Source organism: Lissotriton vulgaris, chromosome 8 (genome assembly GCF_964263255.1).
Source record: "Lissotriton vulgaris chromosome 8, aLisVul1.2, whole genome shotgun sequence".
In the NCBI taxonomy this organism is placed as follows: domain Eukaryota; kingdom Metazoa; phylum Chordata; class Amphibia; order Caudata; family Salamandridae; genus Lissotriton; species Lissotriton vulgaris.
The window spans coordinates 1,428,936,879-1,429,081,057 of NC_141696.1; the positions used below are offsets into that span (position 1 = coordinate 1,428,936,879).

Here is a 144,179-nt window from a genome sequence, read left to right on the forward strand (position 1 = left end):
TGTACATATATCTGCTATTGACTTGCATATTTGAACTGGGCACACACTGTTCACCCCTGTTTGATATGTTGATATGTTGCTGGTCTTTGTAGGCCAAAGGTAAGTGAAACTGCTCCAAGGCAGATTTCCTCCATGTGTATAATAAAGTGCCACTGCAGACAAAACAGTAAACCTTACCACCATCCCACTAACAGTATAAAGCCTATCCCAGGTCAATTACCTAACACTGCAGAGCCCCTCTGCAGCAGGCTATCTGTGCACAGTTACCAGTCTGCACACAACGCTATTCTCATGCATAAAGCTGCATCACAGTGGCCTTCTATTAAAAGCCAGACACTGTAGTTAAATATGTGCAGTCCTTTTACAATATGATTACTGTGGATGAGACACAAGTGGTGAGATTCACCCGTAGTAAAAAGTCCAAAACCGGGTCATCGAAAAAAGAAAAAAGTCTGGGTGTACTAAATGGGCAGAACCCAATTGCAACAGGTATACACTAACTACATCATTTATCATTCAAATGTATTATTGTCTGAAGTATTGTTACATCACACATCCCTTGCATGTAACTAAAGAGTAGCCTTTGTGCTCGGCCAAGTTACCAAAATAAGAGTAAAACCATACATTGGCTTACAGCTGTGATGTCATGCTTTAATATATGTGTGCCTGTGTATGTGGTATAGTACATAGAGGCCTGGAGGTTCCCTATCAGAAGCCCAGTGCCTTCTAAAGGCATGTGGAGGTGGGGAAGCTCTCCCAGACATAATTGTGGAGTGCCTGCATTCCTGAGAACTGGATGGGGTTCATACCTTGGAGGAAGAGAGCGCTAGGCTCTCTTGTGCACTTCAAACAGGCTCTATGATTTTGGAAAGGTCAATGGGCAGTGGGACCAGTGCATGTTGTCAAGAGATGATAGGCCTAATACGGAAAACACTGCAGAGCAAGGAATCATAAAGGGAAGAGCTGGGGCATTTGCAACCTTTTAATAGGCATATATCAGTGAGGCTTACTTCCAAGTTTTATACTCTGGTCACAACCATGGACTGTGTTGTGATGCTATTAAACTTGGAGTTGCTCCTATTGTGACAGACTGTTCTCTGGACAAAGTTGGATGTTTAGTCATTTGAGGCATAATATATTTTAAAAGAGCTAAAATATTTCAAGAGAAAAACCAGACATACGTTCAGCTTCCCTGTTTTACATCTGTTTACGCAGGCTACCAATCTTCCCTGTCACTTAATACCTCCATACTTTTAAAACAGTAACATTTTGGTAGACATTGGATTTTTAATCTTTAAGTTAAATGTATGTGAGTAAGTTTTATGGGTTTAAAAATCTATTTAGAAAACGATCTCCTATTTGAAATCAACAGATTTGTGTTCCAATGGGTAGTGAGACCCTCCAAAGAAGTCACGTGGTCTGACTTTACGTGAAAATAAAGCCAAATTTAACCTTGCTGAAATTGACTATTTGGGGCATAAGTTGTCCAAGAAAGGTGTGAAACTGAGAGACCATTTGTGAAGACCATAGAGAATCTTCCCATACCCCTATCCAGGGATGAGTTGGTCACCTTTCTGGGCATGGCCAAATATTGCAACAAGTTTGTCCCTCTCTTTGCCACTTGCACCTTTACTTTAAGGACACTTCTCAAGAAAGGTGCGAGATTTACCTGGTCTACTCAGTGTCAGGCAGAATTTGAGGGCTCTGAGTTGTACGACCTCTCTTCACAGTTTTAACACCACTGCCCATTCCATTCTCATCACTGATGCCAGCTCAAAAGGTCTTGGTGGTGTTCTTAAACAAGTGAAGAATGGGAGGGAAATAACTGTCATTTTCTATCATGGGCATTGGTGGGGCTTGAGATACATTACTCTGTAATAGAAAAGGAAACACTGTGCATTTTTTGGGCAATCAAGTGACTGAAAAAATTTCCTTCTGGTAGTTCATTTGTGGCACAGTCCAATCACAAACCTTTGAAAAATGTGTTAACAAAACAAAGTTTAGACTCTGTATCCTCAAGTATTGCTAGATGAATTGTTGCACTCCAGGACTAGGGTTTTGTAGTTAATCACATACCTGGTGCTCAGAACAAGGGGGAAGATTGTCTCTCTCGTCTCACACTTGGCACCTCAGGTGACTTGTGGGAAGATGATAACTATAAAGTATGTGAGATTGTAACAAGAGTACTGAGTGAAGAAGAGTGCAGATCCACTATGGAAGGTGCCCCACCATTTGTGAAGTCTGTAAATTGGTGTGTGAAGGTTGAGGAGGGATAAAAAATCTTGATGAGGAGACGCACAAGTTTTGGAATATGCGTCATGAGTTGTCTTTCTCCTCTGGCTTGCTATGGAGAGGCACTAAACTTGTTCCTCCCCTATCTGTCAGAATGAGAATTGCTCAACAAGCCATCAGGGACACCAGGGCATCTCCAAAACAAAAGAAAGTATTTGGCTACACTTCTGCTGGCCCGGCATTGATCTCCTTGTCGAGCGTATGGTGAGAGATTGTTCAGAGTGTGTGACCAGTGACAAAGTTTACAAACCCAGAATCCAACCCATGGTGGTGCGGAAAACCCCGGATCGTTGTTGGCAGGAAGTGGCATTGGATCTCCTGGGCACTATTATGAGCAGCTTTGGTCAATCTTATGTTTTGGTGCTGATAGATATGTCCTCCAGGTGGCCAGAAATTAAATTCACTCACAACACTGAAACTAATGACGTTACCAATGTTCTTGAGGAAGGCTTCTCCCGAGAAAAACTCCCTGACTATCTTCTGAATGACAATGGGGTCCAATTAGTCGCGAAAAAAATGGAGGAATTTTTAGCTAAAAGAGGTATCAGACACAAACGTTGAGCTCTCTACCATCCTGAGACCAATGGAATGTAGAGAGATTCAACTGTGTGTTAAAGCAAACTATTCAACTGGCTAAAGCTCCAAATAAAGACTGGATTCCGAGGTAGTGGAACGGGTGATGATTTTCTCACACCTCATTCAACCACAGGTATGGTCTCTTTTGAGCGGTTTCGGGGACGGAGTCCTAATACCCACATGTTTCAGGCATGGATGAGCGTCAAAGGGAAGATGGGAGTGTGAATTCAGATTCTGATTCTGCTGCAATCTCTTGGCAGGAAAGTCAGGTTTTAAAAGTTGCAAAAAGAAAAGAGTATTTTGATGCCAAACATGTTGTCACTCACACTCGAGTGCGAGTGGGTGACAGAGTGAGGGCATGTCTTCCTCAAAGATCTTACGGTGGGCCCGATTCACAGAATGAATTTAAGACTCAATCTTAAACTTACTACTATTTTGGTATTCACAGAATGCACTTACTATTTTTGGTATTTACAGAATGAACTTACTACTTTTGGTACTCACAGAAGTTAGGATTTTGTCTTAAGTCTGTCTTAACTCTGTCTTAAGTTTGTCTTAAGACAGACTTAAGACAAAATCCTAACTTCTGTGAATACAAATAGTAGTAAGTTCATTCTGTGAATGCCAAAAGTAGTAAGTGCATTCTGTGAATACCAAAATAGTAGTAAGTTTAGGATTGAGTCTTAAATTCATTCTGTGAATCGGGCCCGGTGTCTCTAAGTTTTCCTTACCATTTGTTGTTAAAAAGCTTTTTCAAAATGCTGTGAAATTGAACGATGGTTGCATCTGGAACTTGAACAGAATTGCACCTTGGCTTACTGAAGTTCAAACCAAGTCTAAAGTTGAAAATAAAAATAATGATCTGTTACCTACTTTGCGGAGGAGCTCTCTCTCTAGAAAAGTTTCAACTTGTTTATTAGATTTTGTTTTAAATTAATATTTTCCTTTTTCTGGTTTCTTCCCTCTCCTTCGTTGTTACTTTTTCTTCTTTTCTCTTGTAAAGGGGGAAGGTGTGTAATGACCTGCGTGTCATTATTATCTTCATCTTTTATGTATTTACCATGTTCTATCTATTCATTACTCAGAGCACCTTAGAGTTCCTCGTTCTAGAGTTTCCATCTAGTTTGTGTTGCTCGGGAATGCTGTGGTGTCAGTTGCCAAAGGCGCTTGTTCCTGTTTATCCTGAATAAATCTTTCTTTCAGCTAATACCAGGGTACTACGGTGGCACTTCTTCAGACAGCTGTTATGGGACAAAAGCAGAGTGATATGTGAGTTGGTACTGTAAGGAGAATTGTGCAAGGTACGAGCTATGAATATCCTGGGTTCGTACCGGCCGGCAAGAAGCCAATCAAAATGCACTATTTTGGTGGAAGTACTGCTGTCTAAAGTACAATGAAAAATTCAGCATGAGAATGTAGAAGAGTGAATAGTTATTGTTTTAGAGCTTTGTATATTACATCCTACTCAGCTGTTGTCTAAACATAATCAGAGTTCTTTCTGCTAACGTACTTGCTACGCTTCTATTTGTCTTTAACTATGCATCTTTGTTATGTTTTTGTTTATTTATTTTGCAGCAATAAAATTTTCAACAAAAATGTTGCACATAGGTAACACGAGTGGGGTATAACATAGATAGTTAACATTGGATACATTATGCCAACGTGTGAATGTGATCACCCTCACGTGTCCTAGCTGCTGCAATATACAGAGGGTAGTAGTTATCAATTGTGTCTGTTCTAGTTGTAGCAGACCTTGCAGAGTGCTTTTAAACTCTCAGAGGAAGTGAATGGTCTGGAGTTTGGGTGCTCGGACGCCTGGGAGGTGGAGGGCACAGACATGACATAGGGTCGACTCTGTTGTGCTAAAAGGTTATGATTAGTGAATCTAAGGCTCCTCGTCAGTCTGTAGCGTAATAAAGAGACAGGGAGATAGGAAGGGGTAAGGCAATTCACTGGTTTGAATAATTGCTTTATTTGGTTTTTTTTGTGATCATGTGCTTGGAAATGAGACAGGCCGCTTGGTGGCAGTGTGCTGTGGTGGGTGGGTACCTATGCAGGTTGTACAACGTCTTAGAAGCAAAGCTTAGAATCCTGACTATGGTGTGTTATAGTACTTGGGGAGGTCTAGAAGAAGACAAGTGCAGTAGACCAGTCTACTGAATAGCAATGAGTTCATGAGTGATGTGACTGCGATGAATGCTGTAAGTGACAGATCTCGCTTATATTCAGTAGTTGAAAGCAAGCTGCAGTGGCTGTGTTTGTAACGAAAGCACCCATAAACCTGGAGGGTCTGAAGAGAACCACAAGGGTTCTAGCTGATGGGGTGATATGAAAAGCAGAATGAGGAGCTGACGTTGCTGAGAAGGTGGTTTGTGGTGAAAAAAGAAGGCTGCTGAGGACACAGGCTTGTTGGGAGTATGGTGGGTGCACAGGTCTAGCTGCCTCAAGAGACTGTGTATGAGAGACCATGTGTCACATGCTCAGTGATGCTGTGTCTTCAGAGGAGAGGAGAGTTGTATGATCAACAACGGCAAAGGTAGAGGATAGGTTCAGAAGTATGGAGACAGATGTTTGCAGTTGTGATGCAGCTGAATACGTGGGATAGTGCTGAATTATCTCCATGAGGTACAGTAAGCTCAACCAAGATTGGACGGGGTTGAATACATTGTTTAATGAGAGGTAGAGTGTGATGCTACTAAGTGCCTTGGATATAAAAGGAAGTCGAGGCACTGGATTATGATAGATCCACACTGGGTTTTTTTGCCAGATGATGGATCAGCAGTGGGTATTTAAGTAGAGGAATGATGAAAGCATACCTCTTTTTTAACTCACCAATATGGGGGATGACCAATGCCCAGCTATCCCCCCATATTATCACTCTTTGCAAGCTCCATTTCTCGTTCCGTTTCCAATTCTGTTTCTGGGAATAGCCTTTAAATATGACAACAACTTTCCACCATATCTCCTAATTTCTTATGGCTCTGTAGTGCTTCTCCATCTGCCTCCTAGTTGCATCTTGTTCCCTTTCACCATGTGCCCCTGGACATTTTTGGTCTCCTTACATCTGGACTTTGGAAAGCTCTTCTCTTTTTGTTAATTGTGCTTTCTGGTTGAACCTGTTCCACTCCTGGAATTTAATCTCCTTCGTGAGAATTTGTGGCACCATTACCACACTCGTTCTCCGTGTATCCTTGCATCAGCTTTCTTTATTATTTTCTGTACAGAACTTAAGCGTTAGCACAATTAATATGAAATTAACCTAATTGTAATTAACTAAAAATGAATGGAACAGAAAACAACACTTCTTGAGTATAGCATTTATTAAACTCTTTTATTATATTAACTGTCAGAGCTTGCATGTAGTCAGAATCTGTATTGAACAGATGAACATGCCCACATGTGTCTCAGCTGATGGATGTGTGGTAACCGGTACAAGACCAATGTGTTGGCACAGAGTTTGTTGATTGAAGTTCTGGCATCTGAGAAGTAGATTGCAGGATCTGGTGCATTCCCTTACCAGCATTCTGGGGGGAGAAATGATTATTTGTGAATACAAGCACACGCTAGCTCTACATAAAAATCTACCCAACTTGCTTTAAAGTGGTTGAATGTTCAGCAATGCATTTGTACCAAAGCACATTACATATGAGCACTGTACAAAAACAGTAGTAGACAGATGAAAAACATCATTCTATTTAATGACGATACAGTATTTGTAGATTCAAAAAGAGCAGCCAGATAACATCACTTCGCAAAATATGACATTAATATTTGGCCTAATTTTGTTATTTTATTTTAGGCAACTCATAGTTCAAGACTGGGTGCCTCATTTAGAGTTCGACTAGTCCTGAAAATCCTCCTGTTTTTAGGAAACTTTGGAGACAGGGTTTAGTCCGCTTACTGATTTCTCTCCACAATAATATATTTGGCTTATGGTGGAGGTAATTTAACTGGTGGATTGAACCTCAAAACCAGCATGCAAGATGCTAGCTTAATCTCAACAAAGAATCCATAGGATAATGGTGCTGAAATCGCTTCACTGGCTCTTGATAGAGTCGCAAATTAAATGTAAACTATTGTGCTCTATTGCCAGTCCTGATGGACTAAAATTGGCATCCCATAATACCCAACAAGAGACCGCAGATTAGCCACATCTTGCAAATCCAGCGATAAAGCTCCAAATTATTTGTAGACTGAATCCTGAAAGATGATCAGAGAGGCCTACACTTTGAAAATAGCAATCACATTTTCCTTTTTAAGACAGTGTTTAGTCACCAATCAACAATCTTTTCTCAATTTACTCTTACATTATATTGATCCTCTTTATACCACACTGACAGGGCACTGTTTAATTCTTTTGCAGTAGGCTTAAACAGCAGAAAGGATTGGGAACACATTGTAAGGTAATTCAAGTAGGCACCAAAATCCATGGAGAGGCCAGGTGGTTTACTATAAACATGTGATCTGACATTATTTTCCTTGTTGCCTGAGTTAAGATGCCACCAATATTGGGACAAGGTATTTTTTATGTATAAGTAATACATAGTGATCTAGATTTAGAGAGGTAAACTGAGACAAAAGTCTAACTTTACCACTTTCGATATTCGCACAGGGCATTTACGAATAGTAAAATAAAGTTCGACTTTTGTCTCAGTTTTGGTCTCAGTTAAACTTAAGACCAAAACTTGAGATTAACTGATACAAGAGTCTAATTTTACTACTCGTAAATGCCTTTTGTGAATACTGAAAGTCGTAAAGTTAGACTTTTGTCTCAGTTTACCTTTGTGAATCAGGTCACATTTCTTTAACCTGCAGGTTCAAGTTGAGGCATTAACAAAAGGAGAAACTCCCAGGCTGGACTGTAAATAATGTATTCGTATCATCATGCGTTAATGCAGGACTGAGTAATTAGATTCTTGATTAGATTGAGGGAAGCGGCCCATCTTTCCCGTTTATCTACTGTGTTGTTCAGCCACTAATGGACTGGTAGAAGGTGTCAGTTTTTGGTGTAGGAGAAGATATAGTGTGTGGACCATAGCCTAACACCAATTTTTGTGACCGGATAAACTACAATGGCAGAAGAGTGTCAGGTGTATCAATATCAGGTTTGGATAAACACCGACCTCTTTTGCAGTAGTGTCTGAGAAACCGGGGAAAGGCTCCTGGGTAAATATTGCTTGCTCACATATACATTTTGTATAAGTGAAGAAAAGGTGTTTCAGGGTGCATATGGGGTACTTTTGTATTAGGTATCTCTGTTTCGCTTAACAGGTTTAGAATGTGACCTGGGCAGTCTATATATTTCAAAGAAAAAAATGGGGGGATCAAAACGATCCTCTGTCCTTCTAGTTGTAGGAGTTTGACTGAGTGTAGGTAAACAGGTTTATTTCTGCAAACAATCATGTTGTGATATATGTATCTGTGATAATTATCATGTATACTATTTTTTGTAGTGGAGATAAAAATTGACCGCCTGGACCCTCCTTCAGTCCGGTTGCTCCCCCACGCTCCTGCTGACCTGCAGCTACCACGCTGGTATCGTTTTCTCTCCTGCTCTCATTTCTGATTAACCTGAACCTTGCATCACTGCAGCGCTTTGCTCGCATAGCGCTGCACTATCGCATTTATTTATTTAATTAATAGCGCGACCTCGCTGAGGCTGTAAGATTAATTAGCGCTACACTAAGGCTGGTTGGTGTGTTTAAGGTTCTTTCTCCTGCACACTCTGCGCATTTGCTGCCCCTGTCTGTGCTCGCCTTTGACCCTCCATTTTGTGTTGTTTTCCCCTGGTCCGCCCCTCCTCTCTCCACCGCCTCCCAGCTGCTGCCCCTCCCACCCACAATTTGTAGCCTTCCTCGTTCCCGAGCTCACTGTGACCGCCTGGACCCTCCTTCAGTCCGGTTGCTCCCCCACGCTCCTGCTGACCTGCAGCTGCCACGCTGGTATCGTTTTCTCTCCTGCTCTCAGTTCTGATTAACCTGAACCTCGCATCACTGCAGCGCTTTGCTCGCGTAGCGCTGCACTATCGCATTTACTTATTTAATTAATAGCGCAACCTCGCTGAGGCTGTAAGATTAATTAGCGCTACACTAAGGCTGGTTGGTGTGTTTAAGGTTCTTTCTCCTGCACACTCTGCGCATTTGCTGCCCCTGTCTGTGCTCGCCTTTGACCCTCCATTTTGTGTTGTTTTCCCCTGGTCCGCCCCTCCTCCCGCCACCGCCTCCCAGCTGCTGCCCCTCCCACGCTCCGCCCCCTCCACCATCCATTTATGACCAATGACCCAACGTGCAGCGTCCACGCGCAGCGTTCGCGCCCCAGTCGCGCCGAAGGTGCGCCAAAGGTAAGCCCGTCTACGCCCGTCCGCGCCTGGACCGCGCCCAGCGCCAGACCCCCTGGCCCCCGTCCCTCCCACCCCTCCCGCATTACTTACGATTCCACCACCCTCCTAGCCCTTAACCCCGGCCGACCCCCCACCTGCGCCCAAGCCGACCCCGGACACACCCATGGACCCTTCTCATGCAACTCCTGCAAGTTCGACGGCACCAAAACCATCTCCGCATCCACCAACGTCATACAGAGACCTGACACCAACCACCTAAAATGCATCCTGCTCAACACCCGATCAGTCCACAGACATGCCATCGACCTTTGGAATCTACTTGACACCATCTCTCCGGACGTCGCCTTCCTAACAGAAACATGGATGAACGCCTCTTCAGCCCCAGACATCTCCATTGCCATCCCAGAAGGATACAAGATCATCCGTAAAGACCGCGTCAAGCACACAGGAGGAGGCATTGCCATCGTCCATAAAAATTCCATCCGCATCTCAACCAGCTCAGACGTCAACCTCTCTAGCGCCGAACACCTTCACTTCCAGATCCACACCGACCCCAAGACCACACTCAGAGGCACCCTCCTCTACCGGCCCCCGGGACCCCGTGTACAATTCAATGACGACATCGCTGACTTTATCACCCCACACGACCTCCCCTCCGAGGACTACATCCTATTGGGAGACCTCAATTTTCACCTGGAAAAGAGCAATGACAACAGCGCCACCACCCTTCTGGACAACCTCGCCAACCTCGGACTCAAACAAACTGTCACTTCGCCCACCCACATTGCTGGTCACACACTCGACCCTATCTTCACTTCCAGCAAACATGTCTCTTTCAGCCATACCACAGCTCTCCATTGGACGGACCACAGCTGCGTTCACTTTATCTACAATAAGACCACAATCCACAACCACCCTCAACCCACCCTGCGTAGAAACTGGAACAAACTCACCATCGACCAGATCTCCTCATCGCTCCTTCAAAACCCTCCTGCCCACTCTTCAAACCCCGACCAAGCAGCCATTAACTTCACCCAATGGCTATCCAACAGCGCCGACAGCCTAGCACCATTGAAAAAACGTCAAATCACGCTTAGCAGCAAAAACGCCTCCTGGTTCAACGATGATCTTAAGAAATCCAAGAAACTCTGTCGCTCCCTCGAGAAGGCCTGGAAAAAAGACCCAAACACCAGCACCAAAGACGCCTTCAAAAACGCCTCCCGCATACACCACCAACTAATCCGGTCTGCCAAGAAAGCCGCTTTCAAACACCGACTAAATAACAACGCCCACAACAGCAAGGAATTATTCAACATCGTCAAAGAGTTTACCAACCCATCAGCCAACTCCAACGACATCACCCCCTCCCAAGCCTTATGCGACTCACTAGCTTCCTTCTTCTACAACAAAATCACAGACATTCACAACAGCTTCGACAACCGACCCGGAGACCAACCGAATCAACCTACTGCAGGACCTTCACCCCCCTTGAACATCCTTAACGAATGGACCCCAATCTCAACTGAGGACACCATCCGCCTGATGAACTCCATCCACTCAGGATCGCCAACTGACCCATGCCCTCACCACATCTTCAACAAAGCAGACTCCATCATAGCTCCACACCTCCGAGACATCATCAACTGCTCCCTCAACTCCGCCACCTTCCCAGGAAGCTGGAAACACGCTGAACTCAGCGCCCTTCTGAAAAAACCCACAGCTGACCCCACCGAACTCAAAAACTACCGCCCCATCTCGCTTCTTCCTTTCCCGGCCAAAGTCATCGAGAAAGCTGTCAACAACCAGCTCGCCACCTTCCTCGAAAGCAACAAGTCCCTCGACCCCTCTCAGTCCGGATTCCGAGCCAAACACAGCACTGAGACCGCACTCATCGCAGCAACAGACGACATCCGAACTCTATTGGACAATGGAGACACAGTCGCTCTCATCCTCCTCGACCTCTCCGCAGCCTTCGACACAGTCTGTCATAACACCCTATTACAGCGCCTCAGAAACATCGGAATCCAAGGAAAAGCACTGGATTGGATCACCTCGTTCCTTACCGGAAGAACTCAGAGAGTCTGGCTCCCTCCATTCAAGTCAGAGGCCTCTGAAGTCATCTGCGGCGTGCCACAAGGATCCTCACTCAGCCCCACCCTCTTCAACGTATACATGAGCCACCTCGCAGCCATCGCACGCCAACACAACCTCAACATCATCTCCTACGCTGACGACACTCAACTGATCCTCTCACTCACCAAAGACCCTAACACCGCCAAAAACAACTTACACGAAGGAATGAAAGAAGTAGCCGAGTGGATGAAGCACAGCCGTCTGAAACTTAACTCGGACAAAACAGAAGTCCTCATCTTAGGTACCTCCCCCTCCACCTGGGATGACTCTTGGTGGCCAGAGGCCCTTGGAAAAGCACCCATCCCAACGGACCACGCACGGAACCTGGGCATCATCCTGGACTCCTCTCTCTCGATGACCAGACAAGTCAACGCCGTCTCATCATCCTGCTTCAACATTCTCCGCATGCTCAAAAAGACATTTCGCTGGATCCCCACCGAAACTAGAAAAACGGTCACTCACGCACTGGTCACGAGCCGCCTGGACTATGGAAACACCTTATACGCGGGTACCTCCGCAAAACTCCAGAAAAAACTCCAACGCATCCAGAACGCCTCAGCCAGGCTCATTCTCGACATCCCGCGTAAAGAACACATCTCTGGTCACCTGAAAAACCTCCACTGGCTCCCCGTAAATAAGAGGATTACTTTCCGCCTCTTAACCCACGCACACAAAGCACTTTACGAACTTGGACCCGAATGCCTCAACACACGACTGTCCTTCTACACCCCCACCCGTCAGCTACGATCCTCCAACCAAGCCCTTGCCACTTTACCTCGCATCAACAAAGCCACCATGGGAGGTAGATCCTTCTCCTACCTGGCAGCTAAAACTTCGAACTCTCTTCCCACTCACTTACGTCTTACTCAGAACCACATAGCATTCAGAAAACAACTTAAAACGTGGATATCCGACAAGTAACTCCCCCCCCCCCCTCCTCAAGCGCCTTGAGACCCTCTGGGTATGTAGCGCGCTATATAAATCCTGACTTGACTTGACTTGACTTGATGCTCTTTCCATGGTGGAATATTTGAGGAGAAAAATAGAAATTTGATTTTCTCCTCTCTGTTTCTTCAGATTGGGGAGGTGAGTGCCCAGGAATCATGTGAGACAGTTATCAATCAATCAATAAGTGAAAGATAAGATACAGATTTGATGCTGCTGTTACCATCCTTTAGGCCGGTGTGTTATGGGTCTAAGCAGATACCTCATACAATTCTGGGGCTGGAAGGTGGGATGAAAAGGGAGAGAGAGCTGTTTTTAGAATGAATGTGTGTCAGCTTTAATAGAAATGTATGAGGAATATGAGAATTAAATGGTCAGGTGAATGATTTTCTAACTTTGTGGAAATTCAAACTGTCACAGGAGTTTAAAAAGTGATATGGGTAGAGAAGGATCATAGCTGTATGATAGTTTGGGAAACTGGGTGACTGTTGGGACTATTCAGAGCAATGTAAATATGAAATGCTATAGAGTTGACCTAATGGAATTGCATATTAATAATTGTATTTGAATATGTATTAAAAAAAGATGAATATTAATTTTGTATTTTCGTATTTCTCACAAATTGATAATTATTTTAAACAGTATTGATGTGGAAAATATTAATTTGTTGTGTCCAGAAGAAGGTGGTCTTACTAAGGTTTTTAGGCCACTGAAATGCGTTTGCAATTAGAAACAGTGACATAGTCCATCATTGTCAGTGACAGAGTCCAAAATTTTATATGATCAATTCACTCACAATTGCACTGTGAGACATATGTTGGATGTGTACAATTTTTAATAGCATAACACATGAGCTTGTTTTTTTAATATTTCTTCTTGTGTTCAATGCTGTTTGTTTTTCATGTGATTTTTTTATCTTGTCTAAAATGAACTAGAGGATGATTTTTATGAATGAAAATAAATATTTAACCAATAAATTTTGGAATTTGATGTGGTTTGTTTTCACAATGCTTTTAGAATATACAACACTGTCAGATTGGTATAAAGACGATAAATATAATGAAAGAGTGAAGTGTAGAATGGTTCTTGTTTGGTGATTAAACACTACCTTATCCTGGCGTAAATGTGTTTATTTTGGAGCTTTTAGTATTACAGAGACGTAAAGTGGCAGAGCAATACCAATGGAGCCTCCAGTCATGTCAGAAGTGTAGTAAGAGACAGAGCTATATATCGGTAAAGTCTCAAACTATCTGAATAGGGCATGATTTATTACACACAATTCTATATGTAATGGAAGGGCAAAAATTAAGGGGCAGATTTACAAGCCCCTTGAGTCACTTTTCTGCCGCTGTTGCGTCACTTTTGTGATGCCGCGGTGGCGTTAAAGTTGCGGCCCATCTACAACGTGACACATCTAGGGAGATGCGTCACGTTGTAAAACCCTGTGTCATATTATACCTGTGTCAGGTATAATGTATGAAGGGTAGGCTTTCCCATGCAAAAAGCAACGTAGAACTGTTGCAGTGAAATTTACAAGATTTCACTGAGTCACTCTACGCCTTCACTGCGTCAAAATCCCTACGCCTGCTCAGACCAGGCGTAAGGATTGATGCAGGGCATTTTACATTGGACCTACCTATGTTTTCTGGCGCATTGCTGGAGTTTCGTCACTTTTGTGACAAACTCCAACAATGTGTCACTTTTCCTACAACAGATGTGTCAGAATTTCTGACGCATCTGTAATTCCTTACGCCATGGTGCGCTGTATTGTAAATTCATTGCATTGCATCCTTGTTGGCGCAAGGCCATTTGAAGGTGATGCAAGGAAACTGCAGATGTGTCAGTTTCTTGTAAATCTGCCAGTTAACGTGCGCAACAGTGCTCCACAGCTCCGCCACCTATGGTGCGCCGCATTTATAATGCGGCGCACCATGGTGCAAAAACGGCACAGATGCGTGACGCATTTGTGCCTGAAATGTGGCGCAATGCTGGAGTTGCGTCGCAAGGGCGACGCAGCTCCAGCAAGGCTCGGGGGTGCCCCATCTACACAATGCTGCGTCAAGACCTACGCCTGCTTTAAGCAGGCGCAGGGTTTTGACGCAGCATTGCCCTGAAAGTGACTGAGTGAAATCTCATAGATTTCACTCAGCCACTTTCAGGAGGCGTTCCTGCGCAGGAACGCCCCCCCCTGCGCAGGAACGCCTCCTTATGGCGCAGTGCTTTACAACGTGACGCATCTCCTAGATGCATCACGTTGTAAATAGGGCGCATTGTTTGCACCGCAGTTGCGTCAAATAAAATGACGCAATTGCGGCGCAAAGAGGCGCAACTGCCTCGTAAATCTGCCCCCTAGTGTTTAATTTAGGTCGAACATGAGTATAAGAGTGACTCAATAGAAACATGAGGCCTGCGCCAAACATGAGTATTAATAGACTGGGGGCTTTAAGACCTATCCTGACTAAGCCTAAAAAGTGAAAATGTATCTTTCTCCTTCACTCTGATGACAAGCATCTAAAGACATCCACCCTCAGGAAGCAGAAAAAGAATCATTGAAGACATGAATGGTCACTGGGGTGGCACGAGAGAAACATTCAAATGAGGACACAATGATGAAAAGCTTATATCTAAGGTGGGTTTGGCTGATAGGCTGAAACATCAACCCGATAACTAAAACTATATCGTGGTATCTTCAAAAGGATTCTCAACCCCCACTTGTCCCATCCCCTGACTCGACTATCCGACTTCCACAATGACTTATTCCTTTCTTCTGATTAAAAATAGTTCTAGTCAGTTATGCTGCAGTATGAAGGTTCCTTATTATTCTATTTAGTCACTGTTCACAGAATGCCACATACCTGAGTTCTATCTAACAGTATTAGAGCAATAACCTGATAATGCAGAATACTGGACCTTCACCCTGTAACTTTCAAAATGTAGGGTCACCAGGTTGTATTCCTTCCTGGATTCCAGCACCTTATCAATTAGATGTAAAGTCCTTCTGGTCTTTAACCACATCGCTGCAGCGGCTATTCCGCCGCAGCGCTAAGGGGGGCGGGGCGGCGGGGCGGCCGCGCGGCGGGTGCATGCTGGTGACGGAACCGCTCCATCACCAGCCGCGGTTGGGCTGTGCTCATGACGGAGCGGTTCCGTCTTTGCCCCGCCCGCTCAATGGAACGCCCAGCACAGGCGCGGAATCCGCGCCGCGCAGGCGCGGCGAGCGGGCCATGACTGAACCGCTCCATCATCAGCACAGCGCCACCGCAGCTGATGACGGAGGGGTTCCGTCATCAGCATCGAAAGAGTTAAATACGAATGTCAGTAGGTGAATGGCCAACAGTGCAAGTCATGTTATCCACCAAAGTCTTGAGCATGTCATATAGGTAATTTGGAACAATCTGTGCCTTTTATGATTAGAAGATACATTACCTTCCTCTGGCTGATGTGGTGGTGGGGGTGGAGGTGGAGGAGGAGTCTTAGGTTTGAAACACCAGATCACATTAGGAATACTAGAGTCGAAGCAGCATCCTTTGCTTCTGCATTCAGAAGGAGAGATGCCTGGAGGGCCGCAGTTGTTTCTTACTCTTGGACTGATGGAACATTGGCTACCATCTTAAAAAGAACAAAAGGAAGAATATTTGGTAATTGACTCAATAAGCTTCTCCGTCTTGTTCTCTCAATTAATTATTTTTATTCCAATCCCTTCCGCCTCTCACAACCTGTATCACTTGTAGTTTACACACATATCTGAATTTAAAAAGAGATTGGAATCATCAATATTTTGCTCGATATTTAAATTTGAACTGGCAACTGAAATAGAATAGCTATCTGGTGCTCTCACCAAGCATATCGACATCCCTGTAGCTAAAAAAAAGTTGAATCAATTATATAAAAACAGTAAAGAGAAAAATAACGCATGAATTTACTTCCTCCAGGATGATGTTGCAACTAACTGTGCATTACCCCAGCTGGGAAGTACCTCCTGTTCCAAGTTTCAGCAGAAAAATGAGGTATAACATACAGAACTGTTTTCAACACATCCAATCCTAGCTTCTTTTTAAAAAAATGTGTTTTCCTCGAAAAAATGAGCAGGGTTGTCCTGCCGGAATTTATCAAAGGGAAACTGAGAGGGAATGATAATTTTCACACAACTCATAATTCTAATCCCTGTGAAAACAGGTGTTTGTACAGGAATTGGAATTTAGGGTCGGTAACGGCCGAATTCGGCCGTTACCGAGCCGTATTTGGGAATTGACATGCAGGTGGCATTTAATTTACAGAATCGGTATATTTACCGATTCGGTAAAGTTACCGATTCTGTAAAATAGCGAATCGGTAAATTTACCGAATCGGTAAATACAGATGTAGGTGGCACTGGAAACAGTGCCACAGGCCATTACCGATTCGTTATTTACCATGTAATACTATTACATGGCAAATGACGAATTCCAGTGTACATGCACATCTGTGCATGTACACCTGTGCCATGTGGCACACAGACATGCCCTAAAGGCATGAATGTGTGTCACATGGCTCCTGGTGGCCCCCCGCCCTGGGCAGCGCACCCAAACCAACAGACCACGCAGGCAACCTGGGCTTCATCCTGGACTCCTCCCTCTCCATGACCAGACAAGTCAATGCCGTCTCCTCGTCTTGCTTCAACATCCTACGCATGCTACGTAAGATCTTCCGGTGGATCCCAACCGAGACCAGGAAGACGGTCACCCAGGACCTCGTCACCAGCCGACTGGACTACGGCAACGCCCTCTACGCCGGAACCACCGCCAAGCTCCAGAAGAGACTCCATAGCAATTACCGAATAGTAAATACCAATAGGTAATTTGCTATTACTTACATCTAGGCCTTAGCTCCTAACTTGTAATGAGGGCCCTAGGCAATAACCAATAATTGTATTATGATAAAGAGTGGTATAACAGACGAGGGAATTATGGAAGCAACTAAAATATACTGGAGGATGGAAAGATGAAACAGTAATTTATTAATCTCAATATTTATTATTATTTATGTTATGTTTTGCCTTTGAAATAGCATTGTATTTAGATGCTGGGGGATGCCAACATAGAAGTAATGAAGTAGGTTAGCGGTTACAGTATGGAGAAAGGGTAACTCTGTGAGATGTGGACAGTGTTGTAGACACAGGTATGAAGGAGGAGGGGTAGATTAGAAGAAGGCGCTGGACAGAGAACTCACAAAGATAAGAAGAAGTCATGCTAAAAGTTAGTTTGAACAATGATTTTCCGGTTGTTTTGGACTGTGAGTTGCTTAGGTGTGATCCTAAAATGTGCCTTGAAGCCTGTCCTGTCAAGCATTGAATGTGTTTACAAATCTTAAACTGAGAAGAGGGGGGAGATGTGGCCTAAGAGCCTGAGCTGGCAACCCCGGAAATCGGGAACTAGATTTTTGTCCCAGTGTTGCCTCAATTTCTTGTGATTCTGGGCAAATCAATTAATCTAATAAAAAATGAATCTGACCTTGTGTAATGTAATCTCGTGCTCAAGTAAAGCGTTCTAATGCTCTTGAGCCAAATTTGCGCTTTATAAAAATGCAAAAAAAGAGAATCACAATGGAAGCAGGGGAGCGAGCCTAGAGGGGTTGGCCTACTACTGTAAAGGGATTTTGCTTCTTGTTAGTATTAATGAGGACTGTGGCTGTAGCCATTCTGATTGGCCCGTGCTTACCTGATATGGCCAGCTCACCATCCATATTGAAATACAACTCCAAAGTGTAAGTGAGGTGATAAGGAACGGTACACAATCCATACAGAAATACTTAAGTAGTAATGGCTGCAGAAAAACACACTAAATCAGCATTAAAACACTTGGGCTCTCATTACGAGTGTCCCAGTAATCTGTGTGATATTTATCACACCTGATAATAGCCAGTTCTACTTAGTCAGAATTTATCAGCTGTGATACGTAACACCTAGTTATGAGTTTTTGAAGAATAACATGCCGATTTTGGTGTTTAACGAACAATAGCCCTCATGTTCTGGTAAATACCGGACAATTTTCCCCAGATAAACATTGCCAGGTTCGACCCACTAATTTGCATAACTCTTAATTGAGATATGTGTGGACACAGCAGTTCTAGCACATATCACACTAACCTATCTGTTCTCAATGAGGACCTAGATTATTCAATGTTTGCTGGAGGGACTAGACATTTTTATCAATGGATACAAAAAGCATCATTCTTACTGCAAAATACATGGATACATTTCTTTTTTCATCTTTTTCCTCAAAAAACTAGCTGTCAAAAAGGACATTCCCGGGCACGTTGCTGATGGGAACACAATATATACCCTGATTGATAAATACAAGCTTTGTTGCCGATGTTGTGAATGGTTATTGAAAGACAACTGTGAGGTTATGTGAACTTTGATCAAGAAACTGAGGGGCAGATTTAGCACTTTTTCACACAGCACAGTGCAGAAGCCGCAAATGCTGCGCTGTAAGAAAAGTAGAGAGTAGGAAAGCACCAAATGTACTGAATTATGACACTGTCCGCCTCTTTCCTTAGCGCCGCTGCTGAAATCAGCTGACTTGCACCACAGAGACATCTTTGCGCCATGGTGCAAGGGTGTCTCTGTGAGTCTAGTACAGTTTTTGTACTGGAAGGGTATCCTTGCAGTGGAAAATGCTATTCATCTACTGCCTTAAATAATTTTACCTCTTTGTATGAGTGCTGTACTGTGCACCACATGTACAAAGTAGCAAAAGGAGGGAGAAATGATTTGATTTATTAAATTGGGTTTAGCGTTAGAGACCTTGGGTGGTCGCATGGGAAAGCCCATGCTCCACCCATGGTACACCACCTTGCCGCTAAGTAATGCAAAGCAGCGCTATGCACTGCTTTGTGTATTTTCACATTATTTCTAAACCTAAAGGGGGAACATCCATAACAACGCAGTCAAAACATCGCGCTGCCATTACCACGCGTTTTTTACAATGCAAGTCGTTACCATGACTTGCGCTGGAGGGCGCTGTAGACTAAGGAATAGTAGATTTACTATTCCAACACCTTCCCTACTGTACGTAGGCTGGAGTTGGAATAGTAAATCTTAGAGGTCGCTGTTGTGCAAACTCTGTTCGAGTCTGACAGCGGAGAGGAACGAGACGCCGAATTGAGGAGGAAGACGCCGGCTGCAGCCCCTGCTCCCGGCACGGAAAAGCGCCGCCGAAAAGCGGGAAAATGTCTGCGCCTGAAACGAAAGGCAAGCAGAACAAGTAGGGCTGAACTTAGAGCCCACCCCGCCTCGAGGGCTTTCCCAGGACGCTAAAAGCATCTTGGCCGCTAGCGGAAGGTGCCGCGAGTGGAGTAGTGGGAGCGGCCAGTCCGGGGAGCGGCTGGAGCCGAGCGAACTTCCCGGATTAGGCAGTAGCCACAGCAACTGTGAAAACCCCAGGACTCAGCTGCAATTGTGCCTGGTATCTCCTCAAACGCTCGCAAGAAAAGTGAGCAGTGACTTGGGACCGGTTGGACCAACATGAGTCCTCTGCGAGCTGAGGGCAGAGGCTGACGTGAGAGGTGCCCTGGGGCTTCCCCCCTCCGAACACAGAGGGACCCATGGGAGGCAGAGGTTTGGCCTGGGATTGGCCAGCTGGGACTGTTGCCTGAAAGTGTACCTGGGACGTGTAGAACATACCAACTGACCCAGGTACGTGGCTATTCGTCAAAGCTGTTCCAGTAGGATAGAAAGCTCTGCTCTCTATGAAGCTGTTAAAGAAGACTGCTAATTAACTGCACGGAGCATATAACCATTCAACTGACCATTTAATTTTTAATGACATAACTATTTTAAGTGGACCACAGCTATTATCAACCACCTACTAAATAAACTTTCACAGGGAAATAGACCTTAATCTATTTTGGATTTACACGCAGTGGTGATCAAGTGAAGTTACTATTCCTAAGTCCAGCACCCTACAGCGCAAGTCGTGGTAACGACTTGCGTTGTAAAAGATGTGTTGTGATGTACCGCAATCTAAAAGATTGCGTTGTAACATCATACAACCGTAAACAAGTTTTGTGTTGGAAAGTAAATTGGAAAAAAAAAGATTTTGCACCGAAATGACACAAAACACAGCCTGAAATGTTAGTACATGTCACCCTAAATGTGTGTCATCTGAATGGGCATGAGAGTGTCATCCGAGCAAGAAAGTAATTGATGTGTCCATGCCAGGTCTGCTGTCGCCATCCCTGGTCAACATATTCACAAGTTAAACTAGCAGTGTACAGATATGTTTGTGCTCTTAGGTTCATTGTAGTCATGATGACTCAATTTCTCCAGCACCAAGCAGCCATTACATTTTCTGGTGCACACTTTTTGAATAATAAGAAAAATAATACAAAGCTAAAACCAAGGCTACTGTTCTACATATCTAAAGTTTCGCATACGCTACGGTGTTAAGTCAAAGAGTTGGTGGGTACATCACAGCGGCCGTAGATCCTCTGAATGTTTATTCTATAATGCTAGGAAAGAACTAGTCTGCAAAAAGTAAATGTTTTTGCTATTTTTCACAAAAAACATTTTTTCGCATACATTTTCCCTTCAGTTGTTTTGAGATTTGTTGAAATTTTATGACCTTTTTCTATTTTTTTTTCCAAAGTTGCAGGAAATTTGCAGAAGCATAGTCTTGCCACTTTGCATGCTTCTATCATCAGTCTGCCCATGCAGTGATATGGGTTATAGGCTAAGCTGACAGATCCAGTGGTAAGGATGCGAAAGAGGCTCATTAGTAGGTAAGCACCTGGGTGCAGAAAATGTAATGCCTAAAGTCAGAGGGGTGGGAGGGTGCATTTATTTTCTCCAGCAAAATGTTGATATTTCCTTCCATGAAACTTGAGAATATTAACAGTGTAACTTAGTCTTTGCCTAAGGTTTTCTCCACATAGTGAGTCTATTTTCATTCTGACTGAAGCTAGCCAGACTAGAAAAGTTGTGTAAACTATTTCTCTGCAAGTATACCTTCTTCAGATCGTTTCTATGCACAATGGAATTGGGCAGGAGAAGAACCGAGACCAATTCACAAAGATTGTGTTTGCAAATTTGCGCAAAGGTCAAAAAACGTTCATGCTAATGTTGGAAAGCAAAGATTGAAAAAAACCTTAGGACCTACAGGATTTCACGGAGGCCTCGCGCTAAGCCAAGCAGCCGATATCGACGCAAATTCCAGCCTGAAGGGGAGCCTCGCTCAATGACATGAGAAATCCTCCAGAAAAGTTTCTAAGTATGAAGATACCATTTTCAGTGGGGCCTCCCGCTTTGTGTATCCAACCAGGGCTCCATCGCGGTTGGCCTCAAAATTTGTCTTTGTCCCGATCAAGCTTGGCCAGATGTCGCTGTATGTTTTTGTGCACTGGAAAGTGTTTAATCTTTCAAAATTAATATCTCCGGTACCCTACATTGAATTTTTGTAATTATACTGTCATGTTAAAGATAAAAATATTTTGTATTTTTATTGTGTGTCTTGTGTCTTACTTATTTAATGTGTTAGTCTTTTTAAATGTTTTACATACCTGTATCCTGAGTTAAGCCTGCCTGCTCACAGCCAGCTAGCAAGTGTTGAGCCAGGGGCTAATCTTTTGAGACCTTGACTGGACCTTATATTTTGTTGGGGGCCTTATTATGAGTCGTAGGTAGGTACTTACCCCTACTAATAATCCACGTTCCAACACTCCCTATCCATTTATGCAAGGCCAGTATGGTATTCTTAAAGGGATCTTCCTGTTTAAAGTAAAAATCTTATCTATTTGTCCAACTTTGCAGCCTCACCAATCACTATTGTGACATAATTCAGAAGACAGCCATCTCAGCCATTTAAGCTATATTTACCTTTCAGCATTTTTCCCCCAATATTTTGTGCTCGATATTCTTGTACCACAATATTGTCGGTGTCGACATTCAGTAGCACAACCATCTCAAAGCCAGCCCTCTCCACGGTATGTGTAGCATTTGTTTTAAAATGTCATTGGGATTGCTTATTAAAAGCCTGTTTGAATTCGACGAGACGCCCCCTTTAAATCAGCCATTGTGCAGTGGTACTTTGGCACTCAAAAATACAAAACTGTCATTATTTTCACTCCATTCTAATTTGCATGAGTACTATTAATGGCAAGTCTGACTTTTTTGCTTGACAATATAAAAATAACATCGCTACTTTCTTTTGTTGCCAGGACAGAATCCAAAATCAAAGGAAAAAAATGACAATAGGCAATAACCTCGCTCACCTGGTGCGTGCCCCTCTGTCACAGCGCTGAGCCCTAACACCAGGACGACGGCCAGCAAGCAGAACACCTTGTACCCCATGATGACTCCTTGTCCTCTGCTCACCAGGGGGAATGCACACTGGGATGGGGACCCATTCAAAGGGGGACATTATATTCGCTCCTTCTTGTTTGTTTAATATTTGCTGGTGTTTGGTGAGGGCGGGGTTGATGGGCCTTTACTCCACCTTTGTATTTTTATGATTGCAAAACTGCTCCAAAGGTGGGCCTGTGCGTGAAAAAGTCGAAACCTATTGCTTGCTTTGCAACCTCTGCCAAGACGCTCATGGGCGCTGATATACTCAGTGTGCACGCGGGTGAGTCACTCCCGCTGCGGGGCCCTGACTCTGCGTTATCTTATTGTGACAAATCAGTGCATCGCTCTGTTCGTGTTGATTGGCACCTCCACCCTCGTGTTGTGCACAATCACGGCAACCTAATCTGGGTGGCTCGCCTCACTTCCCTGGGCAGGGTCACCACGCACGCACAAACATACTTCAGTGCCACAGAAATGCCCACTTCCCTCTGTGTGCTTTATGGGAGGTGGCAGCAGATTCCTGCCCGCCTGGTCCCAATAGTTCTGTGGGAAGCAGGATTGCTTATTTACAAGCCCCTTGCGCCGCCGGTGCGTCACTTTTAACGTAGGAAAAAGTGATGTCCCGGCGGCGCAAGGGGCTTGTAAAAAAAGCCACAGGGTGCTGAGTGCATTGATCCCGAGTGTGTAGCAACACGTCGGTCACAGAACCCTAGAATGTTGCTCATCATATGGTCCATACTGCTGTTTCTATACCGGACAGCCATTTCTTTTCCGCTCAGGGAAAGGATATGAAGCCTTCCCTGATTGGTTTGCACCACTCCTCCCCGGGCACTTGTCCTTCATGGATTATGTGGCACACCATCAAGGCACCTTGTTCCCATTGTCTGAGGCACTAAGGCAGAATCCTCTTAAAAGGCGTTGCCACATCTGCAAGAAAGCACGAGATTTCTGGAGGAGACCCCATTGGAGTTATGATTCGGAGGCCTAAAGTGACCCCTGATGGGCATCGCATCCTGGAAAAAGAGCGAGGTAGAGAGAGAAAACATCTCTCTGCCCCATGGCCCCTGTCCTGCCAGTGCCTTTGAAGACACAGTGGAAAGTAAGTGTAATGGATGGTTCGAGCTAGACTCCATAAACCCCACAGAGATGACGCGCCAGCGATCCAGGGCCATCAGCTCGAGTTAGTGAAACACAATGCATTATGCGAACTCACGCTTCTGAAGTGTGAATTCTTCCAGATGCGCAGAAAACGGGACCTTCTGCTTGTGTAGTGTTGTGGAAAGCTGAAAAGTGTTCAAGTTAAGACATGAAGGGTGTGTTTTAAGTATACCGGTTCTCTATTGATCTTTTTTTTCATTTCAAGAGGATTTTATTGAGAGAAATAATGATCCAAATAACAACCAACAAAATACAAAGAGGCGATACATTCCAATATGAGAAGAAAAAAAAAAAAACGTGAAACCATGGAAAATATTTGATCATTAAGTAAGCACAATGTAAGTAAAATTGGAGAAACAGGCACCTAAAATGAAGGTAATGAATTGAGCCAATAGAGAAATACATTATTCAGAACGTAGAACGTATCAGACCCTAAGATTAGGATAGGGGCGGGGGAAGGTAATAGGAACAACAGGAAGAAGGAAGGCGAGCAAGGAAAAAAGCAGCAGAAGGAAGGAACGGGAGGAGAGGACAGGAAAGAGGAAGAAAGAAAGAAGGAATCCCACAGGAACAACCCAATGTAACGCAACAACCAGACAAAAATTAGGTAGACATAACAGCAGGAAATTGAGGGACTACACCATTCGCAGAGAGTTCCATATAGTCATCCAGCGTTGCCCAGACCCCACTAGAGATGGAAGGTGACAGGTGTGCTAGATCTACTGAGGTGTGAGCACTGCGTAAGAAGGAAACCCATGCCCACCAAGTATGATAGGAAACAGACGAGAAAGACTTCCAATCCATAAGGATAACTTTGATCGCTACAGATAAAAGAAGGTCTAACAGTTGTAGTTGCAATGGATCAAGGGGAAGAGGTGTAGGAGCCGCCCAGGGGCCTAAAATAACTAAAGGAAAAGAGAGCTGGAGCTCAATGTCAAAAATAAGAGACAAATGTTGCTGAATAAGGTCCCAGAAAGATTTAAGTAAGGAACAGTTAAAGAACATATGTGGAAAATCACCTGCCTCAACGCCACAACTCCAACAGAGGTCATCCTCTTTAAGGTTGAGAGAGTGAAGACGGACCGGAGTCCAGTGGAGTAGATTGATCGAGAAAAACTTGGACTGTGTTAAGGAAGGAGCTATTTTGTTACGTAACGCTAATTTGCCAATGGATTGCCAAGCTTCGGAGGAGATATGATCCGTAATATTGTGATCAAAATGACGCGACCATTTTTGCTGTGCAACCGTCTGATCAGGAAGCGAAGTAGAGGATAGAAACCTATATATGTGAGAAGCAACATGACCCGCTTTGAACCAAATAGAAAACAGTGAGATGGTGGACGAGGAGGGGTGAAGACGAGTTTTCGAGATCGCAACCTTGATTTTAAGAAAAGTATAGAAGTCTAGATTTGTTAGAGAGTGTTTGAGCGCTAAGGTGGAGAAAGGTAAGGGCTCACCAGAATCATTATACAGATGTTGTACCAGAGAGACACCCTTCAACGCCCAATACGACATGAGTGTGGGAGTGATATTGATTTTAATTTTGGAGTTACGCCAAATAGAAGACCATCTAGTTTTGTGCAGAGGAAATGCCATCTTCCTGTCCACTTTCTTAATTGCGACAATTGTATCAATAATGATAGATCGGGAGAACAGAATATGTAGAGTGGAAGTAGTACAAAAAGAGGCAAGTGGTAAGGGAGCAGCTAAATCCTGTTCTATGAGTAGCCATAGAGGAATATGACGGGTTGGGGGAGAAAACCATAGGGCACCTTGCGAGGCCAAAAAAGCAGTCTGGTATTTCTCCCAATCCGGGAAATTGCAACCTCCCATATCACAGGGTCTACGTAGATATTTGTATGCTAACCGAGCACGTTTCCCGCTCCATAAAAATTTGGAGGTGATACCATCGATTTCCCGAAAAAAAGAGTCAGATAATTTAATCGGAATCATGGAAGAGACAAAATTGATAATCGGCGTGATCATCATTTTAAGGGTTTGTAGGCGCCCCCACCATGAAATATGTTTTGGAGACCATGTGTCCAGAAGACGACGAACTTTAGCCAGAGTTTGAGACTCATTATACGTAACCGTTGTATGTAGTGTCGAACAGAAATAAATGCCTAGATATTTAAGATGAGTAGCTTGCCATTTAAAGCCAGCCGAACCCATATGCGCAGGAAAGCAGTAGGCATTTAAAGGGAACATTTCTGTCTTGTCTTTATTTAGGGTATATCCTGAAACTTTAGAAAACAAAGAAATGGTGTCGGAGATAGCAGGAATGGCTAACGCAATATCGTCCGAGAAAATGAGAACATCGTCAGCGTAGGCTGCAGTTTTAAGACAATGAGGGCCAAAAGAGAACCCTTTGATATCGGGGTGTAAATCAATCAGCCGAAGGAGAGGATCGATAGATAACAAAAACAAGAGAGGGGATAAAGGACATCCTTGTCTCGTGCCCTGGCAAAGATTAAAAAAAGAGGATGTAGAACCATTAACTCTAATATTAGCTTTAGGTTGGGAATACAAAGACATTACCATGTTAATAAATGATTCCCCAAGGTTATGTGCATGTAAAACAGCTCGAAGAAACGGCCAAGAAACCTTATCGAAGGCCTTTTCCGCATCGAGGGCCAAGGCCGCGGCCGGTAGTTGGGATCGCTTGGCCGCCCCAATAATATGGCAAAAAGTGCGAATATTGTCTCTTGCTAGCCTACCTTTAACAAAACCAGTTTGGGAGGGATGGACTAAGTTGGGAATAAAGGATTCTAGACGTTTAGCCAGGATTTTAGCAAAAATCTTCGCTTCCATATTGAGAAGTGAAATAGGGCGGAAATTCTTAGGGTCCGAATGGTCCTTCCCCTCTTTTGGGATCACCACTATGGTGGCTTCAGCAGCCGTACCAGAGACAGAACCATTACGAACAAAAGCGTCAAAGACAACCTGTAATTTAGGAACAAGCAACGGGAGAAAGGTTTTATAAAATAAGATCGGATAACCATCAGGGCCCGGCGCTTTCCCCGAACGGGTGGCTTTGATGGCAGAAACTATTTCCTCAGGTGAGATAGGTTCATTTAGAGTGGAGCGATCTTCCTCTGATACTGATTGAATCGGAATTGATTTTAAAAAATCTTGACATGTGTCAAAAGAGGCTTGGTTAGAGGGGGTATACAATTTGTTATAAAAATCACGAAAAACTTCAAGAATTTCCTCAGTTTGGAATTTTTTAGAGCCATTATGATCTTTAATAGAAGAGATCTGAGAGGATTTAGATGAGGAGTCTTGGAATTTTAATGTAGCAGCCAAAAGTTTGCCAGCCCGATTCTTTAAGAGTAATTTTTTGGACTTTTGTGCTTGGAAACCAACATGCGCTCTTTTAGTGACAATTGTATTATATTTGTATTTTAGAAGCTTAATTTGTTGTAGGATAGTCGGATCTTTAGTATGCCTAAAGGAAGCCTCCAGAGTCTTGATTTCAGATGATAAGTCAGTAAGTTCTTTTTTAATCGCTAAATTGCGTTTGGACATGCATGCAATAACTTGGCCTCGGAAAGTACATTTAAAAGAGTCCCAAAGAATTATTGGAGAAGATACAGAAACCTCATTTTCACGGAAAAAAGTGTTTATATCCTTGGAAAATTCTTCCACTTGGGTAGAGTCATATAACACCTCCGTATTAAGTCTCCAGGAACGACCACGTGGTTTCGGAGCAAAGGACGATAACGTAAAAGTGACCGCAGCATGGTCGGAGATGACAATGGGATGTATAAGCGGGGAAGAAGAAGCTGAGACAAGAGAAGAGTGAACTAGGAGATAATCAATGCGAGAGAATGAAGAATGAGGGGAGGAAAAGAAAGAAAAGTCACTACCAGTGGGATTATGGAGACGCCAAATATCATGCAATTTAGCAATGGAACACATGTTAAGCATCTGTTTGTGTGCTTTAGGCGGACGAAACTGAAATGCGGAATTTCTGTCCAATAAAGGATCCATAGGTAAGTTAAAATCCCCACCAACAATAAGATTACCAGCATGTGGGGTATCATGCAATTTTTTAGAAATGGATTTCCAAAAAGCAGGGTTATCAATATTCGGAGCATAGATATTCATAACAAACAGCTCATGTTGTCCATCTGATAATTTAGATAAGAGCCATCGACCATCTGAGTCATGCTCAGAAGAGAGAATCGATAGACCCGAATTTCTCGAAACCAACGTAACCACACCATTGCGTTTACCAGATGCATCTGAACAAGCCACATCCGACACCCATTCTTTCTTCAAGAATAACGCTTCTCTACTAGTAATCTTAGACTCTTGAAATAGGACTAAGTCCGCTGAGAGAGATTTACAATAATCTAAGATTTTAGATCGTTTGACCGGATGATTTAACCCCTTAACATTAAGGGATAGTACATTTAAACCTGGCATATAACTGAAGGGGATACACTCGAAGACAACAATGATAACAGAGAAAGGACGAGGTACAAAAATATAGTAGACCAACCACAAAACAAAATAGATGTTACGGGAGCAACCTTGTGGGAGAACCATGAAAAAAGAAAAGCCAGAAGGAGAGAAGAAAGAGTAGAGAAGAGAGAGAAACGAGGCAGAGGGGGAGGTCTAAAAGAGACCCATATCATGCAAGGGAGAACGTGGAAAAGGCGAGTCGAAGACCCGTACGAGGAGCAAAAGTTGGTAAAGAAGACTAGCCCATTATGAAAGAAAAACAACTGTCAGTGAGCTAAAAAGCAATATATAAACCATACACATAGAAATACATTTTATAATGAGATACTATATTGCTATTAGAAGAAAAATAACACTCAGAGTAGAATAACAGTACCCCAGCAAGCGCAAGAGTATGACTGAAATAACAATACTATAAAATATAGGAAAAGCCTAATTATGTACGAAACATCTTAATAACATATATCATTTTGTGAATAGAGGAACAAATATGCACTGAAATCGCATATGAATCATACAAAAACACCTAATTATAACTATACTATAAAATGGAGGTACATAAGAGGAAAGAAAAAAAAAAAAAAAAAAAAAAAAAAAGGTGTATGAGAACAGCATGTAGAAACGAGAAAGAAAACGAGAGGGAAGATGAAAAAAAGCAGAAAGAAAAAGGAGAAGTCTACACCACGATAGTACAATGCTACATAGTGCAATGCAAATATAATACACAATGCTATTGAAAGAGGTAATAATACTTGAATTATAGACAATAAATCTGCAACTAATAACTATAAAAAGTGCAGGTAACTAGTAAGTATAAACAGCAACAATATAAGTGAAACACACCGTAATAAAAATAGATAGGAGCAAGAAAGAAGGAGCTGAAAAAGAGGTACAAATACGCACGAAAGCAGAGAAGACGGGTAGAAGAAAGAAGAAGAGAAAATTGAAAGGATCTACAAGAAATTTGTCGAAGGATAATGAAGAGAAAAAAGAAGGAGAAGTCAGATACTAGAAAGAAGGAAATCTATCAGAGTAGTATAAAAAGAAGAACAGAGAGAGGACATACAATAGCGGAGGTGTAGATCAACATGAAAGCATAACTGAAAAAAAAAAGAGAAGGTAACCATCCAGAAAAAGACATAAGCAGAAGTAGAGAGAACAGCAAATCAGGTCCCTGAGGTCCCAGGAGTCTGCGTCGTTGCTCTTTGAATCTCCATCTCTATCTCCTCCTGGTTGTCTAAGAACGTTGCCAAGTCTGCCGGTTCATCGAAGATTCTGGAACGCCCTTTATATGTAATGCGAAACTTGGATGGACCAGAAAAGGAAAAAGGAATGCCTAAGTCAGTGAGACGTTTTCGAAGATTCAAGAAGCCTTTCCGTCTTATGACCGTGTCTCTGGCAAAGTCTTGTGAAATGGATATGCGATGACCATCCCAGTTGAGTTGTTTAATCTTGCGCATATGAGACAAAATCAGCTCAGTGTGTTGATGTCGTAAGGGCTTAAAAATGATTGCTCTTGGCTGGGTGGCTGCCTTAGAACGGAACGTTGGAACACGGTGTGCTCTTTCAATCTCAAAGTCTCTGTGGAAAGATAGTTGAAGTGTATCAGGAATCCAATGAGATAAGAACTCAATCATGGAGGAGGATGATTTCTCTGAGTCCTCCGGTAGGCCAAAAATACGCAGATTAGATCTCCTATTACGGTCCTCCTGCTCCGTGAGGTCTCTGCGCATCGCCGCCATAGACCGCTCCATTTGAGAAAGGGACCTGGATTGCTTTTGCATACCATCCTCAGCGGAACTTATCCGTGTTTCTGTCGCTGATACACGTAGAGAAAGGGCTTTAAAATCATTCCTGATAGCAGACACTTCCACTTGTAATAGGTCAGTGTTAGTTTTGGTTGACTGCGCAATATCATGAACCTCATTGAGGCGCGCCAAGATGGTGTCCAATGTGGAGGTATTGTCCGCCTGAGGCGATTCAGGAGTCGGAGAGACTGACTTAAGTCGCTTCAAAGATGTGCCCGGGTCTTTAGAGTCTTTGCTATTCAAGGAGCGACTCATAGTGACAGTGTTGTAGCAGGAGACTAATAAAAATACCCCTGGGATAGAGTATAGCACCAGAGTTGCGCAAAATAGCCAGAAACAGTGAAAAAAGAGGCAATTCACGCTCAAAACACGCTACTCTAATCTAGCGGTTGAAATATGAGCATAAATAAACAGGAAAACACCTCAATATAGCGACCTGAGCATCACAATTAATCAGTGAAGAGAGAACAAAAACTGTGAGCAGCTTCGAACCCAGCCAAGCAGCAAGAAGTAACATTAGAAAAAAATCATAAATGTTACCATTGTAGCCGTTGTGTGAAGAAACCTTTCGACAGACACGAAAGACTGTTAAATTGTATCCGCGGCGGCGCCTCAGAAGACAGATGACAGGAACGTCATACGCGGCAAAATGGCGGCCGCTCCTCAGGAATGCGAGCGTCTGCGAGGCTTGAAGCAGAACGCATAATTCCGATGATTAAAATCGCGGAAAAACAGCGTCGTGGAGATCAGCACATGTTCCGCCGTAGGTGTGTGGATTTTCCGGTCAAGAGGGCACCAAGAGACGGAGATAAACGCTCCACGGGATCAACTCACCCCGGAGCTCAAGCGCAACACGCCATATCACAGCGGCGCGCAAGCCACGCCCGGTTCTCTATTGATCTTGAACGTGGCAACGTGAACATTTTGGAATTAACAAAGATACTATTGTAGAAGTTTGCAACATGAACTCGGTAGAATTCTGCAGTCACAAATAGGGCATCTGGGAAAATGATATTTTGCGCTAGTTGAATATTGTAGATAAATGAAACCATGGCTGCACATTATTGAAACTTTAATGGGTTCAGTGGGAAAATCAGGTGCTATTGTTTTTTCCCCTGTCTCTTATCTCTACTTACAATTATGCCGTTTCTAGTTTCCAGTCCCGTCGCAGGCTGGTACTGGGGGACATCACGCTCCTCTGAAATATTCCTGAAAACTGTTTACATTTCACTCCACACAAAAATGGTCCCTTGCAAAAAATGTCATAATGGAATGAATGAAACATGGGGTATTTGTCGAATTTGTTTAACATCACCCTGTGCACTGCCCGATTAAAATGATTTCTGTGAAGACTGAATTTCTTTTCATCCAATCTTCCTTTAGGCTATAGCTGGACAGTCCTTCTTCTGGTTTTCACAGGTCCTAGGAGTGTTCTGAGGAGAGTTCTTGGTTGCCACATTTATGCCCAGTGCCAGCTGTCCATGGAAGAAACTCCTGACCACTGCCTAAATGATGGGGTAGAAGTTCCCTGAGGTGACCCTACCCACTTTGTCATCGCTTCTTATGTGTGTGTTACTGTAAGCTATCCGACTGTATTTACTGTTCCCTAAACCCGACATAGCAGGGCACTTCTTGCCCTAGTCAGAGCCCCCTGTGCCCACCAGAGGTGTGGCTATGGAAATGGGAAAACAGCCATCATGGTCGCTCTAAACAAGTTCTGGTGCACCTTCCCCTCCCACTGAGGTTGGAGCCAAGCTGGCTCACAAGAAAAAGGCAAAGCAGGCCGAGGTGTGAGCAGGGCCGTGCTGGGAACTGAAATAGTCCCTGGATAATTGCTCGGCTGACCCCCTCGGAGGGGGGAGCACAGCTGAGCTGTTTGCTAGGGCCAGTTTCGGACGATTTTGGTACAGGGGGCTGATATTGTCACCCCCAGAAACAAAACCAGCCTACTGGGGCCAAAAAGAAGACGCACTAGCCCAGGCATTGCATATCGGTGATTTTAGCTCTGTTCTCTCGTTTTTAAAACGTCAAAGGTTTTTTAAACATTTGAGTGTCACTATCTGCATGTAAATTGCCGCGCTATGCACCCAGTGCTCTTCCTGACCTGTCCTCCATTCCCTGCACGCACTCACCTGGTCTAGCGACCGTGAGGGTGTCAGCTGCTGCACAGCAGGGTTGATTGGCGGGGAGGATCCAGGGGTCACGGAGGCATAAAAGTGCACGCTGGAGCGGACGCGCAGTGGCCGCGCGCAGCGCGTGTGGGGCCGCCTGGCCAATCCCCGGACATATACAAGTAATTAATCAAAAACCCTTGCACTCAGACCTTGCCCCTTAAAATCTGAGAAAGTAACAGCACTCAAGAGAGAAGGCCTCCTCATCCCATTGGGGGGAGACACCCAACGCCAACCCGCTACAAAACCCGGACCACCTTAAGCCTAGCGGCAATGATACTCTGAAACTCATAGTCCTGAATACACGTTCTCTTCAAAAACATGCCATTGAGATCCACACTCTCCTACAAAATGACAAAATTAGGCCCCTGACATTCTGGGTCTCACTGAAACGTGGCTAGATGAAGACTCTGGCCCCACCATCGTGGAAGCACTACCCGAGAGCCACGACGCCATCTTGAAAAACTGGCCAGCAGGTAAAAGAGGAGGTGGGGTGGCTTTTCTGTTCAAAAATCACCTGACCATGGGAATGGTGTATGGAGAAACCCTAGAAGGAGCAGATATTCTAACTGTCAAGGTCTGTCACCACTCATCCAGCATCACCTTAGCATATCGCCCACCCAAATGCCCCCGCGCTTCGTAGACCTCCTGACCGAATATGTCTCTAACCTCCGCTCACGTTGCCAATAACTTGTGGTGTTTGGGGACTTTAACTACCACTGGGACCAACAACCCAGAGGCCCACAGCCCCGACAGCTAGAGGAGACGCTCACCACTCTCGGGCTTACCCAGCTAGTCAACACTCCCACTCATGAGCTTGGACATGTCCTAGACCTGGTCTGGTCCACACTCCACCTGGTCAGACCACCACTGTATCAACCTTTTACTCCCCCTAGCTAGGCGCTATGCACAACCCCCTCCGGACTGTAAATATGTTTGTAGTTGGTCAAAAATGGAGGGCCCAACACTAGTTAGCACCCTCTGAGACAGCACCTTTAGGAGGCCGGAGACAGCGGACATTGATGAATGGTCCGAAGTCTTCTCCAGCCGGCTTCCCTCCTCCATCAATAAGCTAGCCCCATAAACTAGTAACTAGTAACAAAGGCAAAGGTGCTCCTTGGTACTCAGAGGCACTCAGGGCCGTGAAACCCTCGCTCCAACAACATGAATGATAGTGGTGTAAAAACTATGAGCCTCTGGCCCTCATAGAGTATAGAGCCAAAGTTGCTACTTACAAAAGAGCGCTTGTTCGTAGAAAGGTGGAATATTATGAAAACAGGATCCTAGTAGCAACCAACAAACAAAAAGAAACATTTAAAATCCTGAAAGAACTAAGCCAAAAACAATCGCTGACAACACCATCAAACCAAGTACAATGCAACCAATTTTTATCTTACTTCTCAAAAAAAAATACAGGACACCCTGACTGAGATTGACAATTCCCCATTCAAGCAGTCCCCCAAGGACGATGAGGGTATCCAGGGAAAGAGAGTAGAACTTCTCTCTTCCTTTCATATTCTTGACTCTGAAACTCTATGACGCATTGCCACAAAATTCAAATCTGGCTCACCTGCTGACCCCTGCCCCCCTAGGATCTTTAATTTAGCCCTCCCAGAAATCGAGGTAGAAATCCTCACCCTGCTGAACCTCTGTCTGGAGACAGGGAAGGTTCCAAGACACTTTAAGGAAGCCACACTTATCCCCCTTCTCAAGAAGTCAGGCGCCGACACATCCAACATGAAAAATTACAGACCCATTTCCCAACTCCCATTTCTTGCTAAATTCCTAGAGCAATATATCCTGCAAACTCTATCCGGGTTCATGGAAGTTCACCACCTCCTAGGGGACAGGCAGGCTGGATTCCAAGCACACCATAGCACAGAATTGGTGATGTTATCAGTGCTTGATGAGATCAGGATGACTCTGGACAACAATAAGCTCTGTTTCCTAGACCTCCTTTTAACACGGTCAACCATGCCCTATTCCTGGAAAGACTGAGAGCAATTGGGATTGGGGGGTCCATCATACAATGGATCACATCATTCCTGACAAATCACACCCAAAGAATTCAGATGGGCGACCAGGTCTCGAAGAGGGGGGCTATTCCCTGTGGAGTTCCACAGGGCTCGGCCCTATCTCCCCTTTTATTCAACATATACCTCCGACCTCTGATAAATGTCCTTGCGGCAATGGACTGCCAAGTGTTCAATTATGCAGACAATACTCAAATCATTCTGCAAATTGATAACACTCCACAAGCCCACTCCCTGGCAAAAGATGTGCTGCGTTTCACTGGATGACGGCCAACTCACTTAAGATTAATCCAGACAAAACCGAGGTCCTGGCCGTGACCGACGCTCACAACCCTTGGAGCTCCCTCTATTGACCTCAGGAGCTGGGTGACGCTCCAGCCCCAGCCCCTGTGGTTAAAAGCTTGGGAATCAAAGTGGACGCTAAGCTCTCACGAGCTAATCAAGTTTCAACTGTGTTCGGAACTTGAGTGGGACTACTCCGGCTATTAAGGAGACTCTCCCCCATCCTCTCCTTCTCAACCATGAGAACGGTGGTAGCCACCTGATTTTGTCATGCCTTGACTATGGCAACTCACTCTATATTGGACTACCAGACTCCCTCATTGGCAAATTGCGTATAGTCATGAATGAAGCCGCCAGGCTATTTTTTTAACTCCCCAGGGGCACGCGGGCTACACCCCTTCTGCAACGTCTCCACTGGCTTCCCATAAAGCAAAGGGCCAAATTCAAGGGCCTCTGAATTGCTCACAAGGCTCTGTACGGTCAGGCACCAACCTATATAAAACAACGACTTGAGAAATTAATCCCAAGACGCTCGCTAAGATCCTCCTCGGAGGGCCTCTTATTTTGCCCTCGCTTCAAATACACCACCAAGGGTGGCCGAGCCTTCTCCATCCTCCTTCCAACACTGTGGAACAAGCTCCCCAGCCAGCTCTGTGCCGAAAATCGTCTCCTCCCTTTCAGAAAAAAATTTTAAACTGTTCTCTTCACAGAAGCTTGGTCCTAACTGTCATCGCTCTCCCTGGAATGGTCGCTGATCTTCTAGAAGCGCTTAGAGACCTTCCGGTATTAAGCGCTCTACAAATCAAAATTAACAATAACAACAAAACTGACCCCTACCCTGGCTATCCGCTATTGACAGTCCGCCCTGGGTGTGAGCTACATCTGCCTTAGACAGGGTAGGCATCCTTTAAAGTTCAGTCAGGGGCTGGACATATCATCCAAGGTCATCCTGCTCAATAAAGAAACAACCTGTCCAAACCCACAACCTTTGTCCACTATCTGTGAATAATCCACATCTCACCACAGGGGAGCCATCAGCAATAAAGTGACACTGGCCAATGGCAGAAAACAATCATTTGGCTTTGGCAGGAAACACATTGTGTAAACAACCATTTTAAAATAGTAATATGACATTCGACTTGACCATTAAGTCAGAATTTTAATTACTATTAAAATGAGTCCCAGAATCATTTTTATAGCAGCTCTCAAATTGAAATTAAGCACTATAAGTTGTTATAGTGTCACCCAGGGTTTTCCAAAGCGAGAGCTAGCCTTGGCACAGTGGAAAAAGACTTTGAAGGCTTTTCATTGCCAGTACATGTAAACCATTCAATATGCATGTCCTACTTTTTAAACAGCATGCCTGCTGCCCTAGGGCATTTGGGCCCTACCATAGGAGTTCTTAAAAAGATAAGTTTAAGGCTGGCAAAAAGTATATTTTGGCAGGTTGAAATGGCTGTTTAAAATTGCATACCCAGTGTGAGAAGCTTGGTTGTTGATTGAAGGGTGTGATTCCAGTTCAAACTGCAGCCACACTCCCTGTCAGGTGAACCACAAAAATCACTAACTTAACCTGGGCTTAAACCTATGCTAGCTTGGCACAAAATGAGTTTGGCTTGGCTTAGAGGCAAAGTGTAAAGTATTTATGCAGCACGCAAACAGTAATAAAGTAAAAACACAACACAAGAAAAAGCTCACACCAATTTAGAAGAATAGGGTACAATTTTATGAATTATTAGACTTCAAAACAACAAAAAACTATCAGTGGAATCGAAATAATGAATTTTTCATGTTCATGTTTTTTGCAAATCATGCAAGATGATGGACGGAATGTTGCACAATGGCAAAACATTCACCCCAAGTCACAGATCTGGGTTTAATCCATCGTTATTTTACTCACCAAGCCACCCCAGTTCAGACTTGGCCATATGCAAAGCAGTCTTGACCCTGTGCCTCATGGGAACAGTACAGCCCGAACTGCCAAGCCATAAATCGGTAAAAATTACCGATTCAGTAACATTCGGATTTCCCAATCGGTATTTTCCGAATCGGTATATATCGATTCGGTAAATACCGTTTTGGTAATTCCCATTCAACCCCATGGTCCTCCAGGCCCATAGGAATGAATGGGATTTACCGAATCGGTATTTACCGAATCGGTAAATATCGATTCGGAAAAACAAAAAGAACCCATGTGAGCCAGTCAACCAACCAGGAACACCCACCACACCCCACAACAAATCAACAGAGGAACCAACCAATTAGATGCATCTAATTGGAGCAACTGAACTGTTTGGAGAGCTGGAAGAAACACAGAGGAGCAGGCTGCCCTGAGCATAGCTGAGCTGCATAATGGAGTCCCAGGATGGCCAGAAGTTTGGAGCTGAGCGTAAGAGGAAGATGAAATTCAGCCCAGCAGAACTGGAGGTGCTGGTGGAGGAGGTGGTCAAACACCACACCCAGCTCTTTGGCAAACAGTCTCTGCATGTTGCTGAGTATGTAAAACGGAACACCTGGCTGGAGGTCCAGTCCAAGGTCAATGCCATTGGGGTCATACACAGGGACGTAGATGACCTAAAAAAAGGTGGTATGATCTGCGGATCATTACCAAAAAAAAACTTGCAACACTGAGGAAAGAAGCCGGAGCCACAGGTGGAGGGAGGAGCCGAGCACCAAGACTGACAGACCTGGAGCAGCTGGTGGAATCCACCAGCCAGACAGTATCCATGGGATCGAGGATGCTGACAGCTCAGCCAGAGCTGCAAGAAAACAAGGTAAGATGCATGGTCATGAATCCCCACCCTTTTCCCTGACCGCCTTCCCCAATGTGGGTGTCTGCATCATACCCCAGAACTGGTTTTAGTTTTTACCAGCAATGCATCATGGGAGACGTAGTCATAGGAACATACATCAATGCAGTTAACATAGAAATCAGCATGGCATGCCACACACTACATCCATAAGCTGTTGAGGACTAGGCAATTGTGTGATATGAATGTGATTTAATAATGCCACACAAGTGAACAACACCACTGGCCCATTGTCCATATCTGTCCACAGGAGAGTCATCGTGCAGTACAGCACAGGAAAGGGCGGAGAGGGCACCGGCAATGGAGATGAGGGAGAAAACATCTGAAAGATCAGGTCCAAGCACTGTTCTGGAAAAAACACCCACAGCGCAGGCAGCCACTACAGCGGAGCGACCCGCAACACCACAGCCACGGTCACCTCTGCTGTTTGGGTCACAACATTTGGAACCACCAGCACTTTCCCCCACACCAACCTCAGAGTCATCTGTGCTGGGAAGGCCAAGGAGGCATGATGTGCCCTCTCTCAGGATCTTCGAGATGTCAGATGAGGAAGATGTGGAGGCTCTCACACCAAAAAATCTACCTCTGGCTGACAACGCTGGGCAGCAGACTTCATCTGGAGCTGTGTGTGCTGGTGTCCGAGGCCGTAGGGTACGGGAGAGAGGCAAAGGCCAGGATAGAGAGGAGGTCTTCTGTGGTCTAGAGGCCACCATGGTGAAAGTCCAGCACCTGCAGGCAAAGGGCATTTTAGCAGTGCATAGACAGGTGCTTATATTAAACAGCAGGATGTCGAACATTGACAGGGGGATTGGCTCCATGACAGAGAGCATGCACTCCATGGTAAAGGGCATGAGGGAAATAACACAGTGCATGAGTGCCCTCTGTGAACAACTAGATAGTGACCACTCCGAGAGGCGCAGGGTTCGTCAGTGCATGCGGCAACAGACCAAAGTCGTGAACCAGCTTGCCACAGCAACCTCCATGCTATGCCGGCGATCTTACTCCTGAGGCACAGCCGGGAGCGTTTTGCTGCTAAACATCGTAATTTAAAAAATGTGTGTGTTAGAATCTGTTTTTAAAACTCACCACCCCCCCTTGCTTGCACTTCGTTTTGGGGCACTTTCCTTACCTGGAATCACCCGCGCAGCCGAGATAAATGCTGCTGCGGGATTTTTGTTTGTCTTTGACGCCATCAGCGAGTGAGCCGGTGTTGTGGCCATGCCCACTCGCTCGAGGCCACGCCCCCTCCGCCTACTTAATCGAGCTGATTGCAAGCTCTTCAGAGATCTTACTCCTGAGGCACAGCCGGGAGCATTTTGCTGCTAAGCATCGTAATTTTTAAAATTTGTGTGTTAGAATCGGTTTTTAAAACTCACCACCTCCCCTTGCTTGCACTTCGTTTTGGGGCACTTTCCTTACCTGGAATCACCCGCGCAGCCAAGATAAACGCTGCTGCGGGATTGTTGTTTGTCTTTGACGCCATCAGCGAGTGAGCCGGTCGTGTGGCCACGCCCACTCACTTGAGGCCACGCCCCCTCCGCCTATAAAAGATGTGCTTTCCACGTACGCGCAGCGGGCGCGCCTAAGGCACGCCCGTCTGGGCCCGTCCGGGCCCAGCCGGACCCAGGCCCAGTTACTCTGCCCGTTTCATCAAAAGACCGACTGATCTACACGAGTGAAATGCTCCTTGCTCTCCACACGGTAGCTACATCCACGCAGAAGGTAAACCCTACATTAATTGTGAACTGTGTAACCCTGATACCATCACCTCTGGTAACTCTGGACCACAGATGGCCCTACTCAATTGTCGGTCCCTCCCAAAGCACGCCCATGAAACTAACCTGTTGATTCAGGATCATGGTCTGGACGTTTTGTTTCTTACAGAAACTTGGCTCACTGACTGGTCAGATGCTGACATTGTCAACGCCCTACCCCCAGGCTACCTAATTCAAACCCTACGCAGACCTCGTGGCAGAGGCGGCGGCCTTGCGATAATCCACAGAGAACACCTCGCTTTCAGAATCAGTAATGCCGATATTGAAGACTGTGAGAGCTGCCACTTCGCTCTTCAAATATCCCCTGTCCATTCCCTCTCTGGACTGCTGATCTACCGCCCGCCGGGAACTCCAGGGAAATTCCCCAGTGCTCTTGTTGACAGTGTCTCTCAGATAGCATCCTCCTCTCCCAACTTCCTTCTCGTGGGTGACCTCAATCTTCACATATCAGACCCCACAGATCTAACCGCGTCCGAACTTCTTCGTGACCTCACGTCTTTCGATATTCGGTTGGTTAATGCAGGACCCACCCACGACAAGGGACACCTCCTGGACCCTGTCCTTACCAACATCATGGACATCACCACTAGCTCTCCCCTGCCCCTTCCCTGGACTGACCACTTTCTAATCCCCATTTTCTGGAATTTCCCCATCCCACCTTCCCAACAGACTAAAACCCGGGTCACCGACCGGCGCTGGCACAAACTTGTGCTAGACGAATGGATCACCATTCTCAGGGATTCTCTCCCCTCCCCTATCCCAGACCCAGCCATTGCTGATAAACAGTTCAATTCTTGGCTTACCTCTTCATTGGACAAACATCTCCCCAAAACTACCACCCTCAAGCGAATCAAAAGAGTGAGCCCTGCCCCTTGGTACACTCCGGAACTCAATCTTTTACGGAAAGAATGTGAAAAAACGGAGCGCTCCTGGAGGAAGGACAAGTCGATTGCCAAGAAGGATGATTGCCATACCTCCTTAAAAAATTACAAAAACGCCCTTCGTAATACTAAAAGCATATTTTTCCAGGAGAGGATAAAAAACTCTGCTTGCTCCAGCAAGGAAACTTTTATCATTTTAAAAGAACTACTTATAGCCCCTCACTCTGGACCTAGAACTCCGCCAGACCCCAAAACAGATGAAGAAAAATGCCTCAAACTGGCCAACTTCTTCGAGGAAAAGATTCAGAAAATCCTTGTCTCCATTCCTCCTACTAATTTTAGCGAGGAAGAGGGAACCAATACGATTTCTACCTCTCCCCGGCTAACCTCCTGGGGACCAGTAACAGCCGAAGAGGTCGCTACCACGCTAGACACCATCAAAAGCGGATCTCCTAGGGACCCTATTCCGCTACGCATCCTTAAAAAAGTAGCTCCGACCATCGTCCCTCCCCTCACTCATCTCATTAATACCTCACTGCTACAGGGAATTGTTCCCTCGAGCTGGAAAGCGGCTGTCGTCAAAGCGCTACTGAAAAAACCCTCCCTGGACCCCTTGGATCTGGCCAACTACAGGCCAATCTCCCTTCTCCCCGGAACCAGCAAAATTGCTGAAAAGCTTGTGAATAAAAAACTTGCTTCGGGCTCATTAAATCAAACAGGAAGATTCTGCCCCTACTTCCTCCTGCCTCCCAGAAACTGTCAATCCAAGGCCTTATTTTATCAGGGCTGGATTACAGTAACACCATCTACTTAGGCGCTCCCGAGGCAACCCTTAACAAATTACAGAGGATCCAGAACGCCGCGGCTCGGATCCTTACCAATACTCCGGCCAGAGCTTCTGCCAAACCAGCCCTGAAACTCCTCCACTGGCTGCCAGTAAGAGAGCGGGTGAAGTTCAAGGCTCTTTGTCTGTCCCACAGACTTCTACAAAGCAAAGGCCCCCCTATTTTGAGAAAATTTATCAGGCCCTACAAAGCCCCAAGAGCCCTCCGATCCGATCAGGAATACTTTATCACCGTCCCCAGAGTCAAGAAGGTGCGTACGGGCGGGCGGCGCTTTTCTGTTAACACTGCCCGCCTCTGGAATTCTCTACCCCGCGACCTTAGAACGGAACCAGACTATCTCCGATTCAGGAAGCGGCTAAAAACACACCTTTTCCCCTGATCTGACTTCCCCCCCCTGTCCCAGTGACCCTCAGATGTGTGGATCTTAGCGCTGGGATACTTACGGGTGACTGCGCGCTTTATAAAACCCAATCTAATCTAATCTAATCTGTCGCCATGCAGGATGACATTGTGCACTGCTGCACAGATTTGTTGAGGGGGATGGGCAAAGTCACCTCTGCCATGGAGGTTTTGCTCACACACCAGGCAACCACTGCTGGAGACACAGGTGTCGGGGACACAGAAGACTCCACCAACAGGAGTGGCTTTAGCACTCCTGTTCCTGACATTCGTAGGACCAACAGGCGCCAATCTGCTGAGCCAGGCACCACTGCAACCGTTGACACCCAGCCTCATGCATCCCGCACTGTAGTGCATGGGAGCAAACATTGAAGATGCCCTCAACCCACAGGACAGGTCACGGTGAGGTCAACTGTGGCCACCCAGTGTGGAATACAGACATTGTAGTACCATGGTGTGGTATCAGTAAAGTGCCGTAGTGACTATTAAACTACGTACTGCAAATACTAAGCCTGCCTGTGTCTCCTTACTTATTTAGAAACAGCTGCGTGTCATCTCTGCCCCTCTCAGTCTCCCATCTGTTGCTGGCGCTGCTCCTGCTGCATAGGGCTCTGCCTGTTCTGTTCCATCATCAATGACCTCTATGCCTTCCTTGGTGGCAAGATTGTGCAGCATGGCACAGGTCGCTATTATTTTGCAGCAGATGATTGGAGTGTACTGCCGGCACCTCCACTCTTATGGAGGCAGCGGAACCTGCTTTTTAGAAGTCCAAATGTGCGTTCTCCAACGCTGCATGTTGCTCTGTGTGCCACATTGTAACGCCTCTCATTCCGGGTAGATGTATTCATGTAGGGTGTGAGAACAAAGCACCGCAGAGCATAAGCACTATCACCTAGGTGGAAAAGAGAATGCCATTAGGTACATACTCATGACTGATCCATCTGCATTGACTATCAGGGTGTGTCACCGTTATTTACCTAGCAGGTATCCATCCCCGAAATCGCCAGCTACAAGGTGTGTGTATATTCCACTGTTCTGGAAGATGTACGAGTTGTGGGTACTCCCTGGGAATTTGGCCACAATGTCTGTTATGATGTTGCCAGCGTTGCCTATCACCTGCACATTGATTGAGTGCGTTGACTTCCGGTTCCTGTAAATGTGTTCTGTGGCTGCAGGTGGGCAGAGTGGGATGTTGGTGCCAGCTTTACAGCCTATGACATGAGGGAAGTGTGCCAGTTGATAGAAATCTGTTTGGTCTTCGTAAGTTCCGCAGGTGTGTCAGGGAACCTAATATAATGATGCATTCTCTGCATCATGGCCTCAAGGAACTTCGAACAAAACGGGACAGGCAGCTCTGGGACACACCACCTACTGCAGCAATCACACTCTGGTAACTCCCAGAGGCAAGCAGGTGTAGGCAACACAGCACCTGCACATGGGGTGGAATGGCGTACACCCTTGGTGTTGGGTGATCCAGGAGTGGGTGGAGGTCCCTGGTCAAGTCCAGGATGGTTTGGGGGGTGTAGCCTGTACCTTTGCAGTATCTATGGTTCAGTCAGTTGGAAGAGCGTTATCCTCTGCCTGTAGACTTGCTCCTCCCTTCTCCATACCCTCTCTCCTGCTGCCTGTAGCCGTAGCCGCCTTGCTATGACGTAGAATGCCGCCATTCTGGTTGCACTGTTGGGTCCTTATTTTATAGCCTGCACCTGGTTACCACCTGCTTTCAATCCATGGTATTTACAGACTCTTAAATACCGAATTTCATGACATTTTGTATTTTTTAGGTTTCCTACATCTTGAAAGTCATTTTTTACCATTTCTTAATTACCGATTCGGTAATTATGAATTCGGTAAATAAGGATTCGGAATATTCCGAATCGGTAGAATACCGACTCGTATTTACCGAATCGGTAGTATTTTGACTCCTACATCTCATTTTCCAAATGCCGGTCGTTACCGACCGGTATTTGGCTACCTACATCTGGCCCTAAGCCACTGGAGTCAAGCTATTCTGGCTGAAGACGGCTGATAGCCAGAAAACGGCCCTAGATGCTTGATTCTGGTCCAGGGAAGACATGGCTTGGCAGTTCGGGCAGGACTGTTCCCATGAGGCACAGGGTCAAGACTGATTTGCATATGGCCATGTCTGAACTGGGGTGGCTTGGTGAGCAAAATAACAATGGATTAAACCCAGATCTGTGACTGGGGTGAATGTTTTGCCATTGTGCAACATTCCGTCCATCATCTTTTATGTTTTGCTGTTCACCCTATGTTGGAAGGGTATGCCCAGACGTGGGACTCGTGCTCACTACGTCACTGGAGTCAAGCTATCCTGGCAGAAGACGGCTGATAGCCAGAAACCGGTCCTAGGATGCTTGATTCCGGTCGAGAGGAGACATGGCTTGGCAGTTCGAGCTGGACTGTACCCATGAGGCACAGGGTCAAGACTGATTTGCATGTCTGAACTGGGGTGGCTTGGTGAGCAAAATAACGATGGATTAAACCCAGATCTGTGACTGGGGGTGAATGTTTTGCCATTGTGCAACATTCCATCCATCATCTTGTGTGTTTTGCTGATAGCCCATTAGTAGCATTTGATTTAATGGCTATGGATACATGTAGTACCATATACCATATACTAGGGACCTATAAGTAAATTAAATGTCCCAATTAAGATTATGCCATGTTTACCATGTTTAAAGGTATGGCACAAGCACTTTACCACTGGTTAGCTGGAGAAAAGTGTGCTGAGTCCTCGGGCTAACAAAAACAGGTTCAGCGGCAAAAATCTGGGAGAAAGATGGCCATTTCCAACATACAATGTGTACAAGAATACATTTTTTTTTTTTTAAAGTTTTATTTTTGTTGTTGCAATCACATGGTATACATTAACAATTAATCGTACTGTAGAGCAGCATCAACATTCAGCTGCCTACGATCAATAGAGCAACTTTTAAATTTTTCCCCCCCCCAACTTAAAACTTGCTACTTCAGGGGTTGCATTGTATGATCATGAACTGTAGGCTATTGCAACAATGGTCCGCATACAGGCGTTCAGCAATCCTAAAGACAGTCTCTGGCAATAACATTCTCCCGTCCCTTAAGTTTCCCAGGTCCCGGGCCCATGCAGTGTACCTGGGCCTCCCGCTTCCCCCCTCTTATCACTCCAAATCTTCATCGTCCCCTGAGCTGTCCCCATCCTCCTCTTCGGGCAAAGGCTCACAAATGTCCCCCCTGTATGCATTCCACGATGACCAAATCCTGTTCCATTTACGTGGATTACGTCTCTGTTGATATACTGCCCTCTCCGTCACCATGAGCACGTCCATATTCCTGCACCATTGCGCCAGTGTCGGTGTCTCTAGTGCCCCCCAATTCTTCGCTATATCACGCTTTGCCATCATTACACCAATGACCACCCAGCCCTTGGCATGCAATGACAAATCCGTTGGGCCCCATACGTTCAAGAGACAAATTCTGGGGTCAGGCGTGAACGGGTTTTGGAGGGCCTGACTGATCGTGCGTGTGACACGCCTCCAGTAGTCCTGTATGAGTGGGCAGGTCCATATAGTGTGGAACAGTGTACCCTCCTCCCCACATTTTCTTAGGCAATATGGGTGTTCTGCCCTGTGTATTTTATATAGTGTGGTGCGGGTGTAGTAGACCCTATGTAGTACCTTGAGTTGGACCAGCCTGAATCGGGTGGAAATACCCGCCTCCCTGGGCGATGCCAGGGCTGCGTTCCAGTCCGCCTCATCTAGGTCTCCTACCTCATCCTCCCAGTACTCCTTCAACTTTCCAAGGGGATCCGGCAGGTTGTTCATCAGTTTGCGGTAAGTGAGGGAGGTTGCACTGGACTCCATGTAGTCCGTAAGCAATCGGTCCTCTAACGGGGCCGATTCCGGCAGCGTAACACCTGGTTCCAACACCGACAAGAGTGCGTGCCTAATTTGTATGTATCTGTATGTTTCGGTTACCTCTAGGTTATATTGCTCCCTCAGGGTCGCAAAGGAGAGCACGCCCTCCCTCGTCCATAGGTCGCCCACCACGGAGATCCCGATGGTATCCCACTGATCAAACCCTTTTGAACTGCGCAGGTTGCCGAGTGTTTTTGTGTCCCATAGTGGCGTGAGGTTAGTGATCACTCCCTCCCATGCCAGCCGCCTTTGCGCTTTGTGCCAGATGGCTACTGTGTGTTTGGTAGGTCCCTCAAGCTTTCTCACTATTCCTTTGTTGTAGAGTGGGGCCAGAAGGGTGGACGTGCCCAGCTGGTCTCTGTCAGCCTCATATGCCGGGTCGTCCTGTGCCGCGTGAACCCATTGGTTGATCACCTTGAGGTGAGCGGCCCAGTAGTACAGTTCGAGGTCGGGGAGGGCTATCCCTCCACTGTACCAGTCCCTGGTCAACTTCAATCGCGCAACCCTAGCCGGTTTGTCACCCCACAGAAGGCCGGACAGCTGTGCCGCTACGTGGCGGAAAAATGATACGGGGACCATCGCTGGGGTGTTTTCCAGGACATAGAGGAAGCGAGGCAGCGCCATCATCTTGAAGAGCGCTGCTCTACCTAATAGTGTTAAGGGGAGATTCTTCCAGTGGTGCACGTCCGCCTTCAGCCTGTCCAGCTGGGGCTTAAGATTCAGTTCCATGAAGGTCGAGTGATCCCTCGTGATCCATATCCCTAGCTATTTAAAGGAGGTGCGTTCTACGATCAGTTGGCAATCCTCAGGCAAGGCTGGAAGGTCGCCCTGCACCATGAAGATTATGGACTTGGACCAGTTAAGCTTGTAGCCCGAAGCTGTACCGTGGGTTTCGCACAGTGCCAGTAGGACCGGGATGCTGTTCGTGAGGTCCATGAGGTAGACGAGCATGTCATCGGCATATAGGGATACTCTATCTTCCCAACCACCTCCCCATTGTATGCCTGTCAGCAGCCGGGTGGTTCTGATAATTGTGGCTAGGGGTTCCAGCACTAGGGCGAACAGTAGTGGCGAGAGTGGGCACCCTTGTCTCGTGCCCCGTGCCAGCGGAAACTCTCTCGATATGTGGCCATTTGCGGTCACCCGCGCCACGGGTTCGGCATACAGTAGTCTGATCCACGATATGAACGTCGGGCCAATACCCATATGTTCCAGGACCGCAAAGAGATAGCGCCACTCCACCATGTCAAACGCCATTTTGGCATCTAGTGACAGTACCGCCGCTGGTTCCCCCAACCGCGGGGCTCGCGCCAGCACCCCGTGCAGCCGTCTCAGGTTCAGCGCCGTACTCCGGTGCGGCATGAAGCCCGACTGATCCGGGTGTATCAGATGTGTTAGGTGAGGCAGGAGCCTGGTGGCCAACAGTTTCGCCAGGATTTTACTCTCAGCGTTGAGGAGGGAAATCGGGCGGTACGAACCGCAGTCCTCAGGGGGTTTGCCGGGCTTGGGTATTGCAACAATTGTGGCCGTGCGTTGGTCAGGAGGCAGTCTCCCTTGTTCCCGACACTCTTGGAACATATCAAGCAATGGTGTGGATAGCGTTTCGGACATAATTTTGTACCACTCTATCGGGACCCCGTTGGGGCCTAGCGCTTTCCCCGGGTGTAGTGCCGTTATGGCCATCTGTATTTCCTCCGCTGTCAGGTCGGAGTCAAGCTCGTCCCGTTGGTCGGGGGTGAGAGTGCGGGTCTGCACTCCTAAGAGCGAGCTTTCTGCCATCTCCCGTGTGACCTCATACTCAGGGGTGTACACGGAGTGAAAGTGGTCTGCCAGGAGTTCCACTATCCTTGCCGGACTGGTGTGCATCTCGCCATTGGGATCTTTCAACTGGAGTATGGCCCTCTGACCTCCCCGTGCTTTCTCCAACCACGCCAGGAGTTTCCCTGCTTTGTCGCCTATGTCGTACACCCGACTCGCAGTAGCTGACATATGTTCCCTCACTCTGCGGCGCAGAAAGTCGGTATGCCGTTGCTGGGCTATTCGGAGCGCGTGTTGTGTGTCTCCATTTGGGTTCCCTTCGTGGTCCTGCGTTGCCTTGTCAAGATGTCCCTCTAGACCTATCAGTTCCTGACGCTGCGTGTGCTTGTGCTGTGCGATCACTGAGATCGCCTGCCCGCGGAGCACCGTTTTGTAGGCCTCCCACAGGACCGTAGGCGACGCCACTGATCCCACATTTTCGGTGAGGTAAGATCGCGTATTTCTTTTCAAGGCCTTGGCTATATCAGGCACCCCAAGGTATCCCGGGTAGATAGGGAAGATCCGCCTACTGGTCCGTTCCTGACTGGAGAGAGTCAGTGTTAGCGGGGAGTGGTCTGAGACCCCTCGCGGTCTAATCTGTGAGTCAGTGAAAGTGAGGTGTCCCCCTTCCAACGTCAGGAAATAGTCAATCCGCGACAGGCTGTCGTGAACTGTTGAGTAGTATGTGTAGTTCCGGTCCACTGGGTGGAGCCGCCTCCATATGTCCACTAAGCCTTGCGCTTCTATGAAGTCTTGCAATTTGGAGTGTGCCGGTGTTTGTGTACGTATTGGGTATCGATCTAGGGAGTCATGAGCCACTGCATTAAAATCCCCGCCCAGCACAAGAGTCCCCTCTGGAAGGTCTAATATGAATTTACCTAGTTCCGGGAAGGCTATAGTGTGCAGTGCCGGCGGGATGTATACCGATACTATGGTAAGTGGTTTTCCCTCCCATTGTCCATGCACCGCTGCGAAGCGGCCCTGTGTGTCCGTTGCCACTGATTGGATTACAAACTTGGACGAGCGGTGAATTAGTATCCCGGTGCCTCGGGACCCTTTCGTGAACTCAGAGTGGGCAACCATGCTATAGCCCCTCCTGTCTAGGGCCCTTGTGGCCGTGCCTGTGAGGTGTGTTTCTTGTAGTAGGACCAGGGCGGGATTTGCCCTTTTTATACTCTGCAGGACCAGCCCTCGTTTGATTTTGTCGCCCAGACCTCTCACATTCCATGACATGAGGCTCAATGGGGACGCCCGCCCTACATCAGTGCCCTCCCCCATCCTGTTCGGGTATGCGGACTGAGAAGTTGTGCGCATGGAGGACCAGGAGGTCCGTGTAGTGACTCTGCGTGCAGTATCGTGACGGTGGCATTTTGTGGTCATGCGCCCCTTTGTAGCAATCTTGACCCCGTGTAGAAACTAAGAACCATAACCCCATCCTTCCCCCAACACCCCCCCTCCCTGCCCCCCTGCTCAACGGACTCAAAACTGCCCGCCCCCCCAACTCAGCAGAGTGCTTGATCCCCACCCATAACATAGTACTTGCTCGCTGGGGTGAAGGTTTCTCCGTGGTCGGCGGCCCCCTTCCTCAGCTGCGGAGGCCCTTCCGCCCAGTGTCCAAAGCGGCCTTGTCAGTCTTCGTTTTCATCGGTTCATCCAGTCAACAGCAGTGATTCACAGCCCCCCGTCAGCACTGTCCTCATGATGATCAGCCAAAGGAGAATGCACCTCAGCGTCTTCGTCGTTGGTTTGCGAGCCCTGCCGAGAGCCAGCATTACGGTGTTTGTTCTGTCTGTTGGAGCGACGGGGGAGGCCCGTCGGTCTCCATCCCTCTAACCAATCTTGCGCCACCTCCGGGGAATCGAAAAACCAAGTCCTGTTGTCAGCCACGACCCGAAGCTTGGCCGGGAAGATCATGGAGTATGGGATTTCCCTGGCTCTCAGTTCTTTTTTGACTTCAAAGAAGGTCCTTCTCCTCCGTGCCACCTCGGCCGTGTAGTCAGGAAAGAATGCCAGTGTCGCGTTTTGGATCTTAATGGGAGGTGAGTTCCTCGCCGCCTGTAGGATGGCATCTCGATCCCTGAAATTGAAGAGTCTCGCTATTATTGGTCTGGGGTTAGCGCCAGTCTTATGGCGTCCTCCTGGTACCCGGTGCGCCCATTCCACTGTGAAAAAGGCCGAGAGTCCTTTGGGCTTCAAAGTCTCTTTGATCAGGTTCTCTACGTATAGGTCCATCGCCCTCGTGTCTTCCGATTCTGGCACACCTATTATACGGATGTTATTCCGTCTTGAGCGCCCTTCCTGGTCATCGAGCTTTTCGCGCAGTTCCTTGTTTTCTTTAGAGATGCGTTCCATGCTAATTTGCAGTTCAGACACGTCTTCAACCAAGGATTTGGTCACCACTTCCATGTTGTTCACCTTCTCTGTCATTTTATGAAAGTCTGCCCTTATGAGCGTAATCTCAGCTGAGATCGACCCCACCGTGGCTTGTACCTGCGTGAGGGCTCGCATGACGTCGTCAATTGTCGCCTTCTTGCCACTGGGCACGTCGGTCGTCTTGCTTGATTGTGATTTGGCCTCCTGCGAGGGAGAGCCGGGCTTTTCATACGCGAACCGGTCCAGGCGTGACTGCGCCGCCACGTTTTTAGGTCCTTTGCCTGCCATTCCGGCGTCTCTTGGGCCGACTTGGTGTTGTGTGGTCGCCGCACTCCAAGTTTCACTGGGGCTGTGCCTCACTGACCTCCTCGGATAGCTAATAGGGGGCTGTCCCGGGGTCCATTCAGTGTGTAGGGGTGAGGTGCAGCCTTTGAGGGGCGTTCCAGGTACTGTGTCCAGTAAAGGCGCCTAGCTGGACCGGATCTCTGTTGTGTGAAGGTGAGAGGCTACCAGCAGGGTCTCGGGCTGTTGTGCGGGGTACGCAGCTGATCGGTGTCGCCCTGAGGGAACTGTCACCGCCCTTCTTGAGTGCCACGCGTGCCCCCTTCTCTTTACGGCCGTCGGGTCCCCTGCTCGGGACCTCTGATGTAAGTGGGGGGACCCGTGCCGGTGCCAGCCAGACCCTGCCGGGGAAAGGACGGGCGCCCCGTGTGAATGTCTGTCAGGTCTCAGGGCCCAAGCCGGGTGGGGGTGTCCTCGAGGTTCTTTGCGGTATGTGGGCTCTTTGCCGCTCAATGCGCCCTTGGGGAGTTGCTGCGCGGTACAGTTTTTCAGCGCGGACGCCGCCGGCCAAGATGGCGGTCGCCGGCCTGGATTTCGCCGCTCCGTGTGTCACCCTTCGCCCACGCCGGGCGTCCGTGATCTCTTCGCCCTCACCTCTAATGCGCCTCACGCCAGGCCCCTCCGGCTCCTGATGCCCGGTGATGGCGGCTGGGTGCTCCGGTCAGTCTATCACCGCCGCTCTCCGTGGCCGGGCACTTCCGGTGGTTCTGTGCCCGAGACGGGCCACTTCCTCCAGGCTTGCCGCTTACTGTGGTCCCCGGTCTGGACGCTGCGCACAGGCCCCTCCTGGGCACTGCCAGAACCGTACTTCCCGACCTCGGATTGAGGTCCCGCTTGCACGGTTCGTCGCCGCTTGGTCCTAGGCTTCTGTGCCTTCCCGCCCGGGAAGTTTCAAAAACGGATAAATGCTCGGATTAATCCAGGGAGCCGCCTCAGTCACGGAGCTCTCCCTCTAGGCTGCCGCCATCGTCGGCTGCTAGCCACGCCCCTTTCACAAGAATACATTTTTATTGAAGGTTCAGCACAACTTGAATGGTAAAACCTTTATTGTCTAAGTTATGAGGAACAATATATGTTAAGCAACAAATGAAAAAGTCAATATATCTGGGTTTAATGTGTGCTTGTATGCAGTTTAGGCACTTTAAAGTCAGACGACTAAACAATAACTGGCATTTTTTAAGGCTCCCTTGTCTTTAAATCAGTCCTGTTTTTGTTACTTTATCAAATAAAAGTTGGCAAAGGTTGACCTGCGAGGATTTATTCATTACACATTTTCTTAAGATTCTATGAGCTAGAACTACAAGAAGTACTGTAAAGATCTCGTTCCACCAAACCTCTTTTTGACATTGGAATAAAAAGAAGACCTTTCGAAGGCAAGAGAGCTTTCAACAACAGGGACCCTTTCTTGCAGTAATGAGAAAGTCCTGGGAGGGAAAAGCTGGCAGGTGGAATAATGAGAGGCTGGCAGGGAAAACAAACAGCACACAGGCATAAGAAGGAGAGACAGGATGGAGGAACAAGAGAGAGTATTGAGGGAACATTGGAGCATACATGGGAATGGGGGAGAAGCACAAGAGACAAAAAGGAGGGGATGGCAGGAAGGAGAATGAAGAACAAGATATGGGAGCTGGCAAGTAGACAGAAGCCTACAGTTGCTCATGCAGTTCAATGCAAGTATTGCACTGTAATCGGAAACATACACCCTAACAATCAATAGCGCCTGTTAAGAGAGAAATACTCCCCTTGGGTGCGCTAGGATGCGATTGACCAAATCCTAGCGATTGGCTGAAAAGGCTGGTCAAAGAAGCCAATGGTTGAAGGGGTTGGACCCAAAGCTTGTATTACATATATTGTAAACTAATAGTCTTTTAGAAACTGCTCTGTCAATCTAGAGCCAAAATGAAATCTACAGTGCACTGGGAGTCGCATTCTACGAAGGAGTGTCTGCCACCTAAAGCATTTGCTTGACCAAAGTCTGGACAACATTTGTAATTTTTATATTCTAATTCATACAGGAAATGTGATGGGGTCAAGTGCCGAGACTATAGGTTGAACACATTCTAGTAACTTCAAAATCAAGCAATCCCTGCAATTGTGGATGCACAAGGAAAATATTAGTTCCGGTCAAGATCTTTTCTCTGTGAAGCCACAATTCCACCTCATTCCAACTGAAGGGTGCATGAGCTCACCTGTAAGATCTTTCCACAAGTGTTTTTTTGATTACTCAATTACAGAAACTTCATATGAACATTTTGGAAGTCATGACCATGTTAGGCATTCCCTGATAACATTCTTGTCACTAATCATGCATTATTAGATGTGAATAATGACAGAAAATATGACTTCTATTAATTACATAACTAAGCAGGGGGGAACAGACTTACAGGCAGAGTCACAGGAAGCTCAGCATCTTTGTCAGTGAATCTTAAAGCACAGAATCATTTTCACAAATAGGCCATGTGCTAGGACTCCAAACCAGTGAGGCAGATGCTGTAAGCAGACGAAATACAGATTGTCATGTATGGGAACTGGGTGTTGGTGCTTAGACACTCCTCTCCTGATTGCTAATCTTTGCAAGCGGGTGATAAGATTCTGGCACTCAGGAGGAAGTACTTTCAATTCCCAGCCCAGAGAGACTTGCTTCTGCTTTTCTTAGGATTGCTCTAGTGCTGGGAGACCTTCAAAAGCTGAAGAAAGAACCATGTATACTTATATCAATCACACCAGCATGGGTCAGGCCCATTTGCTTTACAGATCTCTGGGATCGTTGAGGAGAAACACAGATGCAATTCAATTAATCAATTGGCCTTCGATACGGTGTCCCACTCAATACTGATCAGTCGTCTGGAAGCAGCGGGGATAGTGGGCACCGTGTTAGATTGGTTGAAGAACTTCCTTGACCATCGTAGACAGGTCACGGTGTTGGGAGAACACTGCTCTGAGGAAAAAATCATGCAAACAGGGGTACTTCAGGGCTCCAGTTTGAGCCCGGTACTGTTCAACTTATACATGACCCCCTTGATTGAGCTGATTTCGTCTTTTAACATCAGTACCATATCATACGCTGACAATACTCAGCTCATTCTGGTACTAGACAGGGAAAATGGAAAGGCAGAGGAAAATCTAAAAGACTGCCTTACAGCAACCTTCATTTGGATGCGTGAGAACCACCTAAAATGTAACACCGGGAAGACCGAAATTATACCCTTCGGCCCCCAAAACCCCTTTTCCCCTAGCCTATGGTGGCCATTGGATGTGGAGTCCCCTCCTGATACCATCGTTACGGCCCGGAACCTAGGGATCAGGTTTGATAGTGCCCTATCTTTCAAACAGCAGGCAGGGGCATTGTTTTAATATCATCAGAGGACTCAGAAAGTTCTTTGATTTTCTCCCTCTGACAGCCAGGAAGACGGTGACAGTAGCACTCGTAACATCTCGTTTGGACTACTGCAACAGTTTATATGCAGGACTAAATCGATCTGTCCTGCATAGGTTACAGGTTGTCCAAAATGCTGCTGCCCGCCTGGTTTTAAAATGGCCGAGGAGGTCATCTGCCTCGGCTGCTCTCAAGGCCCTACACTGGCTACCCATTCACAAACGTATACTGTTTAAGATCTTAGTGATTACCTTCAGAGCATCTCACCAACAAGGACCCAAATACTTTCTCCCCTGGTTTAAACAGTATGCACCAACACGTTCCCTCAGATCAGCCAACATGAATCTGTTACGGATCCCCAAATTCAGACTCTCAACAAGAGGAGGGAAATCCCTCGCAACACTGGGCGCAAAAGCTTGGAATAAACTCCCACCCAATCTGCGCCTGATCTCTGCTGAGAATAACTTCCGTAAGGCTCTGAAAACCTGGATTTTCAACCTTTCAGATACGGTCTGTATGACTCTGGTTTAGACACAGTGTGTTCAGTATAGATGAGATGGATGTGTGAGCTGACTTTTCCGGCCTTCCACCTAGGCTACGGGCTATAAGCGCCAAGATGCTCCTTGGAGTGACAGCCGCGCTATATAAGTGCATACTTACATTACATTACATTTACATTACACCAGCATGGGTCAGGCCCTTTTGCTTTACAGATCTCTGGGATCGTTGAGGAGAAACACAGATGCAATTCAATTAATCAGTTGAATTCTGCATTCAATCTCATAGAAATAGATCATAAAATATACAGTATTATAATAATAAATAAACATTATAAAAAAAAATAAAAACTGTGGGCCCGATTCACAGAACTAACTTAAGCAAAATCCTAAACTTACTACCATTTTCGTATTCACAGAAGGCACTTACTCATTTTTGGTATTCACAGAAGGCACTTACTCATTTCGGTATTCACAGAAGTTAGGACTCCTAACTTTAGGACTCCTAAATGCCTTCTGTGAAAACCAAAAGTCTTAAAATTAGGATTTTTCTCAGTTTAGGAGTCCTAAAGTTAGGGGGCCCGATTCACAGAATAAACTTAAGACTCAATCCTAAACTTACTACTATTTTGGTATTCACAGAATGAACTTACTACTTTTGGTATTAACAGAAGTTAGGATTTTGTCTTAAGTTTGTCTTAAGACAAACTTAAGACAGACTTAAGACAAAATCCTAACTTAAATCTGTCATAAGTTTGTCTTAAGACAAACTTAAGACAAAATCCTAACTTCTGTTAATACCAAAAGTAGTAAATTCATTCTGTGAATGCCAAAAGTAGTAAATGCATTCTGTGAAAACCAAAGTAGTAGTAAGTTTAGGATTGAGTCTTAAGTTCATTCTGTGAATCGGGCCCAGGAATCCTAACTTTACTACTCCTAAACTGTGAAAAATACAAATTTTAAGACTTTGTTCATTCACAGAAGGCATTTAGAAGTCCTAAAGTTAGGAGTCCTAACTTTACTACTACTAAATTCAGAAAAATCCTAATCTTAAGACTTTCGGTATTCACAGAAGGAATTTCGGAGTCCTAAAGTTAGGAGTCCTAACTTTACTACTACTAAATTCAGAAAACCCCTAATTTTAAGACTTTCGGTATTCAAAGAAGGCATTTAGGAGTCCTAAAGTCAGGACTCCTAACTTCTGTGAATACCGAAATGAGTAAGTGCCTTAGGTGAATACCAAAATGAGTAAGTGCCTTCTGTGAATACCAAAATGAGTAAGTGCCTTCTGTGAATACCAAAATGGTAGTAAGTTTAGGATGTTGTCTTAAGTTAGTTCTGTGAATCAGGCCCGTAAATTCCTGGCAAATTGCAGCCACAATTGTTTAAACCCAAGGTTTACAATTAAAATACAATTTTTATGAAGGATCCTTTAGTCGTTGTGCATAATAAGGCTCTTTTACCAAAAAAAGGTTCAGACCCAATAAAACCATAAATAAGTTACAAAACATTTTAGGTATCATTGTTAAAACATCATAGGTTTTGTGAAGTGCACTTTAAAAAAAGGTGCCAGTTGCAAAGCATGTATTGTGTTCTTCTAGCTGCTGTAAAAATATCAGTGAGTAAGACGCAGATTTTATTATTCTTAGTGCCACACACAATAATACAAGTTTCATAAAATCAGTTTACAGATCAAGCCTTTTCATAAACACCTCAAATTTAGAAGTCAGCTTCATAAGACCATTTGCTGTCCTGGCCAGAAGGGCTGCATCTTCTGCATGGAAAAGTGCAGGCATGGGCTTATTATCAATTTGTGGCACATCACCCCCACCTTCCCCATGGCTTTTTCTAGATCATTGATATACAGCAAGATTAATATTGGTGCAAGCACACATGCCACGTTTAACAGTAAATGAGGACGTGCACTCACCATAGTCCCCAAACATTACAGCTGTTGATAGGTCCAAGAGGAGATGTCTTTGAAAGGCAGCCAGGTCTACCTACAGACCCAGAGAGACTAAGATGTCCAATCATTTAGACCTGTTGACACAATCAAAGCCACTCGTTAAGTCCCTAAATGCCAGCGGGAAAGAACTGCCCTTTGTAGAAGTATATGTGGAGACAAGAAGATGTAGATTTAGACAATTCAGTTTGCACCCATATCCCTTCTTCAAGATCTAGGGCTACATTCTACATCACAAAATAGCATCGTTGCACCTGAGTGCCTGGCATCTTCTTCTTAGAGTATGGTCTCCTCAGCATCCTGCTGAAAAATCATTCAAGCTACTAGAGCAACTTCGACCACCAAAGTTTAGTATCTAAAAAAAAACACTTCTGTATGTGTACCTCTCCTCAAAGCATCGATCCTCTTAAGATGCATCCTCATGAAGGCCTATTTTGCCTTCCTCACCAAGCTGAGTCAGGCTTAAATTATTCCTGTATTTCAGTGCACCTGGCAGCTGTTTCTAGCACCAGATCTAAGACAGCCTCCTTTGAAAGTTCATTGGGGAGTCAGTCAAAAAATGCACAACACAAAGTTCTATGTTGATGAACGTTATGCAACAGCAGGACCACTTATGGTACACAGCCAGAAGTCGTAGACACAAGTTAACCTCGGGGTACTCCAGGCTGAAGATTATAGTGCAGAATTAGGGAGCAAGTGAGTATATATTACATTGTAAAGTAATTGTAAAGGCGGTTTTGGGAGAATCGAGATAGCATATTTGAATGTAGAAAGCAAACTGGAATGAGATGTGTCATATTCATATTAACTTTTTCAATTATTTTACCTTTCTTTATGTTTGATATTTTATGCTCAGTTTTATATTCTTACATGCATATATGTATTTTAGAAAATTCTAGCTGCCTCTTGAAATCTGCCTTGTGTATCAGTGCTTGAAATGCTGTGATTAACATTTCAAGAAAGATGGTTGCAGTAGAGAAACTGGTTGGTGCAATGCCCGGCTAGATGTTAGAATTCTTCAATAAAATTTCAGTTTTACCTCACTAGAACGTTACATCATTTCTTCGCCCACCATCCTTGCAGAAAGGACATCCGCCATATTACAATGGCGGGGTGGTCCACAACGGACAGAAAGACCCTCCGCCGCTTTTCCGCCTGCCCGACATGTCGACCGGGCGGAAAAGGGTTTAATATGGTGGCGGTGTCTGAAAGACACTGCCAGCCATATTACTATGTGACCTTGGAAATGCCTTTCCGTGGTGGCAATGCCGCCACGGAAAAGCATGCGGAGTCAGCTTGTGGGCCCGTTGCGGGCCCCCATGGACTCCGCGGGGGTACCTATGGTACCCCCCCTGCATTTCAATGTACAACGTGGCAGGCACTGCGCGGTGCCTGTCACGTTGTGCATTGAAAAGCACAACATGCATTTTTGGCATTGCCGCGGGTGGTGCTGAATGTTAAAAATGCAGGATGCACCCGCCAGTGTGGCGGGCGCATCCTAATGGGATGTACTGGACAGCTGCACCCTTAGCGGGTGGTCCCATTTCCCACTGGTATGGCGGGCGGACAAATGTGCCCCAAAATATGGCCACAAGTTATATATGCAGGAAAACTGCCTTTGATATTTTGTCCGTTCGTGGAGACTATTGGTGCCGCTTATTATTCGGTCAATTGTATTTAAATCATTGCTTTCATGACGAGTTGGAATTCAGCTCTGCAAAAAGTTTCAAACCATTCCCACACTGCTAGGGATTCGAATAGAATGGGCTCAATGGTAGGGGCTGTCATGGTTGGACCTTGGCTGCCCATCCAGCTCTGAAAACCGCCCCTGACCTGTAGTTATATTTTATAAAGTCTTTTTTTACAATGCCCAGTTGAAATTGTTGATGCAATCCTTTTCTGTCCGTCATTATTCTCTATGACAATTTCATTTTTATCACATGCACTGTTTAATGTATATTATTTTAAGTGACATAACGATTCCTCAACCCATATCTCTTACAGCTCTGAAATACCCCTTAATGCTACTCTCCCCTGAACCTTAAAACGCCCTAGTGCTACCCATCCGTCAATTCTAAAAGCCCCTGCATACTCAGTAATGCTACTAGTCCCTGAATCCAATTAACCCCTTTTTACGCCTTAGTGTTACCTCACCCTGAAAAGTAAAAAGCCCTTAATACCCTTCAATACTAATCTTGCCTGAACCCAAAGTCCCTCACTATTTCTCAACACTAGTTTTCCCTGAACCCCATATTGCTATGCTTTAATAAACCCTAAAAAAGCCTTATACTCCTTAACACTTTCCTTCCCTGAACCCTCAAACCCATTATTAACCTTTTATGATACTAATCCCCAAACTGAAAAAACCCCGAACTACCCCTTATTGTTACCCATTCCTGAACCCTAAAAACGGTTTACTAACATTTAAAGCTACTCTTCTCTGAACCTAAAAACCCCTTACTTCCCCTTATTGATACCTTCCTGAGGATCCAAAGAAAACCCTTACTGCCAATGTATGCTACTCTTTCCTAAAAAATAAAAAGCCTTAATACCTCATGCTACCATTTCTGAACCCTAAGAACTGCGAACTATCTCTTAGTTACACCATTGCCTTATCCCTAAAAACCTCTTACTACCCTTTTGTGCAACCATCCCAGTACCCTAAAACACCTTACTATGCCTTAATGCTGACGATTTCTGAATCCTACAAACTCTACAGCAATCGCCTGTCGCCTTCCCTCCCTCAGTGTACATGCTCCTATATTTTAGCAGTAGGATGACCCACGTCACTCCTCCCAATAGACTTACCAATTTTTGGGGCGCTACAATTGATTTTCAGTCTACTTTTTTCCCACTATATCTTTACTGTAAACCCACCCACCAGCCCACCAGTAAAATATAAAGGGGCCGATTGTGATGCAGAATAACCAGTGTGGCTCTGATCGGTGTTTGTCACAATTTTCACAGTGATATGCAATCCATGAACTTCCTTCTGTTGCTTTTCCCAGAATGTTTTGTACTCTATTGCCCACATGCATCAAGGGGTTCTTTGGACCCCCCTCTGCACCTTTGAAATTGCATTCACATTTTGCGAATCGCAATTTGAAATTCGCAAAATGTGAATGCCTTCCCTTTCATTCCTATGGGACTTTTGGCCCTTAGGAATCAATGGGAAGGGTTTTCCTTAATTGCGATTCGCAAATTGTGAATCGCAATTAAGGAAAAATACCGAATCGCAAAAAATATTGCGATTTTTTCATGCATAGCATTTTGCGATTTCTTAATTGCGATTTCTTAATTTTCGCAATTAAGAAATCGCAAAATGTTACAATGATGCATCTAGGCATAAGTTTCTTCGAGGCAGGAAAACCCCCAGATTAAAGCCATGACCAAACCTCCTAAGCGTTATTGAAAAAATATGATGCCTTTCCCAGCAACATCCTCAGTGCAACAGGATAAATCAGGCTTATTTAAAATCCAGCTGTCTCAGGTGTGGTTTCACTTCCATAAAAGAGAACCTTTGTCTCTGGACTGCTTCAGTATAATCTGGGAAAATAAAAACTTTACTTTTGCCCAACTCCCAGTGACCCATTGCCTTGAGATTTGAGTACATGATCTCTGTCACTGAAATGTAACAGTTGAGCCATCACCCCTCAGAGGGGATTATAGGTGCAACTGGTCTTCTTAGCACTGCACTCTTTCAATCAGACCCCCAAGGATATAGCGGCATGGATTCGCAAATTTAGCGGCACAAAAATGGAAATTTTGCGGCACAAATATGGAAATTTAGCGGCAATTTTGCGGCATTTTATTTGGCCATTTTTCCTACAACAAACACAGAAATCTTAGCTTTTTTAGTTATTTAACAACATGAAGCTATGTATATTTGGTTTAATTACAATGTAGACACTTTGTTTCCCTCGAAAAGCATGTACTGAGAGTGCCGGTGCGGGGAGGGACACCTTGTGCTGGTGCTCCGGGTAAAAGCAGAGAGCAGTCTCCTCCTGAGTGGGCACTTCAGTGGGTGAAGACTTATTGGTGAGTTCTGCCCTCAGTGTGGGGCTCTAGGTGCTTCATGTGGAAGCTTTCTTCCTGCTGCAGCGCCGTTAGCTCTCTTCTGGGGATGACTCGATGTGCAGGGTTGCAAATTATGGTGCTGGGGCTCAGCCTAGTGAAGCCTTGAGCGGAGGGCTTTGCTCTATCTCTCTCACTTATTTTGGAGCAGTTCACACAGGGCCACTGCCAGCCATGCTGTCTTGTGCTTTGTCCAGTGTTGCATAGGCCTTTTATGCTGTACATACTTTTCCCCAGGACTGGTGTTGTGAAAAGACATGTCCAATATCCCTTGCTATTGTTCAGATGCCACCATGCACTCAGGCCGGGGCAGCTCTTTGGGGTTTGCAGGTGCCGGTGCTGGCTGGGGTTTATTGTCCATGCGTGTTGGCTACCTTTATCCCCTTCAGCCGGTCTGGATGGGAGTTCACCATGCCTCGTGGTGCCATACACAGCCACTCTTGCTGGCAGGCAGTCACCAACCCATCAGCTGCCTTCCTTCAAAATGCAACCCTCCTCTAGTAAATGGAGTGAAGGCAATGTGGCGAGGGCATATTGAGCTGGGTGCGTTGCAGGCAAGGGGCCACTAGGTGGTGCTACAGTCACTGCTCGTCTCAGGCCAGCTGATGGTCTATTACGCGACTGCCATGTTCTACGGTTGGGGTCTCTACAGCTCTCCCTTCTTGCTGTGAGTTGTGCAGTGTTCCTTGCAGGCGTGCGCATCCGCTTATCGCACCTCCTCACGGACCAGCAAGATAACAGGCAGAGATCATCACCGCTCTCGCCCCAATCTGCAGGAGTTGCTGAAACGCTGGAGTCGGTCCTTTTCATCAGGAGAGAGCTTGGCAGGCCTCTTACCATAGTCTCAGCAGGTGAGTTTGAGCGGAGCAACAGGGCATGGCTCTCTTACCGCTGCGGGCTGCTCGATGTGCCAGTATGGGGGTTTGCATGCAGGAGCAGCCTTGGATTCTGGCTTCTGGCTCTTTCCCCGTTGCCATGTGTGCTGACTGCACTGTGTGATTATGGCGGCTCACGGAAACGGCGGATTTCGCGGGCGTTTGTTTAAATATCGCTGCATTTGCACGGATCGGCCGATTTCGCGATTTCTTTGCAAATCGCGAAATCGCGATGAGCTGGAGGGTCTGTTCAATGAAGAAATATTTGGGAATCCTGTCTTTCAAAACTTTATTTGTTACCCAGTCCTCCAGGAAAAGTTCCGTATGTGCACTATCTGTTTTTTCTGAATACTAACTACCCACATTTTGTTGCACCATTAGCGCCTTTCTGCATTTTCAGTAGTTTCATGTAGATGTTTAACAAGCTCTTAAATTACAAGTGTAGGTCATTAACTGAGGGCTGCATTTCTGCTATTTTGGATTCATGTTCATTGACCCTGTCTGCTAATTTTCTGTGGTCTGCTTTCAGACAGTCAACAACTAATGCCACGACATCTATCTTTGTCACAAGTGTGTTTCTAGGATCAAGGATAGCATGCACAATATTATCAACCATATTTGTGTGATCATCCAAAGTAGATTCAACTTGCTGCATGGGTCACCCTGGTTCCCACTTGCGTTGTTCACAACAGCACCAGTTTCTCTTAACTACATTGTCTTTAATATTTTGGGTTTAAATATCTCAACAATGCCTAAAGGTCACAAGATGTGGATGAAATCTCTCCGATAAACATATTATAGCCTTATAGCCCGCCGTAGCGGGCTATACCGGCTATTAAAGGCCCGCTGAATCGTTAAAGGCCCGAGCTGAAGGCAAGGGACTTTAACGAGACAGCTGGACTTTAATTGCCGTTATAGCCCTGCTACGAAGGGCTATAAGGCTATTAGAACATTCTGCCACTATAGGGCAGAATGTTCTAACAAATTAAACAAAGGGTTCTCGAAGCTCGAGGGGATATAAATCCCCTCGAGCTTCGAGAAGCCTTTGTAGAACATTGGAATGTTGCTCTGCGGGCCTTTACCGGCCCGTAGAAGCAGGGAACACTCCATTGCCTGCAATGGAGCTCCAATGTTCTAATGCCGCTTAAATACCATTCTTTTGCCCATGCGAAAGCACTGCCTTCATCAACCTATGTAGAAGCAAAGCAGAAAGGCTCTCTTCCACAAATAATGAGAGTTGTCTCAAGTGCAGTCTCTCAAAGCATCATAGAAATCAACTTGGTGCCCATTTCTGGGGTCAATAATCTTAGAAAAGTGTTGACCAATTGATTGCATTATTGATTGACTGGGCCAGAATCATTTTATTTCGGGCAGGAACACATTTTTAAATATTAGATGTGTATTCCATATTATGATTGTATCCCAGCTGAGGGTTCCAATTCTTGGACTGCCTTTTATTGGAAAAGTCACTTGTTACACTGAGCTTAAATACTCAGGTACTGGGGGCGTGGCTTACGCGCCGGCGTGTGATGGCGCTGCCTTTGTGAGCTCCGTGACGACGCGGGAATCCCGACTGTTTTCTTGCTATTTTCCCTGCACACGGAGCCTGGCAAACGGCATTCCTACACGGCGGAACATGGTCCCCGTGTGTTGCGAGCAGCAGCGGCGCTCGTAATTGCCGCTTTCATATCTTTTCACCGCTGCATCTTCTTCAATTACTACGGGACGCGGGCGGCCGCCATTTTGTGCCGCCGCGCTCGCGTCCCGTTTTCTGGCATCTCTACCGCCATAACAGCCCGTCTGCTGCAACAAATGCTCATATTGTGACAAGGTATGTGCCAAGACATGCGCATCATGCTACCATTACATTTTCTTGACTTTTGGCGCCAAAGTTCTCCTCAGAACTTCTAATTCTACTAACAATACTTCTCGGCGGCCATTTTGTGGTGCTCCCTGCGCAATGATCCATACCTTCCTTTCCTATGCTGTTAATCCTTCGTGGAACATCAAATAATTCCCTTGGGTCCCATATTTCATGGACGCTTTGCTGTTTCTTTGATGCCATATTCCTGGATGGTTTTTTTTTGGCTACGCATGGAATTGATTTTTGCTGCATCTCGACGCACGTCATGTAGGTTTGAGGTATTGCTTCTCCATTGCTACGTGTTACCTCTTATATGACCTCTTCTTTCCAGTACTTCTTATACCTCTACATATAGGGTCTCAACACTTTTACTATTGCGGTGTGGCTTCCTTCCCTGCGGTCCTCCTAGTTTGCCCCTCTGTTGGCATCATGTCTCAGGACGCAGGCCATGCGAGATCGTCTGTCACCGGAACCAAACCAAAACGCCTTAAGAATGACCCTCCATCTCCAATTCGCACCTCTCAGAACCCCGTGCTGGATTCTATTCTAGAAGAGGTTCGTGGCTTACAACCTTTCATGGTGGCAACTAATGAGAAGCTCAAGCAGATAGAAGATAGATGGGTCGTCATGGAAAACAAAGTCCTGCAACTAGAACAACGCATCAGTGACGTCCAGGATGTCTCTACGAAAATTCCTATTCTTTAAAAGGAGATACAGCAGTTGAAACTTCACACAGAGGACCTTGAAAATCGTAACAGGAGGAATAACCTCCGTATTTATGGTGTTCCGGAGTCCCTTGGGGAGGGCGATATGGTGTCCTTCATCCGCAAATTCCTCTACGAACTTTTGGAACTCCAACCAGAATCTACTCCTCTAAACATACAGCGTGCTCATCGTTTGGGACGTCCAACGTCTAACCCGACAAAACCTAGAGGTATTATCCTGCTTTTTCTTGAATTCACTGAATTGATGACTGTTCTTAAAGCTGCAAGATCAAAACGTCGCCTCATTTGGTCGGGCCACACCATCTTTATAGCCCAGGACTTATCGAATGCTACGAATGCACGTCGCAAGGAGTTCCTTAATCTGCGTCCACGTATGAGGGAATTGAGCATTCAATATGGAATCCTACATCCTTGTCTCTGCAAAATAACCCACAATGGTCGTTCCCGTACCTTTGATGATCCACAGAAGCTTCGAGAGTATCTCCAAACCGTCTCTACTTCCACGATGGACACTAATGACTGAAAATAACTCTTTTCTATTTTCTGCATTCACCTATCTTCTGTCTTGACGACTGTTGTGGCCTTGTCCCGGTCTCCTTCTTGTCATTATTCGCTACGACTTTTCTTCTTGTTGATTATATCCTATCTCTATTCCCGCGTTTTCCTCGCTCTGTAGGGTAGGCGCCCGCGTTGGCGTCTCCATGCTCCTACTATCTAGGTATTCTCTTTTTTCTCAGATCTGGCGTCTTTGCCTTGATCTGTTTCTTATCTATTTCCTTCTTTTTCTTTCATTTCTTTTTCTTCTTCTTTTCACAGGCCATTCATGTTTTTCCCTTGCTCATTTATGTTCCGTTCTCTTCTTTGTATCTCTTATTTCCTTTCTTATTATTAACTCCAGTACTTCTCATTGTTCCTCTTCGCTTTTCCTCATGACTGTGATGCTTCTTCGTCTATTGTTTCTTTTATATTTACCCGATTTGTCTTGCCTTTGTTCATATTTTGTATTTGATTCTAATTTCTAACATGTTTGTCTCCATTGTCTCTCCTTGTAGTTCCTTACCTGCAGTGTATTGGACCCAGTTGTTACCCTCCTCCCTTGCCTTCCATCATGTGTAACTTTGTAACATGGAATGTTCGTGGTCTTGGCAACCCTGTTAAACGTCAAAAGGTATTGTCCCATTTATCCAAGTTAAATGCTCAGATTGCTTTTCTCCAAGAAACTCATTGTACAGATGTCGAATCGTTGAAACTTAAGAGGGCATGGGTGGGTCAAGTTGTATTTTCTCCTGCTATTGATAAAAAAGGTGGTGTTGCTATATTATTTCGCAAAGGTTTGGATGTTCAAATTCTTTCTTCTCAATCGGATGATGAAGGTCGTTGGGTTATGTCAAAAGTGACTATACAAAACAAAACTATGGTGCTCCTCAATATTTATGGCCCTGTCCGACCAGACCCTAAATTTTGGACTGACGTCAAAATCCTCATCTCCTCCATTGACTGCCCTAACATTGTCTTAGCTGGTGACCTTAACCAATGGTTAGACCCCTTTTCAGATAGACTATCTTCCTCCAAATTCCAGCCTGATAAGACACATAAATCCTTCCAATCAGCCATTGCTTCACGTCCCCTTTTCGATGTGTGGAAAACATGCAATCCGAACTCACTCGAATATACATTCTACTCTAATGTTCACCACACCCGGTCCAGGATTGATTATATTCTTGTCAGCAAATCCCTTCTCCCTGCGATTCAGAAATCCGAAATTGGTTCTATTTTTCTCTCGGATCATGCACCTGTTTATGCCACTTTTGACCTGGCCCAAACCTCCTCCTCTTTCAATCGATGGAAATTTAACACTGTCCTTCTCTCCGATTCTGTATTTATGTCTAAAGTTAAAGGTTTCATCTCTGAATACTTCTCCCTCAATTTACCCCACGAAACGTCAGTTTCTAATAATTGGGATGCCTTTAAAGCTGCTTTACGAGGTTTCACAATTTCTTATGTATCTAGGAAAAAGAAACTCAACCGAGACAGATACACCGCCCAACTCTCCAACATTAAGACCCTAGAACACTCTTACTTTTCGTCCAAGAATCCTGACGCTCTCCTCCAACTTATCAAAGCCAAATCTGAACTCAATCAAATTGCCACAGTTGAAGCTTGTAACACCCTCTTGAAGGTTAAATCTAAATTTCATGGGGGTCAGAATAAAGCGGGGAAAATGCTAGCAAACTATCTCAAAATTAAATCTGAGCGAAAATCAATTGGCTCTATTCTCAATGAAGTAACCAACACAACGGTTTCCTCTGATGAAGATATTGCACAAGTATTTCATAACTACTATAAACTCCTGTATACTGATGATACGCACCCTGATGATGATGACCTCTCCCGCTTCTTCAAAGACCTTCCTCCTCCCCCATCTCTCCCTACCGAATTTCATCAACTAGAGTCTGAAATTACCCCTCAGGAAATTCTCAAGGCAATTACCTCCCTCAAGAAAGCGAAAGCCCCTGGTCCAGATGGTCTCCCAATTGAATTTTACGCCAACATGCACTCTATTTTTGTCCCCCATCTTTTACAACTTTTTAACTCCTTTATTGCAAATGCTAAAGCCTCTGGCTCATTTTTGGATACCCTGATAATCATAATCCCCAAACCTGACAAAGACCACTCCCTGTGTAAAAACTATCGTCCCATCTCCCTAATTAATTACGATTGTAAAATTTTTGCCAAAATTTTAGCGTCCCGCCTCGAATCCCTTATTCCTCTACTAATCACCACTGATCAAGTTGGCTTTGTGAAAGGTAGACTTGCTGCTGACAATGCCCGTGTTTTTGCCAATATTATTTCCCACAGTAAACAATTTAAAGCCCCCCTAGCTGCCTTATCCCTGGACGCTGAGAAAGCGTTTGACCGAATTAATTGGAAATTCATGTTTAAATCATTACAATGGTTTGGGTTTGGTCCCCACTTCATTTCCTTAGTTAAACTACTTTATTCTGCTCCCCGTGCCAGTGTTTTTGTTAATAATCAATTCTCAAAATTTTTCCCCTTATCCAGAGGAACGAGACAAGGCTGCCCTCTTTCCCCTTTACTTTTTATTCTTTGCCTTGAACCCTTCCTCATTAAAATCCGCTCTAACCCCCTAATTCATGGGTTCAAACAGTCATCGATTGAGACAAAAATCTCAGCATATGCCGATTATGTCCTGGTTTACATGGCTAAACCTGTCTCTTCCCTTCCTCCATTTTTAGAAGAAGTCCGCTTATACTCCTCTGTTTCTGGTTATAAACTTAATCTCTCTAAAACGGAGGTCCTACCCCTCAACTCATCTTGTTACCAATATATGTTTGCATCAACTGATTTTGCATGGTGTCCCTCCAAGATCAAATACTTGGGTATTTGGTTCTCCTCTACCTTACGTGAAACACTCAAACTGACCTTTACCTCCCTTACTCAAAAAATTCAATCGCTCCTTCAATTATGGTCTCCTCTTTTCCTTTCATGGTGGGGTCGTTTAGACACCATCAAAATGATGATTTCCCCACATATTTTATACACTGTATCCATGCTTCCTGTGAAAATCCCTAAATTGTATTTCAATCGGCTGAACTCCATCTGCTCCAAATTTCTGTGGAATAATAAAAGACCTCGTATTGCCTTACATAAACTTATACGCCCAAAATCTGAAGGTGGGGTTCGCTTTCCTGATTTCCAATCGTACCATTCTGCCTTTTTAATAAAACAAGCCTTCTCATTGGCGTTCGATTTCAATGATATCCCTCTGCCCAGATGGATTGCTGTAGAACGGTCCTTGTTAAAAGATTTCACTTTCCAACAATCTCTTTTCATGTCAAATTGTTCATTCTTGACTACACACCCTGTACTGAAATACTCACATACTCTACTGCACAATGTATTCTCGAAAGACTCGTCCCCCTTACAAACTTTTCTTTCTTCTAGGGTATGGTATAACAAATACCTTAAGTACAAGGGTAAATCTTTTTATTTCAAGTATTGGAAAGAAAAGGATATTATGTTTGTATACCAATTTTTCTCTGATTCCTCCATTATTTCATTTGATGTAATGCAAACTATGTTTGATTTACCTGTACATTTTCGCAAAGAATATGACATCATTACTTCTGCCATTTTATCTCACCTATCTACCCTTCCTACTTTTGATCTCCTTCCTTCCCTTACTCCTACCACTCCTCTATATCCTATGTTTCCTCAACAAATCCCCAAAGCAGCTCTAATTTATAAACTGTTATTAGAGAATGTTAGCATTAGACCTAAAACAATTACTGAAACTGTTTGGGAAACTGATTTATCTTTCTCGTTATCTGTTGATGTATGGGATCGCTTATGGTGTAAATTGTTTAAGACTTCGATTTCAGCTCGTATTGCTCAGTCACTTTTTTTTCTTTACCATAGAGCTCTTATTACCCCTGTAAGCATAACTAAATTCTCCCCTTCCTCCTCCCCCCTTTGTTGGTCCTGTTCCTCCCACCCTGGCACACTCAAACACCTCTTGTTTGATTGCCCCTCTGTTCTTACTTTTTGGAGCTCAGTTTTGGATTATTGCATGCGTATTTTTCAATTTTCTGAACCGTTTTCACCGTTGTACACTTTTTTAGGTTCTCTATCTGATGTTCTGGACTTACACTCGTATAATGCTAAATTATTTGATCTTTTCATTGCAACAGCTTTCAAAGTAATTTTGTCTTGCTGGAAGGATAACACTAAATTGTCTGTGCATACATGGTGGAACTTCATATGTGATGAGCACAGAATTGCAATTGCATCTTCTTCTTCTGTCTCTTTGAAAATTAAATCTGACCTTATCTGGCTACCTTTCTCTACCTTCTTATCCTCCTATCCCCCTCCCTAATCCTCTCTTCCTCTTTCTCTTTCCCCCTCTTTTTTCTTTTCTTTTTTTCTCTTTCTTTCTTTTATCCATTTTCTTCCTTTTCATATTTTATCTGAACCATTTTTCATCTCCATTCCTCACACATGGTTTTCTCATATTGGTTCTGTTTTTTGCCATACTGTTATATTATGCTGTACTATTCTTCTTAAACAAAATAAAACTTTACTAAACTTAAAAAAAATACTCAGGTACTCAGTTAAATGGCATAGGAGTAGACTATATGAAAGTTGTTTGCCATATTACTCCCCAATGGCTAGAGTCTACCCTGGCCACATGTTCTCAGAACTCTGGCTGATTGAGAGAGAAGCCAGACAGAGATGCCCTTTACCCCACACTTTGTTTGCTATATCTGTAGAGCCACTGGCGTGTTTATTACACTATAAGTGCTAGGACTAGAGAATTGAATTGAAAATCACATACCATATAGGTATGCCCCCTGAATATCGAAACCATAATATTAGAGGGATAGAATATTGAGGACGAAGTATCGGAAACAAATATCAACTGGTAAGTAAGTCTAGGTTTTCTATACCTATCTCTACATAAATGTATTCATCTGGTATTATAAAGGTGCGTAGAAGAGGAGTTAGGAATAATAAATCTATACTTCTATATATACACTTACCTTCCAATATTTTGTTCCTCAATATTCTGTCCTCGATATTCTCTAGCAACACAAAAAGATGATGGACGGAATGCTGAACATTTTCAAACATTCACTTTGAGTCACAGATTTGTGTTAAATCCATTGGTTTCTTGCTCACCATGCCATCTCAGTTTGGACCCAGCCATATTCACATCAGTCTTGACCCAGCTCCCCATGGGAACAGTCCAGCCGGAACTTCCAGCCCTGTCCTCCTTTGACCAGAAAACAAGCATCCTGGGACTGGTTTTGGGGTATCACCCCTCACCAGGCAAGCTAGCTTGAATTCAGTGGCACAGCGAGCATGGGAACCATATCTGGGCATACTCTTCCCACTTAGGGTGACTATAGCAACACAGAAAGATAATGAACAGAATGCTGAACATTGTCAAACATTCACCCCAGTCATTGATCTGGGTTAAATCCATATTTTTTGTGCTCACCATGCAACCCCTGTTTGGACCCAGCCATATCCAAATCAGTCTTGACCTTGCTCCCCATTTGAACAGTCCAGCCCGAACTATGAGGGCAGGTTCTCCCTGAACTAAAGCCTCCTGGGACAGTTTTGGGGTATTACCCCTCATCACCGAGGCTAGATTAAAACAAGTGGCATATCAATCATGGTACCCATGCCAGGGCATATCCTTCCCACTTAGGGCAATTGTAGCAACACAAAAAGAGTATGGCTGGAATTCTGAACTTTGTCAAACATTCACCCCAGTCTTAGATCTAGGTTAAATTCATTGTCTTTTTTGTTCACCATGCCACCCCAGGTAGGACCTAGCCATATGCAAATCAGCCTTGACCCTGCTCCCCATGGGAACGAACTGTCCAGCCCAACCTGCCATGCCATGTCCTCCCTTAACCAGAAAACAAGCCACTACAATGTGGACACCTAAGTCCTTGTCAACTGTGAGCTATTGTTTTTCAATGACACCTTTTTCTAGCCACTTATGCCATTAAGTGTGTAAAATTCGTATCTTTAGTTCCCATTATTAAAATATGATGATCTTGATGTCTTTTTGCTCTTTAAATGGTTCTCTATTTTTATAAAATTGTTTGTACTTTTTTTGTGTTATGTTATTTATAGTGCTTGAAAATAACTCACATTTCTCTAGGGATTGCCTGCTGCCTGTGTCATGGGTACCAGGGGATGAGCAGATATTCTCTAAGAACTGTGCTTGACTTTACCAGATTGGGTTTATTAAGATGATAGGGCCCACACCTTCCAAATTAATAAAACAATTATAATTCCTGTGATGTCTCTCGCCATGTCTCTTTGATGATTCCAACCTTGCTCCAATCAATCAATCAATCAGGGTACTTGTAAAGCACGCTACCTACCCGTGAGGGTCTCAAGGCGCTGAGGAGGGGTTGGGGGGGGAGGAAGGGAGCCGCTACTGCTCGAAGAGCCAGGTCTTGAGAAGTCTTCTGAAGGCGAGTAGGTTTTGGGTCTGACGAAGGTTGGTTGGGAGGGTGTTCCAGGCTTTGGCGGTGAGGTAAGAGAAGAATCTGCCGCCAGCGGTCGTACGCTGGATGCGGGGGACATCTGCGAGGGTGAGGCTGGCGGAGTGTAGCTGGCGGATGGGGGTGTAGATGCTGAGTCTGCTGTTCAGGTAGGCTGGTCCGGCATTGTGGAGTGCTTTGTGTGCGTGGGTGAGGAGCTTGAAGGTTATCCTCTTGTCGATGGGGAGCCAGTGCAGGTCTCTCAGGAGGGGGGTGATGTGGCTGCGGCAGGGGGCGTTGACGATCAGTCGGACGGAGGCGTTTTGGATGCGTTGTAGACGCCGTTGGTGTTCGGCTGGGATTCCTGCGTAGAGTGCGTTGCCGTAGTCCAGTCTGCTGCTGACTAGGGCCTGTGTCACTGTTCTTCTTGTTTCGGTCGGGATCCATTCGTAGATCCGGCGTAGCAAGCGTAGGGTGTTGTAGCAGGAGGAGGAGACGGCGTTGACTTGCTTGGACATGGAGAGGGAGGAGTCGAGGATGAATCCTAGGTTGCGTGCGTGGTCGGTTGGTGTCGGTGCTGTCCCGAGAGCGGTCGGCCACCAGGAGTCGTCCCAGGCTGACGGGGTGAGTCCGAGGATGAGGACCTCCGTCTTGTCTGAGTTCAGTTTCAGACGGTTGCTCCTCATCCAGTCGGCGATGGCCTTCATGCCCTCGTGAATGTTGGTTTTGGCGGTGTGGGGGTCCATGGTGAGGGAGAGGATGAACTGGGTGTCGTCGGCGTAGGAGATGATGTTGAGGTTGTGGTGGCGGGCCACTTGTGCGGGGGGGCCATGTATATGTTGGACAGTGTCGGGCTGAGGGATGAGCCCTGGGGGATGCCGCAGATGATGTCGGTGGCTTCTGATCGGAAAGGTGGGAGGCGGACGCTTTGGGTTCTGCCGGAGAGGAAGGACATGGTCCAGTCAAGGGCCTTCTCTCGGATTCCGGCTTCTTGGAGGCGTGTCTTTAGGGTGCGGTGGCAGACCGTGTCCAATGCGGCTGACAGGTTCAGGAGGATGAGGGCTGATGTTTCGCCATTGTCGAGTTGGCGTCTGATGTCGTCTGTGGCGGCGATGAGGGCTGTCTCGGTGCTGTGGTTTCGTCTGAATCCGGATTGGGACGGGTCCAGGATGTTGTTGTCTTCGAGGTGGCGGGTCAGTTGAATGTTGATGATTTTCTCGATGACCTTTGCCGGGAACGGGAGCAGGGAGATGGGTCCGAAGTTCTTGAGGTCCTTGGGGTCCGCCTTTGGCTTTTTGAGGAGGGTGTTGATTTCGGCGTGCTTCCAGCTTTCCGGAAATGTCACTTTTTCGAAGGAGATGTTGATGACCTTCCGTAGTTGGGGTGCGATTGCCACATCTGCTTTGATGAATACGTGGTGTGGGCATGGGTCTGATGGAGATCCTGAGTGGATGGAGTTCATGATCTTGCATGTCTTGTCGTCGTCGGTGTTGGTCCAGGAGGTTAGGTGGTTGGCGCTGTTGGTGATCGCGGGGGTGGTGGTCGTGCATCGTTGTTGCGGTCGTGGAGTTGAAGCTGTCGTGGATGTCAGTGATCTTGCAGTGGAAGAAGATGGCCAGTGAGTCGCACAGTTCTTGTGTGGGTGGGATATTGTTGGCGCTGGCGTCGGGATTGGAGAGTTCTTTTATGAAGCGGAAGAGCTCTTTGCTGTCTAATATCTTTTATCACATATGATATCTCTGTGTTTCCAACTCTAAAGTTGATAGAACTTTGAGTTTGCCTGGAGCTGAGACACAATGGCATATATAAAATGTATGTTAAACGTGTTCAGTGCTATTGTGCTTGCCTTACTGCAGAGAACTACCTTCTGCCTTATAGGATTATTGTTTTTATTCAAAGTCAATCATTCAATCAATCAGGGGATTTATAAAGTGCGCTACTCACTCGTGAGGGTCTCAAGGCGCTGAGTAAATTCAAGATGATGATTTCATAAATTTCAGTGTAGCAAATACGCATTGGAATTATAGAGTTCACCTGTGGAAAAAGCAATCACCTTCTGAATCTATGATGATACATTTATACAACGTATATTTTCAAAAAGAAACATTTTCAAAGTCTTTCAAGGGATGAGGATACTTTATGCTCCTCAAGCTGTATAACAAGGTGTGCAAAAATATGACTTTATAAATCATTAGATACACAAACATAAATGGTTTTCTATGAACTTTCTATACCCAGATCAGTTTTTGTTGAATAATTTCTCAGCAGTTTAGCAGGTTTTCCTTAACTGTGGCAACATGGCTCTGGCTGCAGCAACAGTGAATTGGAATTGCCTAGCAAGAATGTTCTGGGCCATTAGGAACTTATACCTGGGTCGCCTCCACTCACAAACCTAGTGGGAGTCCTGTGGCTTCATGGGGCATGCAGATCTCTTGACTGAACACAGAGTCTGGCGTAGGGTGCCCGGCAAAGATGCAAAGCCTTTCTCTAAGTGGAATGCAAACACTTTCTTCTCATGGCACCAACACTGCCAGCATTTTTCTCTCCTGAATGTAGACACTACCTGGCAGTTCAAAGTATCCCTTTACTGCTCTCGTCAAGTGGGAAGAGGTGACAGCAGACCATGGATCATTACATTTTCCCATGATAGCAAGAACCCTGCCCATGGCACAGGCACCCACCTTTAGGCGTTGATTCGTCTTGGTGTTGGGCTGCCTCTCGGGCTATCTGCCACCCATCTCAATCTTCTAGAATTACCATCAAAATCCTGTGTTGTCTCTTGCTGTCTCCTTTAGATAATCTTAAAACCCAGCTCCTGGGTGGGACTGTCTTACCTGTTCATGCCTTTTCTTTCATTTACCGGCTCTGGGCAGATTTTTGTCCCTGGAGCGGGATCAACCCTGCCTAGCCACTGACATGAGCCTTCATCCCTCCTGTTTCATCACTTACTCGCATTCTGCTGCTATTACCCATCAAGTATGGAGAGCACTGCCACATTTCCACTCCTGAACTGTGGCTTCCCACTCATACTGAGGGCTGCATTCACCACATTCTACAGACCCCCTGGATGCGCTCTCAGCCTAACTTTAGATCTCTGCAATTTCATTGAGCAGAAGTCCCTACACTACGCAAACTACACGGTCCTAGGAGACTTTAATTTACATATTTGAGACCCCGACTGTACTCATGCATCTCAGCTGATGATGTCACATGAGGGGATAATCTCACTCAGCATGTAATCTCCCCTACCCACCGTGTGGGCAACATCTTGGATCTGTTTTTCTCAAATATCCCATCCCTGGTCCTTAAGCCCCCACAGCAAATGGCATGAACAGATCACTTCTTAGTTCCTTTCTCATGTATTAGAGAAATGCCACAGCTTGGTGGTAAAACTAATAACATGCCTAAAAGGAACTGGAAATAGCTGACGCGGGAATCCTTAAGGACAGTAGTGTTGAAAAGTCAACCTTAACTCCCCACTGACCCTAACACTGATTCGAATGACCTGACCTGGTGGATCTCTGCCGCCTTGGACAACTTAGCCCCAGGTAGGCTAGGCGGATCCCCAGAAACTCTCCATCTCCTCTGGAGGAAAGAATATTGTCCTTTGGCTAAATTGATCCACAAGGAAGCTCTAAAAGAACTTCATAAATTGATGAGGGCTGCTAGAAGAGACTACTTCGTAAATCAAATTAACACAGCGGGAGAACTCCTGCAAAGACATTTTTAGGATTGTTAGCTCTTTTACTAAACCAATAGCACTTGAAATTAGGATACCACCATAGCCGTTATTGTGTGCTAAACTAGTAAATGTTTGTACGAAAAAGCAGCAGCGGACCTTAAAGTGCCGCACCTAAACTCCAGTTCCAATGAATCAATGTTTTGAGTATATTTTTTCTTTGTGCTGCCAACCCCGACACCAGCTGCTGTTTGGCGTCGCTGTGCTCTCCAGATCAATTAAACAATTTTTTACTGTTCATGGGGGCGCACCAAAATAGAAGTCCAAGAAGAAATAAGTAGAAAAATGTTCTTTTATTATCTTTGTCCATTTAAAATACACGCCATCAGTAAAATATGTCACGAGTTCAGCCAACGCGTTTCTTTCCCTACCAAGGAGTTTCTTCAGGGCGCTGCAAATCTTTTTGGTGTGTTGCGTTCAGGGGTTCCTTCTATAATCACACTCGTTTTTTAATGCCATTCATATGTTCACTCCGGCATAGTTCTTAGAAATATGCAGTATCTGTCTTCCCTTATCTTTTCACGTTTTCATGGACTTAATGTATCTTGTCCACAAATCGGTTCCGGTAATCCACTGAATTTACCCGTCCCTGGTCGTATTCGTTCAAGGTAGTTGCGGTACTGTATTAGGAGACGTTCGGTTTCAGCGTCTCGGCATGGCTGGTTTGGAACCAGCCATGCCGAGACGCTGAAACCGAACGTCTCCTAATACAGTACCGCAACTACCTTGAACGAATACGGCCAGGGACGGGTAAATACAGTGGATTACCGGAACCGATTTGTGGACAAGATACATTAAGTCCATGAAAACGTGAAAAGATAAGGGAAGACAGATACTGCATATTTTTAAGAACTATGCCGGAGTGAACATATGAATGGCATTAAAAAACGAGCGTGATTATAGAAGGAACCCCTGAACGCAACACACCAAAAAGATTTGCAGCGCCCTGAAGAAACTCCTTGGTAGGGAGTGAAACGCGTTGGCTGAACTCGTGACATATTTTACTGATGACGTGTATTTTAAATGGAGAAAGATAAATAAAGAACATTTTTCTACTTATTTCTTCTTGGACTTCTATTTTGGTGCGCCCCCATGAACAGTAAAAAATTGTGTGCTAAACTGTTGTATTTCTTTGAGGAAAAAATCTTGAAGGTCTATGATGCTTTCATGACTAGAATGGAAACTACCGAATCTGAAACTATGGAAACCCACGCTGGGGAGCTTTCCCTCTCAAAATTTCCCTCTATCGCTCAACAGGAATCCTTGGCAGAGATTATGAGTTGCAAATCAGGGTCCCTAGAAGATCCATGCCCCCCAAAACTGTGGAGAGCACTGGCCCACATTATTAATCTCACCCTAAACCACTTACGGAACAGCTCACTTGCCACTTGCATCTTTCTGCAGACATGGAAACACGCCATGCTCCTGCCTCTCTTGAAGAAGCCAATGCTGATCCGGGTGAACCAAACAACTACCTCACGATCTCACTTCTGCCAGCTCCTGCGAAGATGCTGGAAAAATTGGTCCAACGTCAAATGACCAATTTCATTGACAGACGTGGCTTTTTACACAAAACACAGTCTGGTTTTCGAGTGGACTTCAGCACTGAGATAGCTCTGCTGGAGGTGGCAGAGTCTAAAAGAATGTCGTTGGACACAGGAGCCTCAGCTTTTTTAGTGCTGCTGGACCTGTCTACGCCTTTGATATGGTGGATCACTTATTTCTACTTGCCAGGCTTAAAAGTGTGGGAGTAGAAGGGATGGCTCTGGCTTGGCTAAAGTCCTATCTGAGTGTCAGCATGCAAAGGGTCACTCTTCATCCTTTTAAGTCAGAAGCCAAATCTTTACGGTGTGGGGTCCCACAGGGCTCGGCACTGAGCCCTTTACTTTTTAACGTACTTCTGGCTCCCCTCTTCTTGCTTATTGCCAAATGGGAAATAAAAGCTAGTACATACGTGGACAACACCCAGCTGGTATTCTCCTTCAAGGACCATTCAGCTAAATCCTTTGCCAGATTTAGGGGATACCTGATGGACATATCCAGCTGAGCTAAGGTTCCGGCAATGCATCTTAATATTCAGCTGATGGAGACTGCTGAACAACAACACTGGTTCAACGACTCCCAGTTTGACTTTAGGAAATATCATGGGGCAGAAACAGCATTAATCTCAGCCAAGGACAATATTAGATGCCGAGTGGATGAAGGACAGGGACTGCTGCTTATACTTCTGGATCTGTCGGAAGCATTCAATACCATCTCTCCTACCCTGCTGCAGTCGGACAGACTCCAAGCACTGGGTATCAAACATCAAGCCTTAGCCCTTCTGTCCTCTTTTCTAGGTGAACAATCTCAAAAGATGAAGCTTCAGCACTTCTATTCTGAAGCTTTCTCCCTGCCGTGTGGAGTTCCTCAGGGCTCCGCTCTAAGCCCCACTCTTTTTAATATTCATGTGGCACCCCTAGCTAACAACATTCTCTCCTGCAGAATGGAGGTAGTGTCATACACTGATGACACACAGATCATGGTGACAATTCCTAAGAATTCAGGATCGATGGCTGAGAATATTTGATGATGTATATAAGGTGGCAGAATGGATGTCTACCAACTTCTTAAAATTGAATGGGGACAAGACGGAGGTGATGGTCTTTGGCCCAGGGGTAACAAGCTGGAACAACAGTTGCTGGCCTCATTCTTTAGGAATGTGTCCTTCTCTGGGAAACAAGGCCAAGAACCTGGGAGTTCAGATGGACCTTGACCTTCATTTCAAACCTTAAACTAACCCTACTGTCTCCACCTGCACCTGGATCTTAAGGATGTTGATTTTTTTTCCCTTTATCGCGCTCCCTGCACGCAAGCAGCTCAACCTCGCCCTGGTAATGTCCAGATGTTAGATTTTTGCAATTCACTCTACCTACACTCGAACAATAAAGTACAGCACAAACTTCAGCTAGTACAGAATGCCCCTGCTAGACTGGTTCTGGACATTCCCAAACGACATTCTGTGGCAAAGGGACTGAAAACCCTACACTGGCTTACTATTAACAAGCACATCAGCAACAAATCTTTATGTATGGTCCATAAGGCTCTCTATCTCCCCTACCCTACGAGGCTAAAATCCATGTTCTCTTGGTACTCCCTGGCAGATCCCTTCGCAAATCTTCTAATCTACATCTCCACGTACACAGAACAGTAAGGAAGAGATGGGGCGACAGAGCCTTCTCTATGGCCACCAGTAAGCTCTGGAATACCCTGCCAAAAAAAATAGAAGGCAATTCCCAGCCCCTCCCTTTTAGAAATGCCCTAAAAACTTGTCTAATTTGCATGCAGCCACCCTGCTATCACCCTCTCTTAGGGACTCTGTTTCTGGACGGTAGTCTAGCTTCTTGACGCCCTCGGGTAACTGCTGCACTCTACACATTCAAAAATCAAATCAAATCAAATGAACAACAAATTAAAACTAAATGCAGAAAAAATTTAGGTTCTGTTTTTTGGCAAGGCATTTCCCCCTCCAATCAGACGAACTGTGGTGGCTGGACGAATGAGACTTCCCCCCCTGCCCCTCAACCACAGAAAAAAACCAGGGCGTAAAATGGGAATCTGACCTGATGTTCTTAACTCAAATACTTCACATGGCATCCTCTTGTTTCGGTATACTGAGAAGCCTGAGAAAATTCCTACACATATTGCTGATGAGAAGTTGCAGATCCATTGTTCACGCATTAGTGACATTGAGGCTGGATTATGCAAATAGTCTCTACTTGGGGCTGCCCGCACATCTGAAGAGATTGCAGGTGGTGCAAAATGCGGCTGTGAGATTGATCAGAAGAGTACTTTTTAGACATCACATCTCTATGCAAATCAAACAGCTTCACTGGCTACTGGGAGCCAAACGAATTGAATTCAAATCACTGATGGTAGCTTTTAGGTCTCTGAGAGGCAACTGTCCGAGCTACATTAGGAAACATATCTGCCCCTACCTTAAAAAACGCTTGCTAAGATCGAACTCCTAGAATTTGCTCTGCGTGCCTCAATATGCTAAGGCACGCATCAGGGATAGATCCTTCACTGTGGTTATGAGCAGACTATGGAACTCTCTTCCAGTTAAACTTTGGTTAATGCAATCAGAATTTGAGTTCAGGAAAGCCCCGAAGACCTGGCTATTCAACCAGAGTCAGACTCTCGAGTTTCTATCTTTACTGCTTGCCTGCGATACCGCGGGGACATCTCTGTCTGAGGTAGCTGTTGCGCTTTATAAAAGTACTATTTTATTAATATTATTATTATTATTCTCTGAGGCTCAAAGGATTAAGGGGCCTGAAGGTCTAGGGAGATACATTCATCACCTTTAGTCTATTTTACTTCTGTGTAATATTCTGTTCTCTGTTATACCTCATATTGAATTTAGTTACTTGTGATGAACGCATAAAATGAATTGCCAACTACAACTTTGCTGTACACACAAAGAGGAAAAGAGCATTGGATTTTGTCATATTTGTTTATATAGGTGATGCTCATATAATATCTGACACATATTACACTGTCTAGACTGTGCACGTAGGTACAGAAGTTATATTTGGACAATTCAATTTTAATGGGTTGTATGAATTGCACACTCTTCTACTTGATATATTGTAACCAGGGGCATATGAAATTGCTTAATTCCTTTCATGGATAATATTTGTAATTCTGGAGGAAGTTATGCTTCTACAGGGGTACAGTGTGGGCAGTAATCTGCATTAAAATCATGTGCAAGGTATGCCATCACATAGAAAAGGCACTGGAGTTACCTGGTCAGTGTACTGATGATACAGTTCCGAGAGTCATACAGTGAACATTGGAAGGTCTCCTTTTGCAGAGCATAATGCTCCAGCACACATCCAGTTTTTACAGTTCCTGCAAGACATTTTCTGCTCGAATCTAGCCTCTAGCAAGAGAAAATTATCATAAGCATAAACAGAAGCTAAAAGTGACAAGCAGAAATCAATAACTTTCTTTCTCCTAGTAATGTTAAAAACTCCCATGTACTACTATAGAATTTAAGCAGTGGCATAGCAAAAGGGCAGGGTGAGGTTGGTGGTGTGCCCCGGGCGGCACAGGTTTTGGGGGTGACGGACCCCCTCTCTCTTACCTGCGGCCGGTGAGGGGCGGCAAACGCAGGGATCATCAGCACGTTCCCCCGCTGCTCCTACCTGTGGCCGTCGCAGGGCTGCAGAGGCACGTACTGCCACGATCGGTAAATGGTCTATCCACACCACTGAATTTAAGAGACAATATGTAGTGGCACTTTCAATATTTGGTATTTTTTTGTTTTCATAATGCTACTGATGGAGCAGCGTTAAGAGCAAAATTTTGTTCTAAACTGTGAAGTTAATTTCCTATAACAAATAATATTTATTAACAAAGTTTGTGGTGAAATTATTAACCAATTTAGTTTAAAGTTGCATTCATTATGGGATTACACGCGGGATTAATATGCTTTATGTTGCAAATGCGAATGAAAAATAATAAACTAACATTGTCTATCATCTTTGTCAGTATTAAATGCAGCTGTTTTAAATGATAGCATGTGCTTATTTTATGTGTGCTTGTTGTTACCTCTTTTGTGATAAAAGCTCAGAGAGTTCCAGTTTTCGAAAAGGATTGCTAATTATAATGCTGCCTTTTTGTGCTCTCTAGGTAACATAATTAACACAGTTAATTATAAAGGGGGAGGGTAACAGTGTGAGTCTCACTTCTTTACTTAATTATTTTCTTGTGTTTCTTTGAATAATAGTTTCTGTATGGGGCCTGAGGCCTGTTAAAATGGTTGCCAGAGATGCAGTTTCAAAAGCCTGTCCACAGAAGAGCCTTGCACAGTGGTGGAAACTTTTACCACGTCCAAAGTTTGGTCAGAAAATGCAATTTAATAAGTTGTGCTAAACGTGCTCTTGGAAAGAAAGATTCAAGGACAGGAAGCGGCAAGACAGCCAAGACAAGGAAGTCATGAACTGTAACTCGAATGTATTGTAACATTTTCGAGGAAGCCAAATGACACGAAAGCAAAGGACAATAGAGCTAAAGAAATAGCTCGGACTTGGTTTGGAGACGGTGATGATATCATATGGTCTGTCGTAAATCAGCCAATGGGAACTCTGGATGGCAAAAAAAAGTGTACAATTTTGAGAAGATTAGCTAGTTAGAAAGGTATAAAACCTGGCCTCATGGGCAGGAGGGCGTTCTTCTCGCTTTCCGATTCCTGATGAGTGTGACGTGCTGTTGGACTCTTTGGTGCATGAAGGACAGGAGATTTTAATGACTTTTTAGGTGATGCAAGATTTAGGCAGGGAAATAGAAAGTAGGGAATGGAAACTGTTAAATTCTGCTAATATTCATGCTTTCTGAATTTGCTTTGAAACTGTCAGTCTAATTAATTATGCTGCTTAATTTGGCTAATAAAATAAAGATTCTTAATAAATGCTCTTTCTTTGAAAAATAAAGTTAATAAAATAGATTTTGAAACAACAAGCTGGTCTTGTTTATTCATGGTCTAGTTACCATCAGTTGATCCATTCGCCTTAGTGACTTAATTTAATGATAAAACCATGGTAAGAATAGATAAACTGCAGTTGTATATAAATATGTAAATAGTTTGTGAATAGTTCTGATTAATTAGGTCACTTGATTCAGTTGCTCAATAATTGTCTCATTGGTGTTATGGGCCTGTTGAAGTGTTTATAAATAATGCTGAGTATTGAGGCGTTAGGTAGCGTTTATGAGACAGTTTTTCTTTAGGAGCGCTGGATCAATTACTTGGTAGCAGAGGATGGTTTACTTGTTTTGATGGCTCTGAGAAGCATTCCAGATAAGAAAACAGGTTTGAGCCCTCATGAAATATCAATGGGCAGGGTCATGAGGCAAGCATTTGTACCAGTTGATAAGTTGTTACCCATAAATGATAGTATCATTATGGATTACTGTAAAAACCTATCTGACGTGGTGACCTCTGTGTTCCATCATGTAGGAATTGAAGTGCTCACAAAAGAAAAAGAACAAGCTCATGATCTGTTACCAGGAGACTGGGTGAGAACAAAAGTGCATCGAAGAAGAAACTGTCTAGTACCAAGGTGGCAAAAAGCAAGACAGGTGATTTTGGTCACAACAAATGCAGTTAAGTGCAAGGGATTGAAAAGGTGGATTCACGCGAGTCACACCATACGTGTGCCAGAACCTGAGAATCCTGACGAAGGTGATGCAACAGCTGATTCAGATTCAGAAGTAGAGCCTGAAAGAATTCCAGATTCTGAAGATCGACAAGAAAGTCGACATCTGGAATATTCAAATGCGAATGAAGCATTGACTGAAGAAAATGATGAAATTGTGATACAAGACTCAGAAGAAGAAAATGACAAAGATCTGTTAGATCAAGGAGCAGAATCAGATACAGATCAAGAAGTGAGTCAAGATCAAGATCAGAAGAGTATTGAAAAGCAGATTGGAAACTTTGGAAGAAGGAACGAAAATTCTGAAACTGGTGAATTGGAAGTAATCCAAGAAGAAGAGGAAGAAGTTCCAAGTACCAGCTATAAGGATGCTGTTCCTAACAAAGTGAAGCTGCCGAGTAAAGAAGTACCAGAATTTGATGAAGAATCTGACACAGAAAAACTGATCATTGATGAATCAGCTGAAAATAAATGAAACAGATGACAGTGAAGATGAATTTTGTGAACACGTAGCTAATAGTAGCTTACTTAACACCAACAGTGGGACTATGACCACTGGCTACCTAGAAGCTAAAATGTTCCCCATTTATGAAAAGTATTGGGACTACATAATGAACCCCCTGGACAGGAAATTGTTATTTCAAATGAGGGTAGGTTCGCTCCCCCTCTGTAACCTAACAGCTAAATGGAAATCAGGGGGTGCAGTGCTATGTCCAGCCTGTGGGGTAGGAGAAGAAACCTTAGGTCATTTCCTGTTTTGTTGCCCAGTATATTCTGCCCCAAGGCAAGCCTGGTTGGCTCCTATGTGTAGGAATTTAGGTGCAAAAAGTAGTATGGTGGCACTGCGTATAGTAAAATCTGCTACTGAAGAATGGATCAATATTGCAATTGCAAAGTACCTGGGATGGGCATGGGTTTTAAGGAAGAGACTGCTGGCAAGTTAAATACTGCCACCAAGTTGATCAGAGACTGCTAGACATTTGTCTATTCTCTGTAATTGCTTAGTAAATAGCCAGAGACTGCTAAACTAATATTTATTCTCTGTAAGTTTTTTAGCTGACCAGAGAATGCTAGACATTTGTCTATTCTCTGTTTATGCAACGTGTCATTGGCTTGAACATTGATTTTTAATGTAATGAATTCTTTTTAATGTACGATTTTCTGGGGATATTTACATTGTTATTATGAACATCACCCCTCTGGTCTCTTTTTGCCGACGGTAATGATCTTTGCACCTGTACATATGATGTGTCATTGTTTTTTAAATTGTTAAAACGTGCATGTGCTTGTTTGATTGACTATGTAATTTAATTGATTTTTTAATTATATGTTTGTTTGTCTGCTTTTATGAGTAATACTCAAATAAAGCACTTTTTGAATTGATGAATTGAATCTGAACAAAACAAGAAAAAGAGCTTGGAGAGTGGAATGTAATTTAACACAGCCAAAAAAGAAAATATCAAGAAAAGGAGATAATTGGCCAAAAGAAATTGGAAGTATTAAATTTAAATTAGTGAATAAAGCAAAGGATCAGGTGAATGAGATCACAAGTCAAAAAGAGGAAGACTTGAGTAAGAAAAATCAGGCAGAAAATAAAATAGAATTGATCAGCAGTAGAGCAAAGAGAACAATTAAACCAAACCAGAAATATAAGTCACCGGAGTGGGCCTACATAATAATGCCACAAATAGTAGAAGTTAATAGTTCAAAAGAAATGTTTGAAGTTGAAAGTGATAATGATTGAACTGATTGATTAAATGACACAAGGTTGAAGAAACTGTGTTAGGAGACACAAGGACGAAGAAATTATGTTAGCTGAAAAACACATTTGATGTATGACATAAGGTCGAAGAAAAGCTGTTAGAAAATAAGACTACCTGTTAAAAAAAAAATATATATATATATATAAAAAGTGGGGAGTATATATTAGTAATTTTGTATATATTAGTAATTTTCAATTTTTCTTTTCATTTTTAGCTGTTAAGCTCTTATTTTGAAGTAGAGATGGCTTATTCTTATACTAGTAAAAATTTGAGATGTTCAATTCATAAAAGATGTTGTAAAATGCTTCAATATGTGTGGTTTTGATTATTTTAGTTTGGTTAATTTTAGCTGCCATTTTTCCTTTAGGTGTAGATAAAGAAATGTATAAAACTAACATGACAAGTAAAGTTGTGGTTAAATCTGAGAAAACTGATACAAATAGATTTATTGATCATAAACCAGAGATTCATCAAGATAGATCTATTGGAGATTTTTCTAGTAATACTTTTTCTAGACTTTTATCTGAATATGTAAAGGTGATGGACGCAAAAGACTGTTATGTCTGTGTGAAATTGCCTGTTTTAGTTTCTAAGGGCATTACTTATAACATGCTTCCTCTTACTTATCGTGTAACCTGTAGTGTAATAGCTAGTTTATTTTACCAAACTGGTCGTTTGGAATTCTATTATTCAGACTATGATGAAATCTTTGCTAATTTAAAAGTTGTAAATAATTTGAATAAGGTGAGACCTGCTAAACAGATGAGGAAATTTTTCTTAGTGACTAATTAACTCACATATGAGTACGGCTTTGGAAACAATTTAACATGCAAATTGAGAGCAGCGGAAAAGTCCTTTCTGAGCATGGTGGAAGAGAGAAGGGCAATTTATAAAAGAAATGAGATGTCAAAACAGACTAAATCAAAATTTTGGCAAGCTGAAGATGAGAAGCTCAATGGTAGAAATGTAAATGTTGCAATATACATAGATAAACTTGTTAGTGGAAAATTCTGTATTAGAAGAGATAATACACTTTATGATAACTACTTTGTAGGTGCAAGTCAATGTGAAGATACTTACCGTATTATAAGGGGTTGAGGATTCAAAGGGGGCAAAGATCCAATTTTCCCTGGAATTTATTTTGTTTGTGGGAATAAAGCTTGTTACAGTCTCCCTGACCACTGGTACGGGACATGTTATGTAGGTTTCGTTTTTCCTAAAAATTTTCATGTGGATAGAAATGCTGATGGTTCATTTGAAATTAGCAAGCGTGTAAATAGATATAGAAGAGAAAGTTTTTCAGAAATCTTGGGAGATATATTTGGTGCATTGATACCTATGGTGGGAATTACCCTGAACGCAGGAAAAGTTAGAAAAATGTCCACAATTGTTGACAGATTATCAACTGACACTGCAAGTGGCTTTCAATTAGTGAATACTGAACTTATCGCCATGAGAACCATGGTATTGCAGGACCGTCTTGCATTAGACATCCTGCTAGCTAAAGAGGGAGGGGTTTGCAGAATATTACATGTCCAACACTGCTGCACGTACATTCCTGATAAAAGCAAGAATATAGAAATGTATATAAGAAACATCACTGAATTACATCAAGAAGTAGAGCCCATAGAAGATGAGAGTTTTTCAGAACGATTGAGCAAAAGATTTTTAGCAATTAGAAACTGGTTTCAAGAAATTGGTAGTTCAATTATAGGTAAAATAGTTTTCCCCTTGATAATAATAGCTTTAGTGATACTTTTGTTAAAAATAAGTTGTATGTTACACAAGAGAAGACAGCATGTCTTGGAGAAGAAAAGAATTTATAAGCTAAGGGAGGAGAAAGAAAAAGAAATAGAATTAGAAGAGTTTCGTAGAGTACAATATGATAGTTGCAGAAAACAGCTGATTCTAGAGCATGGGTACTCACAAACTTTCTCACGGGGGCCGAATTTACAGTGTGGTTTGTGGCAGAGGGCCGCATCGGTGGGGGCGGGGTCATTTGGGGCGGAGTCATTTGGGGGCAGGGCTAAAGGGGGTAAAAAAAGACCATTGCCGTTTCAAAACATTACTAGACAGTGCTGTATTTCCAAAGCAGATTTAACTACATGCAGCACATGTTTATAGTATTTTTTATTAGGAGTCAGGTGTGGCCAGAAAGAGCAAAACATCCCAATTGTTAGTAATTGTTTGGCATTTCATTGCCCAGTTACAGCTTATTACGTTATATAATTCAACAATGCAGCTTCCTAAATATCTCCAGCTAGCTGAAAGTACGTACATGGAAGCAAGCATTAGCAAAGCCAAAAGGTCTAGCCTTGGCAAGATTGCAATGAATTGAGAGCTTGATGCCGTCTTTGGCCCAGTCACTGAAAGTGCACAGGTGCACTCGCCTAAATTCTCAATGTGTTTACATTTTATCATCATGGCTAGTAACTGTTTTCAATATTGTAATACAGCAGTAGCTCACTAATATTACTGCAAGTAATGTCTGTGACTCCACTCCCATTGCTCATATGTGAGTTCCTGTGTTGATCTGGTTTAGCACTTAACTTGACAATAAAACAATCCCCTTTTACAGTTCCTTATTGTGATCCACTCCGTATTATTCCTCCCCTAGAATGAAGCAAATGCTACTGCACCTCTATTTTTTTAATTAAACACAATTTGACAAAAGAAAAACTTACCATCAGAAACCCTGAAATAGGTTTTCAGTTTTTGGCTAGTATTATTTGAAATGCAAATCTTTAAAAAAAAAGGAAACATATTTTTCTTTTACACAGGGCATTTTAATTAAAATAATTTTGGGTAGGGCAGGTGTCAGAGGAGCACATCATGGCAGTATGTCTGGGACATCGTGGGCTGTCGGAATGCCTCATCTTCATTTTCCTGCCTCATCTTCACGTCCCTGCCCCATCTTCATTTCACTGCCCCAACTACATTTCACTGCCCCATCTTCACTTCCATTCCGTTTACTCACCTTTCTTTCCATCCCTCCCCAGTCACCTCCCCTCCCTTTCCATCGCCTCTCCCTTATCTCTTTCTCTCCCTCCTTGTCTCCCACTCACTTTCTATTTGATTCTCGGACCCCTGTTCAGCGTGCTTCATTGCTGTGCCGGCACAAATTAAGCATGTTTGCTTTCAGTCCCCCGAGCTCAGGTGTAGCCCACGCACACCCCCAGTAGCTATCCTGCAGGCCACAGGACAAAGGATGCTTCCAAAATGCACGTCTCCCCCCAGAGCCCCTCTAACATGCACATGTCACTTTTCTGTTGTAACACACTGTTTGCTACCTCTCACATTTTGCTTGCTTTCCATACTTGCACAAGTGCCACCATTGCCAAAGTAACGTTTGTTCTTTGTTATTGTGTTTGAAAGTCCTCCATTTATTGCAGTATTATACCGTGACGTGTACTTTGTACGCTTTTGTAACCTTCACACATGTCACTTTTTCCTCCTATATTGCACCGTTTCCTACCTCTTGTATTATGTTTACTCACGATTGTCACTTTTGGCTCATGCAATGTAACGTTTGCTTTTGTAATTTGTTCACACGTAATTGTTCTCATGTACCAGCTCTGTTCGTATTGTGAGGCATCTGACACCTTCGGGTCAATTCAGCGCGAGAGAACAATGCATAAATAAAGAAAGCTGAGGAGTCCAGCCCCCGCCGCCCCCCCCCCGCACACACACTCCTTCATGCACGGGCCTCGCATCTTGAGGTGCCCTCACCCGAGCCCCACCCCTAACACAATATGACCATAGTTAACTTGCCTATCGAGGCAGAAGACTTTACGGCGGTAGTGAAGATCTCAGTGGCTGGGGGCAGCGAGGACTTCAGTGAAGATTCTCCCGGGCTGCTGCAAGGAACACGACGAAAGTGAATATTCTCCCCGGCTGCTCCAATGCGATGAAGATTCTCCGGGGCAGCTGCAGAGAGGGCCGTCGACGTCACCATGGACACAGGAAGCTCCTTAACAGGTCCTTTAAAAGTCAGCTGTAACAGCGCTAGTTACAGCTGACTTTTAAAGGGCCTGTGCTTTGCGCCGGGTGCCAGGGCTGACGTCACAGGGGCGCAGTCCAATCAAAGGCAAACAAAAGCAAAGAAGATGGCCGCAGGAGCAAACGTTGTGAATACGTATTCACAACGTATGCGCCGGCGGCCATCATCTTTGTTTAATGTTCAACTTTATCAATGAAGGACATGCACAGGGTTCGCGGGCCGCCAATTAAGGCCAGGGGGGCCGCCAGCGGCCCGCGGGCCGTACTATGAGTACCCCTGTTCTAGAGTATAGAAATACTAATCTTGAGAAAGATCAAAACATGTTCTGAAATATAAAAATTATACATTTTTGGGTATTGTTTGGTGATTTTAAAATCCCCAGATGAGGGAGTTGATGGAGCAGGGTGAAGAGCAAAATGTTGTTCTAACCTGTGAAGTTAATTTCCTGTAACAAATAATATTTATTAACAAAGTTTGTGGTGAAATTATTAACCAATTTAGTTAAAAGGGCATTCATTATGGGATTACACGCGGGATTAATATGCTTTATGTTGCAAATGCGAATGAAAAATAATAAACTAACATTGTCTATCGTCTTTGTCAGTATTAAATGTGGCTGTTTTAAATGATAGCATGTGCTTATTTTATGTGTGCTTGTTGTTATGTCTTTTGTGATAAAAGTTCAAAGAGTTCCAGTTTTCGAAAAGGATTGGTAATTATAATGCTGCCTTTTTGTGCTCGCTAGGTAACATAATTAGCACAGTTAATTAGTAAAGGGGGAGGGTAACAGTGTGGGTCTCAATTCTTTAATTAATTATTTTCTTGTGTTTCTTTGAATAATAGTTTCCGTATGGGGCCTGAGGCTTGTTAAAATGGTTGCCAGAGATGCAGTTTCAAAAGCTTGTCCACAGAAGAGCCTTGCACAGTGGTGGAAACTTTTACCACGACGAACGTTTGGTCAGAAAATGCAATTTAATAAGTTGTGCTAAACGTGCTCTTGGAAAGAAAGATTCAAGGACAGGAAGCGGCAAGACAAGGAAGTCATGAACTGTAACTCGAATGTATTGTAATATTTTCGAGGAAGCCAAATGACACGAAAGCAAAGGACAATAGAGCTAAAGAAATAGCTCAGACTTGGTTTGGATACGGTGATGATATCATATGGTCTGTCGTAAATCAGCCAATGGGAACTCTGGGTGGCAAAGAAAAGTGTACAATTTTGAGAAGATTAGCTAGTTAGAAAGGTATAAAATCTGGCCTCATGGGCAGGAGGGCGTTCTTCTCCCTTTCCGATTCCTGATGAGTGTGACGTGCTGTTGGACTCTTTGGGGCATGTAAGGACAGGAGATTTTAATGACTTTTTAGGTGATGCGAGATTTAGGCAGGGAAATAGAAAGTAGGGAATGGAAACTGTTAAATTCTGCTAATATTCATGCTTTCTGAATTTGCTTTGGAACTGTCAGTCTAATTAATTATGCTGCTTAATTTGGCTAATAAAATAAAGATTCTTAATAAATGCTCTTTCTTTGAAAAATAAAGTTAATAAAATAGATTTTGAAACAACAAGCTGGTCTTGTTTGTTCATGGTCTAGTTACCATCAGTTGATCCATTTGCCTTAGTGCATTAATTTAATGATAAAACCATGGTAAGAATAGATAAACTGCAGTTGTATATAAATATGTAAATAGTTTGTGAATAGTTCTGATTAATTAGGTCACTTGATTCAGTTGCTCAATAATTGTCTCATTGGTGTTATGGGCCTGTTGAAGTGTTTATAAATAATGGTGAGTATTGAGGCGTTGGGTAGCGTTTATGAGACAGTTTTTCTTTAGGAGCGCTGGATCACTACAGTGGGACACCCCCCTAAAATGCAATGGTTTTGAAACCAGTTTTTGAGCAAATTTTGTTTAGCTACTTTTTGAATGTCTGGGATAATCAGAGGATTTTTCGCTCAGTATGAATTTAAAGAAAGGAAAACAGCCTATCAAACAAGCACAACGAGGCTTGCCAATCTATGTCTAGAAAGACTGGCTTACATGGTTTGATAAAATGATGAAGAAGGATGCTATCAAAAAGGTGGAATCTACTACGTGGTTTTTCGCCTGCTGTTTTGGCATATAAGGGAGAAGAACAGCTTGTTTACAAGCATTGTATTCTAACATGGGTTGTACATTCACCTTGTTTGCATAATGTTATCGGGGTGATTAGCTTTGTTGAAGGGGGCATCTGTGCTTTCGACTGTCGGTTGCAAAGGAGCTACTTATCATCAGATTGAATTGCTTACAAATTTCAGGGTACTTGAACTTTCATTGCGCCTAATGGGTTATTTCAAATAAAAACTTGTTCTTAGGACTTGCTTCCTCAGAACCCGTTTTCAGTGGGCACTGTGCCATATTGCAAGGGCATAGGCTAACATGGCAAATGTTTCAGGGTGACATTTTGGTTTATTTTCAACACGAAGAGTCACACTTCAAAACTTCGAGTGAAGTTAGCACAAGGCTACGAAGAAAAAGGCTCACAGTCAGAGTGGAAAGGTGCTCTTTGTATTAGGTGGAGTATAATGGACACGCATTATCAGAAATACACATTATATACATAAATTGTCATTAGTAGAGTCACCCCTCTGTAGACATTTCTCTTGTTTGCATGTTTATGAATGTATTACAGTAAGTTTATGAAAATGTTACCAAAACTCTGGAATGCATGCATATTTTTTACAAAAAGGGTGTGAATATCTATTGGGAAAATTAGATTTGAAAAAGTGTAAACTGGATAAATTATAAACCCTTAGTGGTCCATTAGGATGACGGGCGGACTTTGTCCGCCCGTCATCCTAGTGTGGATTGGGACCGCCCACCATTAGGGCGCGGGTCCCGTGGGTGGCATTAGGATGCGGCCGCCACAGTGGCGGCCGCATCCTTCATTCATAACATTGTGGCAGGCGGTGCACTCTGCACCGCCCGCCACAATGCTATGGATGCTTGCATGCATTTGCATACACGATGCGGCAGGCACCGCGCGGTGCCTACTACATTGCATATACAAATAAGGGGGGTACCACAGGTACCCCCCGTGGGCACCCCCCACCCCTCCTTCACTTTGGGGGCCCGCAGGGGGCCCCCAAAGTGAAGACTGCATGCCTTTCCATGGTGGCAGGCATCTGTTTCCCCCCATCGTAATATGACTGGCGGTGTCTGTTAGACACCGCCACCATATTATTCCTTTTCCGCCCCGGCCGCAAGGTGACCGGGGCGGAAAAGCGGCGGACGGTCTTTCCGTCCGCCGCAGTCCACCCGCCATACTAATATGGCGGGGGGAATTTGAGAAACGGTGTCGGGCAGATTGCCTCCGCCAGGCCGGCGGTGGCTACCGCCAGCCTGGCAGAGGCAATCCGCCCGACATCGTAATGGGCCCCTTAGTGTCGATTCTTTGTCTGGGGAGGTGGTTTGTCCTCAACTTCGTATTGTCAGATTGAGTTCAAGGTTGCAAGATTAGCTGAAGATGAGTTATGAACCTGTAAGAGAAACAAATTCTGCTTATTGTCTCTCAAGCCCTCTGTATGATGATGCCAGCCTTAATACTGCTAATGATAAAAAACAGGATATAGTTACCAGCTTTATGGATGAAAATACACCAGCAAAAAAGGTGGCTTGAAGATGAATGTAATGAAGATATTTTGTAATATGTCAATGACCTCCTTGAGGGCTGGCCTGCTATCTGATGGATGAGTAATGAGCTATATGCCTTCGCCCAAGGATCAGAAGCACTTTGTGTTGCTGAGTTTACTTACAAATGGGTAAGTTATTGTACACTGTGTGCTTGTAGAGACAAGCTGTTTAAAGATAAGATTGTTCCAAAGTTACATGTAAACTGGCCACAGTATGATTAGCAGAAAGTTGCTTTTGACAATTCAGGTCCTTTATCAATCTCACCTAAGAGTTCTTCTTTGTCTTTGGTCATAAATGATTAGCAATCAACACGACCAGAAGTTAAGTTTGTTCAAAGGAATTCCACACCAATCACGTTAGAAGTTTTTTTACGATTTGCTCAAACAATTGCAACAGATAATGGTGTTAAACTGGTTTCAATCAGAGGAAAGAATTCATACAATATTATAATAAAACAAAAAATCCTGGCAACCAGGTCTAGACAGGGCGCACTACAGTCAGGTAGGGTATAGAAGCTATGTCGCATGTACTTATAGTGCCTCAAAAGGGTGGAAAAGGGTCGGCTACCAGACAACCCAAAGGCACCCACAAAAGTGGGTATTCACTAATAAACAAACGATTCCTCCCTGAGCACTTTCAAAAGTAAACAGTAAAGTTGGAAATAATAATATTCTAAGAAGCACAAAATCACTTAACATAAGGTACAGCCAAGCAAAGACTATGTTTATCGCAATTCGTATGTCTCAACAACAGTATCGTGCTTTTGCCAGTCAATCCTTATCGTTGTCTAGAAGGTGGATTCTTCCAAATTCTTCTTGTACAAATGATCCAACAGTAAAGGCATCCAATATCTTTTATTTCAAAGTAAATGTCAGTGATTCCAAAAGGTCAATCCAAATACATCATCAATTGCAAAGAGCAGCTCTTTGCAATTGATGATGTATTTGGATTGACCTTTTGTACAAAATGAAACACGGAAAGCAAACGTGGTGGTAGCAGATTGAATGTCATCCAAACAGATGATATTCAAGAAGTAATAGGAGGAGAAGAAAAAGGTTTCTGTGCCTAAAGTTTCTTATAGGAATCGTTGAGAGATTGATTGCCTGAGGATCCAGTAAAGGAACCTCCCAATGTGGTAAACCTATCAAAGTTGTTAAAGTCAATTGATATTAGTGATGGAAAGTTAAATGCACTCCCAGATGGAAGAAAGTGTGAAATTGGTGAGCAAATGCTTTGAACGAATCTTTGTTGCATGTCAACATGGTCTGCGTAGTGAATAGAAATAGCATTGGGAATGATGATACAGATAGTGACCTTCATGCTCATAAAATGGAAGGGAGGCTCTCAATAACAAGACATACCACATATGAATTATAGGTATTCTCTCTCTATGAAACATGGGAGTATGATTCTACTAGGGCCAGGGTCAAAAACAGTGTTGGAGTCAGGAAACCTTTTTGGAGATTGTTGAAGTAATATATTTATAACTTATATTTCTTACATATTCGTGTTTCCATAACATTATTTTCCTTTATGGGAAATATATGTTGCATTCATGTTCATCATTTCTGTTATTTTATGTTCCATTGTTCTATATTGTTATTCACATATGAGTATTTAGCTTCTTAAATTCCCTAGCCATCTCTTGCAAAGCGCTTTTGTGTATCTTTCCTGGTTGAGGTTGAGTCCTTATAGACATCTACATTGAAGGTCAAGCCTGCCACATAATTTGGTCCTCCATTTCCACATAATTGAACTGGCCTTGCCCATAACTCTCGAATAAAGCTTCTTTCTTCCCTAACTTGCGACTACCATCACTTTCCCGATTGTACCAAGATGGATACCTGAGGAATGACTGAACCACTCCCTCATGTACTATTATTCATGTTGTGGATCATAAACTTTTTGGGGAAGAGTGTACCTAAATCAACACCTGAACCATGACGAATTATTGGTTTGATGGTAATGTTTGTCAGTTATTTATAAGATATTCTTCGTAGTTGTGATATAATACTTAATTAGTTAAAAGGTGTAAATAGGTTCATCAAGTAAGAGTTTCAGTAGAAAATTGCCTCACAAAGCAGATTCATAATCAGAATTTTCATTAAATATGAGTTTCTATTGAAGGAAGAAAAGTACGCACTATCATACCCATTAAATCACGAAGACACAGAAACGAAGATAAGACTTAGCAATGTATGTTGTAATTGTCTTATGCTGATGGCTACAATCAAAGTGCAATTTGAACACAGGTAACAAAACAAGCATTGAAAGAACACAGATGGCAGATTGATCTGAACATTAAAATGAAATAATGCACAAATGTTGACTTGGTGTTCATTCATGGACATTGATTCATCAACACGGAACTAACATAATGTGCACTCTGACTCCACAGGACACCACAAGGTTGATGACTTCTTCCACCATTAGCTCCAGAAGTCCCTAATATCTTCTGGTGAGGGGCTACAGGAAGAGTTATGAAGATGCAATGCAGAAGTAAAGAAGACTCTACATGCCTTGATCGAATTCTGTTCCTGTCGGTGGTTTCATGACTTCTAAGAATGAAGCTAGCATTAGCAGGATTAACTAAAGGTTAACCAAAGGTAGGAGCTGCTACTTCTCAGTCTCCTTAGCTGATGTCCATTTGGTGTTACCAATTGCTTTTAAATGACGCAAGTGTGATTGTTGCCAAGCAAAACGCTGATTGACTATTAGGTTACAGAAGATATGGTGCAGCATGCGGCTGATAGCAAGCCAGCCAATGGTCAACGCTAAGCTCGAGAATCTCTTCAGCACCACAAACGAGTCCACGTGGCAGTGAGTCTGCAGCGCTTGATGTCTGTGCCTATAGGGTACATCTCGGTGATTGGTTTGTCTGAGGCCGAAGAGTACCACGCCGGTGAAGGTGTTTCTCTAAAAACATTCTGAAAAAAATAACAAAATATCAGCACTGAGATTAGGTCCATCCTAAGACTGTGGTTGCTCATTTAGCGGTCACAACTAGTAGAACATTTATTTTAGGTGTTTGATGTAGCACAGAATTAGCTCTCAGAAGAAGTGAGACACTTTACACAGTTACCAGGCTGCATAACTGTACATAGTACTGTGTGTGGTGCATATGAGAACACATTACAGAAGTGAGGAGTGTTAAGTGAGACAATACTTCACCATTTGCTAATGTTTTTATATCGCACAAAACACATATTTAAGTCTTAAAGCACAGGTAAATGAAGTTATGTGACTAGAACTATACAATTGTTTTGGCCAGGCTTCCATTCTCTACTGCACAATTGTACAATTACGCACTGCGACCAGTGCTTCAAATTGAAATATAGAAGTGCAGGTACTCACTCTTTAGGGTACCTGTTTGCTCCTAAGAAGTGCCAGTACTGTCTTATTAAATGTATTGTGGCCGTGCTGAGAAGTACAGTTAGTTTCCTTTTTATATTAAAGAAGTGCAGGTATTCACTACTCGGCAGTACCTGCCCATGTAAAGCACTGACTGTGGCTACTCACAAGGAAATGCAGCCCAATGTACAATTTCAAATCTTTGCTTGTTGTTCTCCACGGAAAAAAATATTTTTCCCCTTGGAAATACCCTTTCCCCAAACCACACCTCAAGGTTTAAAAATGACCTGTGCCCATTCTTGCCCTTTAAGGAGTTATTCCATCCCTTTGCTGGGGTAAAATTTCAACAATTTCCAGGGAATTGAAGGGTCAAATTGATGTTTGTAAATTGCCAACAAACTAGCAAGTTTGTGTGTGTTCACAAACTTTCTAGGAGAATAAGCCCACCCACTCCCCGTGTTTTTTTAGGCGTTTGCCACTACAGATGTTTCCCCATTATGGCAGAGAAACTCACAGTAGTAAAATCATTTCTACCTTTCGGGACTCCTTCTATGTATTTTTAGTAGGTGTAAATTAAGTCATTTTCAGCTATGGTGCCAAAAGTGACTTTGTGAATCTGGCATATACATTGGGCCCGATTCACAGAATGAACTTAAGACTCAAGCCTAAACTTACTACTATTTTGGTATTCACAGAATGCACTTACTACTTTTGGCATTCACAGAATGAACTTACTACTTTTGGTATTCACAGAAGTTAGGATTTTGTCCTAAGTCTGTCTTAAGTGTGTCTTAAGTTTGTCTTAAGTTTGTCTTAAGACAAACTTAAGACAAAATCCTAACTTCTGTGAATACCAAAAGTAGTAAATTCATTCTGTGAATGCCAAAATAGTAGTAAGTTTAGGATTGAGTCTTAAATTCATTCTGTGAATCGGGCCCTATGATATTATATGTGATTTAATTAAGAAGAATTTGATACCACCATATGATAGTCAACAAAAGATGATGAGTGAAAATGACCAGGAACAGTCACCATTTATCAACAAGAGGTCTTTGAAACTATTTTCATTGCAGTGACACAAAACCATTTAGCAAAGGAAGAATTATAGACATGGGGCCTAGTCACTAACTGAAGTTTGTAGTAGATTGAGCAGTTCCACAATAGTACAACTAATGTACTACAAAAATCTATTCACAAACGTACATGCTGCAGATATACCTGCCTCCCCAATCTTTTTCTGCTCCGACTGCAGATCTGCACAGGTAGTATACGTTTTAGTGTTTTAGTAGCAAATGAGGGAGAGACAAAGAGAAGTGGCTATAAAATGGGGGCTACATATGACTATAGGGAAGGGGGTGAAAAAAATATGCTAGGGGTGCCTCTGTAAACCTTTATTAGGTAATTTTAGCATCGGATAATCTAGCTGTCGCTGGGTGATCTTGGGCGCTTACAAAAAATACAAAAGAGTGTGAAAAGGCATGATATGCATTGATTTTAATGCACATTACGGTATTCATGGCAAATCTACTAGACGTATACACATGGTAGAGTCTGCTTCGTTATTCATCTTGCATTACATGTGGAGTTAAGCTGTAGGAATATAAGCATATATACCATTCCTTCACGTTTGAGTCTTCACAGCAGCCCTCTGTGGGCAGGTCTGCTGCAATTTCATAAAGAGCAAAACGCTGACGTGTCTTGCAGAAAGAAGACAGCAATTCAATTGTTTCCTAAAGTTTCATTAATGTGGTAGGCTCAAGGGCGCCTGTAGGGCTGTACTCGTGCTGCTTTGGTTTACGAAAAGCAAGTTGGGTTAACAGCATATGATGAGTGGCTACATTGCTTTCTTGGGAAAGGGAGATGTGCACTTTATTTTACAGGCACGCCCATGCATGCTTACTGTTAAAAATGGCAAGTAACAATTATTAACACATTTTAAAGGAGTATTAAACAGGAGAAATAATGAATCACTGTAATGTAAATTGATACTTGTATAGCGCACTACTCACCCACAAGGGTCTTAAGGCGCTTGTACGAATACCGCTGTGGAACCCGTCCTGGCTTTCCCTGTGAGGCGTCCACTCCTGGGCGCCCCCAAGGTGGAGGCCAGGCATCCTTTGCGTTGCGGGGGCCGTTGTGAAGATTAAGCAAGCTGTTGCCCAGAGTTGCAGAGTGGGACTCTATGATTAGAATAGGCACCGAGGCGAGAATTATCAGGTCTGTGGAATTTTGAGCCCACGACCCGCCGAGGCGGGGAATTGAACCCTGGTCCCAGGCTAGACCTCTGCGTCAGGGTCTGCCGCTCTAACCATTGAGCCACACTTCTCCACAGTGTCTGTTTAGGTGCAAAATTGATCCGCTTTGTGCTCATTTCTGTCTCTTCCTAGGTTGACAGCTGCACACTTTGTGTAAATTTGTGTCAGTTATCATTTTTGTTAGAAACAAAAGAGTAGTGTATTGTTTATATATTGTTTATATGTACCATGGGAATCGTTAACTTTAAAGAAATAACAGAAAGATCTCAAAAGGCCAGAAAAAACACAAATGTTATATTTTTAATAATACAAGGCACAAATGCAGAGGATGCTGTACAGCATTGCTAAAACCGCTGGCGAGGTCAATGGGGACAAAAGGCGTGGTCTATTGGCTTTGCCAATGCTTGTTCCCTATACTTCTTCAGATATGAATGCCAAGGTTGATGCAGTATCCTCCAATACTGACGCAATGGCATCTTCCTTTGCATGCACTCTTTCGCCCATTGCCTGGACATCCTTCGCTATGTCACTAATCCCTGTCTTCATTTCCAATTTGTCCGTTTGTTCAGTGCATACGCTGCACAGTTTGCTCAGCAGCTCTTTCTTGCACTGTAGTAGCTCCTCCTCCACAAGCGCAGATGCCGCCCCCTTTTTAGCTGTGATCATGAATCACTGCCTAACGCGCCGCTTTAATTGTGTCTTTGATTGACCAACCATGAATGGTGGCTGCGTTGCGACTTCTCCAATTTAGTCTTCATAGTATCAACTTACACTTGCGTTCAATTATTATGGTCCTGAACTCTGAGTACCATAGTAGATCACTGAGATTCCTCTCCGGGAGCCACATTCCAGCTGTGCCTGGTAGGATCTAATTTTGGGTAGGCCTCCTGGAAGTTCTATCTCTGATAAGCAGGTTCCTCGTAGGCAGCAGCGATTAGAAAACATATTGTTGACGTAAAGGGACTCTTCTGTATGTCGCACCTTAATGGCATACCACAGATTAGCTGCACATTGGTTCACAGTTAATTCTTTAGTTGGTGCTCAAATTCCTACCTCTTGTCTCTGGTCCTCAGTTAGTTCGTTTTGGTACCACCACTGTAGAGTCATATGAATCTGCCTTGTACATGTGTCCGCCTTTGCGGGCACCCAGTTACCAGCAACTTTCCCCTCGCCAGGCAGCCTACAACTCCAAGCAGAGCCAGTGGTTTAACTCGATATCTTGTGTCCCAGTCACAGTCACTATCACCCGTCACTGTAGCATCCTCCAACCCCTGCCTCTGATCCCATCCTGCCCACGGGACTCACCCACTCTTCCCTAACTCGAGGGTTGTGACATCCCTGCCACAGTAGCGTTGCAAAGCGATACCAAATAGGATGATGGACGGAGCATTTGAGCCAATCAAACATTCGCCCCCAGTCAACTGATCTGGGTTTTATCCATCATCATTCTTTAGCTCACTCAATCACCCCAGTTCAGACATGGCCATATGCAAATCAGTCTGACCCTGTACCTCATGGGAACAGTCCAGCCCGAACTGCCAAGCCATGTCTTACCTGGACCGGAAACAAGCATCCTGGGACCAGTTTCGGGTTCATAACCCTCATCAGCCAGGCTATCTTGAATCCAGTGGCAGAGTGAGCAAGGGCAGTTCGGGCTAGACTGTTCCCATGAGGCACAGGGTCAAGACTGATTTGCATATGGCTATGTCTAAACTGGGGTGGCGCGGTGAGTAAAATAACGATGGATTAAAACCAGATCTGTGACAGGGGATGAATGTTTTGCCAATGTGCAAAATTCCGTCCATCAACTTGTGTGTTTTGCAGTTCGCCGTATGTGGGAAGGGTTTGCCCAGACGTGGGTCCCGTTCTCACAACGCCACTGGAGTCAGGCTATTCTGGCTGATGATGGCTGATAGCCAGAAACCAGTCCTATGATGCTTTATTCCGGTCCAGGGAAGACGTGGCTTGGCAGTTTGGGCTGGACTGTTCCCATGAGGCACAGGGTCAAAACTGATTTGCATATGGCCATGTCTGAACTGGGGTGGCGTAGTGAGCAAAATAGCAATGGATTAAACCCAGATCTGTGACTGGGGTGAATGTTTTGCTAATGTGGAACATTCCGTCCATCACCTTGTGTGTTTCACAGTAGCGTTGCAGGCAGCCATTTCAGGTAGGCAGCATGGCATTCATCCCCAGAGCTTATTTATTGCACTAGGGCACTGGACTGCCCACACCTCTTATTGCTTGAGCTTGAAGATCCCCTTTTTCAAAAATACGTATTTGATGGCTGTTCCATCTCTACTCTGGTCCGCACAATCTGGAACGTCCTTGTCAACCGAGGAAGCTTGTCCTCCTAAACTTCATAAGAAGAAGCCAAGAAGCCTGTCTCTTTAGGCAACAGTCTCAAGGACTGTTAATGTCTGCTTATGACTCTTCTTCATCCTAGTGCGAACAGAAGCAACAGGTGAATTTATCTACTAGGTATCTATTATAAGTGGGCTGCAGAGTGTTATAATGTAATAGGCAGACCCCCCAGGATATTGCGGCATAAATTAGGGAATTTAGCGGCACAAATATGGAAAGTTAGCGGCACAAATGTGGAAATTTAGCAGCATTTTGCGGCACTTTATTTTACTCATTCTCATTCATTTTCAGCCTGAAATCAATGGAAACTCTTTTGGAAGAGTATTCCACTTTGAAATAGGCTTGCAGCTTTAGGATGGACTCATGACATTACCTAATGTATTTGAAGTGGTCTTTAAATACAGTTCACATTGTGTAGAATATGGGGCAGGGACGTGTCTAGAGATGAATGGTGCTACCCTTGGCAGGTGCGAAGCCAGGGCCACATCTTTGCATACCAGGACCAATTTTTATCGCAATCCGACCCTAGAAATCTGTAGGCAGTGTCAAGTTCAAAGATTCAAATCTCATTGAGGATAACCCAACTTTTCATCCTGCTCATGTTTTCAAAATGAGTGCCAGTTATGTAGGCAATAACAACACCTTTTATTTACTTTGATAATTACAGCAAGATTGCATTGTTAAAGGCTGATAGGGGTACTATATTAACTTCTAAATACGTTTGTGCTAACTGATTTCAGTTACTGTGTAATTTTACCTTGTTCGAGGGCTCGGTGGAAAAAAAGATGACTCATTTAACATTTCTATAGAAGATTGATAGCGATGCAAATGTATTTTTACTAAGGAAACACTCTAATATGAAAAGAAGATCTACGGATTAACAAACAAAATATTTCCTCACCTTTAAAATATCAGCGCCATGTATCTGGATCACATATTCCAAATTTCGTGGGCAGTTTTGTAAAAATCGCGGCATTTTTACAAAACTGCAGATTTCGCGATTTTTTTGCAAATCGCGAAATCCTGGAGGGTCTGAATAGGTGATGTCTTTACCTTCCAACATTTCTGCTAGTAACTTAAGTAAAGATATTTGGCCTCATTTATGAGGCCGTGCGTCACTTTTACGCCGCTGGTGCGTCACTTTTTGTGATGCACCAGTGGCGTAAAAAATGTGCCTTGTTGTGCCATATTTATAAAGTGACTCATCTAGGTAGATGCGTCACTTTGTAGTCCCCTGCGCCACATTATACCTGCGTCAGGTATAATGTATGAAAGGGGGGCGTATTGGCGCAAGAAAGGGTGGTAGAAGTGACGCAGTGAAATCTATGAGATTTCACTGCGCCACTTCTAGGACACAAATGCGTCAATTTCTTACGCCTGCCTCACAGCAGGCGTAAGACTAACGCAGGCCCTTTCAGATGGGGCTTGCCCCATGTGAAAGGATACATTGCTGGAGTTGCGTCACTTTTCTGACACACTCCAGCAATGCGTCACTTTTGCGCCATACAGATACGTCAGAAATACTGACGTATCTGTAACTCCTTGCGCAATGATGCGTCATACTGTAAATATGACGCATCATTGGTGTCGCAAAGAGGGCGCAGTGAAAAGTGATCCATCGCTGTTTTCACGCAGCGATGCGTCACTTTTCATAAATGAGGGCCAATGTCCCTTTAAAAATCTATTGCATGTCTAGCAGATTGTTATTTTAGCTCCATTTATAAAGATTTGGTCAAGTGCATTCCCCTTGTCGTGTCAGACTTCAACAAGTGTTTCTGAACATTCATGTTTCCCTAAATAATATTGGATTATTGTGGGATGTTGGGCTAATATTTGAGGGGGTGAAACCCGACTGAAGCAGTATTAGAACTGCTTGCCTTAGAGTGGTCTTCCAAACGTTTGTCTACTCCTCCATTTTTGCCGATATCATTTTTGTTGGCTTTGGGACTCATTGCCCTTTACCACTGCTAACCAGCACTTAAGTGCATGTGCTCACCCCCGAAAACATTGGCACATTTAATTTGCTTGTAAATCCCTAGTAAAGTGGTACTACCTGTGCCCAAGGCTGGTAAATTAAATGCTACTAGTGGGCCTGAAGCACTGCTTGCGCCACCCATTTCAGTAGACCTTTAAACATGTCTTGGGCCTGCCATTGCAGCCTGTGTATGCAGTTTAAACTGCCATTTTGACCTGGAAAAAAAAAACGTTTTTCCTGGCCTAAATCTTCCCCTCACCCCTTGAGTAAGCCATAAGCAGCCCATAGGGCAGGGTGCAGTGTATTAAAATAGGTGACGTATACTTTTAACATGTGCTTGTAGTGAAAAACGTATTACATTAAATAACAATTTTCAATGGGGAGAAGATAAGTAGGAATATAGAATGTGGTGTTTAAAGAATTGTAATTTAAAACCCTACTTAATAGTGCAGTCAGATTTTAAGTCACAATTCTGAAAATGCCACTTTTAGAAAGCTGGCATTTTATTGTTAACAATTTGATGCCTGCAGCCTGCATCCTGGGTCAAATAACTAGGTGTAGCTGGCAGTTTGTATGAGTAGATTTTCCCAGACAGTGAGACAAAGAGGGAATAGGTGTTGGCAGGATGGGACTTCTCTGACTTGATGGGGGTGAAGCTGTCACCTATCACACTTGCACATAACAAAGCCCTGCCTTACCACAGTCACAGAGGGTTTGACACTAGCCCTTTGTGACCAAAAAAAGCTTGGGCCATGGCAGGGAGGCTGGATAGTGCAAACACCTCTGGGCTTAAAACCTTCTGACCAAATCCTACTTCAAATTGGGCACCCGGTATATATAGTGGACCCTCAGGCCCAACTCTTCTATACAACTCTGGGCCTGTGGAAGATTTTGGACTGCTGTGATGCTCTGCAAGAAGGACTGCTACTCTGTCGGACTATTATCCTCCTGCACTGCTGCCTAAGTGAAAGGACTAGACCTGCATCTTGAATCCAGGACCGCCTAAGTGACTCCAAGGGCTAGCTGGCTGGACTCCTGATCAATCCCAGACAGCAAAGCCTCCAAACACCTTTAATTGGACTCTATCTACTGTGAGTTCTACCCCCAAAGTGGTGCCACCCCCATCCTGGACCCTTGAAAAGGAGCCTGAAGGTGCTCTGCAAGCCTAGCAGTGTTTCTGTGGATGGAACCAATGTAGAGCAATGCAAGTCCATGCAACTCTGCTTCAGTCTGCTTGCAGAGAGACCCTTTCCTGATGCCAAACCTAGCACCTCAGTCCTCAACTTCCTTGGAATTGCTATTGTGCAACGCATCCTCGATGCAGGGCTTTCGCATCACAAGCCCCTCATCGATGGCATCCTCGACAGTGGCACAGAACTCTGCCTGGCAGCCCTGCAGCTTCTTCGGAACCCTGGTGTGCTACTCATTCTCGTTACAGGACTTCAAATTGCAAGCCCCTCGTCAGTGGCATCCTCGATGGCGATGATGCAGGACTCTGCATCGTAACCTTGCAGCTCCTCAAAACCGTTGTTGTGCGACGTATCCTCGATGCAGGATCTCGCAATGCTCCTCAGCCAGGATTTAAGGTACTTTATCAGAGGGTGTAATTTGGTCCCTGAATATGGCTTGTGCTCCATCACAGTTGGCATGAACTTGTGACTTTGTCCTGGTCCGGCCTGATCAGTTAACCACAGTTGGCACTTTGTGCTTCTAGGCACTATTTTTACTTAAACTTTGAAATTGCTTCTCTCCGGTTCTACTGATTGGATTGGTGTCATTTTGGCCCCAAACATTTTATTAACTGGAATCCATTGTTCTAAATTGGTACAGGATTTATGCCTCTTCTCTTTAGCACAACCTTCTCGAAGTCACATGCGTGTGTGCCCTTATCTCTATTAATGTAGTTCTGAAAATTGGCCATAACTAATTTCAAAGATCAAACTTCCCCATTTTTAGAACACTACCTGTTATCCGCTAGCTCAACTATGAACCGCACCAAACATCAGCATGAACTCACATATCCCCCTTTCCTCAAAAATTTTCACAACTAATTCCTATTACTTTAATCTACCACAAGGAAACTCAAGTATGGAATGGTTTGCATGAACACAAAAGACTTCTCCTAATACCCCCAAAAAAACAATAACACTGTACTTACCAGTAACCTTGGTTTCTGGAAAAGCATGCTGCTTGACATAAAGCACTTCAGTGCCTCACCAGGGGTAGTTAGTACATTAAAAATGCAAATACAATTGTAGCATATAAGGTCCAGAATCACAGAACTCTCAAGTTTCCCTGTTCCATGTGTGAGTAGCTCTTCCAGTTCAGGTTTTAACTTGAATTCTGGGACTTATAGTTCAATTATTCCTTTATAAAATCTGGACTAGAAGTCCCAGAATGTAAAGTTAAAAACTGGATGGGAAGTGCTACTCATGCATGGACTTGTGGAAGTTGAAAGTGTTGGGATTGGCAACTCACATGGCAAGGAAAGGGGTACTCACAGTGTTTTTTGGGGGTCTGTATCATGTTTGTATTCTTATTTTTTCCTTTATGTGTAACTTCTGAAGTATACTTTATACTGTTTATGTGTGCATGGGCTTACACCAGTGCAGAAAACAGTTGTGTGCGTTTTTCCATAGCCTTTGGACCTGTGCTTCACTGATAGGGAGTGGGACCCTAAAAACAATCACGATTTGATGAGAAATAAATTAAGTGTTTAGGATTAAATGCATTGATGATTGGAGTAACAAAATAGTTTTGCAATAAACTCTGCTCTTACTGGGTTTGCTGACAGTTCCGTGAATGGGAAACATCCTTTGCCACGCATTCATTACAACGCGGTATGTTATATTGCGGCTTTACTACGCAAGTCGTTACATCGACTTGCACTTGAGGGCGCTTTAGACTAAAGAATAGTGTAATTTACTATTCCAACACCTTCCCTGCTGTACCTAGACTGGAGTTGGAATAGTAATTCACACTATCCCTAAGTCCAGTGCCCTCCAGCGCAAGTCGATGTAACGACTTGCGCTGTCAAGACCGCGATGTGACATACCGTGCTGTAATCGAACGCGGTGTATCATCATACATCCTCAGTAAATATATAAAGGCTTCCATCAATTGCTTTCAAAAGGAAATGCACTTGCTTAAAGCACACTTTTCATACCATTTATCATTGCAATTTGCACTTCACATTTGTCATAGCTGTGATAATAAATAGAAGTGTACATTATTACACTTTACACTAGTTTTTAGGAGGAAGATGTAAGCGTGTATGTCACCCTAGGGGAAGTGACTATCTGGTCCCTGCCTTTCCATGGATATTGAGAATAGTTGCTGTTTGTAGTCCAGAGAAGCCCCTCTTTGCAGCCTGTGCCCTGTGCATCTGCCTACAAGTAAAGCGGCACAGATCTATCCCTACTTGCAAGTTATTACACTACTTTAAGTTAGCTTATCAGGAGTCAATCAACAAAATGTCATCAATCACTAAAGTTTTTTAAATAGAATATGGGTAATAAATGTGCAAGGACAGGACAGGATTCAGTGGTACACATTACCCTAAAGATCAATCCTAATGATCCAAAATGTCCAAAATGTGGTCAAAACTTTACCTTCGTCTGGTTGTTGATGACCCGGGCCACGTGGAGGAGGTCCTGGAGGAGGAGCACCTGGACCAGATGGATCATAACCGGGAGGGGGAGGCCCAGGAGGAAAACCTGGTGGAGGGCCAGGACGAAAACCAGGAGGAGGGCCAGGACGGAAACCAGGAGGAGGGCCAGGACGGAAACCGGGAGGAGGGCCAGGACGAAAACCGGGAGGAGGGCCAGGTGGAAAACCAGGAGGAGGGCCAGGACCGAAATCTGGAGGCGGAGGAGGAGGACCAGGTGGAGGGGGCCCAGGTTGAGGGGGACCAGGTGGTGGTGGAGGTGGTGGGGGAGGAGGTGGAGGAGGTGGTGGAGGTGGTGGTGCTGGTGGTGCTGGTGCTTTAGACGGTGGAGCTGGAGGAGCTGGAGTCTGAGGAGCAGATGGTTTAAAGCACCAGATTGCATTGGAAATGCTTGAATCAAAACAGCATCCATTACTCTTGCATTCCTCTGCGGTGATTCCTGGAGGACCACAATTTATCCGTGCTCTTGGATGGACATAGCACCTGGCTTCATCTGTTTATCACAAAATAAAATAGAAGTAAAAAAAAATATTGAGTTACACTGAATCAGCTCACATGTTCTCAACTGATTCTGAACACATGCAGGTTCCCCCAGTATTCGCTCGATGCACAGCAAAGGATCAGACGATGTTAAGGATGTCGTCACTGTACCACCTGAATTCTAGCACCAGATGGCCCACAGAACCTCACAGCAGAAGGGGCTGACCATGAACCCAAAGCTCTAGGAACAGGAGATGAGCTTAAGGTGATGAAGCAAGTCATGCTCCTCATCTATTTAATTATTTAGTTCTGTGAAGAAAATATGTAGATAAAAACGTATAAAAGGCTCTAAAAGCCTCAGTGTTAACTGATAGTTTTTCCACCTGCGGACTATCCAATTGGTGGAGATTCAAGATCTAAAAATAGGGGAAACATAGGATCTATCTGACTAATGTTGAACAAAGGCTTGTCATAGCATCAATGCTGTTGGCGAGATATTTATTTTATCTATCGGAAACCGTGGGGCATATTTACAAATATAATCAGAGCGGGGATCTGCGCCAAATTCAGCAGCGCCACGCGCTGATGTTTTTAAAATTCAAGATGCACCGTGTCCACAAGAATATAATGCACCTCTGTGTTTCGCCTAGCGCTGGCACAAAAAAAGCTGCCCAGCACCAGTGCAGGCTCCCTGCTACCATGTTGCAAGGGTTGGGTTGATTGTTTATGTGCAGGAAGGTACACCTCTCTGCACATAAACAATCAATCATGAAGATTTGCTCTTTCCATGTTTGCTGCAGAACGCATCACACATGGAAAGAGCAACAAATGAGCCATTTTAACTCACTGATAGTCGATGGCGTTAGAATGGCGCTATTGGGGGCGCTGCCTCTGCCTTGTACATCTGGGCAGCATCAAAAAACAATGGGTGTTGCGGTGGAAAGCTCACAGTAACACCCATTGCCCGTCCCTGTGCTGCAGAGTACTTTGGCGCAAAGGGGCATATTTACAAGGTGGCATTAAGGCATGTTAAGTGGCTTAATGCCACCTTGAAAATATGGGAAAGGGTGATATGCACCGGAGTGTCAATAAAAGTGCTGCACCGGTGGCGATAGGGGCTTGTACGTAAGCCTCCGGGATCTATAGGAAATTGGATTCTTAAACTATCTATAAAAGAGGCTGCATTCTTGGTGTGAGTTATGTCTTAGCTCATAAGAAGTCCAAACAATCTATTTCCAAAATCGTGTAGTTTTCTGTTAAAACATCCAAGCTCATCCATGGTGGCCTGGAAGAAGCATCAATAGTTTAATCAGAGAATACTGTATGTGATATATGAAAAATAACATCATTACAATGATGCATTGAAAGTATAACATTCTTAGACCAACTTTGTTTAAAAGAACTGAATTAATAATCTAATGGCATAAAAATGAAATAAATATAGTGCAGAGGTTTGGAATGGTTAAAAAAAAAAAGACTGAAATGCTTTTTAAATAAAAAGGCAATATTTAGTAGTAACATTAAAAGCAGTGTTCTGACTAAGACCCTGATTTATATCAGGGTAGAAGTTTCGCCATGTGGATGGCGTAAATTACGCCATCCACATGTCGGAGGGGACATACGTCTAATTTATAAATGAAAGCCAAAACTTTGCCAGGAACTGTTGTCATGCTGGTTCCAGTCGATGCATTATACTCTGTGCTGCTGGGCTGCATCAGCAGGACTCAGCCCTCTAGCACAGAGTATTCTTTTTATCTTTACAAAAAGAAAATCCCAAAACTAGGTTTTTCTTTTTGTAAAGAAACATTGTAATGCCCCTCCCCCCCACCTTGGCAATATTTTCACATTGCAGGGAGAGTATTATTAGAGTTTTACTGTCCCTCACCGCCGGGTTTCCCTGGCAGTGAAACACAGTAAAATAAAGATTGCAGGGCATATTATCAAGACAGGCGATAAAATTATCGCCGCTTTAGCGTCAGAAAACTGCAGCTAAAACGGCGATAATGGGCTTGATAATATGCTCTATGGAATTCCAATTGAAGCCCATGTTAGATGTGAAGGACATCTAACTTGGGCTTCAATAGGAATTCCATGGAGCATATTATCAAGCCAATTATCGCCGTTTTCGCGACAGTTTTCTGCCGGTGATAATATGCCCCTACATTTCCTTCTACATTAGGCGGGCAGACCCGTAGCCATTTCTCCGATGGCCCATACTCGGCAGGGCCATCGGAGAAGTTTCCCCTTGGCAGAGACAGAGTAGGCTCCGCCGTTGCCAAACTACAGGTCTGCCCACAGATAGATTGGTCAATCGAACCACTATGTGGGTGGTGAGGGAACACAGCCCCCACCACAATGGAGTTCCCTTCCCACCAAGATATACATCAGGCTCTGAGTCTCATACTTGGGCAGTAGTGGGCAGCACTGCATTTATTTGTGGCTCTGAGAAAGAGCAATGCCCATGAAAAATCTGTTTCAATTAAAATAGTTTTAGACATGTTTGTGTTCTTCAAAAGTAGTAGGAATAAATGTTATTTATTTTAAACTTCTTATGAAAAAGGCATAGTTTTACAGGGCGTGATCTTTAAAAACCAGTTCCCAGTTCCCAGTTGCAATACGTCCCACAACTCCTGGTGATTTTTGTAACTTCTTCGCTAGGCCTCCGAATGAATATTTCTGGGAAGTGTTCGGATACACAAGGTCCTGCTTGCAATTGATGAAAAGGCTTCTCACCACTTCCAGTCGAAATCATAGTCAATTGTCGAATTACCACTGTTTTTTTCCAAGTCGACCTATCTGTCTCTTTTCTCAGAATCTTACAGGAATGAAGGCAGCAGGAATTATACCCCTCGTCGGCTTTTGGGCTCAGCAAGAAGCTAGCTCCCTTAGCACTTGAAGTAGCTTCCACATTCAGGAGAGCCAGGCTAAAGCTTCGAATCTGCTCTACAATCCTTCACTCCGAATATGCAAGTTCATCCAAGCGGGAGTTCTCCATTCTCTGTCTTTTTCAGCTTTCTACTTTCATTGCAGTTTAACAGTATTTAAGAGATGAACTAAGCTGCTATGTTCCTAAGCTAAACCTGCTAAACTATTTGCTTATTGCATACCCTGCTTTTCATGTAGGGCACTGTCACACAGTTTCTGTCTCACGAAGGTGCTTGTAGTTTTCACCATCTATTATTGAGCATACAACACTAAGCACAAGTTAGCATGAAAACTCGGAAAAATACCAAAATTGGCACCTCCCATGTGCACAGAAATAGGAAATATAAACTATTTGAATGCAAATCTCTAGCATTATACTCCAAAACTAATAACTGGAGCCATAGTTGAGAACCGTGGTCTAAATAGGGGAGAAGGGGTAGAAGAAACAATTCCAAATTCCTAAACAACCCTATATTCATTTGAAGTCCTCCGAGGTTTTTTCTTCAGTATTGCCCACTAGAGTAAAACTCAGTTATGAAAGAAATTCCCCATCACCTGCAGAGAGGAAGATCAACATCATATAGAATCCACATTTAATCAGTATTGAAGGAGACACAGTCATGAGACTCTAGCTTCAGCACTGGCACCACCATCTCAAGACCAGAGATAGTCTTGTGGGGCCTGCACTTGTGTGAAGCAGAACTCAGCATGCTTTAGCTCCAACCATGCAAGAAACAACAGCAATGCTTCAAGGCCCTCTGCAGTAAGCTTATTTAAACTGCTGCAGTTCTTCACTCCTCACTGTTTTTGTCTCTGCTCAAGTATGGAAACAAGTGTACTTCCGGAGAGTTGACAAGTGTACTTCCGGAGAGTTGAGGAGTGTGTTGTTTTGTCAACTACTCTTGCTATCCCTTCCCTCTGTTTAGTGCTTGTTATCTCCACAATCGGGGTCGAATCTGAGCCCAAGAACAGAGTGTAAAAATGTCAGCACTACACCTGACAAGTCCTCTTTGCCGATATATGATCAAGGCCTGAAGATTATTAGATGAACATTACTGCTGAATTCTCTAAAAAGTACACCTTATTCTCATGGTTTGAGATGGAGGCAATTCTCCTTGCATGATTCATAGAATTCTGCTGTGTCTTTCTCTTGAATTATCCCTTCCTCCAACACTGTCAGTCGGTGTATAGTGTAATCCACCTCTCAGTTTTAGTTGCAGTCTTTGAAAATGCCCAGTACATCCTCCAGAGAAAATGTGTATCTCAATCCTACGAGTCAATCTTTGCAAGTTCCTCAGTATTTATATGACCATGGACTCACCTTGTGTCTGCATAACCATTTTGTGCTTCACCACATTTTGACCCGAACTATGGGCCATATTATCAAGCCTTGGCGATAAAATTATTGCCGCTTTATCGGCAGGAAACTGCCGCTAAAGTGGCGATAATGGGCTTGATAATATGCTCTATGGAATTCCAATCGAAGCTCATGTTAGATGTCCTTCTGTGAAGGACATCTAACAATATCAGGATTCCTTGCTGACAGGTGACCTCCGCCATGTTCGGGAACATGCTGGTGACCTCACCGTGACCTGTGACGGAAGCTGAGGCACTAACGCCCTTTTTCTAGGATCTACTTCGCTGTAAGATTACCAGTTCTCCAGGTTTTACCACACGACTGTAACACCAGCTAACGTATTCGGAGTTATATTTGAAATTCAAAAAAACTATAATAATAATAAAATTATTCCCAAAACGTGTTTATTCTTCACAAAAAATATTTTAATTTTTTTTGTCATCTTTAGTACCAGCAAAACGTGTAAAAACAATGATGCCTAGGAATTCATAAAACTAAAAAGTCCATTTGTTTGATATGTACAAGGAAAAAACATCATGAGTTACCACCTTTCACTTAATTCTTTCAGAAATGGATTTCAGATTCATGCAATACCTGAGAAATCAATTCATTCAATAAAATATGTTTATTCTTAAACTATCAGCTATGCCTTCAGTTACATGGGCTCCTATAGAACCTATATATATACATACCTGGTGCCTGAGCTGCTATGCTGCTGCTGAGGCCTGCAGTTACCAAGGCAAGGCCCAGGAAGGCGAGCCGCAGGAGCTCCATTGTGAGGCCCTCACTCCTGCTCTGCAGCAGATATATGGGACTCTGATAACAATCTCCCAAAAGAGTTTATTTATCCCCTCTGTGGTGTTTGTTCAATAATATGTGGGTAGGGAGGGATTTTCGAGTCATTGCTTCACCTGTGTACCTTTATGATTAGAAATGTGCCGAAAGTTAAAGGTCTAAATTTCAAAGAAAGATAAAAATAACTTTGTTTGAACTTTCTAGTAATTTATCTTGAGTCATCAGGGCTTACTTTTAAAACTTTGACTCTTGAAATCTCTACTTGTCTTGTGCTAACACCACGTTCACCCCTAAACCCTAGAAACTGGTTAGGCAGGAAAGGCAGAAATGCAGCTGGAAAGTGTTCCTAGGTAGAGTTGGTCCTGTGGAAAGTAACTCTCTCTACCCAGACTGTCCCAGGTAGCAGATGTATTTTCTAAAGAAGCATCTTAGTGCATAAGTAATGTATGGACATTACTACTATGTCTCACTCCTCACAGTCCTTACATTATGAGGTACATATTTAAATGTGTACCCTGACAGACACTTTTATTGAGTATGTACATATAAATATGTGAAACACAAAGGTTAATGTATTGCCGTTGAGATATTCTAATGAAATAATAAATAAATAATGTATCCGAAGGACCTGCTTGGCGCTTTTGCTGTTTGGTGGGTGGCAGGAACGCGAAGTCCCACATTACATCACTCGTGGAGGTGCAGAACTGCCAGCACTTTTGTTGTCCTGACATCGCACTCCGGGGCACATTCTCAAGGACTTATTGCCAAGTTATAGGCACTTTAGCGCAGAAAAAGTAGCTAAAGAATTATCGCCCCATTCTCAAGCTGGTGTAAACTGACGATATCGCCAGTTTTCCAGCGATGGCTTCCGCAAAAAACATCGCCACGGATGAGAGCAACAACTACCGCTAATGATATGCAGAGTAGGCGTTCCCACACGAAAACACCACTTTGCAATATTCCCAACAACAAGCCAGACCTGCGATGCGATCCAAAAACAGGCGATAAGGCACTTTAGCAGCAGGGATTCAACAGCTACCTTTCACTGGTGTAAAGCAGGACGAGTAGCTGCAGTATTAAAGGGAGCCCAGCCCAGAGCCACATCTGAAGACAAAAACATGTCATGGAGCTACTGATCATACAGCTCGGAGACCCAAGAGGGTCACAACACCCACCGCTACCACCCCCAGGCTCCCCTGCCCGGATCCCCCACCCGACTACCAACGAGGCAGCGCAGAACAGGACAGCCGACGTTCCGGAAACGGCATGGCCCCTCAGTCACACAATAGCAGAATGTTGGGAGAGGTGGGAACCAAGTATGTGTGAAGAAGGCAAGTCACCCATGAATAAGAATGCACACAATGCCAAGTGTGGTGGTGATGTGCTGGACAGACCTCAGTATGCAGAGCACAGACCTGTCCATGTGGACATATACTCCTGGTGTTGTGGACAGTGGACGCAACCATGTTACCTCAGGCAGTGGGGAAGACCTCGGTCATGTAGGTGTGTCGTCGCCCCCTGTAAGCGTCAGTGGAGTGGGCTGGTCCAGGGTACGCCAGTCCAGCATAGGAGTGTGAATAAATAGGCCGGGTCTCTGGGCGTGCTTCACACCCAGGATGGCCAACGCGTCTGCCAGGGCAGCGCCCCTCAAACCTGCCACGAGGCCGCCACCGTGACGGGTGGCCTCCTCAGCAGATCGCTGGCATCCGCAACACAGGCCCCCAGCGGCACAGCACAGTGGAGTTATGTCTTTGCTGACTACTGCCTTCGACCTACACTGCAGTCAGCAGGGCTCACAATTCAGATCGAGTCATTATTACAGATGATGCAGTCCAGTAGGCAACAAACATTGCTACCAGTGCCGCCCTCTCGGATCACACATCATCGCTGGCTGCGCACCCCCCTGAGCGCTTCAGGTGCCACTAACTCTGTGCGGCACAAGTCAACGCCTCGTGGCTGTGGACCCCTGCTGACCACTGCCTCCGGCCTACACTGCGGTCAGCAGGGTTCACACACATCAAATCCATTCCTGACCTTCACGGATGATGCATCATCGCAGGCTGCACACCCGCTGAGAGCCACAGGTGCCACTAACTCTGTGCACCACAATTTGTGGACCCTTTATGATTGAGTTACGTACTGTGGACTACGGACGCAACAATGTCACCTCAGACAGTGTGGAACCTGGGACAATGATGATGAAGATGAGGCAGGTGTAACACACCCCACTGCAGCTGCAGCAGAAATATCCCGAAGGGACACAATCATTGACAATTTCTTCACATGAGCACGCTCAGCTCTGGTGCCCCTACCTCAGTGCACCACAAGTCATGGCCCCTTCCGATTGAATATTGGGTGACCTCTGTACTTGCTCTGGCTACCTCCATGATGCTTTGTAGTTGTTTGTGTTATGTTGGTGTTTTCTGTTTCCTCTTTAATAGTGATCACTGTTCAAGTTGTTGCCAGCACCAACCACTCCTTGAGGGCTGGTTCACACTCACCCCACAACCATCCAGGACAGGCGTCACTGGATATGTGATCCTGGTGGTAAAAAGGGGCAGGGCATGTGTCTGTAGCCAGTTCCACTATCTATCCAAGTGTGTCCCCGGGCCCTGCCACATTACATTGTGCTGTGGACAGCAGAAGCAACCGTGTCACCTCAGGCAGTGGGTAAGAGCTTGGACATGTAGCTAAGTCGTCCCCCTCTGTAAGCGACAATGTTGCAATGTGGCATGTACCCGGAGGGCGGGTTCGCACAAACAGAGTAATGAAGGAGCGCAAGACCGCTTGGAGTCCAGGATCATACATGTCAAGTGTTGTGTGTATCTGTATTGCCCCATCATGAGCCAAATTCCTAGCCACATTAGCAGCACCACTTCAACCAGGCATGTACTCTACATCTGTGTCCGCCCTATCCTTACCATAGGCCTACACTCATGTGGCCCACCACCTTCAATGACCAACATCACAGTGTCGTAGTCAGGCATGTGGACATGCACAGACAGGCATGACAATACTGTGTCGTAGGAGTGATGCAATTGTGCTGCGCACATAAGTACATGGGTTCAGGGAAGGGAGGAGCAGCTGTGAGGCAATGTAACACATGTCAAAAATGAATCCCAAAGTCGCACTCATCCCACCCCACCCCCGACAAGCCACTTCACATTTCATGAATGCAAGCAGATTACAAACTTACACTAGGGATCAAAGCTCCTTTGTCTGAACTGTAAGGCGGAAGCACATCTGCACCTCCAGCCTCAGAATTGGATGTGCCCGGCAACCCCTGACAGATACTATAGCCGCTGATGCCGACTCCCACACTATGCACTGCCCCATGAGAGACCATCGTAAACACACCCCACACACAGGAGTCCTTGCTCGAGGTTACCTTCACACTTACTCCCACAACATCCCAGGCGAACAACCAATGCACACTAAAACAACTCATTGATCCGAGATGTGGCATTTCATCCACAGAACTGGTGCAGGTCAGAATAGTGCCGCTTCAACAAGAGCCACTAACGCAATGGCCGAACATCCCGGACACATGCACAACCCCTGTCATGTGGAACTGTACCGTGCACAAATGCTGCATTTACTGTGGGCACTGCCATTGGCAGTGCTGCGGATCAGTTACCAAAGGGGGTGGTGATGGACGGAGCATCTGAACAAATCAAACACTCACACCCCGTCAAGAGATCTGGGTTTAATCCATCACCGTTCTTTAGCCCACTCTGCCACCCCAGTTCAGACATGGCCATATGCAAATCAGTCTGACCCTGTGCCTCATGGGAACAGTCCAGCCCGAACTGCCAAGCCATGCCTTCACTGGACCGGAAACAAGCTTCCGAGGACCGGTTTCTGGCATTTCAGCCATCTTCAGCCCGGCTTGCTTGAATCCAGTGGCAAGTTGAGCAAGGGACTCACGTCTGAGCATACCCTGCCAACATAAGACGAACAAAGCGGTACAAAAGGGGGTGGTGATGGACGGAGCATCTGAACCAATCAAACACTCACACCCAGTCAAGAGATCTGGGTTTAATCCATCACCGTTCTTTAGCCCACTCTGCCACCCCAGCTCAGACATGGCCATATGTCACATCTAACATGAGCTTCGATTGGAATTCCATAGAGCATATTATCAAGCCCATTATCGCCACTTTAGCGGCAGTTTCCTGCCGAAAAAGTGGTGATAATTTTATCGCCCAGGCTTGATAATATGGCCCATAGTATCTGCAAGTTTAAAACTGGGCAACATGTCCCGTATCCCCTGGTTTACATATATAACAAGCAATTTTGCCACAGTGGGTTGTACAAACTTTTTCCGGCTCCAGGGCGAATAGCGAAAGGGATATTGTTTGGGTGAAGCAGGCCTTCCTCTCCAGAGAGTCAGCAGAGCGAGAGGCCTCCACTCTGAGCAAGCATACAATGCGCCAATCTGTCTTTATCAAATTGGTTATTGGTATGGAACTTTACTTGAATCTGGGCTATCACCGCAGGTTGGTAACCTACTTAAGCTTAAATTTGTTGCACCAGGGGGCGTGGCCAAGAGCTCCAACATGGCGGACACACCTTAGCCGGGCTCCGTGGGCCCGCTTGAAATCTTTCATATATCCTGATCATCAGCTGCTATATTTTACCCCCAACCGCCTTCCTCCATATCGGACGATCCGTGGAGCTGCTGGTGGATTGCTCTGTGACGATTACGGCTGGTGAAGCTGTGACCGGACTCACGCTGCGTGGCTGACCACTGCTGCGCTGCCAACACACCAGCGTGGGATGGAGCTAGCTCAGGGACGCCACACACTGGCGCTCTGCCGCTGTCTCTGTGGGCCTGGTTGCGCTGAGTGGTGCTCCCAGATGCCGCGGGCGGACCCTGGTGCAGCTGCTGCCCACGCTACAGTATCCTCGGGTCATGCAATTTTCAGACCGGACGTGGCCAGATGCAGGCCCTGCAGACTCCACTGGGCTGACAGCCATCTTGAGGGTGGCCGAGTGTTCTGGAGACCGCAGCCCACAGCAGCAACACCTCATTGTGGGGACCCAGATGATGCCACCGCTGGGTCCTCTCAGCTTGGACGCCGTCACGAGATACCAGTCAAATCCCATACCGCAAGAAAACTCAGGACCTCCGTAGATGCGCTCCGGACGGGGGTGGTTGCCGATCCGTGGATGTTGCTATGGAGAGGTCAAGACCAGTGGCGTTTGCCCCCATCAGTCGCTGTAGCGGTTAGAGCAACACGCTCCCCCATAACCATCTGGTGCAAGTGGGGGTGTGGTGGGGGCCTGCTTGGAATTGTGGCTGGACTGCAGGGGCTTCCCCCCTGAAAATATTCTTGGGACCCCCTCCTTTTGCAAATAGACGGACATCACCTTGTGTGCAGTGGGGTGTTGCAGCGGAGGGGCTGATCCGTGCCCCTGGTGGAGCTCCCCTCCTATATCGTAGCCCCTCCCCCCTCAAAAAGGGATCGTGAAAGGAAAGTGCCTGGTTGCCCAGTTACAGTTCCTCATTGGATTCGGCGCTGTGACGATCACATTCTATGGCCTGCAGGGATTCGCCTTCTGACGTATGTTGCAAGTGAGAGGATCAGGCTGCGCCCTTTTCCACCCTACTGGCCGAGGTACATGGGACCCAGCAGTGGCCACTTGCTATAGTGATTCCGTGAAGATACGGTGGATTAGTGACACCCACGAGGGGGGCGCGGGGCACCTGTACGCGGAAGCGGCCGAGCTAGGCCTGGTGCGGCCTGTGTACAGGGTGCCTTAGCACCTGTCTTCCTGCGATTTTGAAACCAACTGAGGCTTGGGCTCCCTACACTTGCCCACCGTGGGCGCAGTGAAAGCAGACAAATATACCTGGTGGCGCCATATCCTTCCTCACTTAGTCATTGCTCAATCACAACCATTGAATATCACTCGGGAAAAGCTACTGAAGCAGAGCACCCAGGATTGCTATGCAGGGCCTGGGGCACAAGCACTGGAGTCATCGAACCACAGCCCTGCCATGCCCAGGTAATGCTGCATTGATTGCTGCGATAACCCAGTCTCGTGAGGCGTTGGAGGCCAAGATCGGAGAAGTGGGTTCTGATGTTGCTCTCATTCGTCAGGATCTTTGTAAAGAGATGGATAGGATCACAGAGGCTGAAACTCGCGTCTCAACCGTGGAAGATACAGTTGCGTCCCTTCAAACGTGGATGACCTCTCTGGAATCCATTACAAAGGGGCTGGCGATCAGGGCGGAGGACGCCGAAGATAGAGCACGGAGAAATAACCGGTTTTTAGGTTTTGCGGTGGGATGCAAAGGCAATAATATGGACCAATTACTCGCAAAATGGATAGCGAGTTGGATCCCTCAGACGGCTTTATCGCAGTTCTTTATTATTGAATGTGCTCACAGAGCCCTTCTGCCCGTCTGCCCCCACCAGAGGCCCAGCTGCAACCGGTATACACTCAAAATATCGAGTTTTTAATATTGATTTGCATTAATATCGGATTAAAAATATAGAATGGACACAATATCGAATGGACAGAATATAGAATACAAAAATATCGAATAGAATAGCAGTAATATCGAATTCAAAATATAGAATGGACAAAATATCGAATAGACAGAATATAGACAACAAAAATATAGAATGGACAGAATACAGACAACTAAAATATCGAATTTGAGGTAAGTGAGTTAATATCAATTTTTTAATAATATCCAATTTTTTAAAGTGATTTTTTAGGTTAGTATATGTGTGAAAAGTGTCCATTTATTTTATAATGTATTTTAATTAATTCATTTTATGGTATTTAATTTTTGCGTAACATAATTCTGTAGCGGGTTGTGGGTTTATAGGGGAATAGGGTGGGAAGTAATTTAATTATAATTAATTACATATGTTAATTTATTTATTGGTATTTATTTTGAATTAATTGTTAATTAATTGTTAATTGGTAATTAATTAAAATATAATTGGTAATACATTTTAATTAATTGAATAATTGATAATTATGTTAATTTTATTAATTTATTTTCTGTAGCGGATTGTGGGTTTATAGGGGAATAGGGTGGGACGTAATTTATTTATAAATAATTAAATTTTGTAATTTATTTTTTGGTATTTATTTTGAATTATTTGTCATTTAAATTTGTAATTGGTAATTAATTAAAATATAATTGGTAATTAATTTGATTTAATTGATTAATTGATAATTATGTTAATTTAATTAATTTATTTTCTGTTGTGGTTTGTGATGTTTATAGGGCGATAGGGTGGGAAGAAATTTAATTGTGATTAATTAAATATTTTAATGTATTTATTTCTTTTTTTGTTGTAATTTTTAATTATTTTTAATTGTTAATTAATTAATTGTTAATTGGTAAATAATTTGCAATAATAGGTAATAATTTTTATTAATTAATTTGTATTTGTATTTTTAATTGGTGAATTATTATATTATATACAATTGTTAATTACTTTTAATTAATTTGTAATTGGTATTAATATTTAATTAATTTTTAATCATATATGAAGTATTTACTTTCCCTACTGTTGCACTCTCTGGAGTGGGAATAGTAATTTTTACCCCTACGCAATCCAACACTTTCCCTACTGTTGCACTCTCTGGAGTGGGAATAGTCATTTTTATTACTCCTATGCTATCCAACGTTTTCCCTACTGTTGCACCCTCTGGAGTGGGAAATATTAATTTTACCCTCACGCTATCCAACGCTTTACCTACTGTTGCACTCACTGGAGTGGGAATAGTATTTTTACTCCTATGCTATCCAACGCTTTCCCTACTGTTGCACTCACTGGAGTGGGAATAGTAATTTTTACTGCTACGCTATCCAACTCTTTCCCTACTGTTGCACTCTGTGGAGTGGGAATAGTAATTTTTACTACTAACGTATCCAACGCTTTCCCTACTGTTGTGCGCTCTGGAGTGGGAATAGTAATTTTTACCCTCCCGCTATCCAATGCTTTCCCTACAGTTGCACTCATTGGAGTGGGAATAGTAATTTTTACCCCTACGCTATCCAACGCTTTCCCTACTGTTGCACTCTCTGGAGTGGGAATAGTAATTTTTACCCCTTGCTATCCACTGCTTTCCCTACTGTTGCACTCACTGGAGTGGGAATAGTCATTTTTACCTCTACGCTATCCAACGCTTTCCCTACTGTTGCACTCTCTGGAGTGGGAATAGTAATTTTTACCCTCCCGCTATATAATGCTTTCCCTACTGTTGCACTCACTGGAGTGGGAATAGTCATTTTTACCTCTACACTATCCAACGCTCTCCCTACTGTTGCACTCGCTGGAGTGGGAATAGTAATTTTTACCCTCCCTCTATCCAATGCTTTCCCTACTGTTGCACTCACTGGAGTGGGAATAGTAAGTTTTATGCCTACGCTATTCAACGCTTTCCCTACTGTTGCACTCTCTGGAGTGGGAATAGTAATTTTTACCACTTGCTATCCAACGCTTTCCCTACTGTTGCACTCTCTGGAGTGGGAATAGTGATTTTTACCCTCCAGCTATCCAACGCTTTCCCTACTGTTGCACTCACTTGAGTGGGAATAGTAAATTGTATGCCTACGCTATCCAACGTTTTCCCTAACGTTGCACTCTCTGGAGTGGGAATAGTAATTTGTACCCTACGCTATCCAACGCTTTCCCTACTGTTGCACTCTCTGGAGTGGGAATAGTAATTTTTACCCTCCTGCTATCCAATGCTTTCCCTACTGTTGCACTCACTGGAGTGGGAATAGTAAATTGTATGCCTACGCTATCCAACGCATTCCCTACTGTTGCACTCACTGGAGTGGGAATAGTAATTTTTACCTCTACGCTATCCAACGCTTTCCCTACTGTTGCACTCTCTGGAGTGGGAATAGTAAGTTTTTACCCTCCCGCTATCCAATGCTTTCCCTACTGTTGCACTCACTGGAGTGGGAATAGTAAATTTTATGCTTACGCTTACGCTATCCAACTGTTTATTCCCTACTGTTGCACTCTCTGGAGTGGGAAAAGTAAATTGTATGCCTACGCAATCCAACGCTTTCCCTACTGTTGCACTCACTGGAGTGGGAATAGTAAATTGTATGCCTACGCAATCCAACGCTTTCCCTACTGTTGCACTCACTGGAGTGGGAATAGTAATTTTTACCCCTACGCTATCCAACGCTTTCCCTACTGTTGCACTCTCTGGAGTGGAAATAGTAATTTTTACCCTCCCGCTATCCAACGCTTTCCCTACTGTTGCACTCACTGAAGTGGGAATAGTAATTTTTACTGCTACGCTATCCAATGTTTTCTATACTGTTGCACTCACTAGAGTGGTAATAGTAAATTTAACCCTCCCGCTACCCTACAGTAAAAATATTGTATATTTTCTATTAATATTATGTTTAGATATATATATGTATTAAATTCTTTTTTTTTTTTTTAAGTTACATTAATTATTTATTAATTTTAAGGTTATTTAAGTATTTTAAGTATGTTTAAGTTAGTTATATTTATTATTTCATTAATTTTCAATTACTTTTAAGACATTTAAAAAATTCGATATTTTGACTAACTATATTTTTTACAATGATATTTTTGATTCAATATTTTTGTACTTACCTGTTTGGAGATAGGGATTCGATATTTTTGCATTCTATTTTTTTTACTCGATATTTTGGTAAGTCTATATTTGAGTCATCAATAGTCTTTCAGTGATCTGCTGAAACCTGAGATTGCCAGACTCCTGAACTTCCATGACTGCAACGCCATCCTTGCACAGGCCAGGCTGGCTGGCAAACTTCAATTAGAATCCCATCACATCTTAATTTTTCCAGACTATACGTGACTGGTACAATAAAGTCGCCAGTTTCATGGCTGCTAAGGCCCTGCTACGTGACTTCAAAATCTAATATGCATTGCTCTTCCCAACCCGATTGCGAGTCGTTTACAAATCACATACTCATTTTTTTGACACTCCAGAAGAGGTCTTTGCCTGGGCAGATGAGAGACAGAGACCCAGGCCGCATACCCCACCACGGTTCGATTCTGAATCATCATCTGGGGAAGCCACACGACACGTGACCAAGCCCAAGGTTGAAGCCCGCTCGTAGATCATGCTCGAGATGCGGTTCTCAGCCGTGGAGTGCCTCCACCTCCCGGATAGCGGATACTTGGCGAGACCCTTCACCAACATGACCAGGGATTTGAGAACTCTAACCGCAACATTTTCTAAGCTGATTACATTTTCCACAAGCCTATGTTAGGCCTCTCCCCCATAACTCTTTTCTCAGTATCTGAGAACTTTTTCTATGTTAGGGGACAGTTTCTTGGGGAACCCTTGGTGTGTGGTTGTGCCCTGCTCCCGTTGGGGCAGAGGTGCAACACCTACCACAACAGATGCTTTAACTGTTTTGAGGTATTGGGTGGGGTGGGTGGGGGAGGGGTTGGGTTTGTTAAATGTTTTTGAAAATGATGTTTCCTATTCGCTTATATTTATGGTCTATGTGCCCTGTGACAGGTCGAATTTCCATTCTTCTCTTAGATACCCTGCCCTGTGATGGACCCTACTGGTAGGCTACACGTAGTCATTTGGAACATACGTGGGCACTAGATAAGATCAAATGAGGTGAGGTCCTTCTACATGCCAAACCTGCTGCAGCTGATGTCCTTTTACAGCAGGAGACCCATCTTATAGGTACCAAGATGCTATGTCTTGCTCGCTTTGGCTATATTCAAATCTTTTTTGCGAGGTTTACCCGAGGATCTCGTCGGGTGGCAGTCCTCATTCACCGCCAGGTCCCCTGTATACATGCCAAAATGTTGTCTGACCCCCATGGTAGGTACATTATTGTGACGGGCTCACTACATTGAGAGGCCGTTACACTGGGCAGTATTTGTGAACCCCCCCTCTCTGACTAGTTTGTAGTGTCATATGGTTATTACGTTTCCATAGGTTGTGTTAAGTTAGCATGTGCTTGTTAAAAGTTTAAACGCTATCTTTTCTTTCTGCTTCGGTTTGCACACGACACCTAATTGTTATTTCAGCTTTTAACCTAGAAGAAAGATTTGATTTACTTCAGAATAATATATTATTACACTGATATCAGTCGTGCCTGGAACATTTAGAACAACTGTCTGCACACTGAGAGCTGCAAACTCTAACACAAGGTTATTGTAGGCCTGATCCTCGCACTACGTTAGTCATAACACAAATAATGTTTGTGCCAACTTTGGGCTTTACGTGAGTTCAAGATACAGTTACAGGAAATTCTAAACACACTTGATGCTGGACATGCTGAGAGCTGGTAGCTGTTGATGTGATCTCCTACTACTGAGAATTTGAGGTATGGGTTCGCCCAGCTAAAGCCCAAATGAGACCTTCTTAGATATAATATAATATGCTAATTAGGGTGCGCGAAATATAGGTGATACAGAATTCTATAGATTTTGCATCATAATATGTTATCACAGTTTGCTTATTATGGATTAGTGACTATGCTGCTGACTCTGATTTTTATAATATGTATGTTGGTATTATACAAGATACTGCGTTTGAGAATGTTGCATTGAAAAAATAAACATTTCAAACTTGCACGTGTTCTCATTGCCTCCCAGTTTCGGTTTGGAATGATAATATAACGAAAGAGTGTTCATGTGTTCCACGATACCTGAGGTATTCTAAGTTCATGTTCTGGATTGTCTAAGACATCGGGAAGTATTTACTGCCGATGAGATACTGTAGCTAGCCTGGTAAGGGGATTTCTGAAACATAGGTGAGTTGTGGGTCACCCTGACTCACCCAGGTTCTAGGTCTCTGAGCACAGTTCTGTGAGAGAACGGAAACCCTGCGACATGGCGCCCATACGTTGGTTGGCCCTATAACATGACACTCGAGTAGTATATCATTCAAACCTTAACGCCTACATTCCCGTTTCCGGAAAACGGCAGTGTCGGAAAAACCTACCTATTTTTGAAATAGGTTGTTTTCAAGCTTGAATCTATCTAAAACGGTTTCCTTGAATTACTACCCAGTTGTGCTACAAAGTATACTTTGTTTTTTCTAATTCCTGTGCTAACATGGCTCAGCCTGTGGACATCCCGCAGCATAGTCGCATTGCGGTGCGTGACCATTTGCGGATATATGATGTCCCTTTAGATGGCTTGGCTGTGGTTCTGGTGGTGAGCGCGGAACATGCTTACCCGTACGAACTGTTTTATTCGTGGGTGACATTTCCAGCAGTGGACGCTAATAGTGGTGTGTTCCACACATACACAGCTACGGTAGTACCGGCTGCGTACGGTCCGTACAGAGCACTGGAGGTTCCTATAGACGCTTGGCAGCATGAAGTTTGGTTTGGTGGCGCCCTACCGCACGCTTTAACCGCTCCGAGGTTAGGTCCTTTGTCCATTCCGGGCACTGCTTGGCCTGCTTTGGGTGGTTTTACTCCTCACCCTCAACGTGCCACTTGTAACGTGGCTGATCTGCGGCGGCTTCATGAAGTCGCGGTGGGAGTAATTAGAGCGCTTGTTCATTACATTGGCCGTAATGTTCAGGAAGCAGCCCCTAGGGGCGCACAGCTTCGAGCAGAACATGCTGGTCTGAAAATCAACCCGGTCATGGTTAATTCCGTGATGGGTAAAAAAGCCCTTAGAAAAGGACGATTTTCCGTTCTGGCTTGCTGAGAAATTCGGCCAGCTGGAGGCTGTGTTTCCTAATACGAGTCCGGGTGATAAGCATCGGATTCTTACACTGAGTTTACCGAAGGATCTGGCTCCTGACCTTGCTGACTGTGAAACCTGGGGAAAAACTTTTGCGGCGGTCTATTCGAGGTGCTATGGCTCCCCGTCTGTGACCAACCTAGGGGGGGGTCCTTAAACGTGTTCAGGATGAACATGGACCGGAGGCGGCTGTTGAATTGGGCATGCGCCTGTGTGGCTCCTTTGAAGTGGTTTGCGGTGTGATCCTTGCGAATGTCAAGGGTGATGCAGTGAACTTTCAAGTTGCTAAAGCGTTAGCGTTGGTTCCCGAGCCCGATCGACCCCGACAGTTAGCAAAGATTATTGTGCAAGCTTACGCGATGGTGGGCCGCAATGCAAAGGGGGTTAAGACTTTTTCTGAAAAGGAAAAGAAACAGCCCCAGAGTCAGACATCGGAAACTGGTGGTCAACAAAAGTCCAAGAAACAAAATTGGCCTAAAAAACAGAATCAGGGTAAGCAACAACAACAACAAACACAGGTTTCTACTCCTGCGTCTCCATTGCCTGCGCAGTCGGATCGAGTTTATGATTTGCGCGACCGCGCGATGATTAAATCGCCTGAGAGGTTTCAGGCTTCTGAACAACGCTCTCCTCGTTCCTTTCAGGACTCATCGGCTCCGTCAACCGGTGGTGGAGGGGGCGGCAGGGGCCGGGGTGGCCAGCAAGGACGTGGTCAGCCCCGCCCGCGTTCCAGTGGAGATCAGCAGGAAGGCTCTACGCCCAAGAGACCTCAGTTTACTACGAAGAAAGTCGCTGCCCTGACCGCGCATCGTTATGCCCCAGATAGTGAGAACGCGGCTTCGGAATCTGACGTGGGCTCTGACCTTGCTGGACAGCGCTGCAGAGATTACCATAGTGAGAGAGGCCCTCCGTCCACTGTTGAAGGTGACAGCGACTGAAACATTTGTTGTGATTGAAACTGCAGATACGCATGTTGCTCCCCCTGAGAGACTTTTTGAAATTGTCCTGTTAATTGAAGGTGACATGCAGCGAACTGTAAAAGGGGTATTTTGGGAAAATCTCTCGTCTACGTATGACATTTTGCTTTCGGAGGCTGACTGGCCCCCACCTTTTGTTCTCGCAGCTCCGCGAGGGGAGGAGGTAATCCTGCCCAGCTTCGCGCTCACTGTGCCGAGGGTGGAGGCGCTGCATTTTGCTGAAGAGTGGGCTCTGGCGCTTGCGCCGGCTGTGTACCGCAATCAGTGTGGCTGGGATAAATTGTCACCTAGCCATGAGATTCCTTTACGGTCTCAGCCACAGCCTCAACCCCAATATCCCATACGGCGTGAAGCGAAAGCTTCAGTCGCAGCTATCCTTGAACAATTGGAATATCAAGGTGTAATTGAAACGTGTGTGTCACCGATGAACAACCCCCTTTTTACTGTAAACAAACCGGATGGGTCATATCGTTTGGTTTTGGATTATAGGCATTTGAACTCGCATTGCCGTAACTGTGCAGTACAGAATACGCACGGCTCTGCGTTAGTGAATAGTCTTGAGCGTAAACGGTTCAAAACCACGCTTGACATTTCCAATGGTTTTTATGCACATAGATTAGATGGTCTAAGTTCCCAATGGACCAGTTTTACGTGCGGCGGAGTGCAAAAAATGTTTAAACGACTCCCAATGGGCTACAAGAACAGTCCGGGAGTTTTTTCCGCGCGCATAGTCTCTCTTTTAGAGAGCTTCGACCCAGTTGCTTGTTCGTATGTGGATGACATTTATCTCACAGACGACGATCTTTGGGAGCATCTGTGTCGAGTAAATAGCATAATTTGTAACTTTGCTGACGTAGGTTACAAGTTTAACTTTGCAAAGTCTCACATTGCAGAGTACACAGTGTTGTTTCTGGGTTACGAGCTTAACCATGAAGGGAAGGGTTTAGCACCCCATTTCCTGGAGAAATGTGCACAGTTGTGCTCTCCGACAACACTGAAAAAATTACAATCTCTTCTGGTTTTTCTGAATTTCGGGAGGACTTACATTCCGGAATATGCCCAGCGTATCAAGCCTTTGTATGCTTTGATACAACCATCTTTTTCCAAATCATGCTGGCTGCCAGAGCATTCAGCAATTCTGCAGTCTTTGCAGGCTGATTTGCTCGCTTCTGAATACTTACAGACTCGTGATAACCAGACCAACCTGGTGATAAGAATTATCCCTGGGGCGGTGGGTTTCACGTACCTGACTTTTAATGAAGGAGATACAGTACCTATTGCTTACAAGTCACACTTGTACACTTCGGCTGAATTGCGTTTTTCCACTGTGGAGAAAGTTTTAACGGCTGTGCAGATGGCAATTCTTAAGGAACGTGCCCTGTCACAGGGAAAGCGCATGTTGGTTGTTACCCCGTGCCCTGCCTTAGAGGCGGTTACGAAAGCCAGTGTTCCTAATTCCAAAGCTTTGCACCCTCGGTGGATTCAATGGGCTGCATCCTTGGCATCCCAGGATGTCACGTTTATTTTTGACGCCACTTTACGGTCGCAGGAGTATTTACAGTATGAATTTGTTCATCCTGCTCCTTTAGCGATGCGGCCGTTGGAGGATTTCCATTGCATCATTTACACTGATGGTTCGGCGCAGGTTGCGCATGGCTCTAAACATGCCTACGTTTCCGCTTGCGCCAATGTGGTCGGTGCCATGGTGAACGATGAGTTCAAGTCCAGTGTCGTGCACACGCAGACGCTTGGAGACTGCACCGCACAATTGGCAGAGCTTCGTGCTCTGATGCTTGCATTGGAGTACGCAGATCCAAGTGTGACGACTTTAATCGTAAGCGATTCTTACTACTGTGTCCAGTCTTACAATGAAAACTTGTTCTTTTGGATTCAGAATGATTTTCGTGATTCCAAAGGTAGCACAATAAAACATAAAACTATCTGGGTCCGAGTGGCGGAACTTAAAGAGAAACTGCCACTCGTGTTTGTGATTCATACTCTCGGTCATCAGCGCGTGGAGGTCCACGCTGTTGGCAACTCGCTTGCTGATGAAGCAGCGAAGTCAGCGGTATCAAAATACTTGGTTGCGGCAGTCACGAGGTCCAAAAGCAAAATCGATGATGACATCTTGGCAGCTGTAGCTGCAACGGAGAAGGGAAGTAAATATCCTGCGGGATTCCCTTCTAAATACACATACCACTTAAGTCCCGATAAGGTTCCTTATGTGAAAATCCCTGAAGTTGGCGAACGTCTAGTTCCCAACTCGGATCGCAGAGCAGCTTTGATTACAGCGGCACATGAAGGTGTGGCGTCTGCGCATGCGGGCGTCTCGGCCACTGTAACTCAGCTACAACAGAGATTCTGGTGGCGGGGTCTGTACAAACAGACGCGTGAATATGTTCTTCAATGTGACATTTGCCAGCAGATTAAGCCTTCTACTGCTACGCGTCCGCCTCAGACACAGTTGTACATCTCTAATAAACCACTTGGTTGCGTTTATTTGGATCACTGCGGTCCTTTTTCTTCTGATACTGCGTTCAAATACATCTTAGTAGCAGTTGATTCATGCACACGCTTTGTATGGGTATGGCCGCATCGAAGCGCTGATTCGCGGACTGTCATTAAGGATTTGCGTGTCTTTGTGGGAATTTTTGCCTGTGGTACTTTCCATTCGGACCAAGGACCGGCTTTTGCCTCTAAGGCATACAAGGCTGCTATGGTTTCGTTGGGAGTCCAAGTCAAGTTTTCAAGCCCCTACAGACCCGAGGGTAATAGTGTAGTAGAACGAATGAACCGCGACTTAAAGCAATCTTTGACAGCCCGAGTTATAGGCACTGGTAGAAACTGGCTAGCCCACCTCATAGGCGTGCAGCGTGCGCTTAATAATCTCCCTAGAAGGTCTCTGGGTGGGCGGACCCCATACGAAATGCTCTTTGGTATCAAGATGTATGTACCTGACCTTGATGGGCCGGACTACAAGGCCCAGGCCGGGGCCTTTGACGTAGATGAACATTGCAATGTTTTACAGAATCTACAAAAGACCAGAGACAGTCTTGCAAAGGAACATTTGCCCTCCACATCGGATGATGCGTTGCAGATCCCGGTAGTTGGCTGGCTACCCCAAGTTGGAGAACTGGTTCGAGAGAAGATCGATAACAAAAAAGAGTTTGGTCCCTCATATCGAGCACCAGTCCGAGTACTTGGAGTGAAGGGCACAAGAACAGTCATTTTACCACCACTTCCAGGTCGTAAGGAACACAGATTTATTTCTATTGACAATGTCAAGACACACAGGGTGGCCGATTCTTCATAGCATGACACCGGCTGTATCCTGTCCTTCCATGGTGAGGCACTCTGTGCTGGCTATTACATCTGGTGCAGAACAGGAGGTGTCCCTCGAGATGCCTGCCATATCCAGACCTTTATTAAATACTATTCCTGATACTAACATTGATGAGCTAACCTACACTTATCCTGCTGATTTATCGATGCCTGATTTGCAGACCCGTTTGGCAGGCCAGTCCAGATTCTCTTTTGACTCTGTTTCGGAAACATCAAAGAAACCCACAAACATTGCAAGATATGCCACGTTGTTCAAAAAACATTTTTTAATTCCGCCTTGGACATACATTTGGTTGATCCTATTTTCATTCTATCTTTTTATGTCAATTGGTTTTGTGTTTTATTTTTTCCGCCTGATCGATGGTCACTACGTTAAAGAAAGAACAGGAATTCGGTACCTTAATGGAACATTGAACCCTCTCTCCTCTTCACATTCTGCGCTCAGACAGAAACGAAACTTAAAAGCAGTTAACATTACAGCATGGCCTGTCCTTGACGGGATTGTGTGGGATGCGGTTAGGTTTCAGATACATGGGCCTACTGAAGTGATTAATGTTCCAAATGTGCTTAGAGTAAACATGGGAGATGTGATTAAACAAAATGTACGTTCTGATGATTGGGATATTCAGGCCGTAGAAGCATTATTCTCTGATTTAAAGTATTATGCTGCCTTCGATGCTGAGGATCTGTATACTGATTCTATTAATTATGGTGATTTGTTTTGTTTTCAACACTATGGTAATCATTTTTTACATAAGACAAATTCCAGGAGGGTTGCTGTGAATTATACACAATGGGAACATTGCCCTGCTCCATTCAGTAGCAGTTCCAATACATTTCTGAAAAAATATACATATTTTACAGACTTTGATCAGTCTAGTCCCAAGTCATTTTATTTTAAAATGACACAAAAGCCCATTTCCAAAGTTAGACTTACCGATACAAAATTGCTGTATTCGAAGTCCTTTTTAGACAGGTTGGCTGTAGATGGCTACGAGTTCTGGAAAGGAACAATTGACCTTAAATCGGTTTGGGGTACCAAAGATTGGCAGGTACAAGGCACTGAGGCTTTGCACCGTGCATGTCTCATCCCGAATCACATGTTGTTTTTAAATTCTACCATTTTCCAGACAACATGCTTTGGATTGGCTACTTCTAAAAAATTAAATACACCAACCATCCCAGATTTAAATGAATATACTGGTTGGGGTAATTTCACTGATTCCTCCATTCAAGAGTTGCAAACTCTTTTACACAATTCATCCTTTGACATTTCCAGTTTGGATTCCAAGGGTTGGCTGGTATGGCAAAAAAGTGCTGATTCTTGCCAGCGCCGTTTTATGGGTTTGGCTGAGGGATTCACAAAACTCAGGCCCGATCCACGTTTTGAGGGAGACTATTCTGTCACGACTTATTCTGTGGGTAAGCTGTGTCAAAATTGGTTACAACATTCTACTTTAGCTGCAGTTAAACTACATTTGTCTCAATTACATGATAATGTGGATTTAAACGATTTTATAAAAGGCCCTGCTAAAGGTAGATCTAAGCGATTCCTGTATGCAATTTACAATGAAATTTGGAAAGTTAACCAGGTTGAGGCTGCTAAACGCCTAAGGGCTATTGATCAAGCTAATTTGGAAAAAGTGCTTGCGGTGGTTGATAACAGCATTAACACGCTTTCTTCCCGAATTTACACTTTAAATAATATTGTGTCTTCTGTTGTCGACATAGTACATGATGAAGTGTCCGTGTTGTATCATGGTCAAAATCAATTGCGTTCTGGGATGCAGTTTGCATGGACACTACAGACTCTTAAGTCTGGTCGAGTGCCATGGACTTTTTTAAACATCTCATCATTATTTGCCCCTTTTAATTTGACTGAAAAACAGCGCATGTTGTCAATGAGAGATGCTACATTTTCTATGTTACATATTGAAAAATTAGAATCCCTGCCGTTTTCGGTGGCTGAAGTAACTGCAGCAACATGGCTTATTCATGGTGTTATAACGTTACCTTTTGCTTTGTATAAATTTACAAATTGTATGAAATATATTGCCATTGGGAGATATGAACCATTAGGCAGTGCTTTCCTCCATGAGACATGGTCTTTACCATACACTTACAGATGTCTTAAGGATGGGAATGAAGTGAATCTGAATGGTGAAGAATGTACACAGTCCCCTGACCGCTCACTTATTTGCAGACACATCCAGTTGCATGGTTCTTGTAATCAGGACAAACCTAATTTGGCCTGTGTTTTGAAAGGGACCCCAGTTCCTGCAATAGTTCCCACGTTCACGTTGTTGTCCAACGGTAGTTATTTACTTTTAAATAACGAGTTTTGTTGTGGGCTAGAGCCTGGAATAGGATATGTGGTTACCGTGTCTGAAAGGGTCGTTTGCTGCAAGAATGTGTTGTATCCACCCACGCATGGGAATGCAGAAGTTTTAATTTGGCCGAGAATACCAACCTTGAGAGCTGAATTCAATGGTTTAGGCCGTATAAGAGCCCTTTTGTCTCAAAAACAGGTGGCCCTGAGCTCTGCCCGTGAAACTTATGTCCTTCACATAGCAAACACACGCACAGAAGTACAAGCTCTTTTAAGTACTGATTTGCCGTTTCATTTTTGCGAGCTGGTTCATCAGATCTTTAATGCCTCCTCCACATCCAACCTCGCTCATTTTTTTAAAATGGTTAGCAGTGGTCTTGTGACTACATTTGAAAAAGTATTTGGTATAATCCCTGCGTTCTTCCATTCTATATTCGCTAGTCTGTTTGGCGGATTTCCTGTTTTGCTGGCTTTGGCTGCAGGCGTTCTGGTGATATTTTATTTCATGAAACATGGATGTCCATCCTGCGCTAGGAAACGCACAGCACCTACTGATGCAGTTACGCAACCGGATGCTTGATTATTATGGATCCTTGCCGCTTGCGACTTTAAGCACGGCTTTTGGATTATCTTTCAGATTTTCCTATTTCACCTGTGTCCAGCCTGTGTTTCATTGCCTAAGCTGTGATTTCGACTGGGCCATTGATTTGTGTCTCTGTTTACCGACTTCTCCTGACGTCAATTTTGATCAGCTGATGTCCCCCGTAGTGGCTCATGAGTTGGTCTGTTCTGGCGAAAGGGTTATGGCTATGGCAGCGATGCATGGACTAATGGGTCAGTGGGACATCTTCGCAGCAGCGCATGACTTTCTGGCACAAAGCGTTCTCGAGAACCCGCTGAGTTGTCCTCTGATGATGCTAGAGGATTCGGTACTGGAGGAGCACGTATGTTCTTTCCCATTGCTTAATTGGATGGCTGAACTGTTTTCGGATGATGACAGTGATTTCATGTTGGAAGCTGTTGCTACATATTTTGCATATTCATTCAACGAGGGATGACTTTGAATACTTCCATCTATATGGCACGTGACTTTTTAGTAATTCTGAATGGTGCCACTTTCAATACGAACATTCGATTTTTTCATATGTTCAAGGCCTGTTTATTATTTTTAGGCCTCAAGTTCGACTTTTTATATTTTGTGTGGCCACTATAGGCATTCATACATAGTTTTTGTATTTTTTAAATTTTACATACATTACATACATTTAGCTTGGCTAAATATCATTGAACTCTGCTTTCAAGTCTTGCCTCTCATAGAGTATTGGCTTATATATTTGTCTTTTGACCGTCCTCGGACCATTGGGGGGGTGTCATATGGTTATTACGTTTCCATAGGTTGTGTTAAGTTAGCATGTGCTTGTTAAAAGTTTAAACGCCATCTTTTCTTTCTGCTTCGGTTTGCACACGACACCTAATTGTTATTTCAGCTTTTAACCTAGAAGAAAGATTTGATTTACTTCAGAATAATATATTATTACACTGATATCAGTCGTGCCTGGAACATTTGGAACAACTGTCTGCACACTGAGAGCTGCAAACTCTAACACAAGGTTATTGTAGGCCTGATCCTCGCACTACGTTAGTCATAACACAAATAATGTTTGTGCCAACTTTGGGCTTTACGTGAGTTCAAGATACAGTTACAGGAAATTCTAAACACACTTGATGCTGGACATGCTGAGAGCTGGTAGCTGTTGATGTGATCTCCTACTACTGAGAATTTGAGGTATGGGTTCGCCCAGCTAAAGCCCAAATGAGACCTTCTTAGATATAATATAATATGCTAATTAGGGTGCGCGAAATATAGGTGATACAGAATTCTATAGATTTTGCATCATAATATGTTATCACAGTTTGCTTATTATGGATTAGTGACTATGCTGCTGACTCTGATTTTTATAATATGTATGTTGGTATTATACGAGATACTGCGTTTGAGAATGTTGCATTGAAAAAATAAACATTTCAAACTTGCACGTGTTCTCATTGCCTCCCAGTTTCGGTTTGGAATGATAATATAACGAAAGAGTGTTCATGTGTTCCACGATACCTGAGGTATTCTAAGTTCATGTTCTGGATTGTCTAAGACATTGGGAAGTATTTACTGCCGATGAGATACTGTAGCTAGCCTGGTAAGGGGATTTCTGAAACATAGGTGAGTTGTGGGTCACCCTGACTCACCCAGGTTCTAGGTCTCTGAGCACAGTTCTGTGAGAGAACGGAAACCCTGCGACAGTAGAGCACCTGACAAACGCTGCTGTAGATGCCTGTGGGCCTCTCTATAATGGGTGGGGACTGGAACGACGTAGTGAATGTGATGCAGGAAAGATGGAGGCCATGCACCAAATGTAAATGTAAATATCAAGGTATTTGTAGAGCGCACTGTCACCAAGCGGTTTCCTGGCGCTATTACTTATGCCGCTGTGGAACCCTTCCTGCCTTTCTCTGTGAAGTGTCTACTCCTGGGCACCCCCAGGGTGAAGCCAGGCATCCTAGCGCTGGTGGGGCCGGTGTGGGAGTTAAGCAAGCTATTGCCCAGAGTTGCATCGTGGGGCCCATGATAAGAATAGGCACCGAGGCGAGAATTGTCAGGTCCGAGGAAATTGAGCCCAAGACCCGCCGAGGCGGGAATTGAACCCTGGTCCCGGGCCAGAACTCTGCATCAGGGTCTGCCGCTCTAACCATTGAGCCACACTCCTGCACTACACCAGAAACACTGAGGGATACATTTCTGCAGACACTGGTGGGAGACATGGGATGGATAGACACATGGAGACACCTACACCCAACTACATAAGGCTATACATATTATTCGGCAGTCCACAACTCTTTCTCCAGGCTAGATGATATATTTATACCAAATACATACTATTCTTGAATCGTTACAACAGATATATTGTCTGGGGGCTTATTGGATCACTCTCCAGTGGCCCTGACTCTGCGCCTATCGGTGGCTCGTCCCCCCTTTAGGTGACGCCTGTCACCTTGGCATCTTCAAGATTTGTAGTATAAATCACACATGTGTAAGACACTCATGGATTATTTTGTCAATAATCTGGGCGGGGTGAATTCTGCAGTCACTATCTGGGATGCCATGAAGCCCACCATTAGGGGGGGCGAATATTGCGTATTGTGCCACTGAACGGAATAAACTCTGGGAGGCACTGCTTTGGACCGAGGCCCCGCTGCTGGTATTGGTGAAGAGTTGTAGGGGGTGTGGAAGTCAGGCAGACTCGTCACCAACTGCTTCTTTTGCAACAAACCTATTCTCACATGTTGCGCGATGAGGCCAAACAGGCTTGGCTGGCTTCCCACAGTAGAATGTATCAATGGGATGATAAATCAAGTTCCCTTCTACACCGCTTGTGCCAGCGAGCCCTCCGTCCGGTAAGCATACCGGGTATTCTCGATAATGACAGTCGAACACTCACAGATCCTACTCAAATTGCTTCTAGCTTTGCGGCTTATTAGCAGAGCTTTATGCCCCAAATGACGCCCTACCGGAGCCCCTGTACATCTTGACAACTTACCCCGCAAGGCCATTTCAGATGTGGCGCGGGCGGATCTTGATGCCCCGCTGACAATTGAGGAGCTGAGTGCAGCTATGGTCGATTTGCGCTCCGGTAAAGCACCGGGTCCGAACGGCTTCCCGTGTGAGTTTTTTAAATCGTTCCAATCTCAATCGATAGAGCATTTGACTCACAGTGTTGGACCTACTTGTTTGCTCTTTTACCTCACTTAAACATAGACCCACGACTCATGTCCTATATAAGACTGTTATATACTGACCACTCGGCCTCAGTTAAAGTGGCCGGTGCGATATCAGACCCCTTCTCTATAGGACGTGGCAACCGGCAGTGGTGCCCCCTCTCCCCGTATTTATTTGCATTAGCTATGGAACCGTTAGCCTCATGGGTTCGAAGCGACGCCCCTTTCCATACTGGATAGGTCAGCAATATTCAAAATGGTGTCTCTCCCTCGCCTTCTCTACCAACTGCAGAACCACCCTTTTCAGATAGCAATCTCTGGTTTCCAGCAGTTTAACTCCAGTTTCAGCCGCTTTGTGTGGTATGGTCAGGCTGCTAGAGTACCACTTAAAACGTGCTTTCAATCAACCTATTGTGGAGTTATAGCGACTCCTGATATTCAATCATATCATGCTGCAACCCACCTCTTGGTTTTGAATGACTGGTGGTATGGGATTTGCAATGACTTGGCCTATCGGGTAGAGAGATGGCTTATGGGGGATGTATTGCCACACAAACTACTAGACATGCCGAAAGAGTTGCTGAAGTTACTACCTGCTACACGTGTGGTTTCGGAGTGTGGACAGTCTCACTACGCAAGATGGTGCGGTGGAGGCAGCTGACAAGGGAGACTCTCCTTTGGCAGAGAGGGCTTATGCTGCAAGTGTCCGCACTAGTAGGGTTCAAACAATGGGACGCTATAGCTATATCCATGCTGGGAAATGTCATGCATGGCACCACGATGAGATCCTTTCAGGAGCTCAGACATGAATATGCCATGCCACAGACACAATTGTATAAATACTTGCAATTGAGACATGCCCTATCCACATATATCACACACCTAGAATCCCTTCCGGAATGTAATCCTGTTGAGGGGAAGTTTTTTATGGGAGATTTAGGAGATCATAAAACCACAAAGATCTACCAAACAGTAGTGACAAACCTTTCCATGACTTTAGATTTACTTCGGGAGAAATGGCAGACAGAATTGGGTCCCCTAGATAGTGATGATTGGACAGAGGCCCTGGAATCCCGGAGATGTGCTACAATTGCATCCTGTCTCGGACTTATCCAATTGAAGTATCTACATCACGCCTACTTTACCAGATACCGACTTTGGAGGGCAGGGCTGATAGATTCCCCTATGAGCCTGCGATGCGGCAGCAAGGCAGGTACACTTCTACATGCAACTTGGGGTTGTGCCACACTGGGCAGGTTCTGGAGGGGGGTTACTCGTTGCTTATCAGAAGTACTAGTTTAGGACTCCTAAACTTGTTCTTCTGCACATCACGGACGAGACTGGGGTTAATATCTACAAAAGGCATTTATTGTTCTTGGGGTTCACTCTAGCAAGGTAAGAAAAAGTACCGGCTCCACCTAAATTGGGCACTTGGAGGGCAGGCCTCGACTGGTGTATGGGGCAGGAACAGTTTATTTTTAAAGCACGGGGTGCCCGCAGATGGGAAACATCCTTTACAACAAAACTTTTACAACGCAGTGCTATTACAACGCAAGTTATACAACGAAAACCATTACAACGCGTTGTGCTGGGGGGCGCTCGAAGATAGGGAATAGATTTAATTTACTATCCAACACCTTCCCTAGTGTCCACGGGGACTGGAGTTGGAATAGTAAATTAAACTATTCACTATCCAGCACCCCAAAGCACTATGCGTTGTAAAGGTTTGCATTGTAAAACTGGCGTTGTAACAGCATGCGTGGTAAAAGCATGCGTTGTAACGTCATACATCCCCCGAGAAGCACTTTAAGATATGGAAACGATGGGCGGATTTAAGGGGTCTCCTATTGGAACCGCCTTCCCCACAACCTGCAGAAGTTGAAACCATGTAGAGATATATCCCAGGACAGTAATGTAAATACACCAGATATGACATATATGTAGGGGCTTGGTGGGCTTGACCAATGTTTTGCTTTGTGGTATAGGACACGGATGTTACGCATGTTAGGGTCTGTCGTTCACAGACCCGAATGGTTTATTTTCTTGCTTTCTAAATGCTAGATAGAAGTCAAGCAGCTTAGAAACCGTTATACTGATTAATGTATATTTTCATTTCTTTGTATGATTACATTATCTGATGACTCAATAAAAAAAAATGTGTTTCATCAGCTGTTGCTTTCTAAGGGGAGCTGGACTGGAGTATTGGAGTTACAAGTGTGTACCTGTGACAATATTTCCAACCCCGATACTTTACATATCCTCATGATTTGTCCCAGACTCAATAATTTACATTATCAGTTTATCCGTCCACTACTCCAGACTTTTAAGTTTTTATAAGAGAGACCAGCATTCCTGTTCTTATAACTTTCACAGTTGCCTAGGCTGTGTTACTTTGTGGCCCTCTTTCTATCTGCAATATGTCAGTGGTGTTGATTATTTTTATGAGAATATTCGATTGTTATAAAATGAGTTTTTGCCAAACATCTCTTGTACTGGATTTTATTATGTCTGTGTTAGTGTATCGTTGTACGTATGTGGCATTCGAAAGTGTTTACTCTTTTTATGGTAGTTTTGATGTATTGAATGTACTTTTATGAACTTTTGAAAACATTGAATAAAGTTGATACTGACTGATTGACTGCCTGGGTACGAAGACCAAGTGGCTCGGAGATGTCACAAGCAATGAGCAATGTCTTTGCTGGACAACAAAACTTGTTATTGCAGTGTATTTACTTGTCTAGTTGAATGCAAATTTAGCTTTGCTCAGTTTAATTTAATACAAATGTAGTACAAATTGAGTACAAAATTAGTACAAATTTAGCACAAAATTAGTACAAATTTAGCTGTGCATAGCCGGTGTGACAAATATACTTTTTTTTAAATACAAAGCATTTGTTGAATCAATGAAACGAAATATTGTATTGTTACTCGTTCATAGCGTAGTGGAAACAAAACTGAGAAACCCAATTCTTCCTTATCCTCTTCCTTGTCCCACTCCTTCTTTCATAGGCGGTGCCAGTACACCCAATAGTCACTACATTCCCATTGCCTAAAAATCCTAAAAGAAACAAAACTCTTGCATAGGCTTCTCACCTCCCTTGGGACATACCATAAAGGGATGTGCCATACTAAATCCCTAATGCATTTGTCTATGTCCTCCAAAAAAGTCACATTGGGCACTTGTGAGTCTTGGTAGTGATTGATAATGCGTTCATGGTCTGAGTCACAAAGCTGCCGACACGCTGAGTGCCAGTAGACAGGATTTTGCTTGCAGGTCTTGAAAAAAACCTGTACTATCCTCCTTTCCAGGAAACCTAAATGTGGCACCTTCAGGAAACAGGCAATCGAAGGAAAGCTAGGCTTGAGAAAATCCATACTTTTAAGTCAAGAGCTGGAGCACTGTCTTCCTTAACTTTCCAGTTTGTGGCATTCCATCATTTCTCAATCACAATTTCCTTCCTACAGTCTGCATCTTGCTTAAATGGGCTACAAGTGTTAGTGATGTTTGCCAAGAAGTTGGTAAGGCAACAAGCAGCACCATGACTTGCTCAGGCCAGAAGGTGGTGGCAATAGGATTGTCTGTGGGGGAAGGAATAGATGAAGTGGTGCTTTCCCTATGTGTGCATGATGGAGAGTATGACAGCATTAGGACAAAACCTTGGTGGGGAATAGGAAGGCCACAATTGGAGTTGCCTGGGGAAGCTGGGGGTCACCGGAGAATGGCCCGCCAGGCTTCGGGCACAAGGCATGGTCAAAAGACATAGCATTGTGTGGATACACTGGTGCTATCACTTAGGCAATCTGCATGATAGTGGTGTCTAGATTACAGGGTCGGTGTTGACCTCAAGAATAGAAGAAGATATATGTCTCTAAGGATAACATTTAAAACTCCTGTTAGACTTGTCATTCTTGCTGTGTTCTTCCCCCAAACATTTTGACATCACGTTTTGCAGAATCTTTGTGTTGGGCTTAGGACTTTGAGCACTTTACCTCTGCTGACCAGTGCTAAAGTGCATGTGTTTTTTCCTTAAACATATGTGTAATTGGTGTATACATAATTGGCATATTTAATGTATCAGTAGGTCCCTCGTAACGTGGTAATCCATATACCCAGCACCTGTTAGTTAAATACTACTAGTGAGCTTGCAGCACTGATTGTGCCACCCACAGAAGTCGCCTGTCAAACCTCTCAGGCCTACCACTGGAGTGCCTGTGTATATAGTTTACTGCCACTTCAACTTGGCATTTAAAACTACTTGCCAAGTATTGAACACCCCTTTTCTTACACAAAAGCCACCCCTAAGGTAGGCCCGAGGTAGCCCTCAGGGCAGAGTGCTGTGTAAGTAACAGGTAGGACATATACGTTTATGTTTTGTATGTCCTGGTAGTGACAAACAGGTACATTTGTGTTTCACTACTGCGAAGCTTACCCCTTTCATAGGTTAACACTGGGGGATTCCTTCATACACTTTTAAGCTGTAATGCCTGACCAGTGAGGAGTAGCCAGTTCATGTTTTATATCTTTGGAATGGTAATGATGAAGCTTCCTTACTGGTGAAGTTGGATTCAATACTACTGTTTTTGAAATGCCACTTTTTAGAAACTGGACTTTTCTCTGGACTGACTGCTCTGTGGGCCTTCAGCCTGCGTCCAATACACATCTAGAACGAGTGACTGCTACACTTTGTGCAATCAGAGACACAGTAAGGCTAGGTGTGTCTAAGTACCCATCTACATACATCTGCGTTCTGATGGCCCTGCCGGGCATGTTGTAAGGGTGGAGCTAACACTGCACTGAATAGGTAGTGTCCTGTCCCCAGACAAAGGGCTGATTTACCCCCCGCTCACCCCAGATAGCCTGTTACACAGGGCTGGATTGAAATGATACTTGTGCACTCCAAGACCACTCTTTAAAGTCACCCCCACTTCAAAGACACTTTTGGGTATTAGTACTGGGTCTCTGAGCTCTTAAATTCAGACAATACTGGAGTTGCTACGGGAGCTCAGCCAGAAAAACTGCTGTGCTGCTTAAAGAACTGAACTTGTCTGCTGATCTAGAGACCTGCTTTTCTGTTTGTTTACCTGGTCCTGCTGGTCTCCGATTTTGCTAAAGGAGCGCTGGACTCTGCCTTCACTACAAGTGTGCCCCAAGGTTTTTTTGGCTTGCCTCCTGTTGCTTGAGACTTCGGGATATCAAAGTCTCTACACCTGCTCCTGTGCCTTGATCACTAAAAGTGGGCCTATATACTTGCAACATCAACTTTGACGCATTGCCTGTCTGCATGTAGAAGAATCGGCACATTATCCAGTATCCGTAGTAAAGACCCAAAAAGATCTGGCTCGCCCCTATAATTAGGGACCTTTTATAATGAATTCACAATTGATTGTAAAGAAGAACTGCACAGTCTGTATCAGATGAGCAAATGTATGTTTTCATTGAAAAATCAGAGTATCATATTACAAAATTTTATATAGACCCACTATGTTAACACTATCTCCTGATATACATCTACTAAACTCTTTCTGGCCTAATGTAATTGGAGGTGGCAAAACAAATGTCTTGCAATAAATAATGGAAAGACTCATGAATGTTCTCTCTGCAGCGTTCAAGCAGGAAGTAGCAAAGTTTTCCATCTTGACTTGTTCACAAAAAGCATATTATTACACAACAGACAGTGTACATTTTGCTGCATGCGGTGTCAAAATGAGAAAAATATAAACACAACTGATACCTGAACAGCCGGCTCAAATTCCACGCACCCCAAAGGACCCTATGATCAGCCCAGCTCTCCTACGCCGAGGTCCTCCGCACCAGAAAGACCAGATCGGGAGGCGGCTCCTTCTCCTTCCTCGCGGCCAAAGCATGGAACGCCCTTCTGCTCCACCTCAGACAGACAACATCGCTCCCCATCTTCGCAAGAAACCTCAAAACCTGGCTCTTCGACAGACCCCCTCCTTGATGGAATGGAACCTGCACCCCCCCCCACCCCTAGCTACTTGAGACCCTTACGGGTGAGTAGTTGCGCTTTAACAAACTCCTGATTGATTGATTGATTGATTGATTGATTGATTAGCAGCAGCCAAGGTAAAGTCGAGGGCTGGTTGAGGCCTTCTACACATCTCAGAGTTTTTGTTTCAATTGCAATCAGTTCAGTTCAGTTCATTATGTCTTTATTTCGAATAAAATTCATAAAAGACAGCATACATAAAATAACATTAAAAACATCTTCAAATAAGCCCCCAAAATGTAAAAAAAAGAGTGTGCCTCAATCGACATACAATCATTTCATAATAGTTAATCTAAAAGGGTTTTCGATTTCTTTGCACGAATCAGCCACACCCACCCCAAAAATTTGGCTACAAAGATCACAGATGTTTCAGTACGTATATCACGTAATTTCAACAGGGCTTCACGATTCCCCCCACAATTCAAGGTTTTGCAAATAGGTTTCAACCATTTCAGTCGAGGCGATCGATATGCTGGGCATGCGAAAAACAGATGGCCAATACTTTCTACCTGGTCAGGACAAGAAAAGCATTTATTACTTGCTTTCTTCGCCCACTTTGCAGTAAAGGAGTTGGTTGGCAAAGTGCCCACCCGAAACTGATGATACAGCTTACGGTCTAGGGTTTTGCAGATCAAGTCCCAATAGGGCTCAAGGGACGGTGTTACCTTATGTGTTAAAAAAAGTCCCGTTAAGCTGTTGTCTGACGAGAGAGAGACCAGTGCAGATTTCTTTGCAGCCCAGAACTGATCTTTAAATTCTTGTTTGGATGGGAACCTAGAGCATTCAGGATGTAACCATAATTCGGGGAGGCCCATTGAATACAAAATTTGTTTTACTTCCCGGAACCATGGGATTTTGTGAGCACCCCACAATGATTTGACCTCGCCTAATTCATGAGCGAAAAGACTAAGCTCTGGGGTCGTCCAAAGGCGACGCCAGAGTGCTACGAGACGATACTGCGCCATCTCATTCAGAGGTCTACAGCCTAGATCTAAAAGCAATGGTTTTATTGGTGATGATTGTGGAAGCCCCACCAGGTTCCGCAAAAACCTGTTCTGTGCTGTGGTTAGTGCCGACAAGTCTTTATAACCCCATATGTCCGCTCCATACAGGGTAGCAGCATTAGCCTTGGCCTCATAAATTTTTACCGCTGGTATAATGCGTTTGGTCAAGGTTTTTTTTTGTTCCTGCAATAAGCATCCTGTAAGGCGAACAAATTTAAGTATTAAAACCTCTAACTGGGGGTTCCAGGTAAGTTGGTGATCAAGAGTCAGGCCCAAATATGTCATGACCTTGACCTGTTCAATTGGGGCACCATTTAATGTAACCAAACTTTTAATTGGTTTGTTTTTATTAAAAACCATGAATTTGGTTTTGTCAACATTGATCTGTAGGTCATTGTTTATACAAAACTCGGCAAATCTATTCAGGGCTACCTGTAACCCGCTCCGGGTTTTAGAAAGGAGCAGGGTGTCGTCGGCGAATATTAACATGGGATATTTTGAACCCCCCAGGGTAGGTGCGTCAGTTTGCATATCACTAAAGAATGCAACCACCTGATTGATAAACAGGAGAAACAGGGTAGGGGCCAACACGCAGCCTTGGCGCACCCCTCGTTGTACTGGGAAGCTGTTGGTCACCTGGCCCTGCTTCCCCCATCTTACCTGGGCAAAATTATCCTCATGTAAACGCCTGACTAGCTTTAAAAGTTCAGGTGGGAGACCCATGAGTCTGAGGGCTTCCCATAGTTTTGCCCTAGGGACTAAGTCGAAAGCCGACCTAAGATCTACAAAGGCGGCATAGATGACCCCACCGCCCAAGAATACCACCTTCCAATACAGCATGGTGAGTCGGAACACCTGATCTAGGGTGCTGGTGCCTGATCTAAACCCTGCCTGCATGGGGGAGAGTATGTTATTCTGCTCGATCCACCCCTGTATTCTTGCCAGGGCCATTCTTGGGGCCATTCTTGATACAACTTTTTGGATAGTGTCGATCAGGCTAGTGGGGCGATAGTTTTTCGGTGATGATCGATCCCCTTTCTTATAAACTGGAAGTATCTCAGCACCTTTCCAGGATTGTGGTACCCTTGCCCCTGCTGCGATAGAGTTTGCTAGAGTTGTAATATATGGAACCCACAGATCAAGGTTCAATTTAAAAAGGTCCGCTGGGATGGCGTCTAAACCTGGGGCTTTACCAGACTGAATAGAACCTAGGGCGTGAACAGTGTCTGAGGTGCAGAAAGTAAGCCTATCCCCATGCGATATTGGTATTATCCCCACTATGGGCTCGGTTGCCAGCTCCTGTTCAATGTTTGTATCTTTAAATTGGGCGGAAAAAAATTCCACCCAATCCGTAGCGGAGACATGATTTACAGGGGTTTGGGAATCCGAATCCCTACCCTTCCTAACTATCTCCCAGAATTTTACTTGGTTAGACGACTCACAGGCTTTGAGAAGATCTAGCCAGTACGAATCGTCCCAGTCCCTCTTAGCTTCCCAAAGGGTGTGTTTATAAAACTGTCTAGCTTTCCTGATATCAGGGGTTATTCTGGTTTTAACAGCTGCTATTAGTTTGCTGTGGGCTTCTCTGCAGTTTTTATTATACCATCTTTTGTGTGGGTTGACTTTCTGATTTTTAGATGGCCTAGTGAGAAGTTTTTTGAGAGCCGCAAAACATTTCTCGTGGAGATCAACAGTAATGGACTCTACCCCGCCATTAGGAGATAGTGCAGTCATCCTATTTCTTGTGTCTAGGACCAGCTCCTCAATTTGACAGATAAGCTCTGAGTCAGCTATGACCCTTGACCATTTGACCCATCTTCTGTTGTCACACAGGACTAGGTCTGATGTTATACAAGCTGTTTCTGTTTGGGGGACACCTAATCCAGGAACCCTGAGCCCCAGGGAGAGAGGGTTATGATTACTCTCTGGCCTGGTCTCTATTAGCATATCAATTACGTGTGACCAGGATTCTATATTGACCAATATATAGTCAATACGACTTGCACTAATCCCATTGTTGAAGGTTGGTTTCCCCGCCTTGTCAGACGGACTACGGCCATTCACTGCCCGAAGCCCCCATTCCAAGCAGAGCCCCAGCCAGTGGAGAGCAGCCTCCGTTCCCCTAACACTCTTAGTTATAGCTAGCGGGGGGATATTCCAGGCGGTGTCTTCATCAATCCCCACATCCTCGGCTAGACTCAGGATGGGCTCGAATGAGCAGTTCAGATCACCAGCCACTAAGACAAGATGATCACTTTTAAACTCATTCAGGAGATGTTCCAGGTCATTAAGAATCGGTTGCTTCCTCCCACCCTGACAACCTTGGGCATAGATGTTAATTAAAACAATATCCTTACAATTGTCCTTACTCAGGGAAATACAAAGGAGGTCAGCATTCTCCACCAGGATTTCCTTAACGCTGAAGCCCAGGGAGTTTCTAATCCATATAGTAAGACCTCCCGAAGCCCTACCCCTGGGGCCCTGTGTGGCTGGTTTATAATAATTTAGGAAGCCTACCCTAAATAAGGGATCGATTGACCAAGTTTCCTGGAAAACGACGATGTCATGTGTAATAATGAAGTCTACCCGATCGTCGTTATCCAGGCGACCCCTCAATCCTGCTATATTCCATGAGGCCACCTTGATTGCGTCAACCGGGCTACTGAGGACACTAGGCTCTAATTGTCCCAGAGCCCCCGACTCAGTCGAAGTTGGACCTAATTGCGGTATAGAACAATCCATACAGGATACTGGCAGGGTGTTCGGAGCAGTCAAAATTTGTTCCACTGAGTGTATAGAGGCATCAATCCCCCCGAGTCAGTCAACCTCATCCAGACAACCAAACATATTAGTAGTAGGAACCCCTTGCCACCAGTTATTTTGGTTTTGCCAACCATTCCTACGTCCCCTCTGTCTAGATTTTTGGACTGTTGACCAAGACCCCTCCATTTCAAACTGTTGTCGAGGAGGATAGAAAAAGGTGAGGGGTCTAACAACAACAGAGGGGTCTTCTTCACGAGGGGCCCATGAACAAAGATGCTGTGCTGTATGGGGGTCTGCAAATGACACCACTATACAATCTCCCACAATGGATTTGCGCGTGGGCCCAACCCATGGTACTCTACGCACCATTAGTACCCGACTTCTTTGGTGATTGGGGAGCTGTCTATTTGTGTTAAGCCAATGTATGACCTTGTTTTTTAAGGACCAGTGATTCTCTTTGGTTTGGGGGTCGAGAGCAGGTACACCAGCTAGTACTATGACATAAGGACTAGCCTCCGGTGGTAGGTCAATATACCCACCACGAAAGTTTGGACGGCTAGATTCATAAGATGGTAATTTCTTATTTGCCAATTGATTAGACTGGTGTACGACAGCTTGTGGCCTGGGTTTAGATGGTGCTACATTCTGGGGGGGACAAGCTTGTGGCTTGGGTTTAGATGGTGCTATATTCTGGGAGGGACAAGCGCTGGGGGTAATAGGTTTTGAAATGATAGCAGCGGTATCACCGACTTTGGTACGGGGTTTAGGTATAGGTTTAGGTCTTGGGGGTGTGGGGGCCGGGGGTTCTGACTCCTGTACCTGTGCCTGAGGGGTAAAACCCTCATCCTGGGAAAACCTAGCTTCCATTTGTTTAAGACTAAAGCTAGCCAATGTAACTATAGTCCTATCCATTTCTAACAGGTGGTTTTCCATTCAGGAAAGTCTAAGTTCCAGGGGGGTAAGTAACTGTTTTAGTGTGTCCCAGACAGTTTTAAGGAATTCCTCGTCCCCCCTCCTATCCCCCTCCACCACACTCAACCCACCCTCTATTGACCCTTCCTTGCTCTTTACTGGGAGAGTTACCGCCGGGGGATCAAGCACAACACAGCTTAAGTCATAGGCGGTATCATTGCCCGGTGAAGCGGTGTTAATTTTGGCTATTTCTTCCCCTGCCCCGAATGTGCCCAAAGGTCGTCTACTGTTGAAAAACTGAGATCTCGCAATTTTTGCTTTTTTGCGAGCATAAGTAGATCTAGCGAGGCATTTCTTCTTTTGTGGGGCAACTTTTTTGGCATTTACTGTGGTGTTGGGCAATACAATTTTGGAGGGGAAGCTTATACCGGCCACAGGGGTAGGCGGTACCAGCGCCTCCGAGGGCTTAAGAGGTGGCAGTGTTGATTTCAGAGTAGGCTCGGGTAGGAATGTGGTTGGGGGATGATGGATGTCTGCCGATGTTAGCAAGGGGCGGGGACCTGACGTACGCTCAGGGGTTAGAGCTAGGTCAAGGTTACCTAAAGATGATTTCTTGGAGGAAGCTAAGTTGAGGGAGAGTTTTCGCGCAGCTTCTAATTCTAAGGAAACCCTATGTTGCATTTTACTGATTTCCACATCAATGGCCAAGTTGGTCTTTGTGAGGAAATCATCTAGGGTCCCATTGGGTTTATTA

General features: G+C 44.5%; 1 protein-coding gene across 1 annotated transcript; it reads right to left on the bottom strand.

The window, feature by feature from the left end:
* Window positions 1–6,170: 6,170 nt before the first annotated feature.
* On the bottom strand, window positions 6,171–109,626 carry LOC147698872 (uncharacterized). Its single transcript, XM_086936282.1, has 5 exons — window positions 109,504–109,626; window positions 103,994–104,542; window positions 22,535–22,681; window positions 15,713–15,895; window positions 6,171–6,392 (listed from the first exon to the last, which is right to left on the bottom strand). Exons 1-5 carry the CDS (start codon window positions 109,583–109,585, stop codon window positions 6,382–6,384), a joined length of 972 nt encoding a protein of 323 aa, XP_086792408.1. The 5' UTR covers window positions 109,586–109,626; the 3' UTR covers window positions 6,171–6,381.
* Between the last annotated feature and the right edge of the window lie 34,553 nt (window positions 109,627–144,179).

Coding starts and splice junctions, on each gene's coding strand:
- LOC147698872 (XM_086936282.1), bottom strand. CDS start 109,585: ATGGAGCTCCTGCGGCTCGCCTTCCTGGGCCTTGCCTTGGTAACTGCA. Junction 104,543..109,503: donor CATAGCAGCTCAGGCACCAG/GTATGTATATAT, acceptor TGTGATAAACAG/ATGAAGCCAGGTGCTATGTC. Junction 22,682..103,993: donor TCATCAACAACCAGACGAAG/GTAAAGTTTTGA, acceptor AGCGAATATAAT/GTCCCCCTTTGAATGGGTCC.